At 32.2% G+C, this 144,179-nt stretch overlaps 10 protein-coding genes and 2 long non-coding RNA genes across 31 annotated transcripts in view; 7 read left to right on the top strand and 5 right to left on the bottom strand.

Annotated features, from left to right (window-relative positions):
• LOC109801782 (putative proteasome inhibitor) overlaps positions 1 to 5,741 on the bottom strand; it is a 6,344-nt gene extending 603 nt beyond the window's left edge. Inside the window, exons 1-8 of one of the 2 annotated variants that reach the window (XM_083073197.1) lie at positions 5,435 to 5,741; positions 5,173 to 5,347; positions 4,897 to 5,037; positions 4,273 to 4,347; positions 1,157 to 1,234; positions 1,014 to 1,048; positions 856 to 919; positions 121 to 198 (exon numbers count right to left, since the gene is read on the bottom strand). In XM_083073197.1, coding sequence (XP_082929323.1) covers positions 121 to 198; positions 856 to 919; positions 1,014 to 1,048; positions 1,157 to 1,234; positions 4,273 to 4,347; positions 4,897 to 5,037; positions 5,173 to 5,347; positions 5,435 to 5,609 — 821 coding nt within the window. In that variant the 5' untranslated portion in view covers positions 5,610 to 5,741. The remainder of the gene's footprint in view (positions 1 to 120; positions 199 to 855; positions 920 to 1,013; positions 1,049 to 1,156; positions 1,235 to 4,272; positions 4,348 to 4,896; positions 5,038 to 5,172; positions 5,348 to 5,434) is intronic. The other variant, XM_020362907.3, reaches the window with a different exon arrangement.
• Positions 5,742 to 23,675: 17,934 nt separating this feature from the next.
• On the top strand, positions 23,676 to 25,541 carry LOC114916094 (uncharacterized). The gene is made up of 2 exons (XR_003804417.2): positions 23,676 to 25,169; positions 25,295 to 25,541. It is a non-coding gene; the product is annotated as an uncharacterized LOC114916094 (long non-coding RNA).
• Positions 25,542 to 30,634: 5,093 nt separating this feature from the next.
• On the bottom strand, positions 30,635 to 34,302 carry LOC109802530 (protein DETOXIFICATION 9). Of its 2 annotated transcripts, XM_029272012.2 has the most exons (8): positions 34,153 to 34,302; positions 33,820 to 34,079; positions 32,122 to 32,666; positions 31,926 to 32,012; positions 31,626 to 31,682; positions 31,290 to 31,528; positions 30,987 to 31,195; positions 30,635 to 30,858 (listed from the first exon to the last, which is right to left on the bottom strand). In XM_029272012.2, exons 2-8 carry the CDS (start codon positions 34,060 to 34,062, stop codon positions 30,796 to 30,798), a joined length of 1,443 nt encoding a protein of 480 aa, XP_029127845.1. In that variant the 5' UTR covers positions 34,063 to 34,079; positions 34,153 to 34,302; the 3' UTR covers positions 30,635 to 30,795. The 2 variants fall into 2 exon arrangements, with proteins under 2 accessions (XP_029127845.1, XP_020219519.1); XM_020363930.3 differs by having other exon boundaries at positions 33,820 to 34,289.
• An 8,702-nt stretch (positions 34,303 to 43,004) lies between these two features.
• LOC145956983 (uncharacterized) lies at positions 43,005 to 44,083 on the top strand. The gene is made up of 2 exons (XR_014433438.1): positions 43,005 to 43,238; positions 43,322 to 44,083. It is a non-coding gene; the product is annotated as an uncharacterized LOC145956983 (long non-coding RNA).
• On the bottom strand, positions 43,367 to 47,381 carry LOC109802804 (protein DETOXIFICATION 14). Of its 2 annotated transcripts, XM_020364198.3 has the most exons (7): positions 47,053 to 47,381; positions 45,242 to 45,786; positions 44,983 to 45,069; positions 44,826 to 44,882; positions 44,469 to 44,707; positions 43,622 to 43,827; positions 43,367 to 43,504 (listed from the first exon to the last, which is right to left on the bottom strand). In XM_020364198.3, exons 1-7 carry the CDS (start codon positions 47,266 to 47,268, stop codon positions 43,427 to 43,429), a joined length of 1,428 nt encoding a protein of 475 aa, XP_020219787.2. In that variant the 5' UTR covers positions 47,269 to 47,381; the 3' UTR covers positions 43,367 to 43,426. The 2 variants fall into 2 exon arrangements, with proteins under 2 accessions (XP_020219787.2, XP_082929321.1); XM_083073195.1 differs by lacking the exon at positions 43,367 to 43,504 and having other exon boundaries at positions 43,538 to 43,827.
• Positions 47,382 to 58,613: 11,232 nt separating this feature from the next.
• LOC109802297 (stress response protein) lies at positions 58,614 to 61,423 on the top strand. The gene is made up of 7 exons (XM_020363607.3): positions 58,614 to 58,755; positions 58,912 to 59,106; positions 59,359 to 59,409; positions 59,835 to 60,070; positions 60,690 to 60,803; positions 60,915 to 60,974; positions 61,057 to 61,423. Exons 2-7 carry the CDS (start codon positions 58,929 to 58,931, stop codon positions 61,126 to 61,128), a joined length of 711 nt encoding a protein of 236 aa, XP_020219196.1. The 5' UTR covers positions 58,614 to 58,755; positions 58,912 to 58,928; the 3' UTR covers positions 61,129 to 61,423.
• A 67-nt stretch (positions 61,424 to 61,490) lies between these two features.
• On the top strand, positions 61,491 to 77,214 carry LIG6 (DNA LIGASE 6). 13 transcript variants are annotated; one of them, XM_083073189.1, is made up of 20 exons: positions 61,491 to 61,633; positions 62,353 to 64,814; positions 64,940 to 65,057; positions 65,185 to 65,266; positions 66,036 to 66,138; positions 66,238 to 66,334; positions 66,573 to 66,675; positions 67,689 to 67,817; positions 69,121 to 69,168; positions 69,456 to 69,553; positions 69,704 to 69,769; positions 70,578 to 70,737; positions 70,834 to 70,941; positions 72,087 to 72,136; positions 73,897 to 73,931; positions 74,055 to 74,116; positions 74,196 to 74,357; positions 74,457 to 74,545; positions 75,238 to 75,337; positions 76,673 to 77,214. In XM_083073189.1, the coding sequence occupies exons 2-20, from the start codon at positions 62,564 to 62,566 to the stop codon at positions 76,979 to 76,981; spliced, it is 4,170 nt and encodes a 1,389-aa protein (XP_082929315.1). In that variant the 5' UTR covers positions 61,491 to 61,633; positions 62,353 to 62,563; the 3' UTR covers positions 76,982 to 77,214. The 13 variants fall into 13 exon arrangements, 6 of the variants coding, with proteins under 6 accessions (XP_082929315.1, XP_082929319.1, XP_082929320.1 ...); XM_083073192.1 differs by lacking the exons at positions 61,491 to 61,633; positions 75,238 to 75,337 and having other exon boundaries at positions 62,228 to 64,814; positions 76,673 to 76,813; XM_083073190.1 differs by lacking the exons at positions 61,491 to 61,633; positions 69,456 to 69,553 and having other exon boundaries at positions 62,232 to 64,814; positions 69,023 to 69,168.
• Positions 77,215 to 77,951: 737 nt separating this feature from the next.
• Positions 77,952 to 84,872, top strand: AR401 (S-adenosyl-L-methionine-dependent methyltransferases superfamily protein). Its single transcript, XM_020363293.3, has 7 exons — positions 77,952 to 78,302; positions 78,872 to 78,997; positions 81,001 to 81,201; positions 81,991 to 82,087; positions 83,673 to 83,776; positions 83,962 to 84,013; positions 84,248 to 84,872. Exons 1-7 carry the CDS (start codon positions 78,079 to 78,081, stop codon positions 84,455 to 84,457), a joined length of 1,014 nt encoding a protein of 337 aa, XP_020218882.1. The 5' UTR covers positions 77,952 to 78,078; the 3' UTR covers positions 84,458 to 84,872.
• A 3,722-nt stretch (positions 84,873 to 88,594) lies between these two features.
• Positions 88,595 to 93,927, top strand: LOC109802143 (FKBP-like peptidyl-prolyl cis-trans isomerase family protein). 3 transcript variants are annotated; one of them, XM_029272266.2, is made up of 12 exons: positions 88,595 to 88,753; positions 90,215 to 90,350; positions 90,434 to 90,467; positions 90,553 to 90,696; positions 90,921 to 91,006; positions 91,102 to 91,152; positions 91,603 to 91,683; positions 91,769 to 91,798; positions 92,537 to 92,592; positions 93,005 to 93,080; positions 93,157 to 93,299; positions 93,427 to 93,927. In XM_029272266.2, the coding sequence occupies exons 2-11, from the start codon at positions 90,291 to 90,293 to the stop codon at positions 93,250 to 93,252; spliced, it is 714 nt and encodes a 237-aa protein (XP_029128099.1). In that variant the 5' UTR covers positions 88,595 to 88,753; positions 90,215 to 90,290; the 3' UTR covers positions 93,253 to 93,299; positions 93,427 to 93,927. The 3 variants fall into 3 exon arrangements, with proteins under 3 accessions (XP_029128099.1, XP_020218964.1, XP_020218962.1); XM_020363375.3 differs by having other exon boundaries at positions 91,095 to 91,152; positions 91,769 to 91,813; XM_020363373.3 differs by having other exon boundaries at positions 91,769 to 91,813; positions 93,427 to 93,799.
• Positions 93,928 to 106,454: 12,527 nt separating this feature from the next.
• LOC109802802 (retrovirus-related Pol polyprotein from transposon RE1) lies at positions 106,455 to 107,390 on the bottom strand. Its single transcript, XM_020364196.2, has one exon. The coding sequence runs from the start codon at positions 107,388 to 107,390 to the stop codon at positions 106,455 to 106,457; it is 936 nt and encodes a 311-aa protein (XP_020219785.2).
• A 2,919-nt stretch (positions 107,391 to 110,309) lies between these two features.
• On the top strand, positions 110,310 to 112,996 carry LOC109802096 (eukaryotic translation initiation factor 5). The gene is made up of 2 exons (XM_020363310.3): positions 110,310 to 110,460; positions 110,949 to 112,996. Exon 2 carries the CDS (start codon positions 111,317 to 111,319, stop codon positions 112,640 to 112,642), a length of 1,326 nt encoding a protein of 441 aa, XP_020218899.1. The 5' UTR covers positions 110,310 to 110,460; positions 110,949 to 111,316; the 3' UTR covers positions 112,643 to 112,996.
• Positions 112,997 to 115,494: 2,498 nt separating this feature from the next.
• Positions 115,495 to 118,313, bottom strand: LOC109801714 (uncharacterized). Of its 3 annotated transcripts, XM_083073187.1 has the most exons (8): positions 117,894 to 118,304; positions 117,450 to 117,521; positions 117,263 to 117,333; positions 117,016 to 117,169; positions 116,516 to 116,602; positions 116,346 to 116,432; positions 115,901 to 115,988; positions 115,495 to 115,829 (listed from the first exon to the last, which is right to left on the bottom strand). In XM_083073187.1, exons 1-7 carry the CDS (start codon positions 118,005 to 118,007, stop codon positions 115,908 to 115,910), a joined length of 666 nt encoding a protein of 221 aa, XP_082929313.1. In that variant the 5' UTR covers positions 118,008 to 118,304; the 3' UTR covers positions 115,495 to 115,829; positions 115,901 to 115,907. The 3 variants fall into 3 exon arrangements, with proteins under 3 accessions (XP_082929313.1, XP_082929314.1, XP_020218413.1); XM_083073188.1 differs by having other exon boundaries at positions 115,495 to 116,022; positions 117,894 to 118,313; XM_020362824.3 differs by having other exon boundaries at positions 115,495 to 115,988; positions 117,894 to 118,284.
• Between the last annotated feature and the right edge of the window lie 25,866 nt (positions 118,314 to 144,179).

The raw sequence follows: 144,179 nt of genomic DNA, 5'->3' as shown, positions 1-144,179 counted from the left end.
TTTTAATTCACGGAAGAAAATCAATTCATGTTATCTTATTTTGTTTTCATATGTGTACTTATTACCAAGTTTAGAATCTAAACCGAGTATGTATGGAATACATGATGTGGTCCACCATACCTTGCAAATCTGTTGGGTTCAAAACCAGGAACACCAGGAGGTCCATAGGGATCAAATCGCACACCCGGAGGAACACCCCTATTAACATAAGCTTAAAAATTAGCCACAGCCACAGGTATAAGATACATGGAAGTCAAAGGAAAACGGCACCCTTAAGGCGCTAGGCGCATTTAACCCAGAGGAGAGAGGCACCAAAACCACACTGATATTACTCTAATAATAAAGAGACAAAAAAAAAACTTCCAACCCCTCCAGAGGAAAGACTAACAGCAGAAATTTGTTGGTGATGAAAATACACTATAAAATCAACAAATAATTGTTATAAATGATCATAGAAACAGCAGAATCATGTAAAGAGTGAAATGAACTGTTGAATGAAAAAAAAAGGGTAATTATTAGCTTTGACGATGATTGAATTTGACTAGGCAGTGGGTGACGCTTCTCACATTTATTGTGCAACTTCAATAGTTTTATTATACATAAAACTATAAAAGCTGATGCTTTTCATGGGTTGGGGCCTGTCAAGCTCGTTGTCCACTAGTCAGGCTCTCACAGAAAACACAATGTCATGGTGCGAGGGATGTACACCTCAGTGAAGTGACAACAACACAAAGAACAAGAAGTTGGAACCTTCCCTTCCCTCACCTAGCACCTAAGGCATGCCTTGTAGGTTGCAATGCCTTTAACTACACTGATCAGTCAGAGGAATAATAAAAAGAGATGTAAACAACTTACTGCAATCCTCCAGGAAAAGCAGGATCTCCACCAATACCACCAAACCAGCGAGGGTCATTAGGCCCTGTACAAGTGTTGAACTCAGCATCGGCAATTATGGTTATGCAAAAATATTATACAAGATTTCATAAAACTAAATCAGAATACGTTAAACTTACCTACAAGCATGCTCCCACCAATACCATGACCACTCCTGAAATCAAGTGAGGTAAGTTGAAAAGGATACAAGAATCGGAAAGGAAAAAAAAGGGGAAATAGCAATTGTCTTAAGATATTGAAAAAGTACTGCAGATAAGAATACCTTGAAGGAAGCACTCCAGCTGGAGGCCCAGGAACAAGATCACTACCAGAACCCATGGGCACTGAAGGAAAAATAATTCTGTACAAAAGCAAAACAAAACATTAAGAACTCAATTAATTAGTACAAAAGCATGTAGTGGTGATAACATTAAAAAGAATGATCATAAAGACAGCATGGCATATAGACAAATGCTGGTTCCATTTAAGCTAATGAGTATGGCAGTAAAAATCAGCAAAAAATGTATGCCTAGAGAATAAGAAACAGTAAATTATTCAGTCTATTGATCTAATTTAGTCCAGTAAAGCAATCAACTCTTCTAGATAGGAACTAGAATTTTATTAAATTGGTGGATTCATGGTATGTTGTGGGGACGTTGTTCAGAGTTTATGCAAATTACCATGACATCTCAACAATTAGACACCGCAGATACTAGTATGACATCTCAACAATTATTATTATGGTCCATTTCAAATTTCTGCCCCTGTGCAGTGGGTATATAAACTACAGCTGCCACCCCATGCTTGCATGCACCTAATCTTCCATGTGCCCCAATTAGGGATGGGAATAGGTCAGGTCAGGTTTTAAATATATAGACCGAGTCTGTTCTGCAAAATTAAATCTTAAGCCTAAACTATTATTTATCATAGGTTTTTTTTATAAGCTTGGCTTGGCCTTTTAAAAGCCTAATCTGACCTATTAGTCTATTTAAAAACTTATTTAAATTATTAATGTTAAGTAGACCGACCAATAAACTTAAATTTTAAAATCAACAAAATTATTGTTAAAATATAGTTTACTCAATATTTTTAAAATTTAAATTTTAAAATAAATATAGGAGAAAAATTGAATCATTTTTTATTGAAAGAACAATTCATGTGTAATCATGTATATTAATGTATACTCATGCATAGGTCGTAAATTTATAAATCTATAATAAAAAAAATAATTGTATAAAAAATATTTTAAATATTGATAATTTATTTTTGTTTTACAAATTTATTTGTTTGTTTATATTTTTAATAATATATATATATATATATATATATATATATATATCAATTTTTTATTATATTATATAAATAAATAGGTTGATCAATTAGGCCTAATAGACTTTTTTATAAGCCTAAACCTGACATTTTTATATAAGTAACTTTTTTAAAAGTCTAAACCCGACCTTTTTATTAAACGGGTCAGGTCAAATCAGACTTTAGAGAGGTCAGGCCATAGGTCCCTGTTTAAGGCCCAGCCTATTCCCATCCCTAGTCCCAACCATGGTTATCACGTATCAAACTCGTGAAATAACTCAAAATTGAGTTTGCTTTCAGGCCCCAAAACACCAGTTCACTCAAGACTAGACTTGGGTGAACTCGGATAGGCTCCAGAAAATCCCATACATTTGCAGCTGCATGCAAGAGTCAACTAGGTTAGTCAAGGTGCAGACATAAACACTAAAAAGGCCAAAAATGACGCCATTTGAGCTAATTTGTCGTTATTCTGTCTCTCTTCCCTGTCATTTCTCCTTTTCCCCTGTTCCTTCTATGTGTTTGCTACAGACTTTCCTCCAACCAGCCCAACATCTCAATTCTCAACCAAATTCCAACCAGCCTCTTTCACAAGCTCTGACTTGCAGATCTACCTCCTTCACCTGTGAGCTGTGACTTCCAAGTTCCAAGTAGATCTGAACTTGTGCAAGCTACAACTTTCGACCACAAATACAAGTTGCAACCCCAGTGATTTGCTTCGTTGCTTTTCTGCGTGAACATGGTGTCACTGTTCTTGTCTTTCTAGAGGGAGGGGGAGGGGTCTGAACCCCGCATGAACAAGGAGCTGAGACTGCCTTTTTTTGTTTGAATTTGAGCGATGCTCATATTATTCCAATTTTGTTTGTCCAAACTAATAAAAAATGGTATTAAATTTTGTTTGGATTAATTAGGTTTTCTTTAATTTTAAATATTAGGTAAACTCTTACAAGTTCACAAGTTTGGACTCTCCACAAGTTTGCATAACTCAGACAACTTTGATCCAACTAAAGAAAACCCATTTTGGCCATAAAAATATCAGGTTAACCTATCCTTCCTCCAGGGATTGAAAGTAGATGACTACATTCCAGTAGTGGCTATTTTGGTCGTGGTCGCAGGGAGGCACACAGTTAGGGGAGTCTTGTAATGGAATGGTTGGCTCTATGGAAGTCCAAAGCCCCATAGGAAGGCAATCTGGGAAGAAGACAGCAGCATTTGGAGTCAATTTCTTTATTTTCTGCCTCAAGGACAAGGCAACTTCTCAGTATGTTGCTATTGACAGGAACTTGGAATGGATTCAACTAGGCTAGCTGCCACTAAAGCTAGACCCAGATGCCCCCTCCCCCTCTCCCCTTACAAGTTTATTTTGGCAGGCCTTTGATGACTTAGGAGGGAACAGCAAGGAATGGCTTGAATGAAGAATTAAGAGTTTAGTTAATTAGAGGTGAGAAAAAAACAGATTGGATGAATTTGTCAAAATAGAGTTCAAACATCCTCAGGTGTTGTTTTCTTGGTGGTTTGCAGCAGCAGCGGGGGAATCATGTGTATTTTCTATTTCAGCTTATGTTGGAGTTAAAGGGAATTCTTTAGGTGAGAACATTGCTATTTCATTTGTCTATTGATCTAATTTTGTTCTGTAATACAATCTCCTTTCTAATACAAACTTGGAGAAGTTTTCAAACCTTATCTATTGTAAATAAAGAGCTTTTTCCAATAGAGAAGCTCTCAAAAGTTTGAATCCAGACAGGTTCATAGCCATATACAAATCAGAAGCCTATCAGGAACATTTCAAGCCATCCTTGACTTGATAGGATCAGAGGAAACAATCATGTATAGAACATTATAATCGAAGTCACACATAAAGTCACATACATAAACTGTCCTGTCCACCAACACTCCCACAACCCATCAATAAGCACATGAATAACAGTACACACACAACTTTCATAATATTCAAGCATGGATCAATGAACCTTAATGCTCAAGTCAAGATAACCAACAGTAAGTGTGTAAAATAAAAAAATTGAAAATCAATCCATGAGACACTGTCAAAAATCACTATATGGTGTACGCAACACAGCAATATGAAACTCTTACCCTGGACCAGCATGTTTACCAAATCCAGAAACAGGCTCGGGAATTTCTTGTCTAGCTCGGTCACTTGTTTCTGAGCTGTATAGAAAACAATGAGACAATTTCTCAAAGAGGATCCTAGTTCATAAAACAATACAGCATAAAACCTTCATATAAGGGCAATGCCACAGTTGTCCAACTCAAAAGCCCAAAATTAAAATATATTTAAGGGCCAGATTTTCTCACATGACATTTTTATAATATGAAAATCAGGAAACTGCACGCAGATCCTTCAAAATCTTTAATCACACTAAAACTAGTTCATATTTCGTACCAATAACATAGTTAGAAAAAAAAAATACTCATAAAGCTAAAACTACTTATCTACAAAAGCCATGTGAGATTTAATTTTCGTCCACTATGAGTTATACACTACCAATAATCATGAATTTTGACATAATAGAGCGATAGTGTCAAAAGCTTTAAACTGATAATTCTCAACCACTATCAAGCTTAAAAGTTTTAAACTCTTGTAAATATATAATGATGGTCCAATTCAAAAAACTTAAAAAATTTCCTGCTAAAGAGTTATATAAGATTTGCATATTAAAAAAGGACAGACACACAATTCAAAAAATCCAAATTCACCTTCTACTTGATGAGGCGGTTTTGGCAGAACCATCTAATTTAGACAAGATATCCCCATCTATTTTCTTCACAAGCTTATCCAAATTCTTGAAGTGATGAGAATAATTGCTGCCCCCATCCTCTCCAGCATAGTCCCCAACACTGCATATAAAAAATCACACGAAAACCCCATTTCAAAGCGAGGACGCAATGCAACAGAAGAAAAACCAAGTTGCGAAACTCTACAGTTTTCCATGCACCACATACTAAAACAAAATCCAGAAAAGAATGAATTACACAATCTCAAGGCTTAAAGGCTCGGAAGACCCTTGAGACAAAGCATGAACGAGCAACTTGTCGTTCATGACGAGGCACTTGACAAGCACTTTCTCCGAGGCCTTTTCAGGGTTGGCGTAAACGAAGGCGTACTCGTCGTTTAGCTCGTTCCAGTGATCAATGGGAACCTCCTCGTCTACACAGAAAACGCAGCGCATAGAGAAACATGGAAAATTAGAAGAATAAAAGGGAAAGGGTTATTCATAGTTTGTTAAATGATTACCATTGGAGAGGTGAGAAAGGGCATCGTCGGAGAGGGCCTGAGGACCCGTGGCGGTGAGGACATAGCCAGAGATGAGGAAGGAGGAGTGAAGGGCAAAGGCGATTTTATCGTTTTGGTTGCGGAAGGTTGGCCTCGCCGCCCTCATCAACGCCACCACCGACTTTTCAGTGGCCATCGTGATTCCTCAGCTTTGGATTTTCAAAAAGGAAGAAGAAACATAAAGGACTTGCAGTTGCAGCAGTTACCAATTAAGGGTTTTTCTCTTTCTTCCTGAATACCAATTAGCCTATAGTTTCTTGAATATGATAATGTATACTTGTATTTAATGCACCTTATTAATATTAATATATAATATATATTAACAACATCAATTTTTAATATTGATCCAAGAATAGCTCCAACGCCAACAAAATGTACTTTAGTTTTTAAAAATTGACGCAGGGAGAAAAAGGCCCAAATAAAGAGAGTGGCCCAAACAACTTGGTGGACGGGGCGGTAGTATTTTCCCTCTGTATTTTTATACGTTGGCTACTAATTTTTTTACTCATATTTTAATTTATTTTTTTAACGGTATTTTTATAAATATCCATGCAATACATGAGATATACGAGAACGGTTTCAAAATTTTGAAAATAGAAATAAATTCAAATAAATAAATGATACATGAAAAATTATCTCAAACATAATTATTTATTTTTTAAACTTTAAATTTACTAGTAGATAATTATATTTGTGGTAATTATTACGTCATGTATAAATCATTTGTTTTTTAAACTTTATTTATTTTTTAATTTAAATTTTTAAATAAATTAGTAAACGTTTAATATATTGCATCAATATTTTTATTCAATATAAAAATCAAATTATGAGACAAAAATATCTATATTAATTTTTATATTCTTCAAAAGTTTGATTTTCATCATTATATTTTTTTTTTCACTATGTATCATACTTCTAAGAAATTTAAGCTCTTAATAACGTTTTATTTTACCAGGTGAATTTTGATTTCCATTTTAAATTCATTTTTTAATTTTTAATTATTGAATATTCAAAAATATTTTTAAAATTATTAAATATTATCTAATATTAATTTTTTAAATTATTAAATTTACTAGTAGATAATTATATTTGTGGTAATTATTATATCACGTATAAATCATTTGTTTTTTAAACTTTATTTATTTTTTAATTTAAATATTTAAATATATTAGTAAACTTTTAATATATTGCATCAATATTTTTATTCAATATAAAAATTTAATTATGAGACAAAAATATCTATATTAATTTTTATATTCTTTAAAATTTTGATTTTCATCATTATATTTTTTTTCCGCTATGTATCATACTTCTAAGAAATTTACCAGGTGAATTTTGATTTCCAATTTAAATTAAATTTAAATTTATTTTTTTAATTTTAGCAATTTCATAGAATATCTTAATTTTAAAATTTATGATCAATTTGAAATCACGTGACGTTAAATAATTATCTTTCATATATGGTACATGTGGAGAGGTTTTTTTTGTTGAAATGAAATTTATTACTTATTTATTTATATTATTTTAGGATTCTGAATAAAAAAATATTATTTTAGGATGTATCTTTATACATCATGCACATATATTTTATCGATAAGGACCGTGGTACATGATAAAGTGGTGTGGATTTAATCCAATCTATTTTCAATGTCATTTCTCTCTAAAATCTTATATCGTCCCCTCTTGCACAAAAGAAAATTTGATCTCATTTATATGTCTATATTATAAATTAGAGAAACTAATAATAGTAATATTTTTTTCTAAATTACACATTTGATCTCTTTATTTTTGTCAATTTATAATTTTAATCTTTTATTTTAAAATAAAAATATTTAATTTTCTTATATATAAAAATACAAAATTTTGATTATATTATAAATTTAATATTTATTAGTCGTTAAATTTTAACATTGTTTAATAATTTGTCATCATTTAAATGAAATAATATTTTATGATGTAACATATAGAGATAAAAATTAAAAAATAACATACAAAAATTCTTTGTGTGTATCTATTTTTACAAATGATTAATATTTATTTATTAATAAATTTTATTTACATATATTTTTAAATTTTTTTATTTTCAAATATCATTTTATTAAATGTCGCATTATTTAAATATATGTAAATGTTATAATTTAACGATTTATAGATATTAATTTGATGAGAAACCCAAATTTCGGATTTTTAAAAAAATTAGAGAAATTATATATTTATATTTTGAAATAAAGAGACCAAAATTGCATATTGACAAAAACGAATATACCAAAAGTACAATTTAAGCTATTTTTTTCTAGAAGTAATTCTAGTTGTGACCTTATATTTAAGTTTAAAATAAAATTTAAGTTTTGTAACAATATGACACGTTACTACACTTAACACTTTATAACTACTATGCAACAATAAACACAAAGAATTTACTGACATAGGGTTGTCATGCAACAATACCTGGATATCCACACAACAAATATATATATAGGGTGCAAAAACATTAAACAATTTCTACTAATTTTGACTTTAAAACATAAATTCTTTTATGGGGTTACAACAAACCTTGTGGATATATACAATATACATCTAGTATGCAAGTACTAAAAAGCATAAAATCCTAACATCGATCAAGTGTCTCTATATACATGTTGTATCAAAACAATTCAACAAAAAACCAAAAAAGTCATCCCCAAGATGGACACTTACCAAGCATGCCCTTCAATCTAATCCTACTCTATTTTTATAACAAGTATGATCACAATAGTTTAACTACCACTAGCATACAATACACATTCTACGTCGGTTATTTTAGGGGTTTTACGTCAGAAAAACTTTCGACGTTGAAGCGGGAGACGTAAATTTACGTCGAGCGCGAAAATTGACGTAAATTTACGTCGGACATGCTAAGGTCCAACGTAAAAAAGTCAAAAAAATTAAAATAAATAAAAAATGAGTGCAAGCAGAACGGCCACGGGCCTTTCTGCTTGGAGAACGGCCCGTTGTCCAAGCAAAACGACCCGTTTTCCATGGAGAACGGGTCGTTCTGCATGTGGAAAACGGGCCGTTCTGCATGGAGAACGGGCCTTTCTCCAAGCAGAACGGGCCGTTCTCCAAGCAAAACGACCCGTTCTGCTTGATAGACCCAGGAGTGGGTTCTCCAAACCCGGATTTGGTCACTTCCTTCTCCAGCTTCAAAAACTCGAAATGCAACGCAAACATTACCTTCCTATTCCCGTGAACACACTCAGTAGAAGATGCTACCTCATAGAACCTCCCAGAAAAGCCCATGACCAACGCAACCGTCCGAAGAAGAAAAACATCATCGCACAAAGAAAAACAGAAGAAGGTGCAGATGAGGAGGACATCCACGATTTGAGGAGGAGGTGGAGGGATTTCTTGCGTGTGGCCTCCATTGCACAACGCGCGGGAGAAGGAAACCATGAAGTTTTTGAAATCTAGCTAGTGTACATCTTCTTTTAAACAGGTCCTGTGGGTTATTTACGTCGGTCCTAATAGGGTCCGACGTAAATTTTAACATCTACGTCGGACACAATGCATAGCCGACGTAGATGTTAAAATTTACGTCGGACCCTTGGAGGTCCGACATAAATAATTTAACTAAAATTACGAAACATGACACCGCGTTTTTATTACGTTAGGTGTTTGTATGTCTGACGTAAAATGGGTGACGTAATATCCTAATTTTCCACTAGTGTACATGAAAAGTAAGGATAAGTTTGTGAAAGAAAAATTATATCAATCAGATAAAAAAATAAATAATTTCAAGTAAGATATTCAACTTAAACAACAAAATAACATTACATCTCTAAAGCATAGCAATAATTTTATAAACACAACTAAACAATGTAAACAACTAGTAACAACTAATCAATTAGGCAACTCAAATAATGAAAAATAATTGATGTGTTGTCATGCATAACAACTTAGATGTCCTACAATTAGATGAGTAATTTGAGTAACTTAACCATATCAAACCATATTGACTAGTATGAAAACCAAAAACAATGACTAGTAAGAAAATTAACATCAACAACTAACATTGTGATGACCAAAAAACAATAATTTGCATGATGATCTTAATTGATTTCTTAAATTTTATCACTTACACTAGAAAAATATAGTATTACTATCAACATAACATCACTTATAACAACCTATATCATATAATCATACACCATTAAAGTAGTAAAACACACAATGGAACAATTTTTTACCAAGAAGCACAAATAAAACAATTTATACTAAAATTTTCTTTTGGTAAATAATAGTAATTTCAATTATTGATGTTACAGGTGAGGTAATTTATGTATTCAAATCCTCTTGAAATCACTTTTATCATTTTTAGAGAGCACCACAAAAAGAGTTTTTACTTTTTAAAAAATTTGAGTGTTAAGAATGTTAATTTTTTATGTTTGGTTTGTTATTTTCTAAAAAAATTATCTTTTGGAAATAATTTTTGTGTAAGTTTTTCACATAGTTTTTCTCTTAATGGAATGTGAGAAACTAACTTTCTTGAAATAAAAAAATTAATAAAATATAATGTTATACTTATTTATTTATTTAATATAATAATCTTTTTTTCATTTTAAGTAATATTTATAAATATTTTAAAAAATATTTATGACCAAACAGACTTTCATAATTTTTAAAAATCATGACTCTTAAAAATTATGATTCGTTGTAATTTTCATGCATCATAAATCAAACATCACATTATTGTCATGTTACCAATAATGTATCACGTTTTTTTTATATTAACTGAAATTGTATGTTAATTAAATTTAAAACTAAAATGATTTAATTGAAAAAGAAACCAAAAACATTCTTAAGTCTAATTTCAATCATCACCCTCTCTCAACTATTGATGTTAGGAGTGAGGTGAATTCGTCACAAGTATAAGTGAGGATTATAACCCAGTTCCAACAAATTGAGTTCTTTTTCTTTGTCGACCGAAATAATTATCGAAAACAAATAAAAAATATTTTTTTTCTTTTTTACGTTTACAGATGTGGCAATAATTTGAAACTCAATTTTATAATTAATTCCTTAAACCTAACTTTAAATGAGTCATTTGAACTAAAGATAAATCTTGATAATTAAATGAATAAAATTCATTGTACATAGTTTGACTGATTTAATTTATTAATTGATTTGATATATAAATATATAATTTATATAATTAAAATTTTATTTGATTTCATCTTATTAAAATTTTAAAGAGCTTTCAAAATTTAATTATAAATTAATAATAATTAAAAAGTGAACATTTAAAGTTGTATATTATAATCTTGTAAAAAATAAAAAGTTAAGTTATAATTTGTCTTTAAAAAAAATAATCATTTTATCTCAAATTTATTATTATATTAAAAATTTAAAATATACAAAATTAAAAAGAATTAAATTTTAATTTATATAATTCGAACTAACAAATTGAATCAAATTATTAACAAACTTAAACAAAAGCAAGTTTGAACTAGAAGAAAAAAATATGTCAAACCAAAGTATAAATTTAACAAAATATTATCCAATTAAGTTAAACTTTATTTAAGTTTGGCTCATACTGAGTCATTTTTAATCCTATATTAACACGTTTTATGAAATTAACATTGTATTATTTTCAATTTTACATTGTGTACTATCCGTACTGCGAAGTCGAGCTCCGAGCTCGGCACCACAACGCCAGCTGACCTCGGACGCGCACCGCGTGGCATCAGCTCGGCATTTGAGTGAATCATAACTGATTCTCGAGGATCTCGTCCCAGACGAGGTCCGTTATCTAATCACACTATATCTTATCTCAGGCCCAAGGTCCAAGGCCCTAAATCACACCAAGGTACGTGCATTATATATACGAGACTAATACTCACACAGACACTAACTTTAGTATCGGAGTCTCTTTTGCAAGTACCACCCCCATCTTGGAACACGAACGTACCAGTAAAGGAGGCTCACCGATCTTACCTGGCGGATCAGCTCTACAGCAGATTTCTGGTAAGAACATTTGGCGCCCACCGTGGGACCGATCGAGACAAGCTTTTATCGGCCACGCTTATGGTTCGCACCAGAAGCCATAGTAGACGCGCAACAGAAGACGCAAATCATACGACTACCATGGATAGCGAAGGACGTTAAGGAGGCTGATCGATCAGGTCGAACAGATGCGGCAGCAACACGCCGCCGATCTACAAAACATGCGTGCCCAGCACGACACTGATCTAGCGGCAATGCGTACCGCTAATGAAGCCAACCTGGCAGTACTGCGCGCCGAGAACGAGCGTATTCGCGCTCAACTCTCTCGACATCACTCTGATCACCCTCCTCATGAGAGCAGCCACCACGAGGAAGAAGAACATTCAGTCTCTCAACCTCGGACTGCGACCAAGGCACCAACTCAACGACCTGCCACGCATCGGTCTCACGCACCGACGCACAAGTCAGTCGATGAAATCAGCAAGGCCCCTACTTATGCCGCAGGGGATTAGGCAACCTTCCGCCGCCATCCTTTTTGTGGACGACATTATGGAGACACCACTCCCTCACGGGTGGAAACCTCTCCACCTCGACCGCTACGATGGCACGACGGACCCGGATGAGCACATCGACCTGTACACAACACAGGTAAATCTTTACACCAACAACGATGCTATCTTGTGTAGGGTGTTTCCGACCTCACTTAAGGGGGCCGCGCTCAACTGGTACACCCAACTGCCTGCCGAGTCCATCGACAGCTTCGGCACCCTGGTCCGGAAATTCACCGCGCAATATGCGACGAGCCGACCTCACCATGTCACTTCAGCCGCCCTGGCCAGCCTCAGGAAAAACGACGACGAACCACTCCGTGCATTCATGGAACGATTCGCTGCCACCTCGATCAAGATCAGAAACCTGAACCCCGAGGTCGCCCTACATGCCATGCTCATGGCGCTCAAACTCGGGCCATTCGTCGACAGCCTGTGTCGTGAGTCTCCCCACGACATGGACGAGCTCCGCGCCCGCGCTGCAGGTTTTATCCAGATGGAGGAACACTCTGCCTTCCGTGACTAGGTTCGCGAAAAAGGACCAGCAAAGCCAGAGCAGGGGCACAACGATAAGATCAAAGTCAACAATGACAGCCAGTTCAAGAAGTCGGCTAGGGAAAACAGAGGGGGGAGGTATGATTTCTACACTCCCCTGAACGCACTCAGAGTCCACATCCTGGAAGAAGCCAGCAACAACAACTTACTCGCCCTTCCGCCACCAGGTCACACTCCCAACAGCGCCGACAAGTCCAAGCACTGTCGGTACCACAGAAACCACGGTCACACCACGGAGGAGTGTCGCACGCTCCGGGACCGTATCGAAGAACTCATCCAGGCAGGCCACCTCGACCAATATATCCAGCGACAGCAAGGTCACCGAAGGGGCTATGGCGGTCGGGGCCGTGGTAGAGGCCGAGGTTTGGGAGCCCGCACAGACCAATCCTCTGGCTCCCAACAAAATGCCGGCGGCACAGTGCAGGCCGAGATAAGCCAAGAGACAGGCACAGCCCCTTACGAGGAGTGCTTAACACAAGGCGGTTTCACTGGGGGAGGCGCCAGCAGCTCGGCCCGAAAGAGGCACCTGCGGAATGTCAACTGCATCCACCCTACCACCCCGGCCTCGCACCAAAGCGCACCGCCGATCTCTTTCTCTGACGAGGACTACGCGGGTGTCAGCCCCAACCAAGACGATCCCATGGTTATCGTGGTGGAAGTCGCCAACTGGGAGGTACATAAGACACTCATTAACCAAGGAAGTTCGATCGACGTCCTGTACTGGCCAACATTCCTCAGACTAGACGTCCCCCATTCTCTCATCCAACCTCACACGGAACCCCTAGTCTGCTTCGCAGGAGAGCGGGTTCACACTCGCGGGTATGTAGACCTACTAACAACTTTTGGGACACCTCCGGATACAAGGAGAATCATGGTTCGATACCTCCTCGTGGAGGCCAACACCTCCTATAACATCATTATCGGGAGGCCAACCTTGAATCAGCTTGGAGCGGTGGTATCCACTCCACACCTCACCATGAAGTTCCCAGGGAATGACGGTAAGATCATCTCCGTCAAAGCAAATCAGAAGACAGCTCGGCAGTGTTACGCCGAAAGTCTGAAGATCTCCTCGTCCGGCAAGCAAAGCAAGGGGGGTCCCCCCACAGCAGCTCCTTAAGTTCCATTTCTCTTTTCTGTATGAACGAAGTTGTGTACTCTTTTCCCGCCTCAGTCCCTGACTGAGAGGGTTTTTAATGAGGCACACAAAAATGATCAATAAAATCACTCATTTTGCTCAATCCATATTCTTATTTATTGACTTCATAAAGGACGAAATCGAACCAACCTCTTTCAACCTCGCTAAAATTACGAGGTCAAGTATGAACCTTAATACTCTTATCCAAGGTCGAGTACGAACCTCGCTAAAATTACGAGGTCGAGTACGAACCTTAACACCCTTATCCGAGGTTGAGTACGAACCTCGCTAAAATTACGAGGTCGAGTACGAACCTTAACACCCTTATCTGAGGTCGAGTCCGAACCTCGCTAAAATTACGAGGTCGAGTACGAACCTTAACACCCTTATCCGAGGTCGAGTCCGAACCTCGCTAAAATTACGAGGTCGAGTACGAACCTTAACACCCTTATCCGAGGTCGAGACCGAACCTCGCTAAAATTACGAGGTCGAGTACGAACCTTAACACTCTTATCCGAGGTCGAGTCCGAACCTCGCTAAAATTACGAGGTCGAGTCCGAACCTCGCTAAAATTACGAGGTCGAGTACGAACCTTAACACCTTTATCCGAGGTCGAGACCGAACCTCGCTAAAATTACAAGGTCGAGTATGAACCTTAACACCCTTATCCGAGGTCGAGACCGAACCTCGCTAAAATTACGAGGTCGAGTACGAACCTTAACACCCTTATCCGAGGTCGAGTCCGAACCTCACTAAAATTACGAGGTCGAGTATGAACCTTAACACCCTTATCCGAGGTCGAGTCCGAACCTCGCTAAAATTACGAGGTCGGGTACGAACCTTAACACCCTTATCCGAGGTCGAATTCGAACCTTAATGAAACACATGTTACTCTAAATCCAAGAACGTGTTCGAACCTTGGTGAAATGTATAAATTTGAAGACAAGTACGAATCACTTATCCAAGGACGAGTTCGAACCTTTACAACGTGCTACTTAACAAACATACAAGGTCGAATCCGAACATTAGCGCAATCCACTCTACTTCAATTTGAGGTCGACTTTGAACCTCGGCGCTAATAAGTCAAGGTCGAACCCGAACCTTCACGGAAACACTCGCTCAACGAAAAACCAAGAGCGAGTTCAAACCCTGACTTGGTCAACACAAGGCAAAGGCATCACCGCATACAAAAACATACAACAGACATCGAACGTGTGCCTCAAGATGCGTAAACAGCAAAAATCAAGAGCAAACGTAAGCAAACAAAGAAAATACGTATATACAAAGCCTTGTTTACGGAGTTCAATACATGAATTCAACAAAACAAAAGAAAAATGAAACACAAAAACATGAACCGGCCTACGTAGAGGCGTTTTCACTAGAGCTACCCTCGAGGTCGTCCTCCTTCACCAACTTCCCAAAGCGGACTACCTTCTCCACGTGCATGGTAGAGAAGTCGAACCCTGGAGCGAGAAGCCTCGCCTGGCGAGTTTCCTTGAGGAAACCGTGCTTATACTCAACAACGATAGATTTTTTGGTTTCCTCCAGCTTTTTCTCCAGCTCTTTCCTCTCCGCCTCCTGCCTCGCCAGCTCCGCCTTCAAGGTGGCGACCTCCTCCTCTTTGCCCCCAATCACGACCTCGTCGTAGAGGCGCTTCTCGGCCGCCGTCGCCAGCTCTCTCTTTAGAGAGGTTACCTCATCCTCCAAAGAGCGAACTCTGCCACGAGAAGACATCACTTCATCTTCGAGGAAGCGCACCCGACTCCGGGATGAGGAGGCCAACCCCCGCAGCTCGCCCACCTGAGAAGCATAGTTCTCGTTCGAGCGCAGAGCAATCTCCAGGGACTTCTGCACCTTCGCGAGATCCCCCTCGCAGCTCGGAGCTCGGCACTTAGGACCTCGTGCTCCTCCTTAAGAACCTTATTCTCCCCCTTCATAACCTTGTTCTCGTCCCTCAGGGGTTGAACTCGGCCCCTCAGTCTGGCTAGGTCCCCCTGCTGCTTGGACCATTGAGGCTTCCAGTGACCCACAATGGCCATAACCCTCTGCAGAAGGACCTGGGCGGCGTCAAAGCCATCCACAGGCCCGACCTCGTCTATCAGCCCATGGTCTTCAGAGCTTAGCGAGCCTGGAGGGAAGAACTTCTCAGTGGTCACCCCCGCGCTCCATAGCGAATCCATGTCAGCCGAGGCACTCACATGGTCCAATCGCACCTTGGAGAGGCCCTTCCCGAAGCGGTGGGCTATGTATCAGCTCCGGGAAGCCCCCTGCGACGAACCAGACGGCGGCGCCAAAGCTGCAGGGGTGGACACGGGGACCTCAAAACTCGGCCCCTTGCCACGAGCCTCGACAAAGGCAGAAGCCGGCGTCCCCTGCTCGGCAACTGGAGGGTCAGCAATAGGAATCTCCGACCTCGCCTGTAAAAACCAGCACCATGTCAAAAAAGAAAAAGGACAACATACGGGGAATCATAAAAATCAAGGTACACTACCTACCTCAGCAGCGTGGACGGCCTGCTCGGCGGTTGGGGTCGCCACCTCGGCAACCCGAGCGGCCTGCCCAGTAGCCTGAGTCACCGCCTCGACAGCCTCTCCTGCCTACGGAAGACAGCCCTAGGTCAGAAAATAGAAAAAGCACAATAGAAGACAACAAAAATCTGAAGAGACAAGGCACTCACCACCTCGGCGGGTTGAACAACCTGCTCAGTAGCCTAAGCTTTCTCCTCAACGGCCACCTGAGGAGCCCCCATAGGCGGTGAACTCTCAGTAAGGTCCACCGCGCCAGCGTCAGCAGCTTTGGAGGTCACCTCCTCAGCATCCGGAGGGGCGGAGGTCCCCCCAACCTCCTTCGGTCCCCTCTTTCTTTTTCGGTTTACCCTCAGGGGGGAAGCATCCTCCTCTCGGGGCTCGGGGACCTCGAGCACGGTGACGTTGTAGCGATGCTTAAGCTCGCGCCACAAGTTCTTTTCCATGATACCTACAGACAAGAAACAAAACACATCAACAAAAGTAAGCTACACAAACTCCAAGCCACCAAAAAACGAAATACTCACTCTCCAGGCCCCTCTCCCTGTACGCCGAGTTCGCAAGCGACAAAACAAGCTTGCAATCCAACGGACGAGGAAGCGCGGTGAGGTTCTCGATGGAAGCCGCCTCCGAAGCCGTCAGCTTCACTTGGCCCACCCCATGAAACCTAGAAGGTCGGGGGCACCAATAGAAGGGAAATCTCGGCAGCCTCCCGAAATAAAATGCCCCATCTTCCAAGGGGTCAACATTCACAAGAGCGACTCGGAAAAACTCTTGTTTGAAATTTTTGTACGATTGGGAGTAGAGAGTAAACAAACCCCCATCCCTACTCCCACTCAGAGATAATATGTCGTATGGCGGAACGCCTACCTTCAACTGATAAAAATGAAGGAAGACGGGAAGAGACACCTCTATCCCCAAAACTGTACACAGGACTTGAAAAGCCCTCAAAAAACCCCAACTATTGGGATGCAACTGGCAAGGAGCCGAGTTGACGAAGTTCAAAAAATTACACTCAAATTGAGTGAAGGGAAGACAGACACCTAAATCTCTAAAAAAATAGTGATACATATAGAAATGAGGAGGGTCGGTAGACTTCCCCATGTACACACCCTCACCGGCTTGACAAGGTTCAAGCTGGATCATCTGGGAAATAGAAGGGTCACAAACCCTACACGACCGTGGGATCCTATTAACCTCAAGAAAGGACCGAAAAATGCTTTGGACCTCCACCATCTCACGCTTGACCCAGTCGTAGCCAGGGATGCCTGGCTCCGGGCCCCGGGGCAAAGGCTGATCCCTCTTCTCAGCGACGGCTCTCCCGGTAGCCACCGCCTTACCGCGCGCCTTGCCCCTAGCTGGCGCAGAAGAGCCGGCACCACTCCCCCCAGCCATGGAAAAAACAAGAAAGACTTGAAGAAGATTGGGGAAGAAGGAAAAAGAAAATTGTAGAAAGGAAGTACCTAGTAATCTTCCTCAGAAAACAACCCTAACAATGACTAGGTTACCAGAAACGACGGCGGAAACGGAGAAAATGAAGACGGAGGATGAGCAGAAAAACGAGAGAAACAGCGTGCGCAAGAAGTTGAAAGAGCGAAAAATGAGTGAAGTGAAGAGGGAAGAGGCGCGAGGGAGAGAAAATGGCTTTTTCCCCAAATTTCAAAACCGCCATGCCACGTGTCAACCTACGGGCACACCTGATAACACATTAATTGCAAGACCATCATTACATAACCGTCATTTCTTGTAACGCGCCACTTGCACGTTTTCGGGAAATGAACAGTTACGACACATGGTATCTCAACAGGCAGGCGTACATGAAAGGTCACCTCCCCCCAGCGAGCTCGGTCTCAACTCCTCGACCTACGGTCTTCGGAGCTCGGGGGGCTAGTGTACTATCCGTACTGCGAAGCCGAGCTCCGAGCTCGGCACCACAACGCCAGCCGACCTCGGACGCGCACCGCGTGGCATCAGCTCGACATTTGAGTGAATCATAACTGATTCCCGAGGATCTCGCCCCAGACGAGGTTCGTTATCTAATCACACTATATCTTATCTCAGGCCCAAGGCCCAAGGTAACCCTAAATCACACCAAGGTACGTGCATTATATATACGATACTAATACTCACACAGACACTAACTTTAGCATCGAAGTCTCTTTTGCAGGTACCACCCCCATCTTGGAACACGAACGTACCAGTAAAGGAGACTCACCGATCTTACCTGACAGATCAGCTCTACAGCAGATTTCCGGTAAGAACACATTGTATGTTGTTTTATTTTTAAAATGATTAAACCTAAGATAAGAATCTGATATATTAATTGTATATTTTGTCAAGTTGTAAGTTGCAGCATTCCTGTCTATTTTACACGATGTTCTAGCAACACCGCCAATTTAGAATTTAAGAGAACCCTGGCAAAGAAGATGGGACCAAACCAAAGCAACGTAGTCAAGTTGTCTTATTCCGATGGAAACATCGGGAAAATTAAACAATAAATATACATACACAAATATCAAGTCCATGCCTTTGGAATATATTTTATTTTATCGATGTTAAAATAACATTTTATTAGCATAAGTTATGCTGAATTCTTGATTATTAATTATAAGATATTATATAAATTATATCTATAAATACAAAAAAAAAATTACATATATAATATTTATCAGAAATAGTGTTATTTAAGTTGATTAAAAATATTATAAATTAAAAAATTGAACATTAGTGGTTAAACCGAAGAATCTGGTGACATGGGCTTTGTGAATAATTATAGGCATATTATTATGTCAGCAATATGGCTGGCAATACCTAGATGTATCCCATTTTGGAGAATAGCTTTTATGCATTCCATATTTGGGAAGAAAGTCCAAGATTACACCAGAATACTCTTCAAAATTCTCCCTATTTTGTAAATGTGTGTTGTCACTTGTCAGAACTTCGAACGATTCACAAAAAATTAAAATAGAATGTTTAAATAAAACATTAATTTCTTAATAAAACTATTTTGTTTTCTTACTATAATTAAAATCATTTCTCCATATAGATAATCTCCAATCTTGTTAATTTTATTTCTTTATATAAACTTATAGATAACAATAAACTGTTTTTCTTTTTTATTTCCTTAACTTTTAATTTTTTTTTTATGATAAGTCTTACATTATTAGTTATAGGATTTTCTTATTAATAATAAGAATTAAATTTTAACTTTTATAAATATAGAACATTTAATATTTATTTAATTAATATCTGTTAAATTCTCGAAAGAGTATTTTTATTTGATGAGAAATACTCTTTAATATTAATATAAATTTTTAATTACTAAAATATTTTTAAAGCACATCATAAATGCATTGTAGCATAACCTTGCTTAAAAAAAATGATTAGGTTGTGCTTGTGATTATTTCTAAAATATTGAAGGAAATGAATGGAATAATATGGCTGGTATGAAATAAAGAGTGTAGTTGAGATAGAAAGAAAGAGGTAAGAGATTGATGGTTGAGAGTGAAAGTGAGGCAGTGGGGTGGTGACAGCTGGAAGTGCCCATGCATGTTAAATTATTTATTTGACAAAGAAATTAAGGATCCAAAGATGCCAAATATTATTATTATTATTCTATTTTTCTCTCCATAGTCCATACTGCTTCTTGCCAACTTGCACCAATCCCTGTTCCTCTCCCACTCCTAAATTTCTCCCATTTCTCTACCTTGTTATCACCTGCACTATATGTTTTAAGTTTATTTTAATTCATCAATAATAATTATAAAAAATAAACTAAAGATAAATATTAATTCTCAGTTTCACATATCATGAATAATCATCATGAATTTAGGGTAAAAATTGGTATATACATTATTCATAACTTTTACAAAATGTTCTATTAATTATGTTATAAAAAAAATTATTAAACAAAAATAAATTATATTCTATCTAAATAAAATGAAAAAGGCATTATGTACACAACAAAGACTATAAAAAATAGAAATAAAATGTTTGTTTAAGGAAAAAAAGTCATTATCTTCATAATAAATAATATAAAAAGAGAACAAAATACTTTATTAAAAGAATATAAAAGAGATAAATAAAATTTAAATATAATTATTTTTACAACTAAACTCCTAAATACATACAATTACCTTATCTTTTCTAAATTAAATATAATAATTTATATTAAAAAATAAAGTTTTGAAAAAATGAGGGGGCAAGTAAGTAGATCCGCCCATGCATATTTGTAGATTTTGATACAAGTGTAAAAGAATTTGGGCTAAAAATCTAATTTGGTCCCTTATAATTTTTTTTGTTTCAATTTAGTCCCTCATTAATTTTTTGTCTCAATTTGGTTCCAAGCTAATTAATTGGTTTCAATTTAGTCCCAAATTAATTAATTGGTTTCAATGTGGGACTTTCCGTTCAAATTGCTTTAACAATGTTAACTTTTGGCCACGTGGACGCCACGTAGATGCATACGTGGATGAGAATTTTTTTAAAACACCTGGACCCAGAACGGCCCGTTCTAAAACTGGAACGGGCCGTTCTGGGTGCACTTTTGGTGTGTTAATTTTGCATCCGGAACGGCCCGTTCTAGGTGCAAAATTAACACACCGAAAATGCAACCCGAACGGCCCGTTCCGGTTTCAGAACGGGACGTTCCGGTTTTATTTTATTTTTTTTATATATTAAATATTAATAATTTTATAAAATATATATTATTAATTATATTTTAATTATGTTATTATATCTAATAAAATAAATAATTTATATTTTTTTATATTTTATTTTATTATGTTTATTTTATTAATTTTTATCATTTTATTATTTTAATCTTAAATAAGTTGCAAAAAATTATAAAGTAATATTTAAACATTTCTTCAAACAAAAAGAGAAAGAAAAAATTATTACTCTATTTATAAGATAATTATATTTTATAAAAATAAGTAATTTTAGAATTTTTAGCATAAAAAAATATTTTTCAAAATTATTATATTTTTTAATAAAATTAATCAAGAATATTGGTTTAATTGCATTTTTTATCTCTCAAGTATTACAATTGTGCAGTTTTGTGATCTCCAAGATTTTAATTGCATAATTTTAGTCCTTAAAGAATTACAATTGCGCGATTTTGGTCCTTCAATTTTTAATTGAACAATTTTAGTCCCTCGAATATCATAATAGTATGATTTTGTTTCTCCCATTAAAAATTAATAATTTTAATATATATATATAATGTTTTAAAATTAAATAATTATTTATCTATTCAAATTAACGTTAATATATAAATTTTATTTATTTAGTAATAATAAATATATATCATTTGATACATTAAAAAAAAATAATATACGTTAATTTAAATAAACAAATAATTATATAGTTTTAAAACATTATATATATATATATATATATTAAAATTATTAAATTATTAAATTTTTAATGAGAAAGACTAAAATTGAACAATTATGATATTTAAGATATTAAAATTGTTCAATTAAAAATTGTGAGATTAAAATTATACAACTATAATCTTTTAAGGACTAAAATTACTCAATTAAAACTTTAGAGATCAAAATTGCATAATTATAATATCAAAAACACAATTAAGCAAATAATATTTTATTCATAGTTTTGGAACGGGCCGTTCTGAATCCAGAACGTCCTGTTCTGAGTCATTGATGGTGTTTTAATTTTACAACTAGAACGGCCCGTTCCGGTTTCAGAACGGGCCGTTCCAGTCTAGGTGTTTTAAAAAAAATTCTCATCCACGTAGATGCCACGCGTGGCCAAAAATTAATTCCGTTTAAATAATTTGGACGGAAATCCTACATTGAAACTAATTAATTAATTTGGGACTAAATTGAAACCAATTAATTAGTTTGGGACTAAATTGAGACCAAAAATTAATGAGAGACTAAATTAAAACAAAAAAGATTATAAGGGACCAAATTAGATTTTTAGCCAAGATTTTTTTATAAGAAAAAGAAAAGTTTATTAAAAATTTAAAACCACGTAATAATTACCCCTTCCGTGTTTTAAGGGTCTTGTTAACCATAAAGGCACTGATTAATGAATATGTAGAAAGTTTTATTTGAAACAAATATAAAGTTGGAATGTTTATAATCCAATGAATTCGATAATTCAAATTTAACTGGCTAAATTGGTTTTTTTTTTCCAGGTTCGATTTGAATTAAATAAATTAAATTTGATATTTATTAGTTTAAGTATTGGATTTACATTTTAAAATCTGAATGAATCCAACTCAAGCAAATTCATTTATATATTATTATTATTATTATTATTATTATTTTTTGATTAACAATTGATATATATATATATATATATATATATATATATATATATATTATTGATTATTTTGAAAATATTTTTGTATTACAATATGTATATATTTTTTATTTCTTTTTCTTAAATACTTAAAGATATCAAGAATTATATTATAATAGATTGTGTGTGGTCTTCACATATTATAAAACATTTAAAAAATTTAAGTGAATTAAGAAAAAAAATTAATAGAAATTATATTATAAATTTATTAATTTAGTTGATTTTTCATAATATATTTATTTAGTTAATGTTTAAAAATTATTTATTTTGAATTTTTTTTAAATAATTAGATATGCGTTGACTCGAACAAAATCAACCCGGTCAATTAACAACTTTTTTTTATAAAATTTAAATCAATTCAAACTAATTAAATTTAATTAATTCGAATTAAATTTTTATTTAAATTCAAACTAACCCGACTCGTGAAAACCTCTATCTAAAAATATATGACAAATGTATAAATACACTTTTTAAAAAAAAATTTAATTAAGTTTTTTATTCTTTAACCAGTACATTAAGGACACTAATTAACATTTTTCTTTACTAAAATTTTATTTATATTTACGTATCATTTTAAAAGTTCAAGACATCTTTGAGTATCATTTTGTCAATTATAACCTTATATCATTACCTTACTCTTCCTTAATTTATAAATCAATATAACTAAGTATTTATTATGAAACTAAAATAAAAAAAGGTCAAAGTTATTTTAGGAATCACTTTACATTGATTTCAATTTTTATTTTTTTGCATTGGTTTGCATTTTTTTATTATTTTGAGTTAGTTCAATTTTAAACATTTCTATAAAAACTAGTCTAACAATTGATCATGGACTTATTAGATCATTTGTTATCCCACATAAAGTAATTAAAAGTTATAATTTTTAATCATAATAATGTATACAAGTTTATAAATTAATTATATAAAATTAAATTAAGATTTTATAAGATGAACTCCAAACTACTTTGTTGATTGTCATTCCAAACTAGAAATATTAAATATCCAGCATTATTTGAACACAATTTGTGTGTATCTGGTAATGCCAAGCAAGTTTCTCTTTGTAGTTTGTGCTAGCAAATTGCTGTTATACACGACAATAGCATATATTTTACGGTTCAAATTAATTGATCGGATGATTTATTTGAATTGCATGTTATTATAATATGACTTATAATCTGCAACCGCAACTTAATTTGATGGGTGATAGTTGAGTGACAGATCACAGATATAAAAACCAAAAGAATTCTTTATTCTTCTTCCAAGCATCACATGCATTATTTTAATTTAGCTGAGAATTTTCCCAACGACTTAAACTAAAGTACCCAAGTGGGGCTATATTCTTTGATGCTCATACCACTAATGGCAAGGAGAGTGAATCAAATCAATTAATAGATTCCCCCGTGCTATGCTCATCCATATCCTGTCTTCCAATAAACTTGCAATGCCCTTCGATGCTACTGTTCAACAGAATATTACTATATATATCAAATAGATTCACCATGTTTTTATTTTCATTTTCCCATTATTAATTTCTCCCTTTTCTAACTTAATATTCTACAAATTATATAACTACCAATATTGCGGTAATATGTCATGTTATTCATATATATAAAAAAAAACAAATACTAATTCGATCCAAAATAATAATAATAATAAAAAAAAAGAGACTATGTGAATCAAACCTACTAACTCAATGACAAAAGATGAGTCAAAAAAAAGAGTGTTGTTCAAATCTTGTAAAAAATACTTGAACCATATTCCCATATTGGAAGTAAGATCGTAACACTTTTCTTCTTGCATGCGGCATGTCTCACCGAGTACATTCCATAAGGATAACATTATTGTTAGTCATATAGCATTTGTCTTTTCTTTACGTATCAAATTAACATACCAATGGACATGACATTGACACATGCACTCGTAGTAACAAATTAGGTACTGGGAAGTGGGATCGATGTGAACGCAAGAAAGAGTGAAGGTGGAAATGGTTTATTAATATATATATATCCCATTTAATTAATTGTAGGGAAAGAACGGTTGCATTATTTTCCCTCTATAAATAGGGCCATTTGATACATATATTTCCGTGGCAATAGCTCTAAGGTCTCTTCCTCCTGTTAGACAAGAATCCAATTCCGAACTTTCATATGAAATTTGGTCTTTCTCTCTATTTTAATTTCATGTTAATTTCACTATCATTAGTTTTACTTTTACATCAATTAGAGAAGAGGTGTAAGATGTTAGTAATGATCGTTGTTGACAGAAGATAGAGAGCACAGATGATGAAATGCACGAAAGGGAATGATATTAGCATGGTATTTCACTCCTTTGTGCTCTTTATACTTCTGTCATCACACTTCAACTTTCATCTACCTCTACTTGTATGGGTATATAGTTTAACATTTTTCTTCTCTATAGCTTGCTAGTATGATCTATGGGTATTAGTTGATGTCATTTATATATCTCATCAATGTTATCGTTGTTTCACTTTGATTACTTTATAACTAACTAGCATTATTTCCTTATTTACACACTCACATGCATCACATATAGTAGGTATAAAGGGACCACATACGAATTTCCTGAAGACGACGTAGGTGTGGTTGTGATTTTTCTTGGTATACCTCTTTAATTTTCTCTTATTTCAATACCCTTTTTTCTAGTTTGCTTTTGATGGTGATGATGTTACTGGTCTTGTATAGCTTTCAATATTATTTGGGTAAGGATGTTATGCTTAATACAGGCCGAAGCCGAATGCAGCTGGTTTAATTGATTTGTTTATTCTGTGAGGATGGATGGATATGACCACACACATGTTCATGTCCCCAATAGTATTATTCTAGTAAAACGGTCTAAAGTTTTCTCTTGTACCCACTTAATAGTGTGAACAATGATTCCCCCAACACATTCTGGGAATGTTAATGTAATAAATTGAATTCCATTATGTACGGTCAGCAGTAATTGAACATCATAAAAAAATGTTTTTATAACTTAATTCTCAAAAAGGAGAAAATTATATATATATATATATATATATTAGTTAATCATCCATAAATTATCCGTGTAAATTTTTTTACATTATTAACTAATCATATCTTTTAAATTATTTTATTTTATTTTTATTTAATAAAATAAATAAATAACATGACACTATTAAAAAATATGATTGTTTGTTGGTGTAAATTTTTTTTATACTTATAATATATGAGTGATTAACTCAGACACGCACACACACATACACACACACACATATATATATATATATATATATATATATATATATATATATATATTTGTAAATAACTTTTATACCACGATTCAATTACAATCGGTATGTGTAATAATTAGTTTATTATTTTTATAATAATAATTTTAAAAATTACATTAATCGTAATTTTTAATTGAGTAAATTCATGAATACTCTTATATTGATATGCAGCAAAACTAACCTCCTTGAAAAAGAACGCAATACATATTTGGATGAAATTACTTTTTTTTTTTTTAATTTCAAATTAAAGCAATTTATCTCTAGCACAACTTTACATGAATAAAAGATATAAGATAAGAAGTCTATTGTTTCGGTATGTCTAAAAGTTCTACATTGCTTAAGAATTGAGGCTAAAGATATCAATCGATACACATTTTAAAGGACAAAACGAGTGTCAAAATGGACAATACCTCATATGCGATGACCCTAACAATGACAACGAACTTACAGTAGAAACATCTACCATTATAAGCCCTAGATAATAGAAATAAAGAGATTTAATTAATTATATTACTTTCGTGAAACATTTGCATGAAATCACATAGTATCACATTTTGACTTTGTTCATTTAGGATAAAACAAATACAGAATCCGGATAAAAATGAATATTGTTTTCATTTAAGGATTTGATTTTGATAAAATATATTAATATATTTTTTTATAATATCAATTAATTAAAAATTAATCATGATATAACTTTTAAAATAATTTTTATAAAAACAAAAAACATTAATTATATGACATTAGTTGTTAAAAAAATTATGACATTAATAATTTTATATCAATATAAAAAACTTTTATACTAACCGCACATATATTTTTCATCAAAACAAGTGTCAAAACTCTCACACAACGTAGCGTTAACAAAAGTACTAAGTAACATATGACATTGTCACTCCCCCAAAATTACTTCCAAACACATTCTGTTATATTAGGTAGGTCTTGCTAAGAAAGTGGAATCAACCTAGTTTACATAAATTTCACCTAATAATACATAAAATAATATAATATATTAAAAACAAGTGACACAAAACCTTTGTTCCGTTCATTTTCAAGAAACAAACTAACCCTCATCAGGCTCGGATAATCTCTCAATTGCCAAGGATGCCTGCAAATGATAGGTTTAACAAAAACTTGTATATTTGCTAGTAACATAATTAAGAACTGCTGACATTTTCCCATGAAGCAGAAAAAATAAAGGATATTGCAACTGTGGTTATATTGGATTATGTTTTGATGTCTAATACTAATTGGCAAGACAAGATGTAAGGCAATGAAATAAAATGAATTTACAATTAGCTTAAAACATATGAAGTAATATAAGAGCCTGTTTTTCCCAGTTTGTAAATGCTGTTAAGAAAGCAAGTGTTATTGTTTGAAGTGTAGATCCTGTCAGTATTCCAATCCAGAGGCCTTTACCGTTGAAACAAAGACCAAAACCAAACAATAAAGCCACAGGGATTCCCACACCATAATATGCTACAAGATTGGTAATTGCCCTTATCTTCTGCCATCCACTGCCTCTCACAATTCCTCATTCATTCTTTGAGTGAAATGATTGTCACCCCTTTTAAAAATCTATGTTCATTGCAAAATTAATCATGATATAGCATAGCATTCAATGATCAAAACTTGCCACACAAAACTCCTAGAAAACCATCCACACTGACAGAGAGACAAAGCAGGGGAACTAGCTTTGCAACAGAATTTACGACATGAGGGAAACATAAGAGTACAGAGCTAAGGACAATTGCATCTGTGAATGCTAGAACAATTACAGCACAAACAGCCTCTCGAGCTTCCCGTGCTTTTCCTGCTCCTAATTCGTTTGAAACCCGGGTACTACAAAATATACAAGAATGTTATTTCAATATGTCATTCACTAGTGGAGATAACACAAAAATGAGTTACTTAACATGAGGATATATTTAGTCAAAATGTGGAAAGCTTTAATTAATCTCATCACAAAACTCACTTACAGTTACTGTTGTTGCTATTCTTGGATCATAATTGGCTTTTCTTTCTCTTTTTTCTTTCATTTTTCGTTTTTTACACTAGGAGACAAACATGAGTGAAGAAGACAAAAATAATTACATCTACACCCAAGAAAGAAAAGGAGAAAAAGTGATGGAAATAGTGGAAGAAGAGGATTATATGAAGATGAAGTAAAGGAAAAATATAACTTTAATGCTGGTGGAAGCGATAAATTTGAAGGAGAGGAAGACTTTAATCTTGACGAGGAAAAATATTGAAATTTAATGTTTTATTTTTGCATTTACTTAGAGCTTTTAACACTTTATTTTCTAGACATTTTATGTTATGTTTTGTTTGATTACTATGACCTTGTTATTGTTGAAAACAACCGATACATGAATTTAGAGTTATTTTTGTGTTTTTGTTAGTTTATATATATTATTAGTTATTTAATATAAATAAATATAAGATTAAAATAGCAATCATCTCACTATCCATAATCTCATTATCCCACTTTTGGGATTGGTTGTTGTGCTCTATTATCCGAGATTAATTACTATGCACCTACCAAAATCAGTTGATCACAACTCAATAAAAAACTTGCGATATTATTCAACCCTCCAATAAAAAAAAAACAAAGATGTTAAACTAAAATTATTTTTTTAACCTAAATCACTCAAGTGACTTAAGAAGTTACAAATATCAAGATCATTTTTCTTAAATGTTAAATATAATCTTGAGCAACAATTACAATTGTATTATAAAAAATTAAATCTTCTTGTGACATGTTCTCGTATCATAAACCTCTACATAAGGATGGAAAGTTGGCTCGTCATTAACTTAAGTAAAATTGAGTTGGATGTCTTGGTCCACCTCGTCTAAGGATGGATTGCTGGATTAACTTGTCAAAAAAAATTGAAAAAATAAGTTTACATATTTACTTGCAATACTTCTTCCTAAATATTTCCTTCTCAGACCCATATAATTAATGTACCTAAATAATAAAATAAATATTAAATTACAAAAGATTTAATTTAATTTATTACGTAACAAATATCAAATTTACTGTATAATAAAATAAATATGTAATTATAATATTAATAATTCTTCCAACAAATTTATTGCACAATAAATATCAAATTACATATACTTATTGCTAATAAAAATTTAGTCTATTATATTTTTCTTTTGGACAGTTCTCATTATTGTAATTATCACTCAAACTTAATATCTTTTTTAAAATTAAAAGTTTAGATAAATTAAATTTCGAAAACCGATCAAAATCAGAATAATAAGTATTTAAAGAAGTACTTATAAATTATTTATTAATAAAATTATCATATCGACAACAAAAATTGAAAAAACGTTCTTTTGAAATATAAGGTTTTTTCTTCTTCTGTGCTTTTTTACAAAATCAAATAGACCAACTTTTGTTGGTAAACTACTCTATTTCTCTTTACTATTTTTAAAAAAAATTACAGTTATGACTACGACTATTTAAAAATTGTTCACACTGTCTTGATATTAATTGTTCACTTTCAATTTATGTTAATTGTTCACATTGTATTCTTCACTTTCATTTCATGTTTATTTTTTTAAAATACACAACAGTATGAAATATCTTTTTTATGCCAATAGTTTTAAAACATTGATTAGCACATGATATCAATATTTATTTGTAGCTTCAAATATTTTTTTAGTTTTTATAATTTTACTTATTTTATCTTTTAGTTCTTATAGTTTAAAATAAATATTTTTAGTTTTTATATATATTTTTCAAAATCTTTTTATTTTATATAGTTTAAGATAAATATTTTTAGTCATTATTCTTGCAATTTTTTAAATTTTTAAAAATTTGTTGTTATTTTTCTGTAACGTTGTCTCTTTCATATTAACATGATAAATATATTAATTCAATTTTTGATTCTTAATGTTAAATTTATTTTATTAAAATTATTCTAAATTGATATAAAAAGGTGTTTTAACAATTGAGATCATAAGTGAGGATATAAAAAAGAATCGTCAAAAAACCTCATTTAAAATAATTTCAATGAAATAAATTTGATATCAAATACACAATAAAGTTGAATTAATACCTTTACTATATCAACACAAAACATATAATGTTGAAAAAAAGAATAACGATAGAGACGAAAAATTTTAAAATTGTAAGTATAAGGACTAAAAATATATATATTTTAAACTATAAAAACTATAAAGGATCGAAAAAAATAAATATAAGAATTAAAATATTTATTTTAAATTATAGGAAATGAAAGGTAAAGTAAGTAAAATATCTATTTTAAATTATAGGAAATGAAAGGTAAAGTAAGTAAAATCATAAGTACTAAAAAGAATATTTTAACATTACTTATATAATTTAAATATTAACAAATTTTTTTGATAAAAACTTATCTACTGTAAATATAGATTTTTATCTTGTAATTAAATATTAATTTAATTTATTTAAATTTTTTATCCTATAGAAAATAGGTAATTTATATAGGTCATAGTCCACATGCTCACATTCTAATTCTAATGCTTCGTTTACTGAGTTGCAATAAATTGTAGTTTTCAAATAAAATGGATTTTGTAGCTCTCAAATGAAAAAACAAACGGGCTTTTAGTAGTCATATTGCGCTAACAAGCTCAAACTTGACTTTTAACTTTCTTACATGCATTGATATTTTGTAAGCCTATTACAACGAACACGAACAACAATTTATATAATATTATTTTATATATTTATTTTTGTTTATCATACTATATTTTAAATTTCTCTTATTATTTTCGTTGTACAACATTTTGTAGATATATGGCGTAGATATAAGGACCTATTAATTATGTTCGATAAAAATCATATATTTCTTTATGCAACATGGTCATGTAATGAAACTTAAACAACACGAGAGCATTGAAATTCTTCATTTTGACATTCTAAATCAGTAGTATCTTCCTTTTTCTTCTACTCTCTTTTATTCTTCTACTAGATTTCAAAAATTTCACACCAATGCATCATGAGCATTACTTGACTTCTCAACTATTCTCTCCCTTGCTTTTGTTGCCTGCAGTAACCACAAAATGCAATCATTTGGATGCAAAGGCAACTAAAAGAGCTAAAGAAAAATTATTAAGTCAAAATCATAAGGTGTTCATAATTCCAATTAACTATTACTTGAAACTGAAAACAAACCTCTTTCTGCCAATCTGTTAAGACTGTTACAACAAGAGCGAGGATAATCACTTGTAGAATAGACCCTGTAAGACTACCCATCCAGAATCCCCTGGCATTGAAATGTAGGACAAAACCCAATAACAATGCCAAAGGAACTCCCACAAGATAGTAGGCTCCAAGGTTCACATAAGCACCTATTTGTTGAAACCCTCCACCTCTTGCAATCCCTGCACACACAATCCATTTTATTGCTAATATTTGTCCTCAATTGAAGATGCTGGTGCTTCAATTCATGGACTATTTCAGCAAATAGAAACTCACCAGCAAGAGCTCCTAGTATACTATCTGCGCTAACCGATGCACAAATGATGGGAATCATTTCTGCAACATAATCTACAACTTCCTTGTTATTGCTATAAGCATATCCTAGTATATGCCTACAACAGAGCAACAAAGTGCTGACAACAACCGCATCCACAATTCCAAGAATCAAAACAACACGAACAGTACCTTTAGCTGCCTTTGGATTCCCAGCTCCTAATTCATTCGATATCCGGGTACTGCAAAACAGTTCACAAGATCATGATTTATCAGCATACAATTGTGTAGAGTCATTGCACAAGATCATAGAAATGAAAAAACAGATTCGGACCAAACCTTGCACAAGCTCCAACAGCATATGGAATGAAGAAGTGCAATGCGGTTGTGTTAAGGCTGAAAAAGTTTGAAACATATTTAATGAACCCTCATTCATGATTTTATAATTTCTAATAAATTTTAACAATTAATATAGTGTGTTAAAAGAAGTGTCTTCTCCCATTAGAATTAGAGTTTTATAACTATAATATGTATTGACAATTTGTGGAATTATTTATTATGCATATTACTGAAATGAAATTATAATTCTGATGGGGAAAACAAACACCTAAAAAGCTACATGTATGTTTTGTCACTCACCAGATGAGAAGAACTGAGGTTTGGAGTTGTGGATTAGGTAAAAGTCCAGCAAGTAATGTAAGTAGGTCAAATGACCACGTTTCAAAACTATCAACAATGAAACAATAAAGAAAATCAAATAGGAGATGAAAAGAAACTGAAAGAACCATGTTGTATAAGTGGTATGGGAGATGCAATGTCAATAACAATACATTACCAAAACATTAGTCCAGAAGGAATAGCAAATTTGCAGAACTCTGGAATGCTTAGTAAAGCCTTAACAGAAAACACAATCTTGGTTTTCTCACATGCTGGAGAATATTTCATATAAATTCCAAGTCCAATGGCAATTAACCAATAGGAAATTGCAATAGCATATGCTGCTCCAACATGTCCAAGTCCCAATTTAAATACCAGAACCCAGCAAATAGGAACATGCAAGCACAGAACCGCAACTGAGCTGAAAACCATTGGAGAGGTCATGCTTTGAGTCTGGAAGTAGCGAATCTGACATTGAAGAACAGCAAAGCCGTACAGTGCAGGGATCAAGCTTATGCAGTATTCACGAGCTGCATGGGAAATTTCAGGGTCTTGACCAAAGAGCAATAGTATTTTATCAGTGAACATCCACAGCAGAGATATAGGGAGACTAACCAAAAGCAAAGTGAGCATTGCACAACAAGTATAGTTTCCCATCTCTCCAAATTCTTCTGCACCATAGGTTTGGCCACATAGAGTTTCCAATGCACCAACCATTCCCAGCTGCAAGCCATTTAGAAATCTTGTCAAGAGTTGTCAAGAACTAAAGAGTGTAGATTAATTTAGAACTGTAGAAGCAAATCAAAGTAATTAAGGTTACTCTTAGAATTGGGTTTGGGTGTTTTCATATACACCCTCTTAGGCTCAGCATTATTGAGTTTAGTGCATGGATAATATAGTGGATGACTTTTTCATATATCTAGGATAGGCTATGATTTTATCCTCTAGTTAATATAAGATCTTCGACGCACATATGTAATGTCAAGAACTGGGTATCTAGGACATTAAATTTGTTATAGACTCAATAATAATTAATAAAATAAACTCCGATATCATCTTAGTATTTGAGTTTAGGTTTGTTATCTAACTTCATAGTTTTAAAAAATGATTGTAATTTCAACGACAACATCTAAGGTTTTTGGAATATTTGTGATCACAACCACAGCCGCATTGGATTGTAACTTCCCACAATTTTAAAAGTTGATAAGAAACGGTTACAACAATTTAAAACCTTGGCTACACTAGAAATTTGAATAGGAGATCTTTCAATTCAACTGCTTTTGCAGGTTCTCTCTCTAAATTTTGACACGGGACTAAGGAAGTTTCATCAGTTAAATCAAACATTAAAACAAAAAACAGTTTCAAAATTTTCCTTTAATCTGCATGCAAAGGTTTTTATGCAAGTTCCATGAACTAGATTAGACACCTTTCCAAGTGAAACATGATTTATACTAGGAGTTTAATTTTTATACACCGACTGTGTAAAAGATATTTACTCTTATACTAACATAAAATTAACAAAATAAAGGTGAATCAATTAAAGATCAAAGTAATTGAACTTTTATTATTCTTTTCGCTTGTGACTTGGCTACTAGTATGTTAGTCCTATGTACTAACTGAAAAACCAAATCAAGTGCCCTGGTCCCTCTCCCAGAGAACCAAAGAAAGTTTCCTAATTAAAGGACAAAAATTGAAAAGATAAAGAGAGAGTGACCTAATCTGAGCCACTCTTGAATCCTCACACACTACAACTTTGCAGAGAAAAGATATATAGTTTGCACTAGTATAAATTTGAAAAATATGGAAAGTAGACTAAAGTAAAACATAGGTAGGTGCATGGAACAAAAAAAAATATGGAGAAGGAAGAAGGGTTTACAAGAACACAAAAGCCAGTAGCTTCAGAAAAAGAGGTGGCAATGGCAACCCCAGAGAAGGAGACAAGTATCCCAAGATGCCCCACCATCATGAGTGATACAACTTCCAGAAGGAACAGAGACATGTTAACAACTACCATTGGAGCTGCCATGGACCCTACCCTTTTGAACTCTGTCCAAAATGCATCTTCTGAAGGTGCCACTTCACTCTTTCTAAGCAGTGTTGCTGCTTCCTCCTTATTCATCTTCTCTCTACAACTTTCTGTGCAAAGCCACGTTAATGAAATGTATATATATATGTGTGAGACAAGAACAAGATGATGAAGAACACGTACAGGAGTTATGTATATAGAGAGAGAACAAGATCACAAGGAAAAGTTCTTCCTATAGGGGTAGTAAAAGGGTTCACCCCGCAAACAAACAAAATCACAAGACAAGTTCAAATAGAAATTGATTTCAACTACCCACACATATTTTCTCGTACATTTCTGCTTATGTTTTTAATTTTGTCACGTAACAAGAAAGTGCATGTTATCTTAAAGTGACCAAGTTAGGACTATATAGTTAGTATTTGCATCCCAGCTTGCGATGGGAGTCACTAATTAAGGGTGAATATAAGCCAACACCAAATTAGTTGCACCTGTGTATGTGCACTAAACTCATAGCACATGTAAGTTGAAGCATCATATACAGTTACAGATGTACATATAATTAGAATAATAATTATAATTTTTATTAGTTTCTCTTAGTTGAGTCTTTAAATTATGAGGTGGTCCAAAACCATCAAATGTCTATGGTCTAACTAATTATTATATAATATACGATTAAATTTTCAATTTTTTTAAAAAATAATTACACCTAATTCATGTTATGTTGAGACTAACTATATGAATTAAGACTATCTAATATTAGGATATTATGTAATAAGTTATTATTATATATAAACATAAAGTTTGTAATATTCAATGAGAGACTATTAAAAAAATAGAATAACACCTTTTCACCATCGATTTAATTTTGTGAGACTTTGGATGGACTATAATTTATGAGTTACAAAGGGACGTGTCACTTTTACTAATTAACTCTTAAATGGGTGAATGATTTTTATTATTATATTTCATTCAACAACGACTTTTTAACCAAAATGTATGCTGTAAGCATCTTTTAAAAATCTCAACTAGTTTTGAGAAAATACTAATATATACGAGATACGTCGTACACTCGTACTCATAGATTAATGCAATTATTATTTTGTTTCTTCAAGTAACTTAGATATATATTTTTATATAGTAGTCTATACATAATAATAGTTTTTTACTGTTTTAGACCCCACAGTCATTTATAGCAATTGTAGACCATCACAAATCACTTGTGTTATCGTGTAAAAAATAAAAATAAAAGACATACTCTATAAATACGATTTATTTTATACTATTAAAAAATATTACACTAATATGATAATTTTAAAAGGAGAGACTACCATATTTTTAGCAAAAGAGAAACCTTCAACAACCTTTATTTCATCCACAATGATTTTTTTTGTTATGACTGCGAAATTTAATGTATTTTTTTTATAAACGTTAGTTTCCTCAAATTATAGTTAGAGTAGATGTGGAAATTTTGAAATTAACTCGTTGCCATTAACAATAATCTCTGATCATGCAATATTTTATTATTGGGTTTGAGTTTATTTTGGTACTCCCCGGAATGATACTCTATCAAAATCATATATTAATTAATATATAATGGTGCAAGTGCAACTAAAATTCTTTTCGATGTCTTTCTTAATAGCACATAGGATATGCTATAAATACTATATTATTAAATTTGCTTCCGTTGCGTTGTTAAACAAACAAAAACAAGTTCTTTACTCGCGATTCTGGAATTGTTTTATTCGCTGAACGATTGTCTATATTGCATACTTGCCCTAACATTTGACATTAGCAAAATATTAACATTAATTAATTATCGAATTGTTTAGCCTGTGATATATATCTGTTTTGTTCTCTCTTTGTCGTGTCAGAAGAAGATTGACAAAAGCAAACCGGCCTAGGCCTATACATATGTAGCTCCATCAATAGGAAACAAAATCTATACCAAGTTCTTCATGATGTCAAATGGCTAATACCGCTATTGCCTCTGAATCTGATGTACCCACATCATTTATTTAATGAAAATTGTGTTTCCTTTTTAATCAATGTTTTAAGTTTGCCGATTAACATCTATATGTTAGTGTTAAATAATGAATATTTAGAGGTGTAAGATAGAAGAAAAAATAATAAAACATCAAACCTCTTTTTAAGTCAATCAATATGCATATATGCCAAATAGTAAATACCTCTGATCGATCATTAATGAAATGAGTCCACTCATGTTTCACATATTGAAATAAGTCGCCATGGATAAGATCAATTGACACTCCCACTGGCTCTCATACAGAGCAGACACAAACCAATGTGAACTTGCCCTTGGAAATGGAATAGCAAAGTTTTTTCTTAGTACTATATAATAAGTGTGTTATATGTAAAAAGAAAAAAAGTCTAGCTAATCATTGTTCTAAAAGTCAATATTTAGAAAGTTTTAATTGAAAACTACAATAAACTTATATATAAAAAAATGTGTTAATACATTATTTTTCAATAAAAAAAAGAAAAAAAACTTTTCATTTTTTGCCATTATGAACTGCCCTCAGCTTACGTAGGATATGTGGACACTGCACATCAATTTGACTCTTTACGTGGAGGCTTTAAACTATTTTCTATCATGCAAGCATGTACCATAATTTAGGTACGTTGCAGCTAACAGAAATGGAGTGAACGGTTTCTTTGAGCCACACACTACGAGAAGGAAGTCGTGTAAGCTTTGGCAAACCTGAGATTATGAGTGAATGAGATACGTGATTCTATTTTATATTTAATATTTTTTTGAAATTATTGTGTATATTTAATTACAATTTTCCTATGATTTTATTAGTAATTTAAAAAAATGTTAAATATACTGTGTAATAAATTTTTAATTAAATTTTCTCTTTTTATATAGAAAATACAACAAAGTTAGAGATCTAATGTCATGATGTTCACTCATGATTGTAGTCGTGAAGGATGGAGAAAGAATAAACAAGTCAAAGAACTATGACGATAGCACTGGTCTACAATCATAGTAGTGAAAATCTAGAAAAAGCTAAGAACAGATGATCTCAATACCGCAAGTGCTCAATCACGTCCAAGTTATGGGAGCTTTCTTCACTTTGAAGGGCTCTTCACCACTGCAGTTGTGATCCATGGTTGTAGCAGTGGAGTTAAGATTTTCAACTTTTCTTTGCTTTTAAAAATCATATAAATAGCAAAACAGGGAGAGAAGAAGGGGAGGATAGTAGGAATAGGAGATAGAGATAGAAAATCAAAGAAAAAGATAGGAGTTTTGAAGGAGATTTTGGAAGATTGATACCCTTGTGTGAGAACAAGGGTCTTTGCTAGTCCATATTCTTTTTCTTTCTTCTTGTATTCTTCATCTTTGTATTAGTTAGAGCCTTCATCATGAGTGACTAATTTCTATTGGATTGGGTTTGCATATAACTACCAACACTTATGTAATCTTTTAAATCATATATATATATATATATATATATATATATATATATATATATATATATATATATATATATATATTCAATTTATCATATTTGTGTTGTGATTCTGATCTTAATGCTTATCTCACCTTTTGATTTATAGTTCTGAATCTTGTTGGAAAATATCTTCTAAAATTGGTTTGGATCATTTCACCTAACAATGACTTGTGTTAGGAATATAGACTTGGAATTGTTAGCCATTTACATCCTTATGCTTAATGCAAGGATTTAATCTTGATCATGGAGGAATCATGTTTCAAGGTTTAATCTTTAAAGATTCAAGCTTGAGGAATCAATTTGAGTGATTATATGAATGTGAGAATATGAAAACTTGAATTCATATAGAAGATTCATTAGAAAACATAAGTGTTGTGAAAGTACATTTAACTTCAATTTCTCTTTTGCATCTCTCTTGCACAGGAATCACTTCTTGAATCAATATTTTGTTAAATATCTCATTTGCAACTTATCTTATTTACATGACTTGCTCAATATAATTGCATATGAATGTTTATACAAATTGAATTAGGAGGGAAATTACATAATATCTTCAAATCTTTGAGGATGATATCTTAAATTACTACATGAAGTTTAATCAACTTGTCAAGTTTGAAAATCCTTCACTAAGATTGAGATGAGAGAATCTGTGGACACTCTTTTGCAAATTCTTGAAATGTTTCTCATTTTTCTTGTGTACTAATCTTAAGGGGACCACTAATAAGAGTTGATATATTTTTTTTTTCTTTTTTCATTGTGATTTATATTATATGATTCATGTTGGGATAATAATTAAGAGGATGAATATAAATTTATATACATATAATTATCTCTATTAATAACAAGTCTTTGGGTGGTGTCTAAAAGCAAAACCTAGAGGACTTGGGATAAAAGTGGACAATATCTTACCAATATAGAGACATGTGTGTGTGTGAAAACTCCCGATGCAATATCTTATTGGTAGGATTCCTTTTGGATTATGTCTAAAAATAAAATTATGAGAATTTAGGTTCAAAGCAGACAATATCTTACCTATATAGAGACATATGTGTGATAAAACCCTTGGTGCAATATCTTATTGGTAGGAGTTCGGACTTAGATCCAAAACGATTAATATCTTACAAGTATGGAGACACGTGTGAAGAAACTCTTCGGTGCACAACAATTCATAGTTCATTATAATTAATATTTTTTAACAAATTTTAATCCATAAGAGACGAAGTATAATAAAGAGTGTGTTACATATATTGTTATCACTTTTCAATATAAATAAGAGCAATAGATTTAAATAATTAGAAATTTACATTTGATCATGTGTGTGAAGATATATGTGTAGAAACTCCTGATGTAATATCTTATTAGTAAAAGGAAGTTTTTTGGGTGATGTCTAAAAGTAAAATCGTAATAGTTTAAACTTAAAATAGATAATATCTTACTAGTGTAGAGACATATAATATCTTAACAATATGGAGACATGTATATAGAAACTCATCGATACTTAACAACAGTTCATGATTCATTATAATTAATTTTTTTAATAAATTTTAATCTACAAGAGACGATGTATAATGAAGAGTGTGTTAAATATATTGCTACCACTTTTCAATATATAAATAAGATCAATAGATTTAAATAATTAGCAAATTTACATCTGATTACAAATTCAAAGCTCATTTTCATCTTAATTTGTAAACAAATTAACCAACATTTCTATTGTAAGTCCACGCAAGGCTGATTTTTTTATTTTGGCTCATGATATATATATATATATATATATATATATATATATATATAATTAATTAATAAGTACATCTTATTTATATTTTTTAATTTTTAAAATATCCTTAATCTTTTATTATTCTTTAATTTTTTTAATTTTATACCGTCAACTTTTAATTTAACATTTTCTTCTTCTTTTTAACACACATCTTTTTTTTTTCTCTTTCAGTTTTTACATGCATCTCCGTTGTTTTCCCCCACTCTCCACTTCCCACTAGTTTCAATAGGTAATTTTAATTTCTTAAATTTTTACTCTTTTTATTTTTACATGCATCTAGACCATATAATTGGTATACATGACATTTTAAGCACGTGTGACTTCTTCAACATTTTTGAAGATGTCGAGTCAAATACGCGTTTTTTCTTTGAACATTTTTTCTTTTAAACTTCCAAAAATCTGAACGTTGAATTTAGTGTCTAAAAAATACTTTATGGAACATTAATTTTAATATTTCAAAAAAATACTTTTTGAAACACTAAACTTATTATTCTAGAAAGAACTTTCAAACATTATGTAAAATAACAGACTTTCAAAAAGTACTTTTTGGAACACTAAACTTAATGTTTGAAAAATACTTTCCAAAATAGAAAAATTAATGTTCTGAAAAGTACTTTCAGAAGTGTGTTATTTTACATAGTTTTAAGAAGTAGTATCTAGAAGAATGTTAAAAACACAATTCCATAAATACTTTTCAGAACACAAATTATTTGAAACACAAAATTTAATGGTGTGCTTTCTAAAAGTGTAAAAGGGAAAAGTGGTTGAAAAAAAATACATATTTAGTTCAACACTACACATGACTATAATGTTGTCGGACACCAATTTTAGTCTTGGATATGTTTGAAAACTAAAAGAAGAGAGAGGGAGTAATATTGTGAAAATTGAAAGAGAATGGAGGAAGAAAATAATGTAAAAATTAAAAGAATTAAAATTATCCACTAAAATAGGTGAGGAGTGAAAAAATATAAGGGGTGCATGTGAAAACTAAAAAGAAGAGGAAAGGAAGTGTATGGAAAAAAAATTAATAAATTGAATGTTAGAGGTATAAAATTAAAAATTAGGAAAAAGAAATTAAAAATATTTTATGAATTTATTTTTAAAAAAAGTCCTATAAAAAAATGAGATGAATTTTATTATTTACATTCAGCTCAAAAAGGCTTACCATCCCAAATCCATAAAACAAATCTTTATGGACCCTTTCGGCCAACCTGACGTTGAATGGCTTAAAGAAAAAGAAAGTTTGATGGCCTGACATCTATAATGATAGGCTGTTTTGGTTTCTATATTTTTCTAATTCCTTTACTTCTCAACTAATATTTACAATTATGAAGTTAATTGCACATTTTTTTTTTTACTTTATCATATTTGTTTTATTAAACACTTCTCATTTTTTCCCTTCTCGTATGTATGATTATTCACAATAAGATTACTCTTTCAAACATTGAATTTTAAAAAAAAATTATTTGGTTTTATAAATGTTCAGGTACCGAAATTCCTTTTCCATGATCATAAAAAAAAACTTAAGGAGGTAAAGATCATGATGAGACTGTCAAGTGATTTGATCCTTCTACAAGGCCAAATTTTCTGCACTTTGACTTGAGAACAGTAACACCAACATTTAGATTTTCTCATCCTTCTACAACTGGCATACCAAAGTGGTTTTTATCAAATCTGATAAAGAATTTTATGCTTCAAGGCCACTGAGTGTCCTGTTTTTCCTCCTTATTAAACCTGCAAACTCTAACCTTATCTTTTAGATATAAATATTTATTCATGATATTATTAACTTAACATTAGGAAGCTTCACACACGGGGAACGAGAATTATATATTGAATGGGAAAATAGATCACTTTGTAGAAGAGGGAGTTAATAATGACCTAATCACTGAAAATTAAAAAGAACAAGAAGAGGGAGTTAGATACATGATAAGTTACTTTGCAGAAGTACTCAAACAAAATGGAATGGAGAAGCTCATAATTTGCTGCTGCAAGCAGCACTCATCATAAAATGTTTATTATAAAGCTTTAAGTTTTTTAAGGTCCAAAATAAGCTCCGAATACACTATAATTGCAAGCAAAGCATGTTTTCCACTTTCTTTACACGTGTAATGGACATTTATACTAAACAGTATCAAAACATATATAAGAACTCACAATATTAGACAGAGAAGCAGCATTTCACAGTTCATATACTCTTGAGAATCATTAACCTTTTTTATGAAGACTTCAAAATAAGCCAAGCCAAGTATCATTAACCTTACGGCTTTTGACATAGCATAGAATATAGCAATAACAAACTTTGTCACACAAAAAGAAGTAGAGTAGTAGTTGCCATGATTGATGCATAACTGAAATTCTTAAAGTATTCCCATTTTTCACATCATTTTGATGATGAACTACGATGGGAATGCTTTTAGAATTTTCAGTTATGTATCAAGAAGGGAAGGAAGTTCACAGTTTTATGAACCCTGACTCTGAGACTGTGAGAGAAGAAAAGAAAGGAGAGGAGGAAGAGATTTCACGATTTCATTCACTAATTGATACAAATACATGTTACAACACGAACCCTTTGATAGGATATTGTTTCTAATAAAGTAACTAATGTAAATACAGGGAATCTTATTCTTAATATAGAAGCAATTAAATAATAAGAGCAAACTTAACTTCTTAGCACATTAGCATTAGCATTAGCATTATACAGTTCTTCTGCCATGCAGCTCTCACATTACGTCTGGTGGTGAAATAAATTTTGCTGGCTGTTACTTAATGGCTGTAATTTTGGAGCCGTAAGCTTTGGATTTCAGTTCACGATTATGTAGGTAAAACTAGTTTATAAACTAGTCGAAAGCCTATAACTTATTTGTTGTACTCAAAACTTGAGTTTGCAAGAGTTAACCTGACCCTTATAAAAATTTAAAAATTACTTTGTAATAAAATCTTTTAAATAAATTAAAATCTATATCTAAATTCAATTGTTACAGCTTTGTAGATTAAAGAATGATTTACTTAATTGTGGTTGCAAGTTGTTGTCAAGTGATAATTTATGTATATCATCAAGCAGTACATCCACAAAATGAGCAAGGGGATTCTTTTTTTTCTAACTAGTTTTGAGAGTTATGATATCATACAATTGTAAGTCTTTTTCCACCGGATGCTCCCACATGAGGTGTGTCGTATTTAATCAAATAAAGCATGTATATCGTGTTGTTTTTTAATCAAATTAAAACAAGAAGAAAAAGAGAAATAGTGACTGCCATCAACTCACAGCACATGCTAAAATGACCCATTTTGGGAATTAAGGTCCCCTCTGTAACTTTGTCTCACAATTTGATATTCACTTATAGAAGAAAAATAATTAAAGAACAGCATTTGTGAGGGGACCATGCCAATTCAAATGTTAACGTTGTCTTTCTTTCTAAATCACCAATTTCATTTTTAAATTTTTTTATCTTATTATGACGTATATTAGTTCATAACATTGATACAGCATGTTTGTTTAGTATCACTTTCACAGTTGAGGAGAAAAATTGGTTCTCAGTCTCACATTCATGCATGCATCGATCATTGATTTGTATTTGGACACATAACATTTTGAAAGAAAAAAGGTTAGATATAGATAAGTTAGTTCTTTAAGCAATATGTTCCCTGTCAGCAATACCATCATTGTTTCATTTCATGCATATCACATAACACGCACTCATCATCTCACTCACTAAGCACGCCACTCATCTATGTATAAATGGCATAGCACAAGAGGAACATTCATCTACACTCACAGCACCTCCACAGAAAATAAAAAAAAAATTCTCTCTCTCCCTCTCACTCAGTTTCACACTCTCTTGCTCAACCAATGAACTGAAACACCTCTCTCAAGCACAGATCACTAAGATTTTGAGAAGAGAAGCAAAATGAACTTAAAAGTTTAGTTGAACCTCAAAACGAAGTTCTGAATGGGAATGCTATAAGAATCTTCAGCTATGCATCAATCAAGGTGTAGTAGCTACGGAACATACTGAGTAAGCTTATAGCATCGATCCTATCACTTAGTAGGTGCTTTCTAATTTACTAATTATTTCTGATCTAAAACTCATTATTTCAGATATTTGATGAATACATTGGGGGTTTGGCAAAAACCCATAGTCTGGTTGGTGACTGCTTTCCAACAAAATATATGCCTATGTTAGACAGATCTAACCAACTAGGTTTAAGCACTCGTCATGTGATTTGATCCATTTTCGTCTTGTGGCTTGGCATCAAATATTCTCTCTCTTGCCACTGTTGCCTACAAAAAAATACATATATCCAACACCTATAGTCAACACCACCAAACATACACTTGTACAATAATATTCAACAAAGAAACATATTGGATAGTTAAAGAAACAAGAATTGTGTGAACCTGTTTATTCCAGTTGGTAAGAGCAGTAATGAGGGAAAGAAAAATGGATTGGACAATGGAGCCTGCAACTATTCCGATCCAAAGGCCCCTTGCTCTCAAATGTGCAACAAAGCCAAGTACGCAACCTACAGGAACTCCTACCAAATAAAATGCTCCAAGATTCACATATGCTCCAAGATGTTGCCACCCACTTCCTCTAGCAACCCCTGATCCATTTTTTTTAATTTTTTTTTTGGTTCATTAATTGTAGCAAGTTAGCAAAAACAAGAATGATAGTTACCATCAAAATATAAGAGGGAATTAAAACACCACCATGGCACCATTGCATCTGAGAATCGAAAACCATATCAAAGTACTTCATCTGATTCAAATATAAAGGGAAGAAAAACTCTAGAATGACTTTACTATTTGTGTATCTTATTTAATATCATTACTTCTAATTTTGACCATTATTTGTTTCAAGATTAGTTATCTTTTTAATTATTCTAATCTCATGAATTTTACCTACAGAAATTAAAAACATTTTATTTTAACTCTATACATATTTTTTTTAAGTCTATATATAATTTCATAAATTTTATATTTTAGTTTCTAACAATAAATTATAAGAATTAAAAGGAAAAAATGTATATATAAATAGAGATTAAAATTGAATGTTTTTAACTATAAAAAAATAAAGTTTATAAATTATATGAAGTAAAAGATAAAATCTATGAAATTAGTCTAATCAAAGTGATAATTAAACCTTTCTTTACGATACTAAGCAATTATGATTAAAAACAAGCAACAATATAATTTTTAAAGGAGACAACAAAGCAAAAAAGAATAAAAAGGGTAGTTAGTTAACCTGAAAGAAGCGCTTGTAAGCTATCGGTAAAAATGGAGAGACATAGCAGAGGGGTTAACAGAGCCACATAATGAACAACTACACTTTCGTTGCTAAAGGCATAACCCAAGAAATGTCTGCATCCGAATAGTGTTGCACTTACAATGAGACCCTCTGCAACTGCAAGCAACATCGATGCAGAAATAGCCACACGAACTGCTTCTGGATTCCCTGCTCCTAATTCATTCGAAACTCTAGTGCTGCGTGTCACATACAACTATTGTGTCACGTTTTTCTATGTTTGTTATTACATGTCATGGACTAAAAGTCTAAAACATTACCAATTTATCATATAGTTTGATGAAGTGAGAAACGGACCTGGCAGCAGCCCCAAACCCGTAGGGTATGGTGAAATGTAATGTAGAGATTGTTAAGCTGATCACAATATAGGAGAAAGTTAGAGAAGTGATTAATTATGTTTTCATGATCAAATATATAACATGGTGGCTTTCTCATAAATGAAATCAAGCATTACCATATGGACAGAACTGATGTCTCCAATGTTGGGTTAGGAAAAAGTCCAGCCAGCAAAACTAGTATCTCGCAAGCCCACCATTTAAGACTGTAAGATGAAAAATTGTGCATGCATGGCAAGTAAGTAACCATGTTGGCTAAATAATTATGATCTGGTTCAAGTTTATGATTTTTTAATAGTTAACAAAGAGGGAGGAGGAAGAGTATTAGAAAAAATATAAAGTTTTAAATAGAAATAGAAAAGGAGAAAACAAAGTTACCAAACCATGACTGCTGCAGGGACAGCAAATCGGAAGAAGTCTCCGATACGAAGGAAAGCATTGGTTGAAAACGGAAGGCGCGTTCTGTGACAAGCAGAGGAGTATCTGACAAAGGAGAAAAGCAGAATCACGTTTAACCAAACGCAAACGCTGAAAGCAATGGCAGCACCAACGTGTCCCAACCCGAGTTTGAACACGAGGCTCCAACACATTGCCACGTGGAGGCACAAAACAAGAGCGGAGCTTAGCATCATGGGAGAAACCAAACTCTGTGTCTGGAGAAAACGCGTTAGGGGCTTAAGAATTGCTGAACCAAACAGAGCGGGAATTAGCCAAATGGCGTATTTACGTGCTTCATGGGATATGGAAGGGTCTTGGCCTAAGAGAACTAAAATTTTGTCCAAGAAAACCCATAGAAGGGTGATTGGGAAAGAAAGCAAAGTGAGGCATATAATGGCAGTGTAAGTGTATAGTCCAACTTTTTCGTATTCCTCTGCTCCGAATGCTTGCCCACATAGTGTTTCCAATCCACCAGCCATCCCTGACTGCATGCAATATTTACATGATAAAAGAACTGAGTTTTTTTTTATGTAAATTATTTACGTATAACAGTAAATAAGTATTTTTATTCTTTTAAAATATAAGAATATAAAAGAAAGTTAAATAACTCTAGATTCTCTTTTTGATCCTTTATTTATTAGATGAAAAACGTATTACATATTTTTTTTTTGTATTTTCAAACTATTGAATGTATTTATTTTATTTAATTATTTTTCATAAAATATTAAGAAAAATGGTGAAAGAATAATGTAAAAATATATTGTCTTACTTATAAGTTATAATTCATAAAAGTTGACCCAAAAGGCAAAATTTGACCCGTATACTAAGTTAATTCGGCCGTAATTTGGGCCCAAAACATGGCAAGGAATCTATCGTGAAGTTATTTTTTAATGTAAGATGCCTTTTTTTAATGTAACAATAAGATACCAAAATTTTCAATCAAGTGTTCGTTTAATTTGTATTTTGTGCAACTTTGTCACACATATCAATATATATTGAGATTATCTATAGCAAAGTTTTCCGAACTCAATTTGCTAAAAGAACACTTTTATTCAATGTCCCTTGACATTCTTTTATACAAACCCTAAATTTTGTAAGGACTTAAGTAAATAACCAGTTTAATTAAGCATTTATAACTAAATATTTATTATGTAATGTTCATATAAGTTATTTTATACTACAATTTTTCATATAAATTATGAATTATTTTATAGTTATTTTGAAAAGCTTATTAAAATAAGATAAAAAAAATAATTTATAGACATAACATTAATTATTTTCATAATTTTTCCTAAATATTTATATCATGGATATAAAGTATAAACTGTATTGCAAAACAAATTAAATTAGTTACAAACAAGTTACATAATTAAAAATTAAATCCTTACTAAAATTTTTGTGACTCCAATGAAAAAAAAATTCAACTAATTCGTTGTTCCAAATAGAATTGGATTCAAAATTCTTAAACAAGATCTTGCGAATGAAAAAGAAGAACATAATTCAAAAGGAAGATTTCATTAAAATTTAAAGTTGATTAATTTTGTTTTTCAACTAAAATTAATCATTAATAAAACTAGTAAAAACTTCACAGTAATAAAACATGGTTACAAATATCATTAAATTTGATCATTAATATATTTTTTTTTCTTTATTGTGTGAATAAATTCTTTCAAAACTACCCTCTTAATCATAAACTGATTTTAACAATGAATATAATAATAATTAATAATAAATTAGGGCAAAGTACTTACTAAAACACTAAAGCCAGAAACATTGGTGAGAGAGGTTGCAATAGCAACACTTGAAAGAGATAGCTGACCAAGATGACCAACCATTACCATGGACACCACTTGCATTAGATATTGCAAGACACTTGCAACCACCATTGGAGCTGCTATTCTCCCCACCTTCTTCACTTCCTCTATTGGGAAAAATCCAGTGTATTGGGAAAAATCCAAGTCCCACATCGACTAGAGATTAGGCAATTGAATAATATATAAGTGGAAAGCAACCCTTACCTTACAAGCCGGTTTTGTAGGGTTGAGTTAGGCTTAATCCACTATTCTAAGATGGTATCAGAGCCATTTAGATCCACTTTAAAAAATGGGCCACCCACCATTGATGCATGCCTCATAGGCATGAGGGGGTGTATTGGGAAAAACCCAAGTCCCGCCAATCCTAGATCATTAAAAAGGGCCACCCACCATTTATCCACGTACCAAGCCCAATAGTGCTGGACGTGAGGGGGTGTATTGGGAAAAATCCAGTGTATTGGGAAAAATCCAAGTCCCACATCGACTAGAGATTAGGCAATTGAATAATATATAAGTGGAAAGCAACCCTTACCTTACAAGCCGGTTTTGTAGGGTTGAGTTAGGCTTAATCCACTATTCTAACATACGCCGGTTTTGTAGGGTTGAGTTAGGCTTAATCCACTATTCTAACATGGTATGTTAGAATAGTGGATTAAGCCTAACTCAACCCTACAAAACCGGCTTGTAAGGTAAGGGTTGCTTTCCACTTATATATTATTCAATTGCCTAATCTCTAGTCGATGTGGGACTTGGGTTTTTCCCAATACACCCCCTCACGTCCAGCACTATTGGGCTTGGTACGTGGATAAATGGTGGGTGGCCCTTTTTAATGATCTAGGATTGGCGGGACTTGGGTTTTTCCCAATACACCCCCTCATGCCTATGAGACATGCATCAATGGTGGGTGGCCCATTTTTAAAGTGGATCTAAATGGCTCTGATACCATGTTAGAATAGTGGATTAAGCCTAACTCAACCCTACAAAACCGGCTTGTAAGGTAAGGGTTGCTTTCCACTTATATATTATTCAATTGCCTAATCTCTAGTCGATGTGGGACTTGGGTTTTTCCCAATATCCTCCCTCATTCCTCTTCCCCTTTTAGAACCTTCTTCCATTGTTGCCTTTAATTTCTACACTCACTTTCAACTTATATATATAGCCTCAACTTCTGTATCTTTATTCTTATCCCTCTTCTTGTCCTCTTTTATACATATCATTACAAGTGAGACAACTTTGAGTCACCCACGCAACTATATCTTCAAATATAATTAATAAACACAATCAAACCATAATGTAGATATGTTGGACAAGAGACACGTGCGATTGCGATTTCCATGTCAGCTTAAGTTGGAAGAAAGAAGTTAAACCATTTTAAGACTGTAACTTTGTTAACATTCTATAACTTAAAGCATTAGTATGTCAAAATGTAGAATATATGAGCAAATAAAACTATATTTAAACCCTATATATACAACAATTAATCGATACCTAGCAAGTTGTATATGTATAATTAATGTATCAAAAATATTTTTCAACAAGCCTGTGCGTATATGTTATTAAAAATAAATCATAGAGTGGACCAATATGTGTATTGATCCGCATATGCATGCTTGGATCGTGGAGATATGTCTATTTCATGGGAATAATAATTTTTTTATTAATTAGGATCAATAATCATAATTAATTTTAAACTGTGATTATTTTTAACGAAGCATTGTTCAATTCTGGATAATTAAATAACAATAAAATACTTTTTCGAAAACAAATCCAGAGGGTTGTGTCCTTTTAGAGACAGTTTTCTGAATATTCTCACACAGTATTTTAATCGATATAGATTCAATATTGTAACAATATCTTAATAATAAATTGCTTAATTACCTGGGTTTTCCTCTTTAATTTGTTTTCGGGATTCTTTGTATCTTTCTGAAGATTTGTCTAATAGCTCCTACGAAACTTCATGCTTCATCATCATTATTATATGAAGAATTTTAAACGCACATCTTATCTTTAGGATGTATGAAGGGAATTAGAAGAAAAAGATTGAGAGGAAAAAAATAAATAAAGGACGAGTTTATATTTGTGTTTCATTAATTTAAAATTCTTCTATCTTAGCGAGTTAAAAAGGGTTTTATTGTTTATAATAATTTTAAGTTGTGTAATTTAAAATAACAAAAAATGGTAAAATAAATATTTGAATTGAGATCTAGGTTACAAAATTAACAAGCACTCAAAATTTGAAATCTATTAATAATATAAAGGGAAAAAATTCTGCAACAACTTTTTTTCTCAAAAACTCTTTGCAAATTTTTTTTTATATAAATATTATTATAAAAATAAATTTAAATAGTATAAAAATTAATCAATTTATTAAAAAGTATAAAATAAATACTAATAACTACTATATTTTGCACATATATATAAAATTTGTCTCCAATAATTATATTATATCAAAATTAAGGGAAAATTTTGGATTAAAATATTACATGTTTGGTTTGACTATTTTCAATAAAAGTTTATAAAATATTTTTGGTGTAAAATTTATATTCAAAATCATTTTCTATATATGAATTAGAATAATATTTTATTTTGTAAATATTTTATTTTTTTCCACTCTATCTCATATATATTCTCATTTGAATACTTTCATCTCATAATAGGTGAATTTTATTATGATAACATGCAAATGTCTCTTGTATTTTTTGTATCAAATGGACAATTTATTATCTAACAAGCAATAATTATATATCAAAATAAAATATATATTTTATCTTTATAAACAATATATATATACCAATTTTTTTCACTATTGTAAATTTAAATGTTTATTTACTTTCCTTATCGTTATTACACATATACTATTTTAATGTATATTCACATTTTCCTTATTTATCATATAAAAATATATCATAACCTAATCTAACAATATTTCATTATTTTTGGTTAATTTTAATCTATAAGGTATGATGGTATATTTTTCTCACATTTTATATTTTATAAACTCTCATATAATAACTCCTCCTCCTAATTCCCGAGTCTCATTCATATATATAATAAGTTACATCTTTATTTTATAAACCATCATCTCATAATCTCCTATCCTGAAATCCCTTTAATAAAGTTACATTTCATAACCTTCTTCTACTCTTTCTCGCAATATTTTGTATTATTTTTTTTAATATCCTTTTACAAATGAACAATGGTTTGGATATGATTGCGAAGAAGAACAACAAATAATATTAAAAGATATGAATAACCAAATTTTCCATTGTTTACGTTTTACGATATGTAAGTTTTATATCATCTTTCTTTACTTTTATATATAATTATTGGAAGTTTTCTTTTTATTTTATATTCTTGATAGTTTTGCTCCTCATATTTGTTGAGACTTCTTATTTTATACTCTTAGTTCTGCTTCTGATCTTTGTTGAAACGATTATGTTCTTAAATTTGTGTGTCAGTCATTTAATACAACAATATCAAGGATTTATTATAGTTGATATTTGATCATATTTATAATATTGTTACTTTTGTCATTATTGTTATTGGTTCCTTTTTAACGATCATCACGTATGTCAAATGTAACATTCAGTTTATATGATATTAAACATAATATTAAATATATATTTCTTATATATTATTAACATAAGTATATCATTAATAATATTATACATCAAAATAAATAAGATTTTATGAACTTATATACATATAATTAGCTATATTTATATTACATATCATTCTAAAAATATTTACAATGCAGACTTATTTACATATCATGTGTTTTCTATTTTCACTATAATATTTACATTGATGGTGGAAAAATTTATAATTGGATTAGCATGATTGACAGGTGGTAAAAAAAAGTTACTATACTAGGTCCATTTATAATAGTGAGAATTTCTTGGTTGAGAAAGAAAACAAATGAAGACAATCCAATGCCTTGAAATGTGACTAAGTTAGAAACGACATCCACACTCCAATTTTCTCAATGAAGACTGCAAAAATAACAACCGTAAAGAGACCTGAGATTGCGGGTAGATCCATCTATTTTGTAAATATATTTAAATATATAATTATATATACACATATATGTGTTAGATTTTCATTGTTATAATAAAATTTGAATTATTTTAGTAGTGACTAGTCAGGATAAATGAACATTATCATAATATCAACCAACAAAAGGATATTTTACCTTAAGTCCTTACTCATTTAAATTCCCAAGGTCAAACCTCCAACTATAAATTAATTCAAATTTTATTCTCTATGGCCATATAATAATATTTATCTTTATAATGTATGAAGAAATAATAACAAGACGAGTTTAGAATATTTTAACAAAACTATACTATAGCTAATATTAATATAAAAATAATTAAACTAAATAAATTTGAGTATTTTAATTATTTAAAATTTAATATAATATAGTTTACGTAAATGAAATGTATTAAATAATATTAATCAAATAAATGATAATGATAAACATCATAAAATAATTAAATAATATAAATTAACAACACCTTATAATTATTTAGAGTAAAAAGTATCATATATTAATCAAGTAAATAAGGTTAGGAATACCTCACCAAGTAAATACACATAAATATAACATAAAATAAATAACATAATAACATTAAAATTTAAATAAATAAGGGTCTCATCTCCCTTACCTTAATACAAAAGTATAATTGCTTTAGAGATAACTTAAAACTGCGTACAAGAATTTTTTTTCCTTCTTCTTATTCTTTATTTCTCTTTCTTCTCAATTCTCTCTTCACCCTCTCCCTCTCTCCCCTGCTGGTCCCCCTCCCCACTTTGCCTATTTATAAGAAAGTTTGTAATAATTATTTTTTTTCTCGTTTAATTGCTAGTTGAAATCGAATTGCAGTTACAATTCTTTTTTACTTAGGTAGTGTTTGTTTCCGGGAAAGTACTGTTCACGAGCAAAGAAAGGCGTGGAAAGTATCCGTTTGTTTCCCCTGATTTGGAACGAAGGAAAGGCGAAGAAAAGCGAGGAGAAGCATTGTTTCTCTCCTCGCACAAAAGGGAAGAAAGGAGGTGAAAGACACGTAGGATTTGTGAAAATCCGAAAATGCCCCTCCCATGCATGTGCCATGCAGCAGAGGAATCTCTGCCATTTCACGGACCGTCCTTGTCTCATGCATGCATACTGGCAGGAATCTCTACCATTGTTGACTGGGATTATTGAAGGAGCTTTGTCGTTGCGTTTGAAATAATAATATAAGAGGAAGCTCTCTTTGTGGTATTCTGGACAGAATTTCGGTTGAGTAATTTCGGTTGGTGTTGCTCACGTTCTTCACGGGTTGGTGCGTGGGTGATGGTGGCTGGTGGTGGCTGGTGGGTGTTGGTGGTGAGTGATTGTGGAAGGAGCTCCTCCATTGAAGGTTAGTTTGATGTCATTTGATATATATGAAGGAGCATAATCGATTATGGTTGGCTACATAATCGATTATGGCCTTCCATAATCGATTATGGGTGAGGCATAATCGATTATGCAAGACCATAATCGATTATGTGCCAAGCATAATCGATTATGCAGGTGGAACCCGGAACGGCCCGTTCCAAAATGCATTTTATGAGAAATATGCGAAATCAGAATGGGCCGTTCCACTTTTGGAACGGGCCGTTCTAGTTTTGGGCTTTGTGGATAAATTTCAACCCCAGAACGGCCCGTTCTGGTATGAGAACGGGCCGTTCTGGTATGAGAACGGGCCGTTCTGGTATGAGAACGGGTCGTTCTGGGTATGTCAAAGAGCCATGCAAAATGCGTCCATAACGGCCCGTTCTAGGCATATTAATTTGTTATTAATCCGTATATATATAACTATATATATATAATTAATATTTAATATATAATACCTTAAATAATTATATTAAATATTAATATTATATATATATAAATCAAATATTAATATTAAATAATTATAATTAATTTATATATATATATATATATATATTAAATATTAAATATTTAATATATATATATATATATATATATATATATATATTAAATAATTATTTAATTTATAGATATAAATAAAATAATAATATTAAATATTAATATTTTTATGTTCTCACTTTGATATATATTAAAGTTAGGTTATATTTTTTTAGGGTTTATATTTTCGTTTTTAATTATATTTGATTATAATAATAAATTTGTTATTTCGAAAAATATTCAGATGCTAGACGAAAATATCGATGTTGTTAGTTTAGACAATGAAGAAATGGATAATGATTTGGACTTGAATTTAATTACACAAATACAAAGTCAAATACAAATGCGAATCCAAGTAGGAGCAATGACAATCCTTTGTCTCGTAGCTTTTGGGTTAAATATGTTGTGTACCATACGTTGTCCCACAAGTAACATTAGAGACTTCATTTCTCAAAAAGAACGTCGTAGGAATGAGTTGATGTCATACCTTATTCACACCGAACAATGTCGTGACATTATTCGCATGGGACCTGCGGCATTCATTAAATAATATTTTACTCATTTTTAATCCAAGGGTAAAAGTGTAAATTATATATTCATCTCTTAATTTTTTAATTTTTATCTATCATTAAATTTAAAGCAAATATTTAAATTAATTTATTTTTAAATAAATTTTTTTTATAATTTTTTAGTTAAAATTTATATATTTATCTTTTAATTATAATAATTATAAACTTTTTTTTAACCTAAGGGCAAAATAGTAATATTTCACAATTATCAATTAAAAAATTTATTTTTATCTATCACATCAATCAATTCATTCACAAACTTTTACAAACTTTCTCTACACTTTCCACTCACTTTCCCTTAATCCAAACAACCACACTTTCCACTCACTTTCCCTTCAAATCCCTCCTTTTCCACTTCCCCTTTTCCATCTTCAAATCCAAACAAAGCCTTAGGTAGTGTTTGTTTCCGGGAAAGTACTGTTCACGAGCAAAGAAAGGCGTGGAAAGTATCCGTTTGTTTCCCCTGATTTGGAACGAAAGAAAGGCGAAGAAAAGCGAGGAGAAGCATTGTTTCTCTCCTCGCACAAAAGGGAAGAAAGGAGGTGAAAGACACGTAGGATTCGTGAAAATCCGAAAATGCCCCTCCCATGCATGTGCCATGCAGCAGAGGAATCTCTGCCATTTCACGGACCGTCCTTGTCTCATGCATGCATACTGGCAGGAATCTCTGCCATTGTTGACTGGGATTATTGAAGGAGCTTTGTCGTTGCGTTTGAAATAATAATATAAGAGGAAGCTCTCTTTGTGGTATTCTGGACAGAATTTCGGTTGAGTAATTTCGGTTGGTGTTGCTCACCTTCTTCACGGGCTGGTGTGTGGCTGGTGGTGGCTGGTGGGTGTTGGTGGTGAGTGATTGTGGGAGGAGCTCCTCCATTGAAGGTTAGTTTGATGTCATTTGATATATATGAAGGAGCATAATCGATTATGGTTGGCTACATAATCGATTATGGCCTTCCATAATCGATTATGGGTGAGGCATAATCACCCATAATCGATTATGCAAGGCCATAATCAATTATGTGCCAAACATAATCGATTATGCAGGGTATTTTCGCTGACAGTGGAACCTGGAACGGCCCCGGAACGGCCCGTTCCAAAATGCATTTTATGAGAAATATGCGAAATCAGAACGGGCCGTTCCACTTTTGGAACGGGCCGTTCCACTTTTGGGCTTTGTGGATAAATTTCAACCCCAGAACGGCCCGTTCTGGTATGAGAACGAGTCGTTCTGGTATGAGAACGGGTCGTTCTGGGTATGCCAAAGAGCCATGCAAAATGCGTCCAGAACGGCCCGTTCTGGGCACATTAATTTGTTATTAATCCGTATATATATAACTATATATATATAATTAATATTTAATATATAATACCTTAAATAATTATATTAAATATTAATATTATATATACATAAATTAAATATTAATATTAAATAATTATAATTAATTTATATATATATATATTAAATATTTAATATTTAATATATATATATATATAAATTAAATAATTATTTAATTTATAGATATAAATAAAATAATAATATTAAATATTAATATTTTTATGTTCTCACTTTGATATATATTAAAGTTAGGTTATATTTTTTTAGGGTTTATATTTTCGTTTTTAATTATATTTGATTAGAATAATAAATTTGTTATTTCGAAAAATATTCAGATGCCAGACGAAAATATCGATGTTGTTAGTTTAGACAATGAAGAAATGGATAATGATTTGGACTTGAATTTAATTACACAAATACAAAGCCAAATACAAATGCGAACCCAAATAGGAGCAATGACAATCCTTTGTCTCGTAGCTTTTGGGTTAAATATGTTGTGTACCATACATTGTCCCACAAGTAACATTAGGGACTTCATTTCTCAAAAAGAACGTCGTAGGAATGAGTTGATGTCATACCTTATTTACACCGAACAATGTCGTGACATTATTCGCATGGGACCTACGGCACTCATTAAATAATATTTTACTCATTTTTAATTCAAGGGTAAAAGTGTAAATTATATATTCATCTCTTAAATTTTTAATTTTTATCTATCATTAAATTTAAAGCAAATATTTAAATTAATTTATTTTTAAATTAATTTTTTAGTTAAAATTTATATATTCATCTTTTAATTATAATAATTATAAACTTTTTTTTAACCTAAGGGCAAAATAGTAATCTTTCACAATTATCAATTAAAAAATTTATTTTCATCTATCACATCAATCAATTCATTCACAAACTTTTACAAACTTTCTCTACACTTTCCACACTTTCCCTTCAAATCCCTCCTTTTCCACTCCCCCTTTTCCATCTTCAAATCCAAACAAAGTCTTAGGTAGTGTTTGTTTCCATAATTATATTTAATTTAAGGTATTATATATTAAATATTAATATTATATATATATATATATAAACGGTATTAAATAACCGTTATTAATAACAAATTAATGTGCCCAGAACGGCCCGTTCTGCAAGTGGAACGGCCCGTTCTGGGGTTATAAAGTACTCCGCAAAGCCCAAAAGTGGAACGGCCCGTTCCAAAAGTGGAACGGCCCGTTCTGCTTTCGCATTTTTCTCATAACATGCATTTTTGGAACGGGCCGTTCCGGGGCCGTTTCGGGTTCCACTGGCAGCGAAAATACCCTGCATAATCAATTTTGCTTGGCCACATAATCGATTATGCTCCTTCGTATATACCAAATGAGATCAAACTTACCTTCAATGGAGGACCTCCTTCCACAATCACTCACCACCAACACCCACCAGCCACCACCAGCCACCACCAGCCACCCAACGTCGAGAATCAGCACCAGCCCGTGGAGAACGTGAACGTGAATCCTCTGCTACATGGCACATGCATGGGAGGGGCATTTTCGGATTTTCACAAATCCTACGTGTCTTTCACCTCCTTTCTTTGCTTTTGTGCGAGGATAGCAACAGTGCTTCTCCCCACTTTTCTTCGCCTTTCTTTCGCTCCAAATCACGGGAAACAAACACATACTTTCCTCGCCTTTCGTTGCTCGTAAACAGTACATCCCCGGAAACAAACACTACCTTAGAGTTAATGGTCCTTAATTAAAGGATAAGCTTCCGTACATGCAGTAGATAAAATCTGTTGCAGATTTTTTTCTCTAACCATAAATATATATAAAAATTTAATATAATTTCATTAAACACTTAAAATGTAACAATTTAAATATATATATATACACACTTTATAATAATAATATAATTAAAGTATTATTCTGAAAAATATTATAAATAGGATTTTTTCTTAAAAAAATAATTATAATGTAATTGAATATTATATATTTCTATTTTAGTTTACTAAAAATATAAAAATTTTAAAACATTAAAAATAAAAAACTATACTTATTTAAAAAATATGATAACTAAAATTTTTGATTATCACTTTAAAAATAAGATAATGACTAAAATTTATAATATTATATTAAAGTGTCAAAATATTACATCAAAACCTTGTTGAACATCTCGGAAGTCAAAATTTTTGTTGGTGAAATTATAAAGAAGTATGTAGATATGATAAAGAAGTGTATATATAGATGTAATAAACATGTTTTGAGAGCTCAATTGAGCCAAATGAGGCTTTCTCAAAATATTACATGTAAATGTTCCACGTCTCACCTAAACGATGTAAATATGCAATTAAACGACTATTGGATTAAATATTTCACGTCTCCGCATAATAAGGTAAGTGTGCAATTGAATGATTATGGAAGAAAGTTTCACGCCTTAAGTAAACCAAAAATTGATACAAATTCTGTTATGAAAAATGTGAATTAAAAAAAAAACACAAGTCACCCATTAATGCTATTTATGTATAATTAGGAATTTTTAAAAAATCGCTTTATTATAATTTCTATTGACAAGTTTTTTTTTTATATATACCAAATTTGCATTTTTTTAATTTTAATTTTTTTTAATATAAATACATATTAAAAATTTAGCAAATTAAAAAAAAAGTCCGAACATGGCATAGGTCAACCATCTAGTTTTGGTTATACATTAAAAAGTTAAACCTCATCTCAAATTGTTACACAACAAAGTATTGTTTTTGTCAGACATTATAAGTAGTTTTGTAAAAAAAAAAATGAGGCTTATGATATATATATATATATATATATTTTTTTTTTTTAAGTACACTTTTTTTATTTTTAAAAAAAATTATAAAATATTGTAGTTTTTATTTTAATTTTTTTAATTTTACACTTCTAACTTTTAGTTTGTTACTTTCTTTTTCTTTTTCACATATTTTTTTTTCTCTTTTAATTTCACATGCTACCAAAATTGGTAGGGTGAAAGAAAGGTAAAAGAGTGCATGTAAAAATTGAAAAAAAAAAGGAATGATGTGTGAAAAAAAATACTAAATTAAATTTTACAGATGTAAAATTAAAAAATTAAAAAGTTAAAAATTAAAAATTAAGAATATTTTAGAACTTTAATTATTTTTTTTTAAAAAAGAGGTGTAATTATAGAAAAAAGAGGTGTATATTGAAGAATAGCTCATGATATATACATCTCCTTTTTTTTATAATACATTTCCTTTTAAATTTTTTTTTATAAATATTATAATTTTTTTTAAAAAAATTTAATTTTACACTTTCAACTTTCAATTTGCTATTTCTTCTTCTTATTCACACACTTTTTTTTTTCCTTTTAATTTTTACATGTTACAAAAATAGGTGGGGTGAAGGAAAAATAAGGGAGTACATGTAAAAATTCAAAAAAAGAGGAAAGATGTGTGAAAAAAAAGTAATAAATTAAATGTTGTGGATATAAAATTAAAAAATTTAAAACATAAAATTAAGAATATTTTAAAATTTTAATTATTTTTTTTAAAAGAGGTGTACTTATAGAAAAAAGGAGGTGTATATATCATGAACCCTGAAGAAGAAAGTTGAAGGCCCATTCAAACAAAGTGTATCTGTGGGTACGGGTCTAGGCCCAAAGAACAACAAGTTAAAGGCCCATTATCCCTATGGAACCCGATTTCAAACTTTCGGATTCGGACCCATGCTTTTGGTTTCGCCACTTCTGAACACGTTTCTCTCGCTTCTTCTCTCTCTCGCCGTCGTCGTCGCCAAGTTCGTGTAAACTCTCTCTTTCACTCTCTCGCTTCGTTCATTTATCTATGCAGAAACTGCATGTGTTTGTTATTTGTGGCGAATGAACTCCCTTCACGGCGTCACTAAGACCTGAATGTTTTCAAAGTTTTCTTAACGGAATCGCGTGTTTTCTCGCTGCAGTTAGGTTTCGCGATAGAATGATAAAGAGGAGGTTCTACAAGCTCGACCACGGTGATCGTGATGCCTCGGATCCGTCGTCTTCATCCTCGGACTCCGAGCTTGAAGTCGAACCTGAAGCCTCTGAAGAAGAATTGGATGACGATGCAGTTGCAGAAGTGGAACCGAGCGATGACGAAGCTGGTTCAACTTCTTCTGGTTGGTTTATTCACATTTTGTTAACTGTACATTGTATATGTTTAGTATTATTAGCACTTAGCAGACACATAGAATTGCATTAGCTGATGTTGTTATTATTATCATTATTATTATTTTAATTATGGAATCAGATGGAATTCAATGTTAGAGCAACATAAACTAATTAAATTAATTCTCATTATAACGGTGTTTGTAATTTGTTGTTATTAGTCACTTATTTACGCTTTATGTTTTTTATTTTGGCACATTCAGGGTATAAAAGCGAGGATAGTTCTGCGAATGATATTGATGTCAACTCAGCAGGTAGGGTTTGCTTGTGCACACTAACACATATTTGTGTTTATCAGTGAGGAAGTAAGTTATGTGATTGCTCATTGATATTAATATTAGAAGTGGGATGATATTAACTGTTATCATCCTTAGGGTTGGACCTTGGATCTTTTCATTTTAATTTTATTAAATTAAATGAATAAGTTTTTGCTGATATGTACTCAACAAAAAACCTTGATGCAGATGATTTAGCTTTCCACTAAGGTTGAAGTGTGCTTGAGACACTTGAACTTTTGCTCTTATTCAAAATTTACTTCTCATTTTATTTCTGTATGTCAATAAGATGTCTATTTCTGGAAGATAGCATCCATTGTATTGGTTATTTTTTATAACCTTCATGGCTCTATTCCTTGGAAAAGAATCCTTTCATGATTGTTTTAACATTGATGTAACATCAGGTCAGCTATTTAGTGAAGATGATGCTGGAGCTTTAAATGAAAGACAAATGCTTATTAACAGGGAGTTGCTGAGTAAATGTGATACTGAAAAGTCTAATGTCTTGGCTGAAAAGAACTCCTTACCTACAGATTTGCCATCCTATGTCTTAAAATGCAAATCAGTATTTAAGTGCAGGATATGTCCCCGAATTGTCTGTTTATCTGAGGACACTTTGCGGGATCATCTGCAATCAAAGGTGATGTGCCTTTTCTTTTGGTGGCTTATTATGCTTTTGCAACAGCTTTTACTATTCATAGTGCTTCTTTAGTTTTTACAAGAAATCCATAAACTCCTATCATATTTATTCTCCCCAAAATCTATCAATTAATGCATTTATTACATTCATTTGGCTGGAAATTCAGTACCGGCTTTGAACTTTGAACTGGGAAAGGAATATACGGCGATAAGTTTACAGTTATTTACATACTCTGGGATAAGAGTCATAGGACTAGCACACTCGGGATCCTATGACACATTGCTACAATTTTTTATATGGTCCCTTGTTGTAAGCACAAAAGTCTTTCACCCATGGAGTGTATAGCCAATATGAGGATAGATGTTGATATATATTGGTGGCAACAAGTGTAGATTAGTAAAGTAACAAAACGAGGATAAATGTTAGTGTGAAGGGAAATTATGATCTTCTTTAAGTGATTGACAGTAGGGTCAAAATGGCATGGATTTCTGCATAGGACGTGGTCAATGTAGTCCTTAGATTGGTTGACTACAAACATGTATTTATAGAGCATTTCCTTGTCATTGTGTAAAGCTTCTTAGTTCTTATTGATGTATAGAAAGACTTGTTATTACCGTAGAGACATGCTCGATCTGAAAAACTACTAAATGAAGGAAGACTGAAGGCTATGCTCAACAGTGATGGTGAAATTGAGAACCAAGAAATCGCAGAGATTCAAACTAAAGATATTGAGGTTGGTTCTACAACAGTTCAATTGCATTCTACTGCAGCTAAGCTAAATAAAAATTTACATGTTATTGAATTGAACATGCTTGGAAAACTAATTAATTTCTGACTTTTTCAGGATAATGCTGAGAAGAATCACAAAGGGCAGAAGCAGCATAAAAAGAGATTGAGAAAGAAGGTAAAGAACACTAATATTTCATTTAAAAGGCAGTGTTTACATTGAAAATTTCAAACTTTGATGAAAATGTTTTGAATGGCAGAAAAGTGACAAAGCAAAAACAAGGAAAATGCCATCAACGAAAGAACCAGCCAAGAGAAGGCGTAAGAAATGACAGCTCTAATCTGTAGTATTCAGCATTTCGTGGAGCAAATTTTCCCGCCACTACAACTTGCTTTCGTGTGAAAGTCTGCGTAGTAAATATGCTCTACCGATGGTGTTTTTTGAGCCCGCCTTCCCCATCTGTTCTATATTTTCCTTTTCTCATTCCCTCTTTGATTTGTTCAACATTGCCCTCTGCTTCCTTCAATGTTTTTCAAGAGTATTTATTTTTGCTTTTGCCGTGGTATACAAATGTAACCGAAATCAAAGTTGTCTTTTACTAAATAGATTATCTGAGGTTAACTTTATTTGTGATTTGGTCAGAAAATGTTGAATTGTATTACATATTGAACACGGACTGTGATGCCTTATAAGAATCTAATGATAACGGTAACCGAAATCAAAGCTGCCTTGTAAAGAGTTCTTCAGTTCTAGCGGCCAGTTGGAAGCTACACTTGGATCACTTCCAAGCTCTTGAGGGACTCGGTAGGAACAAATTGATAAAGAAAAAATCGGAGGTGGGATAAACGTTGATAGACGATTACGGTGTCATTGTAACATTAAACAAATTTTGCTATCATAATTATAGTGAAAAGTTTTAATTGTTAATTTATTCGAAATTACAATAAATTAAAATGTATGAATATGTACGGTAATTTTTGAGATTAAAGTCAATGATCTTGATTTTTCTAATTCACGGTTTTGACTATATACTTCTGTATAAAGTCAATACCTTATTTTAAATAAGGTAAATATGCATTTAATGATATTTAGATAAGTCAAATTTCCATTTGATTACATATAAACATCCGCATATCAATGGTTATGAAAATCAGATGCTTGTTTAGTTGTATAATAAAAGAAAAAAAAAAGAAATATATTTAAAGAACGTTAGAAGTATTTTTTTTTAATTTTAAACAAAACTAAGGTATAGTAGTTTGCGTTTATATTTTATAATCATAAAGAATATAATGATATTTTTTGATTTTTACATTTTCTTTCCAAATATAGAAAGAAAAGGTTTTGGTGTAAGAGTCTCCGAAATTTTCTTTTCCTTCTTTCTTTTGTTTTATACCCTAGGAGGGAATTATTTTTGATATGTGTAATCTTTCTTTTCTTTGCTCTTCCTTTAATTTGCTTGCATTCGAAACTCTATAAAAATGCCCCAATATGAAAATTAGGTTATTCTATTTACACGTCACTCATATGGTGCATTCTTGGGATGTGAATCTTGCAGCATATGGAGCCTGGCTGGAAGTGGAACAGATTAACTTGTATCAATCCTCTGGACATCACCCCATCTGTGCGTTACCTTTCAAGAAAAAGAAGGAGAGCATATGCGTCCCACATGTGAAATAAATTGTATATTGGTTTTGGCGCCAGAATTGTAAGAAAGAAAATCCCATCCCATTCGATTTCTTCCAAATGTGATCACTCTTCCAACGTGCATGGATTCCCAAACCCTAGACTCCACCGATCTCTTCCTGGCCGCCCTCAAAACCCTGGAACTCTCTCCGCCACCCTCACCCTCCCTCCCTCCAATCCCCCCCTCCGTCCCCCACTCCAAGCTCATTCCCCACACCCGCTTCCTCGTCGACGCCTTCCGCCACGCCGGTCCCCACTCCCACTCCTACTTCCTCTCCCACTTCCACTCCGACCACTACGCCCCACTCTCCCCCTCCTGGTCCCGCGGCCCCATCTTCTGCTCCCCCACCACCGCCGCCCTCCTCCGCCGCATCCTCCGCGTCCCCGCCCCCTTCCTCGCCCCCCTCCCCCTCCGCCGACCCCTCCTCATCGACGGCGTCCACGTCACCCTCATCGACGCCAACCACTGCCCCGGCGCCGTCATCTTCCTCTTCTCCATCCCCCGCCCCCCCGCCGCCCCCCTCAGGTACGTCCACACCGGCGACTTCCGCTTTTCTAATACCCTCATTTCGGAGCCCGCCCTCGCTCCCTTCGTCGGCGCCGACGCCGTGTTTCTCGACACCACATATTGTAACCCTAAATTTAAATTCCCCTCGCAAGAGGAGTCTGTTGAGTATGTTCTCAATGTTGTGGAAAACGTTGAGCGTGAGTGTGAGGGTAGTAGTGACAACGTTTTGTTTCTTGTTGCTACTTATGTTATTGGAAAGGAGAAGATTTTGCTTGAGCTTGCACGCAGGTTTAAGAGGAAGATACACGTGGATGCTAGAAAGATGGAGGTTTTGAGCGTTCTTGGATACGGGGAGAGTGGCGAGTTTACCGAGGATGGGAAGGAGAGTAATATTCATGTGGTTGGGTGGAATGTGTTGGGGGAGACTTGGCCATACTTTAGGCCTAATTTTGTTAGAATGAAGGAGCTTATGGCTGAGAGAAGAGGGTCCTACTCCAGGGTTGTGGGGTTTGTTCCGACTGGGTGGACTTATGAAGTGAAGAGGGGTCGGTTTGCGGTTAAGTCCAAGGATTCGTTTCAGATTCATCTTGTGCCGTATAGCGAGCACTCGAACTATGATGAGCTTAGGGAGTTTGTCAAGTTTTTGAAGCCCAAGCGGGTTGTTCCAACGGTGGGGTTGGATGTTGAGAAGAGTGACAGCAAACATGCTGACAAAATGAGGAAGTATTTTGCTGGGTTGGTTGATGAGACTGCCAATAAGCAGGAGTTTTTAAGGGGGTTTTGTCAAGCTCCTGGTGATGTGGGTTTTGAGGTTGAGAAGGGTGTTGATGCAAAGAAAGAAGTCAAACAATCAGAGACAGAAGGTGGTGGAAGTATTAATCCAGATGTGGCTGTGAGTTTGTCCACTTCTATGAGAGAAGCTTGTACACAAGATCCTGCTTTGCTGAATGATGAAGAAAAAGAGAAAATCATTCAAGAACTGAGTTGTTGTTTGCCCTCATGGGTCACCCGAAACCAGCTGTTAGATCTGATTGGCATCTCAGGGACCAATGTTGTTGAAGCTGTTTCTAATTTCTATGAACGTGAAACTGAATTTCATGAGCAAGTGAATTCCTGTAAAGCTCCTGTTTCAACATCCAAGTGCTGCACATTAAATGACACGGATTCACTTAAAAAACCTTGCCCTAATACAAACGACGCTTCCAAAAATATTAACATTTTTCCAAGTCAAGACACGACTAAAATAACTAACCTGAAGCGTACAGTACCAAGTCCCATTTCTCCTGCCAAAAGGAAGAGAAGTAATGAAAGTAAGCAAAACAAAATAGTCAAAACAAAAGCCAAAGCAAAATCTGAACCAAGTGGTGCAAAGCAGCCGACAATTACAAGATTCTTCAGTAAAGTGATGCCTGAAGCGCCTGGCAGTACTCAAACTGATAGTATTGGACCAAAGCTTGAGCAAAGTTCCAAAGTTGTAGACTTATTGCCGACTCATGAAGAACAACAGTACAAGGATGAGATTGATCAATTCATGCAAATAATAAATGGGAACAAGTCACTAAAAGAATATGCCATCACTATAATTGAGAAGACGAAAGGAGATGTCAATAAGGCATTGGACATATATTACTGTAATGCTAATAATCTTGGTGAAGGTGAAATATCATGTCAAGTGGAGAGCAAAATTGATAGACCTGTAGTGAAGAAGCATGCATCAGAGGAATTGAGAATTATACCTGATATATCTGAGCAGAAAGTGTTAAAAGATAATGTAGATGCTGCTCATCTATCTCTACCACCTGATAAATACAACCCTAAAGAACATGGTTTGTTTTAATTCCCTCCCCCAGAGATACATTGGTTTAGAAGTTGTTTAACCCACTGCATTTACTTTTATATTTACTCTTTATATTCACGTTAACATATCTATACAAATGGCATAAATGAGCAGCATGTTGGCGTGATGGACAGCCTGCACCATATCTACATATTGCACGAACCTTCAACCTTCTTGAGGGTGAGAAAGGAAAGATAAAAGCTACTTCATTGTTATGCAATATGTTCAGAAGGTTCCTTTGTTACTAATCACACTCTGTATTATCCATTTCCCCCTCATTTTTATGAAATAATGAAACAGTTTTCCCATAATTGGCTGATTGAGGAACATTACTTGCATGCAATGTTTTTATCGCACAGTTTGTTGATCTTGTCTCCAGCTGATGTGCTTCCTGCTGTGTATCTATGCACAAACAAAATTGCTGCAGACCATGAAAATAAGGTAGTTTTTTTTTTTTTTTTTTTTTTTTTTGTTGATAATTTGGATTTAATCATCTTTATCATAAATGAGAATGAAACTTAAACTGAGTAATTCAAAATAAATAAAAATAAAACCCTTATTCTGTTCCTTTGCTCTTATATTTGCTGTGTTAAGTTTTAAAAGACTAGGGCCTTAGTTTGTTAATGTACACATCAACAATTTGCTATGTATGGCATTTTAGCCCTTCATTGCTGCTTGAGGGTGACTCTTTGTATCAAAACTGCCCATTCTGCACACAAAGTTTTCACTATTTTTTTTATTCATGGTAATTACAATAACAACATCAGGGTTTAAACCTAAGACTCGGTGCATTCTACTCCAATCTCCCATTTTTTTCACTTTTTCTTTGAATTGCTATTTCCTTTTTTTCTTCCTTCATTTTCTTTGGATCACAACAGCAAAGAGTGTAGCATCACACTAGTGATTTATTTATTATTTTATGGTAAATAACAAATGAACATGTAGGAAGCGGGGCTCACTATGTCACTCTGCTGATTCTGCATGATTTTTCTTCTCTTGAAGAGAAGGGATTTCATAGTGCTAATTTAAAAATACCACCGAAATCCAGCAGCTAATTTAAAGCTCACATTTTATTTATACAATAAAAATCCCCTTCTGCAAACATGCATTTTTGTTTCTGGTTGTTAATTATTTCAAAGTATAAGAATCTACTGTATGGCAATATGAGTTATTATGCTCTTACGAAGTTCCTTATGTCTATTAATATCAGGAACTAAATATTGGTGGAAGTTTAGTCACTGCAGCACTTGAAGAGGCATGTGGAACAAATCGATTGAAAATAAGGGAGATGTATAACAAATTTGGTGATCTTGGTTGGATGACTATTCTCATAGTTTTTGACTGTGTTTACTAAACCTGTTCAATCTCTGAGGATTTTTGAATAACTATGAAATAACATGCTACTTTTAAAGGTGATGTTGCTCAGGAGTGTCGTCAAACACAGAGATTGCTTGCATCACCTACACCACTTCTAATTAAGGATGTTTTCTCTGCACTACAAAATATAAGGTATTATAATCACTCTGTTTCTTATTGTAACTTATGATCTTACTAGGGATCTAATTTACCACCAATCCTCAAATGTTTAGTTTAAAGTTGTTGCTAGACTTAGGTTCACAGAGAACCCTATATGTGGTAACTTGTAATTCACTTGAATTATTTTAAAAGATAATTCAAATGGTTCTATAGCTATTTAGTTAGTTAAATTTTAGTTTTGCTTTACGTGCTCTTATGTAGTGTTCATCAGTGTACAAACAGGCAGTGGAAGCACGTCTCGGAAGAAAGGCATCATTGTTCATCTCATGCGTTCCTGCCGTGAGAAGGAGATGAAGTTTCTTGTTCGGACCTTGGTAAATATCTGATTTTTATTTTGAGGTGCATAGAAGTTTGGTGGTGGGAAGTTTATCCCATTTCAAGGTCAAGGCATGCCATAAGGCTCAATAATGGCTTACAGTGGCACTTGCAGATTGTTATGGTTAAGTATTTATCCTTAGTTCCTTACTAGGCATGCCATAAAGCTCAATAATAGCTTATGGTGGCACTTTCAGATTGTTATGGTTAAGTATTTATCCTTATTTTAGATAAATTTCATCAAGGTATGTGTATACTGCTTTAGCTGGGTCTGTGGAAAAGAAGATTCTAAGGAATAAGGAATTTAAATTTAGGTTTTATCTGATCTCAAAACAGATGAGAATGTCATTATTTTTTTTGCTACAGTGCAGGCATCACATGCTTGTTATTGTGATCATAATCATGCGAGAATGGTGATGTTCTCGGACCAATAAAGAATAAGAGGTTGACCAAGAATGAACCACAATTTATGAATTGACCCAGCCTTTGCCTCAATTATTCTTTAATCCACTAGTCTGCAATAAATCACGTAGAATAAATCTTCAAGTAATCATCCTTGTTTCTAGGGTCTCCAACTTGATGCCCACCTTCAAGTTGGAGATCTGACAGTTTCAATATTCCCAACACTGTTTAATGAATAATGACTTAAAAATGCTATTCATACTTCATGTTGTTACCAAAGTCAAAAGACACAGTTATGGACATGAATTTCTTGGACCACCCTTTACTGTATAAAATAAAACCCTAAACAGTTTTTAAATTACCATTCCCTAAATTTATCTGTCTTCTATTATACACCTTTTTCCATTATATGTTGCTAAGTCAGTTCGGCATCCATGTATGGATAAATTGTATTGTTTTCTCTCTCTACACATTGCATTTCAATATTTACCGTTCTGAATGTATGTACATAATGGTGGCTAGTGGTATGCTTCTCAAATGCCTTTATATATAGATATATTCTTATCCTTGTATGCCAGAGTCCTGGTTTTCAACTTAGCTTGTTATGTAGGTCAGGAACCTAAGGATTGGGGCAATGCTTAGAACTGTGTTGCCTGCATTGGCTCATGCTGTTGCTATGAATTCTTGCCCTACTTTGCACAAAAAAGGAACTGCAGAAAATTTGAAGGAGAAACTTCAGGTTCATTCTGCAATCATTTGCTTTTGCCTATGACCAAGTTTATGTATTAATGTGCTATTTTTTTATCCTGTCTACATTTTGATGGTTGATATTATTTTCTGTCATAATAATGTCTTTTCATCTGCCATTTTCTATACAGAGGAACTTTTAAGTTAAATGGGATAATAGGAGATTTTATTACTCTGAGAAAAAGGGAATATATTAGAAATTAGAGTATAAGATAAATTTTTGGAGAATATATGTAGGAAAAAGCATGAATAACACATAGGGCATTCTTAGAAGTGTTTGTAGCTCACTTAACACTTGCTAAAATGCACTTAATGTTCACATGTATTGGTTTCTAGGAAGTTGCAGCACTTGTTATAATCCAGGAAATAATCTTCACTAATTCCATGAAGAGAATATATATGAGTGATATGACAAATCTATATACCACATTATACAAGAATAAAAAGCTTCCCTATTAAATCTTCCATAGAGAAAGGAAAAGAAAATACCTGATGATCAACCAGAATGCACATCAGTTGTGTAAAGTTTGCCAATGCCTCCTGTTCTGTCTGTTTAATTCTTTACTTGCTCTGAATTAGTGGATGCTGAAGAGAATGTGATTTCCAAAGGTAAATGCCATAAACCATTAGCTAGGCAAGTTAGCATTTTTGGACACCAAATTACCATCCCCAACAATTATGTCTAATAGGAATTCAATGGCAGAACTTCTTAAATATTCAAACACTATGCTCTGACAAAGTAGCAGCATAAATGGGGCAGCGTCACCAGAACTTTGTCTTTATTCCTGCGAAAAACTGCGAAACATGTAATAATTTCATCAAATTCAGAGGATTAACCTAGGTTTATAAGAGCCAAAAGGCTTGTTTATCATGTAACCAGATTGTAAATTATGCAAAATAATTGTATAGTAGTTTTAAAACTTTAATGATTCAGTGAATATAGATTTGATTTCAATTTAGCATTCATGATTCCTTTTTCATTTATCTAATGTTTCTGTCGGCTCTAACTTGGAAGTCCTACCCTTCAGTTTTTCCCCCTTGGCATGTTTTTTTAAAATATGTGACTAGGAAGCTATAACCATTTTCCATAACAAACTTTGAGAAATATTTTATCAAAAGATGAAACTATGTGCAAGTTTGTGGGTTTTATTTGAGCTGCAATGCTTAGTTGGATTTAACACTAATAATTTGTCACAGGTCCACAAGGTGTATGGGGATTGTTTTGTGGGCAATAATTGCCCTAATAGAAGTGGCCATTTATATCTGTCACTGAATATTTTTCCTCACATCTCCAGGTTCTTTCTATGGAAGTTGTTGAAGCATATAACATACTGCCAAATTTGGTAAGGATTGAATATTTGAATAGTGAGTCTTGCTCGTACATAGATTTTCTGATTGAAGTCATAGCCATAGGTTTATCAAAGACTGACAATGTTGGATATATAACTATTACCAGTAATTTCTGTTACTGATCCAATAAATTTCTTTAAGTTCTGATTTTCTCTTGATGATCTGTTATATTTGTTTATTTTAATGCTGACTCATGAATGATAATCTACCTACTTTTGACCCTATATGAGCAATAATGCAGTCTCGTGGTGTATTTTCATTGTCATTTACTTTAATGCAGGATCTCATAGTTCCATCTCTCATGAACAAAGGCATCGAATTTTCAGTTTCAAATTTATCAATGGTTCCAGGAATCCCTATTAAGCCTATGCTAGCAAAGTATATACTATTTCATATATTGGCCATTTCTTGAATTGTTGGTGATTAGATTTCAAGTTTCTAGAACCTTTTCTTAACTTCAGGAGTCCCAACTAACTTTGTTAACACCCAATTGATTATTTTTTCCTTGTATTTTCCCTTTCTTCATAGGGTCACCAATGGTATTCCCCAAGCATTGAAGCTATTTGAAAATAAAGCATTTACATGCGAATATAAGTATGTTTTATTCTTTAATTAGTTATTTTTCCTTTTATCTTTATGCTCTTCATGTCTCTCTTGACATCTCATTGCATTTAACAATGGACATGCAGAAGAAAGTAGTCATTTAAAATTTTGGTGTGATATATTAGTGGGTGATATGAAGTTCAATGTGGGTCGTAATATAGTGATTTGATTTGCATCTCTTCGAAGTGCCTCAATTTTGTATGTAAATGCTATAGCAATCGAGCATCTTATTTGATAAATAGTGTACAGTTGCTGTGCATGTCTTTGCAGTCACGTCTGTACAAACATGTATGAAAATGTGTTATTAAGCTTCCTAGACTGAAACGTTTTTGCAAGATGAATAATATATATATATATAGAAAACATCTTTCTTGAAAGTATCTAAAAGAGAGTTAATCTTTTCAAACAAACTCGAAGGTAGGAATGCTGGTGCAAAGCAAACTCGTTAGATTGCTATTGAATTTTTCTTTTTTAACATTAGTTTCAAATTTTGAAATTCTATTTGGATTTGTAATTTGTTGATAGAATTTATAATTTGGAAATCATTGTATAAAAACAAGGTGGTAAGAAATGCAAAAGGTCAAATTGCTTCATGTATAATCAGTTTTAAGTGAAACCTGTAAAATCTCTTGAATAGATTTAAAATTCTGATAAAGTGTGTTTATTCTACAAATATCTTTCAATTTGGTGACTTTATTGATTATTGATATCCTCTTTGGCATTACATGTCTCTCTTATACAAGGATGAATTGCATTTACTTTTACACCACTTGTTTAATGGAGTTTAATGTAATTCCAGGTATGATGGTCAGCGAGCTCAAATTCACAGATTAGTTGATGGTTCAATTCGTGTTTTTTCAAGAAAAGGGGATGAATCAACTTCAAGATTTCCTGATCTAATTGACATAATTAAGGAATCCAGCAAGCCTGTTGCATCAACTTTCATAATGGATGCAGAAGTACAAACAACTTTCATGCCATAATATTCTTTATTTTTGTTCTTGTTGACTAAGCTCCAGTAATAAATCATAATTTATGGTTCTTCTACCTTTCAGATTGTTGGTATTGACAGAAAAAATGGATATAGGATTATGTCTTTCCAGGAGCTATCTTCACGTGAAAGAGGTGGCAGAGATATGTTGATTACTGCAGAGAGCATCAAGGTTGGACATTTGCATGCTTAAAAAGAAACTGAAAACCACTTATGCCTATAGTTATTAAACCTTAATTGAAAATTACCAAGCATATTTATTACCAAGTATATTACTGAATGAAGTTTGCAGTAATATCTGTCTTATGTTTTTTTAGATAAAAGAGAATTTATCAAGACAAGGAGAAAATATTAGAAAGGGAAAGGGGAATAGAATCCTCCTAAGCTGAAGAACTAAACAAAAAAAAACCAAGAAAAAAGAAAATCAATGAGAATTCTTCCCTATCACTTCTCGCCAAAGAAATCCAATTAAAAAGGCTACAAGGTTTATAGTAAATAGATGCCAAATGTCTAAACTTGTTCTAAAATCAGGTGATGCGCCAAATAAACCTCCTTGTTGCAAGAGTTCCATTCCAACCAAATACACCAAATCAAAGCAGAGATTGCTTATTTACCAGAAAATCTAGTCTCTTCATTTCTACTAAAATCATGAAGGCTAATGGTCAAAAGTTGGTCCAGGGTAACTATGCAAGAATAGGTGAGAAGCAGATTCCAAAAAAAGTACCACACATTATTACAACATTTCGGGAAAGACCTTTATGTAGCCTTTGGCCATAGAACATGTAATATGTCACTTACAATATTGTATTAATTTTATTATGTACTGCAGTTCAAAATAAAAGACTTGACCTTAGAGGCACCTTTGGATTTTCACAAGGGTTTGGCAAGAAGAAAATTATGCCTACTCAATAAATATCTCAACAAAATGCACATTAGTAATGGTTTTTTTTCTATGGAACATATCAAATCAAACTCAAACTCAATTGATATTTAACTTTTGGTTTTAATTAACTTAGATCAATACCAATCATATAACTATCATAGGAATATTAGATGATTCACTTCCTTTTAGAAGGGTGTAGTATGAAAACATTTGTTTATTTATCAAGAACATGGTAATTAGAGTGGGATTGGAGAGCTGTTTTTTTTTTTTTTTTTTTGGCTTTGCTATTTTCTTCTTTGGGTAATTTCCTTGTGGTTTGATTTTTTGTTGCTGTTGTAGGAGGATCTCTTGTCTTTCTTTTTACTTCTTTAGTTCTCTTCTTCAACACTGTTTGCAGTCTCTGGATTTGTTTCTGATATCTTCTGTTATTGCAGGTAGATATTTGCATCTTTGTCTTTGATATCATGTTCGCAAATGGAGAGCAGTAATTATCTTTTACTCAAGTTTATATGTATTGGTGATGAACTTGGTAGAAATTATCATGTAGTGCATGCAAATTATTCTGTTAGCAAATGATCTCTTGAATGCATTGGCTTTGTGCAGTGCACTGTGCTGTACAAATCAGGATAGTATATTGATCAGAGGACTATAGGTGAGGGTAGTTATTGAGAAAAATCTAAGTCCCATGTAGGCCAGAGATAATGCCAAAATAAAGTATATATGTGGAGAACAATCATTTCTTTACAAGCTAATTTGTAGAGTTGAGTTATGCTTTGGTATAATATGTTTTTGGTACCTCTAAAATTTCTTAAGTTTGGTATTAGTCCCTCCAAAAATTTTTGTTCTATTTTGATCCTTCTAATTTGAAAATGCACTACTTTTGGTCCTCATAGTGATTTAGATAATGCATTATAACCAATTTTAAGTGCTATCTAAACCATTTTAAGGACTAAAAGTGATACATTTTCAAATTAGAGGAACTAAAATAAAACAATTTTTTTGGAGGGATTAAAATCGACTTCCAAAAATTTTAGGACTAAACACATTTTTCTCATTAGGCTCAAATTCACATTCTAAAATAGTATTAGAGCTCATCCTAATGTTTGTAAAATGGTATCATAGTATATTCTAGATCTAATAAAAGATTTACCCATCATATTATTCATGCATTGGGGAAAAATTCAAGTCCCTCATCAAGTGGGGGACAACCTCATTTTATAAGTCTATTTTGTAAGGTTGAATTAGACTCAAATTCACTTTCTAAGATTATATCAGATTCTATTATGTGACATGCTATTGGTTGTTTATGGACCACCCATAGATATCCAGTCCTGCAAATTTTCATTAGAAATTTTCAGTTCTTAGTGTGAGGGATTTATGTTGAAATTTCCTTATCAACTAGAGATATGGTCAAAAAAATAGAATAGTGGGGGAGCAATTATCAGCTTAAAAACAGGTTGTCTAAGGTTGAGTTTAACCCAAATCCACTTTCTTAATATGGTATTAGTGTCTATTGTAACGATTGTAAGACAATATCATGGTCTAGCTTATATTCATTAAAAGAAAAAGTCATCTACTATTTATCTACGTACTAAGCTCAATAGTGTTAAGTGTGAGGGGTGTATTGAGAAAAAAACTCTAAGTTTGACACCTTCTAAAAATAAGGTAAAAAATAGTATATAAGGGAGGACAATGCATATCTTATAAGCTTGTTTTGTAAGGTTGAGTTAAGTTCAAAATTTCATTCATGAGATGATATTAGAGCCTATCCTACATCCATTAAAAAAGACTAGCCACTATTTATCTATGCAGTAAGCCCAATAGTGTTGGGTATGAGTGGGTGTATTGAGAAAAATTCAAACTCTAGAAATTAAAACTAAAATGGTGTATTAGTGAAGTACAATTCTCATCTTACGAGTCAATTTTGTAGAACCTTACGAGCTAATTTTGTAGTGTTAAGTTAGGTTCAAACTTATATTCTTAGAGTAGTTCGCAAGATGGTACAGCCAATGCTAAATCTTGTGCATGGATGGATAAAAACTAGATAGGGCGAAAAAATGTGGCATTTTCACATTAATGACAGTAGAGCAGTTAATGATGATTATGCATGTGGATCTCAAGATAGATGCAAGGTAGGTCTGTTTAGGCAGTATTGATTTGTTTTAAGACGCTAATTATCCTTGAGCAGTTGATATTTCCTTTAAAATACAGTCTGTACTTGACCCATTAAAGCTCTGTTTGCAGGTTATTGGGTTTTCCTCTCCGCCTTAGACGAAAGTGTATGCATCTAATCATCTTATTAGATTGTGAATCTTCTGCATTTTATGGCAAGGTGAAAATTTACTGTAACTTGTAATTGAACTTTTATTTTAATCCTTGTGTATGTCTTGGAAATTATACAGATCTGAGGGATTTGTTCTATGATGAAAAACCTGGGTATTTTGAATATGCTAAGGAAACAACTGTAAGTGCTTCAGTGTATGATTACTATTTTCTAGTGAAATGTATTTAATGCAGGTATATATTTGAATACTTAAATGTAGATTGAAGCAGACAATGCTTGTTTAACCTGTGAAGCAACATTAACTAAGATAAATGCTTTTCTAGAAGATGCACTACGCTCTTCATGTGAAGGAATTATGGTGAAAACATTGGATGTTGATGCTGGGTATTTTCCATCAAAGCGTTCTGACAAATGGTTAAAGGTTAGTATTTGTCGTACAGGGCTTTGGTCACTTTGTTTGTCTTGAGACACAAACATCATGTATTAAATATGTATAATGTTCCGAGCCTTCATTTTGTAGGTCAAGAGAGATTATGTGGAAGGATTAAATGATACTCTTGATTTAGTACCGATTGGTGCATGGCATGGAAATGGAAGGAAAGCTGGATGGTAATTACCTTTCATATTTTTTCCTGTCTCTTGAAATCATTTAAGATGCTGCAATGAAACTTGCATTAATTTAATATTCTCATGTGTTTACTACATTAGTCACGTTAAGGACCAACACTCCTCTAAATGCTTGAGTCTGGTGGATGACATCTGCTTCACTGCATAACCTGGAATGAAGATAATGCAGCATAATGACCTCATTTCATGTTCAGATGCCCAGTTCGAATCAAAACATGAAATTTTTTTGGTGAAACATCTGTTATGTGCAACCAAAACAAACAATAGTATCTAGCAAAATGAAAATATACAGGACTATAGCCAATAATTATGATGCATTATAGCAATTATAGATAACCAAAAGTTTGCGTGGCACTTTAGTTTGAAAAAGGTGTTAATAGAGATCATATTCCATGTCATTGGAAAAGAATGGGCATGATTATGTCGAGCATTAAGTGAGGCTTGGTAATTGCAATAGAAATTGCGTCCATCAAGTGAAATCATGAAGTTTTATTATCTCACTCACTGGTTGATACACCTCAGATGATTACTTAAGAACCTTGCCAACATACAACAAATGGAAAATGAAGTGGCAGAAAAGGAATGTGCATTTTACTGTGGCTTCATAATGAACCTTGTTGTATAAGAAAGTGATTTACTGCGCTGTTTTTTATCTGGATCTTTTATTGTTTCAGGTATAGTCCATTTCTTATGGCTTGTTTCAATCCTGAAACTGAGGAGTATCAAAGTGTATGTCGTGTGATGTCTGGATTCTCAGATTCATTTTACATAGAGGTATAAATTGTTTTGATTTCTTAATGTATTCTGGCCTATGCCAGCTAACTCTAAAGTACCATAGCCTTTTTCCTCTTTTACTTAGTGTTTGGTACTTTGGTTGGTTGGGAGGAAATGGAGACGAGGGGAGAGGTTTTTATAAACTTTTGTAGATTGGTTCAATTTTTAGGAAAAGCGAGGGGAGAAAAATCCTCCCTCATTCAATTACCGCTTCCCTTTAATATTGGAGGAATTTAAAACAGGTTTTGTATAATGACTAAAATATCTCTGCTTGTCGATCATTTAAACGGATCTTAGTACATCAAAGGATTAGTCTTTAGCTTTCGGCTTAGGGGATACCTTTGTTTACCAAAAAGAAACATTATCTCTACTTATGTTTTTAAATTCAATATTATAAGGGTACGAAGGTAAGTTAATTTTTATAATCTCTCCCCTCATTTGAGCCTAATAGTCCTTTAAGCTAAGTATGTTATTGTAATTATATTTTTCGTAGTCCTGTCTTTGAAAGTCGAAAACTAAAAGTCATCAATACAGCTTATCTATGTTACTTATGCTTACATAGTTCATAATAGATAACTTTTAACCCTTTTATGCTGACCTCTACAAGTTAGTAGTCATTGATTATTCATATTCAGGAAAATGGCATTCAAGGACACTTAAAAAAACATTTTGACCTTGAAGATTGCCAAAGTAATTTTTTAGGCTGGGGTAGACAATTTTGTGTTGCTCCTTAATAAGAATATTTAAAATAAAATGACTACTTTGTATAGTAGAATAATCATTTATTTTGGTGTCCTTCCTGTCCAATATGCATCCTGGGAGCAACATTGAGGTAATTACTTCATTCATATTGGCCAAACAATATTTTTGAAGTTTAGAGAGTTAAAAATTAATAGACATTAATTTGATCTATAAAGGTCATTTATGGTTTTATTATGTATTTGCTATGGCCCATTAGTTATGTTTAGCATATACCAAATCTGTTTGAATACAAACTTAGAAACACTTATGAGAGTTTCTCTATTAGAAATTTTTTTTTTAGTAGAGAAATTCTCAAAAGTTCTTCTAAAATTATATAAACAAATCTAGGACAAAGAATAAAAGGTATGGGGGTGGGTTTGTTTTCTTTATTAATATCATGAAATATATCCTGTAGTAATAAAACAAAGACAAAAATGGTCCCTGTATCACAACTCATCCAGTTATCTAAACATTGACTAGATGGAGGTGAACAAAGTACACAGAGCTTATTGCTTTCTTTTCCTTATTGAATTTGTTAACCTGGTGGCAACATTCTTTTATCATCACTGACAGGAATTTGATATTGCGTTACAGATGAAAGAATTTTTCTCTGGGGACAAAGTTTTGTCCAAAAAGCCACCATATTATCAAACAGGAGAGGCACCAGACATGTGGTTTTCTCCACAAGTCGTTTGGGAAATAAGAGGAGCAGACTTTACAGTATCCCCCGTTCATCATGCTGCCATTGGTTTAGTTCATCCATCTCGTGGCATCTCAATCAGATTTCCAAGATTTATTCGTTCTGTCTCAGATAGAAACCCAGAAGAATGTAGCACACCTGCCGATATAGTTGAAATGTTTCATTCTCAGACTCGAAAGATGGACGTCACAGCTCAAAACTGAATGTTGATTTGTTTTCTGCATATATATAATCAGTTCTGGATGTAAATTGTTTCTAGGTTTCAGGTTATTGAAGATTTTAACGTTTTATATGTATAGTTTAGAAGTTTTAGCAGAAGATTGTCTTGGCTTGTCCCACGAAAGTTGTGCTAGCTTCTTTCTGGTATTCTACCCTCTGGGACAGTATTGATGTCATACATGCTTTTGTTATTTGAGAGAAACAAATTTTGATCCAACTTACGTCTGACCGATGGATACAGTCCTCTCTTGATAAAACATTCTATGGGATTGATGTATACATCCATCTTCAACAAACAGTTCAACATTGGTGAAACCAACATGGTTAGCCGATTGGTTAAATGTTATTAATGAGAATAGTAATTTCCCTATTTTTAACAATAAGCCTGGCAGAGTTGACTTAAGTACTTATATGATTTAATTTTTTTTTAAAATAATATATATCTTTCAACAAAAAATAAAAATACCATGCGTGAACTTTGGATTCTAAAAAAGTAGAAATATTTAAGCAAACCTTAGTTGCGGAATCCAATTTTACCCTTATGCACACAATAAAATGTTGTATAAAAAGTTTTAAACATAAGATGTACAAATAGAAAGGGAAAAAAGGGTTAACAAAATAAACATGACCATACTTTGCAATCCTATGTGATTTGATTCGCTATAAAGAAACTCTAATTTGAGAACTCGTACCCATAATTACTTGTGAAACTCACCCTTATGCAAACTACAGAATGTTGTAATTTGTAAACAATAGAAAATGGAAAAAGAAAAAAAAAAAAAAAGAAGCAAATGAAGTACTCATGACTACATGCTTTGTTATACACATTTTAATTGAATAAAGAAACCCTGATTCGATTTGATAACCTGTATCGGGTGATTACGTGGCAAACTGACTGACCCTGATCCGTACCCGTATCCGATGGTTACGTGATAAAGTGAGTCACTGAGTCTCGCTCACAAAAGATGCAGCAGTAGTAGTAAGAGGTCAGCACGAACAAACAGACGCATTACATTACATTACATAGTAATAGAAAGTTATTAACAAACCAACCTAATCTCTCTCTCTCTCTCTCTCTTCAATGGCCGGAATCCGCTTGCAACCGGAGGACTCCGACGTCTCCCAACAATCCCGAGCGCTGGCTCTCTCCGCCGCTGATCTGGTCTCCGACGACGACCGCTCCGTCGCCGCCGACTCCTGGTCCATCAAGAGCGAGTATGGCAGCACTCTCGACGACGACCAGCGCCACGCCGATGCCGCCGAAGCTCTCTCCAACGTCAACCTCCGACCTCCCTCCGATTACAGGTTCCTTTCCTCTCTCTCTCTCTCTCACACACACACACTCACACGTGTGATTATAGCAAACGAATACGAGTGTATCGAATCAATTGGAATTTGTGTTTTGCGAATTGCTTCTCTATGGACCGTGTCGTACTTGATTCCTGATTCGTTGATTGCATTTTCACTCCTTCGGTTTTTGTTATGCTATGAAATTTCAGGTTCGTGAATATGCATAGTATGAAAGTGAAACTCGTTGTTTAGCTCTGAGCGAAATGCCTAGGTTTCGAATTTAATGTTAGGAGGAGGAGGAGGAATTGAGGTGAAGTAGAATGTTAAGATCTGCTTAGTTTGGTTTGTGGCATTTCATTTTAGGGCTATGAAGGTGGTTTATATTGGATATTCTCTTGTAATTTATGGATCTGATCTGAATTGTTGTAGCTATGCGGATTTTGGAATTTGCTTTCAGGATTTACAGTTCGGAGCTGGTGTTTGTTTGATGAGAAAGGAGTTGAATGAATGAATCATTGAATCATCATTCTGAATTTACCAATGCTGACTTTTTTTTATTCATTGTTTGTTCTTCTTGTGTGCAGTTCTGACAAGGATGAACCTGATTCTGAAGCAGTTTCATCCATGCTGGGATTTCAGAGTTATTGGGATTCTGCATATGCTGATGAGCTTACAAATTTCCGTGAACATGGTCATGCTGGTGAAGTCTGGTAAATGAAATTTTGATTGCATAATGTGCTCTGTTGATGATCTACATGAACTTGGTGCAGAGATTAGCTGTGATTAAAATTGGATCCCCAATTGTTTACATGTATTCCTATCTTATTCTAAGAAATAGGTGGAATAGACTTACTAATTGGGCTATGGAAAATGATATCAAAATTCAAAACATCGTTGCTATAATCTTTAGCCACCAGGTGAAATTACTGACCCGAAACCATACCTGATGATGAGCAGTAATTAGGTTTTCAGGCCTTTCTAGGAGTGAAGTGTTGATTTCTTTTTCGTTTGGGTAAACTTTTTAATAAGCACATATAGGATGTGAAAAAAAAAATGAAATAAACTTTTCCAAAAGTTAAGATTAATTTATGCATGTGTTAATTTGTAGAAATATTAGCTTCTCTAAAAGCTATTCTTTCAACTTGTGGAGAAATTAATTTTGGCTTATGAAGAAACTTATTTTATTTTCTTTCTTATTGTTTTCTACTAGAAGTGTTTATGAAGAATTTTATCTAAACAAGCTTACATTGACAAATGGTTGGATTAAACTTCTAGGAATAAGGAAATGTCATGACTTTCTACTTGAGGAATTTATTAAAAATCAGCATTTTCTTCATTTCTTATTTTGTTTCCCAAGCTTGTTATGCTCTACTTACTTTGCTAGCCAAGGTGCTCTCGCTCTTCCCATTTATTGGATTGCTACAGTGCATTCTAAGTTTCGCCTTATTGATTAAAGTCAGTTCTTCAATCAGCATTAAAAAAGGGATTTTAATGCGGAATGAAAGCCTTATTGGATAAAGTGGGTGCATTTTAAGTCTTCTATTTTCACTTTTAGCCTATCATGCAATTAAAAGCAAAATAACATTTGATTAAATATAACCAAGCATTTTTTCCCTTCCAAAAAATACTTCTGGGTGCCTCAAATGTGAGTTGGAGGCTCCCATACCAATCTAACAGCATTAGAACAGAAAACCTTTTGTGCAGCTTTGAACAATGTAACATCATATAACATAACTACAATATCCATGGAATACTAACAAATTGAGAAAAGTATGAACTTCAGACCCACATTAAGATTTCTGTGCTTTTACTTGTCATTTTGCTATACATAATGTTTACACTGCTTTGATTCATGGTAAGAGCCAAGCCTTCTATACTACTTTTTATGGAAAAATTGATGTGATAATGTGTACCCTCCGGATCTCCAATTTGCCTAGCTGACTGAACAGTTCCTGGTCCCCATCCGACCGAGCAACCCAAACTTTAGGCTAGTCATTGACGTATTGACGAGTGAGTTCCGGTAAAACTAATCAAAGTTGTGATTCCTGTGATTCTTGCGTAGGTTTGATTACGATTATAAATGCAGTTCATAGGTTCATTACAGAGAGGGATCCACGCGCATTTAAGGGGATAAAGATCAAAGATCTATATAACGTATATGGGACCCATATAAATAAGGAAAGTGGACTAGGGAAAGTCAAGTTTTTCTCATTCTTGAATGTTTTAGGTCAAGACGGCAGTTAGGTTCTCTTAGAGTTCATTTTACCAAGGGTTCTCCTGCTGCTATCCCCTTACTAGAACAAATAAGAATAAATTTCCCATGTTTGAAAGGACAGGTGAACATTTTAATGTAGAAAATTATATAAGATTATAAAATGAGTTTGATATCTTATTTTGCATCATTTTATATTTTAAGTTTGAGTTTATCTACTGCCCCTCAGTAAGAGGTTGCTTGTTGGGATTAATACTTCATATTTTCCCATCTAGCCTTCAGTTCAGAGATTCTATTTCAGCATTCCTTCATAGTAAAGGACTACAGCTTCTGTTTTTCCTTAATTTTATTTGCACATATCAACTTCTAGACAGTGTTGAATGTTGACATTTGACACTAAATGCAATTGTTAGAACTAGAAGTGTCACATTCTTTCGGTTTTCATTGCAAAAATGTTTAACTGTTATGTTTTTTTTCCCCTTATATTTTCTGTATTTGTAGGTTTGGAGTTGATGTGATGGAAGTAGTTGCGTCATGGACAAAATCCTTGTGTGTTGACATTTCTCAAGATCGTATACCAAATGATGTTGATGATGTTAAGGCTGAAGCTGGTGAACTAGGTGATAAATTTTTGTCTAGTTGGAGTGTACTAGATATTGGGACTGGCAATGGTTTACTTCTCCAAGAATTAGCTAAACAAGGGTATGGCTTTACCAAGTTTTGTCCATATTTTGGTACTAATATATGCTGTGTCAATATAAATAAAAATATATACCTCTAAATAACCACCGAATCCTTTGTCTTTCTCAACTTAATTTTGCTCCAACATTATTTTGCGTCCTCTCTTGATTACACAAAAATGTGTTGGTGCCTCGTTGTATTTGTTTGAAAACAGAAAGGCTTACTAAGCTTGTACCAAAAAAATATGTGAACACATAATTACAATTGAATGATAATTTCAGTGGCAAAGGCAATTAATGATTTATTTCAAGTAATTTATAAAATAATGAAAATTTAATTAAATACTTCCAATCCATATCAGCTCATGGTCATGTACACCAATGAAGCTATAAGGATGAGATTTTTCTATATAAAAATCTTTCAAAAAATCTTATATAGGGTTCTTGATTAATTTTTTAAAAATTAAATTGGTAAAAATGAAAATTTAGCTGCATGTGTGCATCTGAAGCCTTACTGATTATACTTTGATGAGAAAGTTTCCTGGGAATGAAACCATGCTTTGTGCAGTCTAGGTTCTTGCAAATTCTGAATATTTATAGTGGAGAGATATCAATTTGTTTTATTAGTAGGAAAGATTACAATGGCAAAACAATGATCAAACCTAAGTTTTTGTGTATCTACCCCAACTCTCCCCCACCCCCCACCCCCTCCCCAAAAAAAAAAAAAAAAAAACTAGGCCGATCGTAGTGGTTTCATTTATGTTGTTGTATTGTGAACACCTTGTTATGAAAACTCTTGGCATTTGTTCAGGTTCTCTAATTTAACTGGGACTGACTATAGTGAAAGGGCAATCAGCCTTGCCCAAAGCCTTGCTAATCGTGATGGATTTTCCAACATCAAATTTATGGTACGTTCTAGTTTTAATTTTTAAGTGTGAATGAGCATGTAGTTTTGTTCAACTCTTTCCTTCTTGTGGATCCCAAAGGTGAAGGTTATTCTATTACATGAGATTGTGAAGTTAGCATAATGAATTACGAAAAGGGTGTAACGATGCACAATTATGAAAAGTCAGTATTATTATGGGCAAACTATACAACACAATCCCATTTCTTACCATTCGAGTCATTTATATTTGTTTGCTCTGTTTTTCATCTTTTCTTAATTGTTTGATTGTTTGCGGCTTTCAATACATGAGAAAATAATTGGACCTTTGCTTTGTTTCTTTCTTCCTTTTTTAGCCATTGTAACTTGTACATCTGCCGTGCTCTTTTTGTACCTTCACCTGATTTCTTGAATTTTCAACATTTTTTTCATCAAAATTTATCACCAAAGTCTTCAATGTCCTGATTTAATCTGCCACTGCATACCCCTCTTACATTGACCTGATTCTTGAATTGTAACATAACAGCTTCATTTTCATCAATTATCACCAAAGCTGCAATCCTTTGGTTTCACACAAGTTGAATCAATAGTGGCTGATTTGAGCTTTCCATTCTTTCCGATAATCCCACAGTTTTTAGTTCTTCTGGAGGCACTTTGTCACATGCTTTAGCATTACTGAAATTTTGTGTCACATGATTCTTGTTTCTAGGGCTTTTATAATGATTAACTTCCATCCTATTATTGGTAACTATTAGGATTTGAAGATGGTTGACCATCCAATTTTCTACGGTAGTAAATCTAACATGCCCAGTGGAAAAAACAAAACAGAACTCACATAGTAGGGGCTGCAAAAGTAAACTATGTGCATGTGAACTATGAACCTGGTGGGAAAAGGGCTAACATAATGAATTATGTTACTAAAATAAGAAGAAAAAAAATGGAGAAATGCTGAATAAATGGAAGAGGGGCAATAATAGGAGAACTTCTGAAAAATATTGGAGTTTATCCTTTAGAATTTGTAGCAATAGAAGGAAGAATTAATATTGTCTGGTTTTATTCATTCTTTTTAAGAAGCAGTTTTCTTAATTATTTATATTTTAAATTTGTGATTCAATGATCCTAGAAAATGGGAGAAACCATAAGGAAAAACTAAGAGAAATTTGTTAAGAGTATTTACTGCAGAGAAAGAAAGTTTTTTAGAAAGTGAGTCTTAAATGAAGAAATCATTTGTTTATAGAGTCTTAACAAATCAGTTAGATTTGTAGTATTCTGCAGTTGAAGGTGCTTGCAAGCAGTGATTTTGACATGTTGAATAGGCTTCAACATCTAACAAATACTTTAACAACTGAACATTACAAAAGAAACTGAACTTTGTTACATAATTTAAGTCACACAAGCTTTATAAGCTTAGCTACTAGCTAGCCTATATTCTAATATATTCTTAACCCTTCATCGCATTTTATTGTGCACTGTTGTATTTGACAGATCACTTTGAATTTTGAACATGAAGTTGTTTCTTGGCATTCTTATTTTGTGTGCGAGGCATTACTATCTTTACATTCTTGACATGTCCAATTCCTAAAACCTTCCTTGGCTTTAATTATTTTAAGGTCGATGATGTCCTCGAGACAAAGTTGGGACAAGAGTTTCAACTTGTTATGGATAAAGGAACGCTAGATGCTATTGGATTGCATCCTGATGGTCCTGTCAAGAGGTAAGAAAACATACTGTCTTATCTGTGATTCTATCATAAGTTTATTGGAATTATATATATATATATATATATATATATATATATATATATTTTTTTTTTTTTACTTTATTGCTTACTGATTTGCTCTCCATTTAATAGTTTGCTTGCATGGTACCGAGAAATTATGCTTGTTTTCTTGATTTCAGAATGATGTATTGGGATTCTGTTTCAAGATTGGTTGCTCCTGGTGGAATACTTGTAAGCACTTCTAAATTTACTACCAAGTTCTTGGCGCTTGTGGGTCGTGGCATGAACTGTGCATGCCTATTACTTAGTGGGATTTTTTTATTCATTAAAAAAGAAGTCATTATTATTTTTGATCTTGATTTCTGCTTGTTTCACTTGCTATGTCTTTCCCAAATTCCTGAGTTCATGATATAGTTGCAGCAGTTCTTGCTACTTAATTTGGACTTTCTCCTTTTTTGTTGTAAGGTGATTACGTCTTGTAATAGTACAAAGGATGAGTTGGTACAAGAAGTGGAAAGTTTCAACCGACGAAAAATTGCTAGTGCTCAGGAACTTGAGGAATCGTGCAGAGAACCCCCATTTGAATATGTAAGTCATGTCCGCACATATCCCACATTTATGTTTGGTGGATCTGTAGGCTCCCGTGTTGCTACCGTGGCATTCCTTCGGAAATGAAAATGCCTGTCATTAGCTCTTATGATTTAGGGTTTGAAGTTGTGGTTGGTGGTATAGGTAGATGCATTTTCCTAACGTGTGTCGAACCGTAAATATTTTTTGTGATTTATGTTCTGTTACCTCTCCTTTCTTTTGGGTGAATAGTTGTTATCATTCGGAGTTTACAGCCAGTTTCAGCGTGGCAAAAGGTTATGTTTCTCTGGTTCTTTTCTGACTTTGATTACAATGAGGTGGATGAAACTATATAGAATGAATCATTCTAAATCTTTGTGCATCCTCTTATTGATTCTCCCACTTTTGTACAGTAAGTATTATGTGTTTTATAGTTTTTTTGGTTACTTGTATTTTATAATTTGAAGATGTTAAATGTATTTATTTAATATTTTTTTACTTAAATATATTTATAATCTTTTAAGTTTTGGATATTTATTTCTAGTCTCTTAAATTTATTTATTTTTTAATTTCTGTAATTAAAAAAAAAGCTTTTTTGAATCTCTTAGAACTATTTGTTCGTAGGTCGGCCCATTAAGCCTGTGGTTTGTACGGTTAATAATTTTTTTTTTATTTTTTTTTTAAATCATGTAACTATAGAAGGAATTGTGCCAACTCACGAAGTCTGTGGGCTTGACCTACGAGCTAATTCGTTTAAAAGAATTATTATTTTTCCTAACTTTATGTGAGGCCTTTTGAATTATGGGTGATTTTAATATTATGTTAAAAAATAAGTATAAGGAATAAATATTGAATTTAGTATATATTTTATTTAAAATATATTATATTTTTTTTACCTTAATATATTTTAGATTAACTATACAAGTTTGGTATGTTAATACTTCAATATTTTAGTTTAAATATGTAAGTCTTTATATATTAAGACTTTCATAATTTATTTTTATTTTAAAATGTTTGATGTTTATGTTTTTATAAATATTTTTTTTTATGTAATTCTCTCTCGAATTTTCTTGGCATAAAAAATTGAAAAATAATATACTTTTCAATTTTTTTATTGAGTCAGCAAGCTTAATCGTTTAACTGCGAGTTTGTAGGTGGGTATGGGAAAAAAATATATTTATTTTGTAGATTGAGTTTATTTGACCCATTAAAAATGTGGATTTTGTAAGTTGGATTTTGAATTGGTTAGGTCAGTCTCTATATCCACCCTTGCTTAAAACTAGCTTCATATATATATATATATATATATATAAACTAGCAGCATTATTAATAATGACAGATTGAGTAATAGTACGACATTAATTGAATTTAATATAATATTTTTATTAATAAGAATATTAGTAGATGAATTTTGTACTAAAAATTTAAAAGATGAATTTTTTTTAGACATATTAACTAATTACGTATGAGCAGAGGGATTAAAATAAGTATTTTTTACTGAAGATAATTTTACTTTTATGGATATTAAAACTTTTCCCGAGTATTATGAATTAAATAAGAATAAGTTAAAGTGGTGATAGTTTTACTTTAACTACGATCATCTTTGTAGTATTACTGCATTAATGTAGAATGTAATGTCAAAATTTAAGATTTAGTTTTAATTTGTATTTGATTTTTGATAGTGACTTCATGCATCCTCGTTCCATGAAACAATCTTATTCACGTTGGATATGTTCGTAATTAGCAACAAAATTTCACTTTTAAATATTTAAAGGTTACATATTTAGTCTAAGACTCAAAATAAAACTATTAGTTAAATTCAAACAATATCACCTTTTTGATTTGCATGTTATATTGTAAAGTATGATTTTCGTCAACTAGTGCATGATTATTTTACTCATTACTGTTATATTTTAAAATTATTTTACATTTTTACCTCTTCACTAATGTTATAATTTACATCATTATTATATTTTAACTGAATAAATATCCTACTGATTACATATAAAATTTAAATTTAAAGTAATTATATTTTTTTTATTTAATATTTATCATTTCTCTTTTATGTTATATTTTAAAAATAAAAAACAACTGTATATATCCCTTGTATATAAAAGAATACAGTGTCTTTTTTTTTTCTTTCTAATATCTATATTGTCCATATTATTATATCTATTCCTGTATATAAAAAGCGATTTTGATTTTCTGTTTTCATGTATATGATTTTTGGACTGTTTTATTATTAAATTTTTTAATAATAATAAAATGTTAAAAATTAATTGTTTTTATAAATTTAAAATTTGAATTTGAGACTTTAAGATTTAAAAGTAGGTACAACATTTGTTGATTCAACAAATATTAATAATTTTTAAATACTTTTAAACAAATATAGAAATACAAAGTGTGTTAACTTTACTAATTATTAATAAAGAGAATAACTTTTTTTGATGTACACAATTTTTGGATTATTTTATCCTTATAACTTATATATTTTATCTCATTTACCCTTTATAATTACCTAAAGATAACTGACCATTATTCAATCTTTATTAATTTTATTTTACTTTATTTTTATTTGTTTAAAGGTACACAGAAACATAACATGTCTTTTTTATGCTAGTAATATTTAAAGGAAATATCTATTTTTGATGTCTACTTTCTTAAAGAAAATTATATTCTTATGTTATATTTTTTTTTCTCATTTAAGTATAAAATAGAAAAATACACATAAAAAAATAACTCTCCTCTTTAAAAAGAACAATTACTCTTTTTAAAAAAAAAAAACAATATTTTTTGTTTCTACTATAAGTCTGCTGTCATCGTTAGGGTCACTACATCCGAGGTATTGTCCACTTTGGCTCGTTGGGCCGTCACGATTTTGTCCTTATAAAGGCGTCTCAATGGGTTAGGGAGGAGGGGTGTTTATAAACTATCCTTAGCCTCAACTCCTAAGCGATGTAAGACTTTTAGGCATACCGGAACAGGTCTCCCCAATCGATGTTAAGGGGCAAGAGTGGCCTAGGCCCTCCTTTTAGTGCCAAATGTTTCTACCGTAAGTCGATGCTAAGGGGCAAGAGTGGCCTAGACCTTCCTTCTAGCGCCAAATGTTTATAGTGCCAAATGTTTTTACCGTAAGTCGATGCTAAGGGGCAAGAGTGGTCTAAGCTTTCCTTCTAGTGCCAAATGTTTCTACCGTAAGTCCGTTGTCATCGTTAAGGTCACTGGAGCACATCGTTACCCAATTCGTCTTTTTCAACAAATTGTGGATTAATAATTGAAAGACAACACCGGATTCTGTTTAGATTATGTGAATCTATGATTAACAATGTAATTGGACAATGTTTTAAAAGTAATAAAATTTTAAAAATTTGACCCATTAAACTACTCTATCGAGGCATCATTTTTAATTATCACACATACATACATATGGATGGAATGTGTGTTAAACCATTTAATTAAATTATATGTTAGCTAATAACTATTGGCTTAACAGGAAATGACAAAATACATGAACCAATTAAAAATGAGGTAGATATTGATGAATTATTAGTAAGTATTTTGATGAAAATTCATTAATTACAAATACGTATAAGTACGGATTCAGAAATATATTAAACGGGTCTTTTTTCTTCTTATTTTTATAGTTATTTAAATTTTTAATTTTTAATAAATAATCATTTTTTATAAAAATAATTACAAGATTTATACAAAACTAAAATTGATTTTTTTAAATGATAAAAAAAACGTAACAATAAAAATTTCTATCACCAGATTTTTTCTATTTCACATAATAAAAGTTTCTATAATAGTTTATAAGATACCGATTATTTCGATATAAAGAAATATAATAATTAATTTTAAAAAAATGTTGAGTAGTGAATTTAAGTGTTTAATCTTTATGTAATAAAAATTAATATATTTATTGTGTTGATTTATATAAAAAAAGGAAAAAAATATAATTGAGTGAATTAATATTAAATTAATATATTACATTGTTATAATATTATCAATCTAAAAACATAAAATTTGTTAGTGAATAAATGAGATAATGAATATTATTATGGATAAATAATTATTTAAATATTATTATTGTTATTATATATTACATGATTGTGTGGAGTTAAATTATGAATTAAAAGATAACTAATACAATATCAAGTTAAAAATATTTAAAAAAATCTGAATCAAACTCTTTCGATCGGTCTGAGTCATTTGGAAGCCGCTCACAAGGAAAAAGAAAAAACTTAGGTGAGTGTAAGATGCATCCAACGGTCCTTATTGCTTCTTGCATCTGAACCGTGGGATAAACTAAGAGGTGGATACTGGATAGCATAGAACAAACCAAACTGAAGAGAGAACCTTGAGCTCTGTTGCGCTTCCTTCAAATTCACCTAAATTTTCAAGGTACTTCAAATTGCTCTATGTTTCATTCAGAATCATTGTTGCTCCATTACCTCTGTCCTTCAATTTCTCTATTTCTGTGCTCATTGGTCATTGTTTCTTGCTCAATTTCATTGCAATTGTGGTAAATTAATTGGTAACGCCACTGCAAGTTCTAAGTTGAAAAAAAAACGGTTATTTTTCTATACTGATCAATGAGGAACCGAAAAGGAAAGAAATGGAATTTTGTTCGGAATTCTGCTTCGAATGGGAGGAATATGGTGTTCTGAGCAGATAACACATTGCAGAGATTGAATTGAAGAGCACGTTATAACAGTACACCCAAAATAGTAATAGGAATATATAATTTTGTAATAGATAGGAGGCTAATTATCCTAATAATAATATTACAACAACCCAAACATAATAAAAGTAATAGTAATGAGAGAAAAAATAATTATCATTTTGTTTGTAAGAAGATAAATGGTTTTAAATTTATTTAGAATAGGAGATCCAAGATTAATAGATAAAGGGATATCAAGAAAATTATTAACAAGAAAGGGTGTTTGTTTAGTGCAGTAGTGAAGAAAATTCTAAAGGAATTGAACCTTTACGGATTATAGACTTAAATGAAGTATAAAAATACTAGAACCACTTAGTTACAATCAATTTCTACCATAAGACTCAACAAAGAGAGAATAAAACTGTGGATTCTAAATTTTAAGGGATGAGGACAAGTAAGGAAGTGTGCGAGAGTACACAGAATTTTCCCTATATTTAATATAATTTATCTTTTATTATTGTTTTGATTGATTAAGATGGGATTAGTTCCATTGAATGAGTATGAGTTATACCATCATATGCACAATTATCAATCCTTTACATTAGAGTTGATACTGAGTGAAAATATTAGATTTTAAATCACTGATTAAGATTTAAGAGGATCGGTAGAGAAGCCTATTAGTGGCAAATTGGAAAATTAGGTCCTCTAACAAAATTATGGAATGATATCAACTCTAATAACACTGACTGTAATCATATTAATGTTGTTGGACCTTGAATAGCTACACCCTGTGATGAGGGGTAAATCTTATAGTGGAGGTCAAGGAGACTTTAAGGGCGTTTAATGTATGTCATCTTACATGTGATCAAAGATTTGGGAATTTGAGTAGTGGTTAAGGCGATTTGCATACAGAATAAAAGTAATAGTAATGGTCTGTGTAGTGAACTTCTAAGTAAATGATGAATTACTACAATTTATCCATGATCTGTGTAGTGTACTTCGAAGTACATGAGATCACCTAGAAATGGTCGGTGAGTTCTTGCATATATCTAAGATCACCTAAAAATGGTCGGTGAATCTCGTACACATATCTAAAATCATGAACAAATGTTTTTTTAAGTGCTGTGTTAATTTTTCGTATTATGTTTATATTATTTTGGGGTGTTACATTTTTTCTTTTTTTCTTTTTTTGCTGAATGTAGGACGTGTTATCTAGTCCAAACTCCAAACGTTTGTGTGAAACAGATAGAGCAGGGTCTAGTCCCAGTAGTTAAAGTTATGGCATCAATTTTATCCTTATCTGTTGGTTATGTTTCCTTCCCCAAATCTCAATCTCTGGTACGCAATTTCTTGATTAATTTTCCTATTCTAACTCTACTATTTCTATTGCCGCACTCACTAATGATTGTGATTCCTCACAGGACCCTGAGAAAATCTCTGATTCTTTTTCCTCTGGTGCGTTACTGTGCTCAATTTCATTTGAGTTATGACTTGTTACAATGCTCCGTTCTCTTTCTCATTGTTACTAACATGTTAGCAGGCAAAAACAACAGCAGGAGTGGAAGTTGTTGTGCACCATCATTTGAAAGAAGAAAGATGCTTCTCTCTTCCATCGGCATTGTTGCTGGAACTTTGTGCAACAGTTCAGGGAGCGGAATCACTTTGGCAGCTGAATTTACCGATAGTAATTCTCTATCAAACTCAACCTATTTCCCAATTTGTGTTCTATGAACAGGATACTATTATGTCTTTAGTGATGATATCCTCTGTTGCATGTTATGTTTATGTTATAATAAATATGACATTGTTGCGTTGTGTTGAGCCACGTATTGACGTAGGAAGTTAGTATAAAATAAAAAAATCATAGCTACGAAGACTTCAAATGTGATGCATACTTTGCTATTACAGTGCCAGCGCTTAGAGGGAAGGATTATGGCAAGACAAAAATGCGATACCCAGACTACACTGAAACTGAATCAGGACTCCAATATAAGGTGTTGTAGTAGTAGTTGCAAATACTTAAATCAATTAATTAAGCATGTTTTGTATTATGATTATTTTAATTAATTTATATACATCAAGAATACAGGACTTGCGACCAGGGAATGGCCCCAAACCCAAGACGGGAGAGACAGTTGTGGTAATGTACTGAATCATTTCTGCATTTTTTTATTTTACTTTTTTTTTTTTTATAGTTGATTGGTTAGAAATTAGAAGTCTGATATAGCCAGTTAATGAATAGTTAAAAACGTTCTCAGACTCAAAAATACTTTGGTGCTCTGAAGTCTATATAACAAACTCTCTTGGTTCCCTGGAATGATTTTGTATGGGATAGCTTTTGGACAAATTTGAACTTTAGTGAAGGAGTATATTGTGTTTCTCCAAGTGGAGTCTCCAGAAATCTAAACCCTTAAAATTTATTGAGTTCAATAAAATATAAATAGAAAACTAGTTTTGAATGGTCAGATCTGCAACTGCACACCCTGCAATTATTTACAAATGCAGGGGATCCACATCCTGTTCTGGACACTATTGTTCTCCCTTCAAATTAAAATAACTGAAGCAACTTTGGGCTTCCAATTCCATTCAGGTAGATTGGGATGGCTACACCATAGGTTATTATGGTCGTATATTTGAAGCACGTAATAAAACCAAGGGTGGTTCCTTTGAGGTATGAAATTCTTTGCATCTTCTAACTGGATAAATAGGAGTTATCGATTATTACACACCCATTCTACTGTTTTCCAATCGTGCAGGGCGATGACAAGGACTTTTTCAAATTCAAAGTAGGTTCTAATGAGGTAGATTCCTCATCATTTACTAATTAAGCTAGTTTCCTGCAACTTGAATTGGATCTTAGTTTACATTGTGAATGTTATTACATGAAAACTGTTTACATGGTTTGCTGTTACATGTGGACCAAGTGATGCAGGATGCCCTAAGGTCATAATTTAAAATGCTGTTTCTTTGGTAAACTAATTTTATATTTTATGTTTTTTTTTAGTAATTTTGTATTTCCACCATTAGAAAAGAGGTTTTAAGATTTTCTACTTGGTAACTGATACAACGTAAAGAAGGATCTTAAATGAAAATAAGTGTTATACCCGGGTTTCTGTTTCACTTATGCACTTTATGCATGCACTACTGTTGGACAACATCGTGTGATGGTATTGTTTGGTTCCTCTCCGATAACAATATTATGTGTGATATAACATACTTTTCTAGGATAGACCACAAGGTGTTTTCAATTGAATTCATCACAACTGTTAATTTGCTAAAATTTACCCACTCCCTTATCAAAGCAAACAGATCCTTGGTTGGAACAATAATTCCTTGTTTGCCTTGAAATGGTTCTTAGTTACATCCCTAAATCACGCTTCTTGATGTAATGCTTCACTGTGAAATTGCCAATGGACATTACCTTTGGATTGTGAGAACATATTAAGCACCCCGTTGTGCTGTATTTTCTGGGTTCTGCATCTCTTGTTTTGAAGACAAATCTCTTATGTACTTTGAATGTTCAGGTAATACCAGCTTTTGAAGAGGCTATTTCAGGCATGGCTCTAGGGGGAGTTAGAAGGTGCTGCATCTATATTGCTAGAAATATTTGATGCATTCTAGAGTTGTGTTATGTGCAAGTTCTTTATTGCCATTACAATAGCCTGAACTTCATTTATTTTGTGAAGAATAGTATTTTGAATAACATGTAATTGCAAAATAGTGCCATGCATATCACACCTATAGTTAGTAGTGGAAAATTTCATGAAGCAGAATATAATTTTATTGAATATAGGGACTTTAGCATCCTGATTTTCGAAGGTTGAAATTGGGAACACTAGAAATATTTAGTTCAGAATCCTCTACTTAAATCTTTTTAATCCTTAACAAAGCTAAATATGAGAAAACTTAGGCAAATGTATTTTTGGTTCATATACTGTGGAAAGAAACGTATAGGGAGAGATATGCAAATTTCATGTTCGTCAATCATGCAGGATAATTGTGCCCCCGGAACTTGGATATCCTGAGAATGATTATAATAAGAGTGGGCCAAGACCAACAACTTTCTCGGTAAGAAGTGAATGTCTATTTTCATCCACTATCTAAATGGATTATGAGGAAGATGCAATACAAATATATTTTACAGGGCCAACGAGCTTTGGACTTCGTACTGAGGAACCAAGGGTTAATAGACAAGACTCTCTTGTTTGATATTGAGTTGTTGAAGATTATTCCAAACTAATTGATCAGATTTTGAGTTGACTCTCAAATATCAGTCAGAACATTGAGGTTAGTTTCCCTGTCATGTCATCACCCATTTGTATTTACTTTGGTATATATTGAGCTCTATAAAGCTGAAAGAATTATAACAATAAGAAAATCGAGGAACTGATGTAAAATACTTTTGTTGATGTAGAACGGTAACTAAGATTACTTCTCTTGTGCATACTCCTTTATGAAAAAATGCCCACCAAGTCTATGACTGAAACCAACTGACACACCAGACAGCCATCACATTCGCATGAAAACCAGAAGTGTCACCTGTGAGGCAAACTGGGTAGGCCACAAATATCATTGATCATTTGGCATTCCCGCACTACTGAGAAGAATGAAACTCCTTTACTTTTCTCTTTCTTTTGTATGTATGTAGCTCATTGATAAAACAATAACTCAAGTGAATATCTAATTCATTTCTTTAGTAAATGGATTAGTTCTGCTTGATGTGATATATTGTGCAACCTTTGGAATTTGGACTTTTGAAGTCAAAGAATGCCTTTTTGAACTATCAACTATGAAGTTGGCATGTTGTTGATGTGTAGAAAACAAACCCGCAACACCTAGCTTCTATTCTCATGGCTATAACTCAAAATCTGTATGAAACTATTTTGGATTCAAGTGGGAATGACTTTGTCTTGCACCCACGCCACTGGTAATTAAATAGCTATGCTTTATTAAATAACTATGCGGATAATGTGCCAGAAGTGTGCATTTGTTTGTTTGCTTGTGTGTGTGTGGAGTGCTTGTGCGTTTTTAGTACATGAGTGTTTGTGCTTTGGGATGAAAGGTTATGGTAATTTTGCTTGTAAAAGGCTTTCAAGAATAACTTTTCCGATGGGTTAAAAAAATTAACCTATGCAATGATTTTTGACATTGAGTGGTGGATATTACTCGTAGGTTGTGTTTGGATTATCATCTCATTACCTTTAACATCAAAGTTTGGTAAGTGGTTATTTTGGTTCAACGTGCATCAGAACATGAGAATAATTTGAAATAAATATGCAATTGGTGTTAAATAGATAATAAGAATGTATTTGTTTCATCGTTTAGAATTTCATTCTTGAGAATATAAATACGAGAATGTAATATTCACATATTCGATATGTGTTTTGAAAAATTATTCTTGAGCATTATTGATTATATCTTTATGAAAATATGAGAAGTTATTTATTAACATACTTGTAACTTCCTTTTTTTTTAATTATATTGAATTTTAAAAAAGATTTCTAGGAATATTACAATGTAATTGAGCACATTTTTTTTAAATAAATATATTCAAGAATAACATTTTAGTTAAAATATTTCTAGAAATGCGATTTCTAAGAATGTAATATGATGTCTTGAAATTAAGGATGTTTGTAGGATAATAGTTATTTATTATCATAAACTTTGTGCATATATTAAAATACAAGTTGTTTCTTTAGAAAAAATGTTCCAAAATAAAAAATATAAATTATCCAAATATGTAATGATAGATGACATTAACTGAATAGTAATTATTATCTTTAATCTAACTTAGATTGTATTGGTTTTGAATTACTAAAGTTAATAGGGTGAAGAGAGTTGAGATAGTATGTGTAAAGTTTGAAGTTAGAACATTTTGTCTTTGTAACATTTTCTATTTATGAAATTTTTTTGGTTATGGTTTAATAATCATGCATTTACTAGCTTGAATATTGTGTAATGATAAGTTCTTTTATATAAGTTAATATAAAATTTTAGTTCCTCATTTAATTTTTTTTTTAATTTGGTTCTTTAAGTTTAAATTTTTTATTTTAATTCCTTAAATTTTTGTTACACTAACTTGGTTCTTCCGTGAATTTTTGATACTACTGTAAATTTTAGGTAATATAACTTTTCTTGCTGTTTGTCACTTGTTATTAAGTACGATTCAAACTATATATAATTGCATTTTTCTACTCTTTAAATAAAATAAATCAAACTATACAATTTGATATTATAGAATGAAGAGAATGTAATACTATTTGGTAACAAAGTAGTAACATGATTGGTCATGGAGAATGGCATCACTCAAATGCCGTATAGAAGCTAAAGAGTGATTTCTTTTATATATATTTATTCCATAATAACAATATATTTATATATGTGAGACTATACATTTAGGATTTGTTTGATTTAAAAATGGAGGAATTTTAATGGAGGGAAAGAGAAGGGGGGAAGAGTTTGAATTTATTATTATTTTTTTAGTTGAGAGAAGGAAAGAAGAGATGAGATAATTATTTTCTTATTTGATTCACAAATTGGGAAAATATTTTAAATATTAATTTACTTTTTTATTTTTATAATTTTAAATTTAATAACATAAATAAAGATATTTTGGATACTATATTAAAAATGTTTTTAAATCTCTTCCTTCCTCTTTAAATCCCTCTTCAATATTGTATGATAGTCAAAATTAAGTTAAAAAAGATTTTGTTCTTCTCTCCTAATTTTTTTTTTTAAATCTCTTCCCACTCTTGTCTTCTCCTTCATTTTCCTCCAATCAAACATTATCTCAAGAATTAAAATATCTTAACAATACTTTGCAATGAATATATACAAATATATAATTTGCTAAGTACGCCTTTTATTTTTATGCACATTAGCAAGTGAGGGCTTCAATTATCTTGGGCGGATTTGTTAAGGTACATTGACCTTCTATTCTTTTTTTTGGAAGGAGTGTGTCAATAAAAGCGAGAGAAGTTTTTCACACATTTAATGAAAACAAAATCTATTTTTGAATGAGTCCAGTTTGTTCTGATAGTAATTAATTATATGGACAAATTATCACAAATGATAGAGAGAAGTTTGCACACATTTAATCCAAACTAAATCAAGTTTGTTGTTGGAGTCTAATATACGAAGGAATATTAACGCTGTTGTCTGCTGTATCAAGTTAAGACACCACTCACTAAGTGAAGGGACTTAAACTTCTAAGACAATAAACAACAAATATCACAAAGAAACATATGTATGTTGTGTCATCAATCATCATACGTACCCACATCACCAATGCTTTCATTTGGGGTACGTTTCTTTTAAAGTTCAAAACATCCATTTGGTAGTAATATGTTATATATCTGTCATCGTACAAATCATCTTATTATCATTTCATATTGGCCAGCTACTCATAAATCATCCTCTTATACAGAAAAGTCCTATAAACTAACACAAATATCCCTAATTAGAAGCATGATCCGTCACAGAAAAACTAATAATTAATCATATTTATTAAACATTTCTGGGAATATTCTGGCTGACATTCTTAACAGACTGGCCACAGAAAGAAAGCATTCTTAAAGCCACATATATATATATATACATTTCCAACATCGACTACATTAAGGATTATCACGTACGTGAATAACTTTATGATAGAATGAAAAAGAAGAAAGATATAAAAAGAGAAGAAAAAAATGTACAATAACTATAAAATAAAGAATGATTAAAGTTACTATATTTCTGTGGCCACTTCTCGCTATCAAATTCTCAACGTTAAGGTGATGCATGTAAATTATTATTATTTTTTCCTGTCTTTGTTAATTAGCAAGGAGTCATTAAAGAAGAGGATATTGTCGTTTGTGTATGACTACTACTACCAAGTAGTAAAGGACTCATGAGGCTATTAAAGCAGAGAATAGCTCAGATTATTGTCGTTAAAGAAGAGAATATTGTCGTTTTGTGTATGGCTACTACCTTATAGTAAAGGACGCAAGAGGCCATTGAAGCCGAGAATAGCTCGAATTGTCGTTTATATATGGCCATATAAGTAAAGGAACAGGCGTCGCCAACAGATAAATAAATAAATTAAAACCTTATTCGCTGGTGCACGTTTGAAATTCTTTTCAGACCATCTACTTATAATTATTCTTGTAACTTTTGTCTTATTTAAACCCTAATTTATAAATAAATACAAAAAAAAACTACTTTTTATTAAGAAAAATCTTGTATGAATAAGAATAACAAAACTCTTTCTCATAATGTTTAACTTATAAGTAAAAAGTAGTTTAAAAGAGGTTTTTAAAATCGGTTATTTTTTACTTTTAAAATCGGTTCCGTAACCGATTTTAAAAGTTAGACTTTTAAAATTGGTTAAATAACCGATTTTAAAAGTGTTGGTCAAGAAAAAAAAAATAAATTGGAACGGGCCGTTCCAGATTGTGAAATGCACGAATTGAAGAACGCAACTTAGAATGACCCGTTCTCCTTTCAGTACAGGGTCGTACTACAAGGAGAACGGGCCGTTCTCCTTGAAAAACGGGAAAGAGAACGGGTCGTTCTCCATGCAGTACGGCCCGTACTGCAAGGAGAACGGGTCGTTCTCCTTGCAGAACAGTCCGTTCCAGATTCAAAATTTACCCAAAATGAACTTACAACGAAAATAAAGACAAGAGAATTGCATAAAAAAACGAAAAGAGATACAAGAAGAGGAAAATGAAAACGAAAATGATAAAAAAATTTACCTCTTTAGAAAATGAGAGCGCGAGAGAGAGATTTAAAAAATGAATGGAGGGAAAGATTAAAGAGAATGAGATTGGAGGGAAATATTAAAGGTTTCTGACGAAACTTTTAAAATCAGTTATTTCAGCATACAAAATCGGTTCTGAAATAACCGATTTTAAAAGTAGCACTTTTAAGATCAGTCATAAAATAACCGATCTTAAAAGTTATGTCTGATACAACTTTTAAGATCGGTTCTTTTGTAACCGATCTTAAAAATTGTGTCAGACATAACTTTTAAGATCGGTTACAAAAGAACCAATCTTGAAAGTTAAGATTGGCTAAATTTGAATCGATCTTAAAAGTGTTCAAATTATTTACAAAATTGCCACCGCGTCACTTTTAAGATCGGTTATCTTATAACCGATCTTAAAATTCTGATTTTAAATCCAATTTTTGTACTAGATTATATGTCTAAAGTTTGAAATCGAAATTATTACTGGTTAAATTATAACAATTTTATAATGATTGATGTGCATGTTATGGTATATAATTTTGTTGGGATTTATAGAAAATGAACCGTACAAAAAAATACTAATACGTAGATATATTTTATATGTACGTCATAATATTAATTGAAGTGTATGCTTTGACATACATAGCCTTTTTAATTAATAATTGTCTTTTCGGAATAAAAAAATACTCTATAATAAAATTGGTAAAAAAAAATCATTTCTACAAAAAGTTGAACAAATTAATACATAAAAATTATAAAAATGTTAAATATTTTTATAATTTTTATATAGTGTGTATCATTACTCGATAGGGCATAATAATACTTAAGATTACAATGAAAGCCTATTAAAATATTATATACTTAGTAAAAAAAATTATGAAAAAGTGATCATTCATAATATTATTCAAGCCACTCACCTTTTTGAGTGAGATAAATATAAATTTATTTTTAATTAAGTAGTTTTTAAGTCAAAAATATTTCTTTAACTTAAGCTCGCGAAACATTATTATTATTTTTATATAAGTTTTTAATTGCTCGTATTGAGATACTGTATGAATATATTTGTAAAAGAGTTAAATATATATATATATATATTGATTTTGTTTTGATGAGCTCTTTAATGTTTTGCTTCACTCGTCCAATCGCTCCTTGAAATTACAATAGTGATGATTGTCATCGTTCTTAACAAGCTTTTTTTTTTTTTTTTTTTGCAATTACTCACCATTTTTACTCTTTCCAAACAAATAAACTAAATATTGATTGCCCATTAAGTAACTATATATCTAAAAGGGCCATTATATATTTTTAGTGAGTAGAAAAGGCAAAATTAAACCTTTAACGTCTTCCATTACACAAGATATATAGTACCCCTTATTTTATGCAAATAGTAAAATATAATATCTAAATCAGCAACGAAGAGCCTCAAGGCCATGGTTTCTTTGTGCACTGCATGTTTGCATGCCTACCACTCTTTGAAAAAATCAGCGTGCTTCATGAGGGTTAGGTATACATTAAATTAAATCGTTTATTTACCAAGACTACATAATTTAACAAACTTTCAAATTCGTTAAATTAATACGGCAGCAATAACTAAAACAATTGTATCCTCACAAAATTTCCATCATAGAATACAATTGAGAAAAGCAAAACGAAACATCATATCTTGAACTCTATACAATTACGACAATAAGATTATAATCTAAGATCTTAAAACATACTATCATAATATGGATAAATAAATATAGTTATGGTATTGTTACCGTAAACAGGTATGATATCCTTTAAATCATAATTGGAGATGAACAAGGAGGGAAACAAGACAAATGAAGAGTGTTCCACTCAAACAAGTAAGACTAAGAGTCCTACAAACTAAACCTATCAATTCAATTATGCTCATGAACTCCTCTTTATTTCTTTTGGATTTGTGGTTATTAGAAAGTGGGACATAATTCCAACCATGTTGAGATGTGCAACACCTTTCCAATCTATCCTTCATCTTCACCATCTCTATCCTCTTCTTTAGAACATCTAAATTCGCATCTATATCGGTGAATCTTCCTGTTCATTCGTCATACATATGGTTATTATTTTAGATAATGAGATGAACACAAAAGAACTATATATTAAGCAACCGAAAAAATAAACAAAGAACATATTTGATCACTATATATTGTGAAATTGATTTATCACCTTCATCTTGATAGTTTTGAACTTTTATTAATTGTGGCCCTCGACGTACATCGCTTCTCTTGAGATATGTTGATCCTCTTGCTTTTATGGAGAAGAAAGAACGGAGAGAAGCAGCCATGTCACTACTTTGAATGGTTTTTGTTACAATTACGACTTGACTATCACTATAAATGTTGATGAGAAAGTAGGTAGGTAGGGTTTTGGAGTACCTTCAATTGTGGAATATTTATGGGTTTTAAGATTATAGGTTCCCTTGAGTTCTCTTATACGACACGAGAAAGGGTGTTTTAAGGGTCAAGAATATGAAGATACAATCCCATGCTTTAAGGGGGAGGGATTTGATTTAAAAGAAATATATAATAAATTGTTTATTCTAATTAAGGGTAGCCACTAGGGTTCATGAGGAGGAAAGGCTGTGGGAAAAGTCGTGGTTGTAATTAATAAATCATTAAAACCCTCACTTTGGTGTTATCTGTTCATGGATTAGTTCAAGTGACCGGCTTCTTAAGTTTATTAACTAATAATTTGTTTTTTCCGTCCAATATCACCAACCAATTCTTATATTATAGTTATAAATTAAAATATATATGATTTATTTTATATACAAATTAAAGGTCACGTTGAGGTTCCAACTTAGAATTTCAAACATACTAACTATCTCAATTAAAATGGATAACTTGAAAAGTGAGAATTTAGCTCTTCTTATTTTCTCAATTAAGTATTGTCAAAATTCTTTCTTCTTTTCTTTTTAATGTATATTTTCACATACTTCTCTCATTTAACACAAACGATTCTTTCATTTTATCTTTATTTGTATATTTAATATTTTAATTGCCAATCACTTTTCATTTTCCATATTTTAGGCGACACAAAAAAATTATTTTAAATTGAATTTAATAATTTTTTAATAAATAATATATATATACATGTTATAAATTTTAATCATATAAAACATATTTATTAAATATAATAGAGATATTAAATTACTAATTAATCAATTAATTCTTGTTACTTTGTGTTATTGAATGAATAGTTGGAGTTGACTTAATTTTATTGTTCTACAAGCGAAAATCAAAAGTTGATATCGAACTACTAAGAGTGTTTGAAAATTCGTTTACATCCATGTAAATAAGAATTCACACATTTCAATGCACTAAATTAAAGAGTAAAAAATTTGTTTTCTTTGTTCAACATGATTTTGTAGATTTTTAACAATAAACCAAAATACACCAAGTTGGATTTCTTCATGAATCATGATGCTCATTTTTTTTTTTTTTTTATACCAATTCTAGGTGGTACAAAATATAAAATAAATAGGAAAAAAATATACAAAATACACTATTGATGTAATTTTAAAAGACTAAAATTAACAAATAAAAGTAAAAAAAAATATTTTTCTAGACAAAAACATATAATTTGTTAATCTCTTTCAGTTCTATGTAAAAAATATTTCTTTTACCTTTTGATGAGCAGAATCATTTACCAAACTATCACTCGTTTAACTAACCAATAACTATCAATAGTGTGCTGTATGAGACTAGTGTGTGAAATACATATTCAAATGAGAAAGAGTGAAAATATTGATATGCTTAGTTGAGAGAATAAAAAGGATGAGTATTTTTTCTCTAAACAATACAGGAGTAATTTTAATAGCAGAAATAATGTATAAAATATACGTCTAAGAGAAGAAAGATAATATTGATAATGAGTATGTTTGTTTAAAAAAAAAAATCCTAAAAAAACGTTTATTTTAATAAAATAAGCCATTTTGAACTTTTGTGTGATCTTGTCTACACTTTTATTTTTAAATAAGTAATTTTCTGTTTTTTTTAAGAAGTAATTCTTAATTATCTGTTTTTTAAATAATTATTTTTTTAAAATACTTATTTAAAAATATATATTTTTTAGTTTACACAGACATACTAAATATTAAATTGAGTGGGTGCAAAAAATTTAGTGTTAATATTCTCTTTACATTTCTTATTTTACCTTTTCGAGTTGACTTTTGATTTAGTCCTAAGATCATGATTTAATTTTAGTTAAGAAGTAACCAATGAAGACAGTTTTTGACACATTAAACTATTTACGACAATAGTATTGACAAAATTCAAGATTTTACAATACATATTTTGCAAGCTGTATTTCTTGCTAAAAAAATATAGATTTTAAATATAATTTGTTGTCGTATCTGATTAAGCTTACCAGGTCCTATTCGTTCCAATCGGTCCAAAACATAGCGCTTCGTCCAACGTATTTTGAACAATTTTTTTTTCCTTTAAATAAAGTTCGGTTAAATTGAAAAAAATGTTAGTGTGTGTCATTATTTATTATTATTATTATTTACTAGTAGAATTGCAGCAATTCATGTTTCTATTAAAAATAAAAATAAAATAATAAAAATATATTGATCTAATTGGTGTTATGATTAATTTATTAGTTTCAAGTTTTTAAATTTAAAAAAATATTTTCTAATTTTTTTTAAAATAGAAGAATATAATGTAAAAATTGTGGAGATCAAGATGATTATTGAAAAAAGTATTCTCTTTATATATACTAGCAGGAAAAAGACACTTTGTGCTTGCATTGTATTAAAATAAATAAATAAATAAATAAAAAATGAGAAATTACTCATAAAAAAAATAATTATTGAAAAATAAACAAAAGATAAAATGGTCCATGTAAAAATAAAAACTAAAAGTAATTATTGAAAGTATTATCCCTTTTAAATATTAGTATAGATTCATTAGTTTCAAGTTCTTAAATTTGATTAAAAAATATTTCTTTTCTAATTTTTTATATATTAGTATAAATATATATATATATATATATATATGTATATAAATCATGATGTTCTAATATCGATATATTTTACATGCTTTATTACAATTTTGATAAAGACATCACCATAAAAATGTCATGAAAGAAACTTTCTTGAAGAAGAAGAAGCACGAAGAATGTGGAATCAGAATTATATTGAAAAACTGTATTTAACAATGATCAACTACAAGTATATATAGTTACAGTAATACAAGAGAAAACAAACTATAATTAAGAAAAACAGTCTAACTAACCTCCTAACTGAATTAAAAATACAAATAAAAAATAGAATAAGAAAATAGAATAAGTTAAGTCATCATGACACCCTCCCTCAAGCTTGGAGTGGTAAAGTTTGAAAGTCCAAGCTTGCACACAAAATCCTGAAACATTTTTGGTAAAAGAGGTTTAGTTAAAATATCAACAAGTTGTTCAGATGAAGTGATTGGAGCTAGATGAATAAATCTTGCTTGAACTTGATCTCTGATAGTGTGGCAATCAATTTCCACATGCTTAGTTCTTTCGTGGTATACAGGGTTAGCAGCAATGTATAAGGCTGACTGATTATCACAAAACAGAGATATTGAAATGAGATCTTGTAGTTGAAAGTCTGTCAATAGCTTATGAAGCCATTAAGCTTCACAAACTCCTAATGCTAAGGCTCGATATTCAGCTTCAGGTGAAGATCTAGACACCACATTTTGTTTCTTGCTTTTCCAAGAAACTAACGCATTGCCTAGAAAAAAGAAAAAAGAAAAAAAAAGCCTGAAATGGATCTCCTTGAATCAGGACAAGTGGCCCAGTCCGAATCTGTGTATCCTGTGAGCTTAAGATCTGATGAGGATGGGAAGAATATACCCTTTGTTGGAGTAGCTTTCACATATCTAAGCACTTTCCGAGCAGCTTGAAAATGTGCATTGTTTGGTTGGTGCCTGAATTGGCTTAATTTTCCAATAGCAAAAGCCAAATCAGGTCTTGTGTGGGTTAAGTAAATCAATCTACCAACTAGTTTTCTATATGATGATGGATTTGAATAGAGATCAAGTGGATCATGGTGAAGCCTAGTTGGGTGATCCATTGGAGTAGAACATGGTTTGGATGCTAATAGTCATGTATCTTGTAACAACTCAAAGGCATACTTTCTCTAGCAAACAAAAATGCCTTGATCTGATCTAGAAATCTCAAGACCAAGAAAGTAGCTCAATTGGCCAAGGTCCTTGATACTAAATTGTTTGTCCAAAAGCCTCTTTACCTTCACAATTTTTGTTTCATCACTACTTGAAATAATCAAGTCATCAACACACACAAGGATGACTATAAAACCGATATTAGTTCTTTTAGTAAACAATGAATAATCTGACTTTGACTGAACAAAGCCAAACAGTTTGAGTGTCTCAATGAGTTTAATGTTCTATTGTCTACTTGCTTGTTTGAGACCATAAAGAGACTTTTGTAATTTGCATACTTTGTTAGGAGAAGGTAAGATAAGGCCAGGAGGTGGTTTCATATAAACTTCTTCTACTAAGTCACCATGTAAGAAAGCAGTGTTAATATCTAGTTGATGTACTGACCAATTAGAAGCAACAACTATAACCAAAAGAACTCTAACAGTGGTCATTCTTACTACAGGACTAAAAGTGTCAATGTAATCCAAACCTGGTATTTGTGTAAAACCTTTGGCTACTATTCTGGCCTTATATCTTTCAACTGATCCATCAGCATGATATTTCACCTTAAATACCCATCTACAACCAACAACCCTTTTTTTAGAAGGAAGGTCAGTTAATATCCAGGTTTTCTGTTTATCCAAAGCATCTAATTCTGCTCTAATAGCTTCTTTCCAGCAATCATGATTAATAACATCTTGATAAGACCTCGGTTCAATGATTGAAGAAATAGCTGAAACAAAAGACTGCTGAACTACAGAATAAGATGTATAGGGAAGGTAATCAGAGATAGGATACCTGACTGTAGATGATGATTGGTCAACTTTTGAAGCTACAAGAGTGCAATGGTAGTCCTGCAAATATCCTGGTTTATTTTTGACTCTTTGAGATGTTCTTCTAATTTCAGGGATATTAATTTCAATGTTAGGTTGATTATTATTGTTGGAATTTGTCATAGGTAAAGTTGAAAAATTATGTTCATCTTCAGTTTCATCAAGATTATCATGAGTATGACTAGGAATAGGGTCACAATTAGTTAAAGGCATTTGTGCTATGGGAACAACAGGACCATCAGTAGATTGAATTGAAAAATCCTTTTGTAGTGGAAAAATATTCTCATAAAATTGTACATCTCTGGAAATGAAAGTCTCTCTTGTTTTTAAATCATACATAATAAATCCTTTTGTGCCTAAACTGTATCCAAGAAACATACATTTTCTTGATCTAGGTTCAAGTTTGGTTCTATTGTGAGATAAAGCAGAAGCAAAAGCCAAACTACCAAAGACCTTCAAATGTGAGAAATCAGGTTTTTCTGAATAAAGCACATAATAAGGAGAGTTTTGTTGCAAAAATCTAGTAGGTAGTCTATTAATTAAGTGTACAACATGTCCAATAGCATAATTCCAAAACATTTTGCTTACATTTGATTGAAACATAAGTGCTCTAGCCATACTTAAAATATGTTGATGTTTTCTCTCGACTACTCCATTTTGTTGTGGTGTATTTACACAAGAGGTTTGATGTACAATTCCCAATTTAGCATACCAATCCTTTAAAAGAAATTCTGGTCCATTATCAGTTCTTATAGTTTTAATGTTTTTCTGAAATTGAGTCTGAACAAAAGAGACAAAGTTCTGTAACAATAACTTGGTTTCAAACTTATTTTTCATGAAAATATCCGAGTGAACCTAGATTTGTCGTCTACTATAGTTAGGAAGTATTTGTGACCAAAAATAGAAGCTACAGATAAAGGTCCCCAAATGTCTACATGAATTAAATCAAACACATTTTCAGATTTGGTTAAGCTATCTGGAAAAGGTAATCTTTTGTGCTTAGCAAGATGACAAATTTCACAAGCCAAAGAAATTTTATTGCATTGAATTTCAGGATAAGATCCCTTGAGAGAAGAAAGTTTTTCATGTGATAAATATTGTCCTAGTCTCAAATGCCATAAATCTGATTTGTAAGTAAAAAAAAATGACTTGTACAGTGATGAACAACATTTGACTCAGGTGAGGAAACCATTGCATACAATCCTGCCCGCAACTCAACTACACCAATCATCCTCATGGAGTGATTTGCTTGAATCTGACAATGAGAATCAGAAAAGGTAAGTGTGCAGGATAGAGTTTTAGCAAGCTTGAAGACCGAAATAAGATTAAAATGAAAGTTGGGAATAAATAAAACATCCGTTAGGTAACATGTTTTGGATAGCAGAACAGTTCCAGATACACAAGTACTAACTTGTGATCCATTTGGAAGTTGGACCAGTATAGGCTTGATTCTTCTATAGGATTGAAAAAATTTGATGTTTTTACAAACGTGATCTGTGGCTCCAGTAACTATGATCCAACAATCACTATTATGAGAATAAGGGAAAGACAGAATCATACCTGATGGCTTAGGAGAAGAAAGGATAGAAGGACCTGCAAGTTGATTCACAAAGTGACTGGGTGTGCTACCTGATTGTTGAAGAAGGGCTAGAAGGGCTTGATGTTGTTCTGGAGTAAACATGTTCCCTGAATTATGAGAGACTACTCTCTAAGATCGGAAAGATTGATCATCATCAGTATCCTCATCAGAAATTGATTGGTACTGGTTCACAACTCTGCCATGCTTGTGGTGTAGTGGAGGACCATGTTTCTTATAACATGAATCAACTAGATGACCAATCTTCCCACAATGAGAACATACCTTTGTGTTGTAGTCTTTGTTTCTTTTAAATGTTTTGGATCCTTTATAGTTGTTCCTTTCATTATTAGAAGTCACTGCCAATACCTGATTATCATTGGTACCATGGAATTCTCTTTCTTGTTGCAAGATCATGGAGAAAACCTTTTGCACCGATGGCAAAAGGTCCATCAACATTACTTGAGATCTTACATTGAAATACTGCTCATTCAATCCTTTAAGAAACCTTATGACACATTCTCTTTCCCTATATGACTGAATAGTAGGGATGAGTTTACAAGAACAAGTAGTAGAGCAAGTGCACGAAGGTATAGGACAGAAATGATCTAATTCTTGCCATAGTCCTTGTAAGGTTGTGAAGTAATGGGTAATGGATATATTACCTTGTTTTAGTGAGTAGATTTCCTCAAGCAATTTAGAGATTCTAAAGACATCACCTTGGTAGTACCGTTTCTTGAGATCATTCCATATTTGAGAAGCTGTTGGCATCCAAATTACACTCAAAATTAGGGATGTATCCAGCGATTGTACGATCCAGGAAATAACCAACTTGTTGCAACGATCCCAAGTTGTTTGATTCACTCCGGCAGTGGCAAGTCGAGCGAGAGATCCATCGACGAATGCGAGTTTGTTTTTGGTTCTAAGAACAAGTAACATAGATTGCGACCAAGAAAGATAATTGTGATCATTTAGAGGTGCAGAAACCAAACTGATTGAAGGATTTTTGTTGGAAGGAAGAAAATATGGACTGAGAGGATCGAGGAGAGGGTTTATTTGAACAATCATGATTAAAGGAAGAAATAGAGAAGAGAAGGGATAAGAGAAATGATTGAAGATTTTGAAGAGGGAGAGAAAAAAAAGGGGGAACAGATCAAGAAATTAGATCTTCAATTGATGGAAGAGGGAATAAGGTGGAGCAGGAAAAAAAATACAGAGCCCCGGCACAGGCTAATACCATATTACAATTTTGATAAAGAAATCACCATGAAAATGTCATGAAAGAAACTTTCTTAAAAAAGAAGAAGCACGAAGAATGCGGAATCAGAATTATATTGAAAAACTGTATTTAACAATAATCAACTACAAGTATATATAGTTACAGTAATACAAGAGAAAACAAACTATAATTAAGAAAAACAAACTAACTAACCTCCTAACTGAATTAAAAATACAAATAAAAAATAGAATAAGAAAATAGAATAAGTTAAGTTATCATGACATGCTTCCCACCCTTATTTTTATTCTTGAAAAAAATATTTTTGCTATTGAATTTTTCCCTTATAGTTATAAAATACTTTTTTTTTATAATGGTAAAAAAAAAAAACCTTTTTGGTAAAAGAAAATACATTTTTTCTGTTTGTCACGAGGGACACCTGTACAACGATCCTTTTTATTTTGGAACCAAGAATTATCAAATGAATTTGTTACATAGTTATTTTCAAATTAATCAATATATAACTCCCCATTCATTTCAGCTATAGTATGCTACCCTTGTATCATTAGGCGTAGCACGTAAATTTGTAGCATACATGAGGCAAAACCATATCAGTTTGAATAGCTAGTCAAAACTTAGACCTACACTATTTTATGTTTAGTGAATAGTGAGTTCTATTATTGAACTATTCAAAAGTAACTCATCGTATTCATCTTTCCACGTTTATGTTAGAGTTACATTTCATCTCAATATTTTATTTTGTTAGAGACGGTTTTTTCTCACTATCTTCATTAACCAACGTTTGTGAGTTTCTCATACCATTATGAAAGTAACTGTTATTGTAAGTTTCTAGAGTATGTCATTATCATAATCAAACAACAATTTTGATTGTTCACTTATTTAGTTATTTACGTAAGAACCAAATTCAATTACGAACAAGCTGATAAAAAGTTAATTGTAAATCTGTTAAAGTTAATTGATTCATAAACTATATTTTTAACTGAATCCTAAATCCTAAACTCTTTAACTTTGAAAAAATAAAAAATAAAAAGTTAGATAATTTTATAACTAGATCAATTGATCACCTAAGATGATGCAAATTCAATTGGTTTTATGCTTAAATTTATAATATAAGTTTTCCTATGACAATGATTTATTAAACAAACATTTAATTAAGCTGTTTATTGAAATTTACTCATAATAAGAAATGATTTTGGCTTACTAAAAAAAATAAGAAATTATTTCGTTCAAGTTTATAAATTACGAATTTTATAGTTATACACTGTTATTATTAGTGCAGAAGTGTTTACACCATCGATAAAAAATTATTACTAATATAATTTTTAAGATAATTATTATAAAATTAATAATTTTAACATTTTATAGTTAGATTACGGTATAAAAACTAAAAAGTATTTACATTCTCAACACATATTTATTCATGCTATATTTTAGTTTTCATATTGCATTCTGTTTCCAACAATGGCCGTATTCAATCAGTGGGTCAGACCCAATCCAATTTTTTTAGAAGAAACCCAATCCAATATGTATTTGTTGTTTTAAAAGAACATCTATTGGGCTAAGCCAACCCATTCCTACCAAATTCAGGTTTAGCTTGCTTCATAGTTGACGATTAGGTTTAGAACTTTCACGTTTTCTACTAACACATATTTGCCAAAATCAATAAGCCCTCATGAACCACCAGATAAACAAACACTGAACTAACCAATTCTTTTTCATACACAATCGCACAATAAAATTTGAATTTAAAGTTTAAACCCTGCAAAGTATCTTAACCTATAATATATCATACTTTGCTTCATAACGAAGGTTCACTAGTTCAGATAAAGTCCAACCATTTCTTTTATAATCTTAAATGTTCTTTTAAATCCATTTCAAAAATCAGTTGTATATCAACTATACTTATATATTATCTTGTATATTAATGAAATTACAATATTATTTATTTATATATACATATACATTTTATAAAATGATATAGTGATATTTCTAAATTATTAATAGGCTCGTTCCTGGAATATCCACTCCAGTTACGAGAAAGACACTTTAAAGAATATCCTGGAGTATCCACTCTAATTACGAGAGAGACATTTCAAAGGGTGAGATAACTAGTCCTAAGATTTAATACGGCTGCATACACAAAGCAGGATTTGAACCCTGACTTTGCTTAAGTGTGAATCAACCCCTACTACTAAACCACACACTTGAAGTTATTAAAGATAATTAATATAACGTCTAAAACTAAAATATCATATATTTTTTAAAAAATTAAATAAATTTGATACAAAAGTAGAAAAACAGGGAATTTATATATAATTTCTCAAAGAAATTGTTACCGTGTTATAATATTTAATAAAAATTGTGAAAATTCAACGAATAATATTTTTTTTCTTTACCAAAAATCATTAACTTATTTGTGATTGAAACTACTAGTTTATTTAAATAGGAAAAGATCTAACAGAAAGAAGTTAAACTTTCTTATAAAGAAAAGTAGTTTTTTTTTTATATTTAATTTATAGTACGTGAGTTTTTGCTATAATAAAAATATTTTTTCCCTTTAACCTAACCGACTTAGTAAAGAGATATTTTAATAGGATGGGTACGTGGCGGTTACGATGTGGTGTGATGAAGGGCTAGAAGAGGTGGTGTGTTGATGAAGTCAACATGATGAACGGTGAATACGAAACCCTAGTTGTAATTGATGTGGTAATTTGGGTGCCACAAAAATATAAAAACCTCAACAACCAACCCCATATCAATTATAAATATAAATAATGAATTATGAATTATAACTATAAATATTAGACACAGACCACAGCGCCGCCTCAACATCTCAAAACTCTATCCCTAATCCCTTTCTTCGTCTCTCATCGCTCTGCAAACCCTCGCCTCCGATTTCAGGTATTTCTTCTTCTCCTTTCACGCGTTTTTTTAGATTATCATCCTTTTGCATCTCCCGATTTTTTTCTTCTCTCATCGAACGCGCCATCGTGCGTATTCATCTGAGTTTAATGTTTCGGATTTTAGTTTGATGCACCGCTCATTGGATGGATATTCCTTGTGAAATCTTATTGTTAAGGCTGTTTGATTTGTGATCTAGGTTTTCGATTGTTCGATTATAACGCCCTTATTCAATTACTTGCGTTTTGGTGTTTTGTTAAGATACCTATAGACAGATGTATATGTGAAAACTCTAGGGAAAATAATTTATGTGCTTGTTTATTCACAGGCCTGATTGATGTATGACTTGGTATTTGATCATTTGTTTTGACTAGGTATTGTTCGGTGATTTCGTTCTAATGTATAGGGTTTATGATTTGCCTTGAGTTTTTCGACGTTGTGTTGGGATTTTAGCTGTTTGTGATGTGTTTTGTGGATTTGAATTGTAGGTGTTGTTGAACCTTCCTGTTGTTGGCTTGGTACCCGTGCAAGTTCTGCCGTGTAGCAGATTCCAAGGTGAAGGTGTCACGTTAAAGTTTCTTTCATGTTTGAACAGGCTACTATCCATTTGGGAGCAACTGAGCTGCTTGGAGAGTATTTTTCTTCCTCTAGAAAAAATTACAGACCCTCACCACAGACAGTTAGCTGTATGCATTGCGAGACATACCAGAAATTCACTCAGTTTTCTGCTTGCGGTTGGCCTCCTTCCATTATCCTTGAAGGAGATTCTTCAAGGGTGAAAGCTAACTTAAAGGCTGAAAGTTTGAATTCCGGCATTTGCTGCCTCTGAATATCCTTTGTGACTTTGTGAGTCAACATGGCTTTACAGAACATTGGTGCTGCTAACAGTGATGATGCCTTCTACAGGTATAAGATGCCTAGGATGATTACCAAAATTGAGGGTAGAGGTAATGGCATCAAGACTAATGTTGTCAATATGGTTGATATTGCAAAGGCATTGGCGAGGCCGGCATCCTACACAACCAAGTATTTTGGTTGTGAACTTGGGGCCCAGTCAAAATTTGATGAGAAGACCGGCACTTCTCATGTCAATGGAGCGCATGATACTGCAAAGCTTGCCGGCCTTCTGGAGAACTTCATTAAGAAATATGTCCAGTGTTATGGTTGTGGAAATCCTGAAACTGAGATCATAATTACTAAGAACCAAATGATCCAGCTGAAATGTGCTGCTTGTGGTTTTGTGTCTGATGTTGACATGCGAGACAAGCTAACTACTTTTATCATTAAGAACCCTCCAGAAGTTAAGAAAGGATCCAAAGACAAGAAGGCTATGAGGAGAGCTGAGAAGGAGAGACTGAAGGAAGGTGAAGCAGCTGACGAGGAACTGAAGAAACTGAAGAAAGAGGTTAAAAAGAAAGGCGCCACATCTTCAAAGGATGTCACTGCTAAATCCACCACTTCAAAGAAGAAAGCAAATGGCTCTGATGAAGACCGCACATCACCTACTCACAGTCAAGTTGATGAGAAAGAGGAGGCTCATGATGAAGATGATGATGATGACGTGCAATGGCTGACAGATACATCCCTTGATGCTGCTCGTCAACGTATCCAGGAACAGTTAAGTGCTGTGACAGCTGATATGGTTATGCTTTCTACAGATGAACCTGAGAAGAAGAAAAAGGCTGCAAGTAACGGAAATGGTGGTTCTCAGAATGGTAACTCAATGTCCTATGGAACCCTGGTTGGTGAAGTGAAAGCAAATTTGAAGAAAGGTGTTGGGGCGAAGGAATTGATGTCTCATCTTGCAGCACTTACTGTACCTGCTCAAGAAAAGATCAGTGCTCTGGTTGAAGCTCTCTTCGAGGGAACTGAGAAAGGTTTTGCCAAAGAAGCTATTAAGAAGAAGAACTACCTTGCTGCTGCTGTTGGCGAGGAGGGATCCCAGTTGTTATTGCTTAATGCTTTTGAGGAATTTTCTTGCAAGTCTACTTCTAATGCTTTGAAGGAGGTTGCCCTGGTTCTAAAGGCACTCTACGATGCTGATGTTTTGGAGGAAGAGTTCATTGTGCAGTGGTATCAAAAGGGACTGAAGGGCGATAACAAGAAATCTCAGATTTGGAAAAATGCTCAACCTTTCATTGATTGGCTTCAGAATGCAGAATCAGAATCTGAGGAAGAATAATTGTGCTCGTCATTATGGAGAAAGCATAATTTTCCCAGATCATCCGGTACTTGTGTTTGCTTGCTTATGTCGTGTCCTTTGTTTCCAATAAAGGGTCATGTTGGCCCTGTGTTGTTGAACTACTATAACATCTAAGCTTTTGTGCGTACGGTGCATGCATGTCTGGACATTAGCATGTACTCTTTCTTATTTTTATGTATTTGGTTTTTGATGATTATGTTTTATGTTTAAGTAAAAGCGTGTTGTTATTATGATGCGGTTTTCTGTACGTCTCATGTTTGTTCAGACATGTGGTTGATATGAACATTCTCTACATTTGTAGGGAATTACAATAAGATAAGTTTTGTTGGATCATTGGGGGAGGCTTCTGACTATAATTTATGCTATTGTGATTATGAATTGGGTAAGCATATTTCAGGCAGACAGAATGTATTTGTTTGCCCCTTTTGGTTTTCTTGGATTGTTAGGGGAGGTTTGGACGGAGGATGCTTCCGACAATAGCTTATGCGATTATGATTAATAATTGTGCAAGGCATATTTTAGGCCAGTTGCGTGTGATTGTGATCAAGGTACAGCCACTATCAGATTGACTCTCCCTTTCTCTATACGTCTATGCATATATCTAATTCCTCTTCATTTTAGGAATGTCTCTCCGATCACTTTTCATCGTCTTGGATACGGCAGGACTTGACAATAACAAGAAAATAATACTTGAACTTTTTCCTTAGTTCTATTTCGGGTGCTTATGACCAAAATTGCTTTTCATATTTAGGTTTTGAAACTTAAATCTGGCATACCTTAAATATGGGTTCAATTTATACTTTAGGCCTTTCCAATTAAGTTCTATATTTTATCCTCTATTAAAATCTATATATTCTTAATAATTATAAATTAATAAGATTTCTTAATTTAATATATGATATTTAATATAACATTGATATTAATACTACTTATTTTAAAATATATTGGAAACTATATTCAAATTTAACTGTATGACTTAATTATAATATTAAGATTGAAATGAATTAATAAACAAAATCAAGTTAACTCGATCTCATCTTATAATGTGGCGAATGACCCTATCAAGATATAAGTAAGTGACGCTGTCAAGATTTTGGGGGCGTGTAAAATTTAAGTTACATTTAGTGTTTATGCGATATGAAATCATTTTTAAGTTATGATGGTTTAAGTATTTTTCGAGTGAAGCTTACTAAATAACAAGTGTTAACGTATTAGGAGAGTTGTTCCACACTTCAAACATACAATTAATTCAATGTGGCATTTTGTATTGGGATGTAGGCCTACACGTAATCATCAACCCAATATTCTGTTTGAAATCTATCGAACATCTTAAACACTATAATTATGATGTTAATTCAATGTGTCGTGAACAAACATCATTCATTAAGTTGGGAAATAATAGATCAATAAAATTGAACACGTTGTGAAAAAAAATAAATTTACAATGCCGTGTTGCATTATCAATCATCATAAACTGTAAAGTGAAGTCTCAATTATAAAAAAAAAAATGTTTAGAAATTATTAGATTTAACCAAACTCGCAAGGCCGTATGAATTGTATCATTTGTATGTCCCTCAATATCTCCAATGGGTAAGCAATTATAAAATTATTCAACTATCATCCTGAAAATTTCTACAATAAAAAATACTAATTTGTACGAAACGTTTCCGTCAATCAGCGTTATGATTCGCGTGTTTCATGCCATTGCTATTTGTGTCAAATAATGTTATTTCTGATCAATTACTACATTATAAATTAAAATACAAAACTTTGAGTGATTCACTCTACTTCCTAAACTAGATCTCTCAATATTTTCTTTCTTCCTTTCTTCCCATGATTAAGCATGTTCTTTTTCCTTCTCAAGCTAGTTTTTATTATTTATTATTACTATTATTATTTTTTATTATTGTTTTTTATAAATATCAATACTTTAAAAAAATTTATTTTTGCAAATTCAAAATACAATGTATATATTTCAAGTTGCATATTTATAATAATTTTTAATTATATAAAAAAAATATTTATTTTGTATAATATACTACCTAAAATACTACTAATATCTTTTAATAGCAAAAGGGTTTTTTCAATTGGTCATAACTTAGTTTTCTTAAATTATTATTATTAGATTTCAATATAAAAATAAGATTACATTTCTTTTTACATTATACTTGCTCCTTAATTTCTTAATATGAAATCGGAGTTTTGCTCTCCTGATGAAACTTTTAATTTATAATGCACTTTCATTTGATGCCTTTTTTTTTTAAAAAGTAAAATTAATGTAACTAAAAAAGCACATATTTGAGAACATATTAATCCAAAAACTATATTCTAAGAGCCTAAACGTGAAAAGGAAAAAATATTGGATTCACTTGCCACACCATTTCAAATTAAAAATTAACAACATATTTAATTTACCGTTTGGAATAGAAGTTTGAACTTTTCAATACGTGAAATGTAAAAACAATAAGGCATTTGCTTTGATTTGAAAGTATATTATGTTAAAACAAACTTGTTTTTTAAAACATAGACCAAATGTGATATAACTTTTGAAACATTTTAACTCAATTTAAACAATGATTACCTTGAGTAATCGTGTTTCAAATACAACTTAATATAAACTGATAAGAAAAGGAGTACAATCTTTACCCAAAAAAAGGGACAAACTTTCATTTATTCTAAAACTAGTGAAAAAGCAGGCTATTTTTTATTTTTTTTTATTTTTATAGAGATAAAAATGTCAAGAATCGGAAAGAAGAAAAAATTGAATAGAAAATAGAAATTGGCAACCAATTATTACGAATGAAAAGTTAAAAGAAGAGAGATAATAAAGATTAAATAAAAATTGTGAAAAACAAAATCAATTAATTGCAATTATAATGTACATAGTTTAAAGGGAAAATGAGTAAAATAAGGTGTTAATTAAAGTGAGGTATTCCCTTTACAGATGATGATAAGAATCCATTTTATTTTGTTGTTAGCAATTGATCATGACAATGTGTATTGTAGTATATCTCCAATTAATGCTTTTGATCTTTCTCATCCTTTTCTTTTCCAATAATAAAAGGTTTTACATAGTGTATATACAACGGCATCTAGATTATATTGATGTACCAAACGAGTAGCGCTACATCAAATTTCTCTGCAATTTGGTATGTTTTCACCCTCCCTGTACATAAAAGATAATCATGACTCCACTGATTTATCTTTTCAACATCATAATTTTTCATTCCAACTGACCATGGAATCACTGAATATGAATGACACGCAACTGAGGTTGTCCTATTTCATTTTCTCCATATTCTTGCTCAGGGGAATGCTGATGACCCTATTCAGAAAAAGAAAGAATTGATTTCCCTTGCCTAAAGATAGCATCAAATCAGTTAATTGCAAACGAAAGCATGTTCTGGAGATGAAGTTGCAGTAGAATATGTGTGCATATAAAGCTTATACTAAAATTATTTGTAATATATATATATTCCACTGATTGATATCTCCATACTAAAGTTGGCAGTAACACCATTAGGATTTGTTTTGATAAAATATTTGCAGAATAAAAAAATTTATAAGATAAAATTAACTTATATACAAGTTAAAAATAAATTTTTGAAAAAACTAAGATGAGTGAGCTTGAGAAGTTACATCTATGCACATGTTCAAGAACATGTACAAAATTATTGCTAACCTGGTATTGAAACAATTGAATTGCAGTAATAGCTTTAGTCGTTATATACACTGGTACAATCATTCTGATGATTCTCAACACTATTAACTGTAATGAATTGAAGAAATTAGGGCAATGCGTTAAAAAGTGGTCAATAGTTATTATAAATAACTATATCTGCGTTGTATTACCATAAATATTGTCAATGAATACTCTCCTGCTCCACTGAGTATAAATATGATTGGAAGTGTATGGCGTAAAAGAAGTAGAACAATAAACTGCAATAGAAATAGAAACAACATTATTGTAAGGGAAAAACGTAACAATATTAATCTAACCATAACAATAAATGCTATTGATTTCCATTTCTGATGTGCATATAAAATAACACAAATCTAGAAACTGTTACAGTCTTCACATATAAACCAGTTGCATATTTTTATGTGTCTCCCAGCCACAAGAAATTATTGTATGTATAGTCTAATATCATCTTATTCCAATCAATCTTCATATGGCACATAATTTTTTAAATTATTATTATTATTATTATTATTATTATAAAGTGTCTTGTAGAGATTGGTTGGGATCACATGCATCTTTTAAGACACAATAATTTCTCACTTATTATACTCCTCTTTTCTATTTTACTTATGCAAAGCATATGTATGTGAAGGGAGAAAAAGGAAATTACAATAATGGCAACAATGCGACAACATATTATGCTTCTTCTTGAGGGTGTTGATGAATACTCCAAGTCAAGTTCTAGGAATTCATGATGATCAGCACTAAACATTGCTATGAACTGACGATTATGAAGATCCCTTCTTGAAATCTCCCAGTTATCTCTGAGATAACAATCTCCCATTATCATTTGATTATAGAAAGAATAAATACATATAAAAACTAGGACAATGAGTATACTAATAATTAACTTGTACCCAAGATTTATTGGAGAACCACCATAATGGGATAGAGGTGGTGGATGTGCAGTATAGCCAGGCTTAAGTTGCTGTAGTTACCAAAGTGGGAAAAAAAGTGAACACATTCTCATTAAGTTTGAATAAATTTAATGAAGTATAATTTGAAGACAAAAACGTCTGAATAAGATAACATCAAAGAACAGACCTGTTGGCAAATTTCACAGGTTGTATCACCTTTCTCATTGCACCATCTTTGAACACATTTTTGGTGCGCATACTACAATGATCAAAAGAAAAAAAAGTGAGCTCAAATTATTATCCAGTAAAGGTGTCATAGGTTCAGATATAAACAATATTCTGACATATGTACGTAGAGCTGTAGAAGTCAAGTAGTTAACTAACAGATATTGAATATCAATAAACGCACACATTAATCTACAGTTTCAATAAATATTGACAAGCACATAAAAAGGTTAAACAAATATAATGTTTTGCTGATAATGATACACTACACATTAAAAGTTTAGGTTAGGTGAACACAATGTCAAAAGTAACATTATATAAAACAAGCTTGCAGATGTATATAAACTAAGCAAATAAATTTACAAACTAACATTATTGCATAAAGCAATTAGCAAGACAATCCTACCTTCAATGTCCCACAACACGAACAAGGTGTGTCCATGTTTGATTCTTCATCTTCATCGTGGCATATTCGACATTCTGCCAATCTACTGGGAGATGACTTAATTTGCTCATCCATCTAAATCATATCATAGGGTTATTAATTTGTTGCAATCTCCTTTAGATCTCAACACAAGGTTCAAGGGAAGATTCGATGAACCAACAAAACAAAGTGAACTCATTTCAGCATTAAGACATTTTGTCTTTAGAAATTACAAGCACAACACAAATCAATTCCATGCATCCATCTTTTGGTGAAGTTTATTTTGCTTTTATAATTATGAGAAGACTATTTTTCTAATTTGTTTTGGTTTGCCTAAGGTGGTACGTTTCACAAGAGATAAGGGAAGAAAAGAACTTCTACACACACACGGAAGGTATACTGTTAGCAGTTTGCACCAATCAATCCTGAAAGTATTTTTTTTGTTACCTTTTTTATGATTCTTTGTTGACTTCATATTCACACGTTAATTTTGCTTTGTTGAAGAGCTGGTATCAAACTTCTAATGAGAAGACTCGTTGACTTCACCACCTACAAATGTCCTTTTCATAATACATTATTACTTCTAAATTCTAATACTTGGATTTCTCAAATTGATGATTACAGTGTTAAATTACCCGTGTGCAAATGGAAAACCAATGCCAGATGGGTCATTTTCATTTTGTCTGTTCAAAAGTTTTAGGCATATTTAAAAATATATTATTTTATAATTTTTTAATGGTGAAAATTGTTTGCATTTGAAAAAACAACTGGAGATTAGCACGATCTAATTTATCCGTATATATGTCAAAGAATGAGAATATGATTCATAATTTTATAGCCTTTTCTTAGTTGGTGATTTCTTTTAAGCACATGGAATATTCTGACTTTACAATTTTACACCTTATTTTTACCAAAATAATATAAAATTTAAAAGATTTTATTAAAGTAATATATGCTCAAAACAATTTACCAGTCTGGAATTATATATTATGATTACACCTGTTGATTTTGCGCATTGGGGGAGAAAATATGTAATTAATGATTGTCCACAGTGCACAATTATTTGGTCTTGTGTCGCAAGCTAACTGTTATAAATTTTTCTAACAAATGAAAAGTTGTTATATTATATTAAAAGAAGAGTTAATCATTCATATTTTTTACACTGACAATCAATCATATCTTTTAAATTATTTTATTTTTATTTCATTAAATGAGTAACTGACATGAAACTATTAAAAGATATGATTGATTGTCAGTGTAAAAAAACTCTACACTGACAGTGTATAAGTGATTAACTCTTAAAAGAATGCGTGTGACCTTTTATTTTATTATTCAAGAGTATTTCTGGTAAAAAATGAGAATAATTTATCTCCAAAACTTGAAAGGCATCAAGTTTATTATCTTGTATTAAAAAAATGTGTTTAACACTTATTAATTATTTAACTTACCATCAGATACATATAATTTGTTTATATAGATAAATATTTTATTATTATTATTAATTGATTTATTATAATCTTCTCAAATATATAAGAAATATCTTATGATTTTGAATCGAAATCTTTAGTTCATGGATTTTTCACTTGTATATATTAGGCAACTTTGTAAACATTGAAATGCAATTAGAAAACTCAATTCTTTCAAACCTTATAATATATATATATGTCTCTCATGTTCTTTTAATTTTTTTTAAATTTGCAAAAGAATAAAATTAACTAACACAACTGGTGTTTCTGGTTTTTGTTTAGAAATTGTTTTTCTTTTCTTTTTCTTTTTTAGTGATTATTTACTTTAGTTTTTAAAATAATTTTTTTAATTTATAAGTTTTTTTTTATTGATATTAAATTTATAAGTTTCATGTGTAAGTCAAATGAAGCAAATTATTATTGTTGTTTAATGATAGAATATTTGAAAGAGAAAAGGGTTTTATTATTAAAGGTAATCAACATAAAGTTGAAGCTTGAAGCAAATCACTTATATATTTTGAAAAAGTTAAGTCAAGCCAATTTGCTTGGACCAAGAAATAACTCTATTCTGTATCCCTTAACTTGAAAATCAAGTATTAAACTAGTTGATGAGTTGCAGTTCAACTGTTCCACCTAAAAAAAGATTAAATGTCCTCCACTGGAATTTGAATTAGATCTCTTTTAATAAACCTATTTGCCTTAATTAGCTACTATATAATAACAACCATAAAAAATAAACCAAACCGGATAGTTCATAAGTTGTTTCATTCATGTGGGTCTAGTATATATTTAAACAAACAACTTAAAAATGGTAAGTTCTAATATTAACCATTTTTTTTTGGTGAATGAAGTGCATTAACCATTATCAAGTAATATAAAGCACGTCGAGTGTTATTCTGAGAGACTTCTGAACCAATTACTAACTAATTAACAAATTTACTATTATTTGAACTCAATACTCTAAAATGAGGAATATGAACTCAGTAAAACTTATACAATATACACAAAGAATTGCAAACAAGATTCAAAACAATGTTGCTTATTCCATAATTTTTCTTTAATCTATTTTTTTTTAAACCATTACACACAATTACACTACTACATTTAATATATTTAACAATATCTATATCTACTTATATTTATTAAAATGTTACTATAAATAGAGTAACACTTTTTCTATCTGTAATTATTTCCTAAAATTGAAGCCGTATATCAAGTAATTAAAGAATAACATAAAAGATATATATATATATATATATATATATATATATATATATAATCATAAAGTAAAATTTAAGATAATTAAATTTTGATATGTGATTTAAATTTGATTGTAATTAACTTAGAATATATTCTTTTAAAAAAAAACTTAAGATATATTAAACCTTAAATGACTTATAAACAAGAATCATAAAATATAAGTGATGATATAATTTACTTATTATTTTTACAAAGTTTACAAGCTTAGCAACGTTACTAAAATGTTACAAAATATTACTTTGGTAACTTTTTAAAAAATAATATCATTAATATGTAAAATGTTATTAAAAGTTTTTAATAATATAGATTTTATCTTACATTTGATAAAATATCTTATAAATATATTAATAATATTTATTCATAATTTAATAATATTTTTAATATTATTAAAAAACACATTTTGTTGTAGTGTTAATTTCAATCAAAATGGTTAATCTTGACACGAACTAATGCATTTTCACACCAAATATATACACTAACAAAATAATACAAACGCTAGAAATCATAAATAATACTAGTATATCTAATACTTTAATCTAAACATTAATTAATTTTCAAAAAGAAAAAAAAACGCATGTAGGATGAAAAGATCACTAATTAAAATAATATGAAATGTACCTCCACACCAAGATTTGATTCGCATGATCGCATCCCTATCAATAAAGAAACTTTAGTATACTCTATTAAGTAATTCCAATTACTCAAAAATAGATTAAATAAATTTGATGCTTTCAATATAATAATTATAATTTTCATTCAATACTTTTTTGAAACACGTACTCCAAACACATTTTTATTAAAAAGTTTCTAAATTTTTTTATTCTAAAATAATCAAAATAATTAAATGAAACATGTACTAAGACATATCACCGGAGATTGAGTTTAACGGAAGAGGCGTATCTCCTCCTACAATATGGAAAATTAAAGTTTGAATTCTTTTTCTCCGACACCGATAATTAATGTCCTGAAAATTATTATCTCTAAAAAAATTTGTATGTGAAAAAACAAAGAACATGCATGCACTGATTAGAAAATTTGCTATCAATTTTATAGTCCTTGTTGTGATAAAGAATATTATTGTGGCGGTGTGCTCGTTAATCATGTAGGAATTATGTGCATATTGGATCGCAGACTTTGTTTTCCCAGAATTATTGATTATAAATAGTGATTCCACCAACTGAAAACAAGACTTTTAGCAACAAAATACATTGGCTTCGCTTTTAAAAGGACTTGTACATATTGTCAAAACAATGATTATGGACAAATACTATTGTTTTGCCATAGTTACTTTGGTAAGAATGAGTCATTGTCCTCGTTGAAATGGAAACATGTAGGGCCATTTTCAACTTTGAAGCATAAATTTAGCAGTGAGCTTATATATACCTCACTCAGCACAGCAAAGAACGCAAGGTACATCGTATGCAGGTGAGGATATAGACCACTAGACCAAGACAAGTTTAATTTGTGGACATGCAACTTTTTCATCAGATTTGAAAGAGAATATTTTAGGCCATCTTTTTCAGATATTGCTACTTTTATGTCAAACTCAATCCCTAGCCACTAGTATAGAAAGAAACGGAACTTAATAAAAATTTTCATTAAAAAATAAGCGAGGAAATAAAATCAAATAATTATAACAAATAAACTAAATTTTGATGAAATTAAATTATTTTATTTTAATTTTAAAAATCAAGTCATTTTCTAAAACATATATATATATATATATATATATATATATATATATATATATAACTAAATTACCATGCTTAAATTTTTTAGTATTATTATGTTTTAATTAATAATATTATATTTTGAATTACATGTATTAATAGAGCTCAGTCAATATTAATTATTTTTATAAATTATATATATATATATATATATATATATATATATATATATATATATATTGGATTGTTGTTATTACATTGTTATATTATATATTTTATGATTTATATATATACTCCCCAAGGAATAAAAAATATGTATTCTATTTAAACTCCTTTAAATTAGGTTTAAATTTAAAATCAAATTCATTAGGTGGGAAAAATATAAAATTAGATCAAATGAATTTTTTTGAATCGATCTAATATAGATTGAAAGTATCCACTATTGTCATATATTAATAGAAAAATAGATATATGCATATATGATAATTATATTGTCAAATTAATTTTAATTAAATAAAGACAATACTAGTGCATAATTAACAATTAACAATATGAATATATGACATTTTTATATAGTGACCCCAGCCCTACATTAAACTTTAATGGATTACGGAATAAATTAATAATATGAAGTACCGTATCAAAACAAAGTAAATATTACAAAGTCACTTTATTAGGTTGAAAGATCTTGGTAGTCTTAAGTTTTTCTTAGGCTTAGACATTGCTAGATCCAAAACTGGAATCTATCTTTCACAGAGAGGCTATGCTCTTTTACTTCTGGAAGAAACAGGTTTTAGTAGTTGTAAACTCTCTTCAATTCCCATGGAAAATTCATTGAGTCTTATTGCCATATTTGGTACTAAATTATTTGATCCAGGCCAGTATAGAAGGCTTATTAGTAAATTATTATATTTAACTATATCTCGACCAAACATTTGTTTTGCAGTACACTAATTGAGTCAATTTGTGTCAAATCCTCATACATCACATCTCAATGCTGCTCATCAACTTTTGAAATACATCAAACATACAATAGGTTAAAGAGTGTTTTTTTAAGTCAAATTTAGAATTGAGATTGCATACTTTTATGGACTCAAATTGGGCTTCTTGCTCAAACACTCGAAAATCTACAACAGATTTTTTCATATTCATGGGAAGCAACTTTATTTCTTGGAAATCTAAGAGATAGAAGACTATCAGCAAAGTTGAATACAAATCATTAGCCTCTGTGACCATTGAGGTCACTTGGATTTCAAATTTACTTACAAACTTTCATATTCCTAGATCTCCAAGTATGGTATATTATGATAACCAAGCTGCTATATACATTGCAACTAATCCAACCTTCCATGAAAGGATCAAACATATCAAGATTGATTTACATTTTGTTCAAGAGAAGGTGACTCTAGGTACTATTAGACTAAACCATGTAAGAAAACATTTTCAGTTGGGTAACATTCTCACCAAGGCTCTTCCGAAGGCACCTTTCTTAAACATGTTATCCAAGATGGGTATCACTAACATATTCCTCCCATCCTGAGAGGGGATATTGGATATTGAATATTGTAATTTCTTTTCCATTTTAGCTTATTTAATTAGTTGTGTTAATAAGTCAGTTTTGCTATTTTTATAAGTTTGTTATTTTTCAACTTTTTATTTTTAGTTTTATTGGTTCTATCTTTATATAAAGGAACCTCTTTCTTTCTCTCTTTTCCTTCATCTTCTTCTTTGGTTATTTACTTTGCAATTTTCTCTTCTGCATATATGTTCAATACAGTTTTAACAAATAATAACATGAACAAAATCTTTTTCTTCACTGGTGGTTGTTAATTTGAATCAAGAAATGGTAAACATTTATGGTTGCTTTGCCTTATATATAAAACATTTGGTTTGATCTTAATAGTACAAAACTTTTTTTTAGCTTATATGGGTCACTACTAACTTCTGATTTCATCTGAAACACCTAAACCATTTTCCACTTCATCTACCTAACTTCGAATTCTATTATTTATATTGCACTTTATGTGATAAGTCTAAGATACTGCAACCGTTTAATTTCTGGCTTATGGCATGCTACCAATTTTTTACTGCTAAGCTTTAGCTATCGTGCATTTTCCCAAACTGCGCATTTTTTATATATACTGTGTTTTATTTCTATTTAGCTTAAAACATGTAATTCCGCTTCTCTCCACAAATTTAGTTTACTATTTATTCCCTTTCTCAATTGATGAAGAAAGAAAATATAAAAGAAAAATGATCAATAGTAATCTCTAAAGCTGAAGGTATATATATATCATCCTTAAAGTTTTGAATTTTGCCACAGATACTGGAAAATGTGACGATAAAATTTAATATTCTGATCATTACATCAGTTAAGAAAAAACGCCCGTTTAAAGACAACACTCTGGGTTGATCATGTACTCTATATAGTATCCCTAGCATGAAATTAAGATAGCAGCACTGAGTGCTCATAAATTAAAAGCCCCTTTGATTTAGGGAAAAAAACAATATTATCAAAATTATTTGAATATAAAAACAACTTTTGGTATTAGATTAATTATATCCTTTATTAGAAACAATCCTTCTCAAGACAAATACAAGAAAACTGACATTTAATACAATTACATATTAAGCGTTTAAATTCAAAATCATAAATTAGAACAATTTTATGTTAATTGATTCATGATGATCAAATGAAATTATTATGATAAAAATCCAAAAACATGCAATAAACAGCAAAATAGTTTGAGTAATAATATACTTTAACATTGGTCCTTTCTGGATTCAAGTACAACTTATTCACTTGTATAATTTCCACTGCTAACAGCAAGACTCATGCAAGTAAATCAAAACATTGGGTCAACTAAAATTAACCTTGTGCGCATATTAATTATTCTCTCTTTAGCATAAGCCAAAGCTAGATAAGAAGCTCTTCCCCATTTGGAGGGCACAAAACAAAAGGGTTGTAGAAGAAATCGGAACACTCAATGCTACAAGTGTTAGCATCCCTAGTGCAACACTAGGCCTAACCCCCATCAAATAACTCTGCAACAACCCTATTGCATTGCAAACATCTTCATCGTAGTGATCATAACACTGCTTCTCCCAATCCATCCAGTTACTAGGTGCCTCTCTATTCATCTCTAACATCTTCATCTCCTTTATACGCAATCTCAGCACTATCATGTTCTCGTCCACAAGTTTACCTTTACCAACGTGATTGTCTCTTCCATTACTTGCTCTCACAATATGGCCCCTTCTTCTGCAAAACACTCCCATAGGAATAGTAGGTTTGCAAGATGAACGATATGAAGAAACCTCCATTCTTATAGGGATATATTATAACACAACAAATTAATTGAAGATTAATATGGTTTCTTTATTGGGACACTATAATATATGAGAATTGAGAAATGAAGAACGTAGAGATTAGTAGTGGAGTGGAATGAAGAATTAAGAAAGAGTGGTGCTTATATAAGAGACGTGCATTGCAACTGTTAAATGTGAGGGCAACGTTTATCATATTTTTCACATTATTCCCTCAACACAGAACGGCGCGTAGACCTAGCTAGTACGCGTTCATACTTCATATCAAGAGAGAGAGAAAGTCTCCTTTGAATATGCCCCGCCGAAAACTGAAAAGGAAATTATTACATTACTATACGTAGTTAAATTGTTCTGTAACTATTTTTTTCTTCTAGTGTACGTAATACTGACACGTTGTTTTGAAATTTATGCGATACTTTCGTTTTTTTTTAGGGTAACATCTCTTATAGGGTATAAAGGTGTAATGGATTTCTTGGATAGTATGAGATGAGGTATGAGTATATTCAAATAACTAAAGGGATCGATTGTGGTAGAAGAAAATAGGCAAGCATTTCATGTGAATTTCGATGAATTAAATACAAGGTGTGGGTGTAACTTATTCAAAATAAAAAGCAAGTCTTTAATAGCAACTTCAAAATATTTTTACTATCAAAAAGTAATTTAAAATTCAATTTGATAATTTATTTGTTAAATTTCATTTATAAACTAAATGAGTTAAATCTGAATTAAATATTAATTTTGATAAATAAATCAGTCAAACTTAAATTATATATAAATCAATTCATTTATTTGCTCGACATATAAATATATAATTTATAGAATTGATTTTTCATTTAATTTCAACTTATTAAAATTAAAAATTTATAAAACTTAGTTAAAAGTTAATAATAATATAAGAAATGGACACCTTAAAACTTTATGATGATGAATTAATTTTTTTTTTGTTATTTTATGTAAGATGAGTAATTCTTTTTATATACATATACCTTATAATTTTACAAATTTTACAAAATAAATTATATTTTGTATTTCAAATAAAATTAAATAATTATTTTATCTAAAATTTATTAATAAATAAAAATTTTGAAATGCATAAAATTAAAAAATTAATTAAAATTGACTTTTAGTTAATATGATTTAAGCTAACAAGATATACTGAGCCGTAAGCGGGCTTTAACCTAATTGAATACAAACTGAATAAAAGAAATATATTTAGATTGAACTCGAGTCAAAATTTAAACTAAGACAAATATTATCAAGGCCAAGACAATTCATCTGGACTCACTACTAACCTTAATTTCGACCATCATATTTCTATAAATAAATAAAAAAAATCACATGAAACATACGTATCTCATCAGATAACATGCCGCTTATTATATATTTCATGTTAAGGCCAAAATAACGGACCAATCGCCACCACTATAAATTATACAAAAAGTTACACTGTTAATAACTTTTTATTATATAATCAAACGTATATATTGTTATACTAGTAATTTTTTATAATTCAACAATTGAATAAATAAAATTTTTATTTTATATAAAGTTATTAATATAGTATAATTTTTGAGTGTGTAACTTATACTAGTAAGATTTATTCCTTTCACACACACATAACATATCAAAATATAAATGGTTAGTTTTACCAAAAAAAAAATATATATCAGTTATGTAATTAACCAATAACTATTTTTAATCTTGGACCATCAAATTAAATATGGTTATATATAGGACATAAATTTATAATTTTTCATTTCTTACAATAATAAAGAATTCTTACCTATATTTTCACATTCATTCTCTCTCTCTCTCTCTCTCTCTATATATATATATATATATATATATATATATATATATATATATATATATATATATATATATATATATATATTAACTATGTGTAAGCAAACATCACCAAATCTGAATAACAATTAATATATCTGAATAAAAAAAGTTACTGAATTATTAATTTAAAAAAGATGGTTACATACAGAAATGTAATAATACATGTGCAACAATATACTTGTACAACATTAATTTTTTTTTCTATCTTTCTCTATTATTAAAAAATATAATAAATAATTTAATAGAAAAATATATACAAAAAAATACAAATTAATAGCATTAAATTTGTTCTAAATTTAATAATTTATATTTTTTCAAGATTAATTTAATATTAGAGACTTTTATCTGCTAAATATTTATTTAATTAAGAAAACTGAATTTAATTAAAGATATTTCTTGTAAAAAAAATCTGTAAAATGTTATAAAAAAAGAATGACAAAGAAAAAATACAATATAGGATGTAGAAAGGAAATGACTAATGTATTTATAACTACATATATGATGATGATTGAATAATTATAAAAAAAAGAAAACAATACATAACATAATTATAAATAAGAAAATGAGAGTATAAATTTATTCTCATTTAGTAAAATGTGTGTAGAGAATCCAGAAAGGATTTAAATGAATGAGTGTTAACAATAACGATTAATTGCGTGTTTTGAAATGTTGTTGAATACATCAAATGAATGGTGTTGAAAACAATTTCCCCGTTTTGGAAAGTAGACACAAAAAAACAAAGTAAAGTCGCACACGATAAAACATTGAATACTGTATTATTTGTTGTTCCGGCCAAAGGGTGGACTAGGGTTTCTTCCTAGGTTAAGCCTCAGAGCCAGAACATTCAAAAGTGTAATCTGCCGTCTTAACTCTAGGGTTTTAGGTTTTATACTTTTCTATTCATGGGCCACTTGGGTCTTATGAGTGCGAGGATTTTCATAATGGTTTTCCTTGGGAATATTTGATTATCAAAGATAGGCTTTTCATCCTTGATTCTCGGACTAGTCCAAAGGGTGAGACCCGCTCGGACTTTGGCCGATCTCACCATGGCCGAGCACAGTCTGGCCGATCTCACATCAGCCGAGCACATCCTGGCCAATCTCACCATGGCTGAGCACAGCCTGACCGATCTCACCATGGCCGAGTGCAGCCTGTCCGATCTCACCATGGCCGAGCACACCCTGGCCGATCTCACCATGGTCGAGCACACCCTGGCCGATCTCACCATGGTCGAGCACAGCCTGGCCGATCTCACCATGGCCGAGCGCACCCTGGTCGATCTCACCATGGTCGAGCACAACCTGGCCGATCTCACATTAGCCGAGCACATCCTGGCCGATCTCACCATGGCCGAGCACAGCTTGATCGATCTCACCATGGCCGAGTGCAGCCTGGCCGATCTCACCATGGCCGAGCACACCCTGACCGACCATACCCAGGTCGGGCTAACTCACTTGGTTGGATAAGGTCGGTCTTTTCACCGAGACAACTCCTGTGAGGGTGGTCGGGTCATATTCTAATCGGGCTCACCCGTATTACAAAATAGGATTGGTCCTTTGCCGAGTGACCCCTCGTGGCAGGGTGACGTGGGTCTCGGTCCTTTTTCCCACGCCCATATCGAAAATAGGCCGAGACGGTACACTTGCCTTCCAGCCCTAAGCCTAAAAGCCGAAAGGGCTTAAGCAACCGCTCCTATGAATCGTATCCAAAATAGGCCGAGACGGTATACTTGCCTTCCAGCCTTGAGCCTAAAAGGCGAAAGGGCTTAAGCAACCGCTCCTATGAATCGTATCAAAAATAGGCCGAGACCATACACGTGCCATGTGGCGGCGCCTGTTACCAAAGTTAATAACGGGGAGTTGGTGGATCTTCCCAAGGACGATTAAAATTGCTGGTTATTTGTAGTCTCTTTACTTTCCAATGAACTATGCTCTATTGTTTGTTTTCCCCCTTTTGTTATGAACTATGCAAGGCTTTGTTGAGATTTCCGTTGAAACACATTTGTTATAATTGTAAATTAGTTTAATTCTATCAACGGTCTCAAACACGGCAAGTATACCGGCCGTTCAAGTAGTAAAATTATCGTATCCACAGGGATTAGAAGGTAAAATAAGCATTTATTGACTATTCGTGATTAAAGAATGATTCCAAATTCATAAATTGTCATGCAAGTTAAATCAAAAGTTATGACTATTGGAATGAAAGCTATAAAAATATTTGTTTGTGAGTGGACAAAGGTAGAAATGGTATTATGGTTTTTGTGAGATTGTGGGGTCAGATTTCACCAAACGTTAAACTAATGAATCCTTAATCTCTTGTTACATACATTACTTAGTCAACTCATAAGTTTACTCAAACCTAATCCCTTAGAGCAAGAGCCTAGGTGCGGATATTGAATATCAATTCCTTGAGTACCCAATATCTACACCCGCATTACGGGCTAGGGTTTAAGACTACTAATGGGCTAAGCTCCATTCCTAGATACATTTCCCACTAGACATTTGTTTCAGAGCTAGTTTCAATGGTTATTTTCCAACACCCAATGGAACATATATCATGCAAAGGAGAATCAATCCAAAGCAAGCATTAAGAATAGAAACAACACAACAATGAATGAACAACATATATATATATATATATATATATATATATATATATATCATTAAAACGTAAGGATTACATTAGAATTCGTTGGTTACATCTAACCCCACAAAAATGGGTGGAACCACTCAAAACAATGAGGGTAAATACAAAATAGAGATGAAGGGATAAATGAAGAACCGAAGGAAAGACCCACACACGAACGGCTCCAAGCTCCGGGAATCCCTTCCACAGCTCCTAAAACGCGCCCAATGTGTGAATGAGGAGAAAAGCCCTCGAAAATGCCTTCAAATACGAGCTTGGGGAGTCAGATTAGGGTTTACGCGCCCGGCGCATAAATCTTTGCGCCCTGCGCAGGGCCTTCCAGGGAAGTTAAGCACTTCTTACCTCAGTACACGCCCGGCGCAATTCCTTTTGCGCCCGGCACAATGTCTTCCAGAGAAACTCTCTGTCTCGATCACGCCCGGTGCGGTTAGTCTCGCGCCTGGCGCATTCACTCTTCTCTACTCCTTAGCTTCTTAGATTTCCAATCCAAAGGATCTTCAACTTTCCACTCTTCACTCACTACCTGCACAAAAAATGAGGTGGATTAAGGTATTGTTAGATGAAATTGGGTTAGTTATATCTGCATACAAAAATGAATCAAAAAGAGAACAATTATCTTGCAATGGTGCAAAGGATGAGTGGAATTGTTCAATAAGTCTTGTCCAAAAAGAAGCATAATTGAGACTTAACAACTCCCCCAAACTTAGAACCTTGCTTGTCCTCAAGCAACAGGTAATCAATCTAGCAGATAACAAGCAATGCATGTGTGTCAAATTCTACATCCCAGTCCACTTGTATTTTCTTTTCGCAAGCATGAACCTAAGATGGATCTTCAGTCACAATTATTGCAATAGAACATGACAAGGTGCAAACAGAGGTTTCAAAAGAGATCAAAGAGCCGAGAAGAGTTAATGACTATCTGTGTATGCATCCTCACTAGGAAAGTGTTTCTCTCTATGCACACTAGTGTATCAGGGTGAGTGTCTCTCTCTAGTCTACTACTCACGCCACATGATTCAACTTTGCTCTTCGTTTCCAAACGAAACCAATGGTAAAACAAATGCAGGCACTTATCACAAGGTCTTTATTAGGGCAATCTGGGTCAAGCAGTAGCTATTTTATGGTTTTTCAAGGATTGAAGGCGCTATAGCTTAAGAGAGCAATTGAGATTTTACAATGATGTCCCTCTCCATACCCCAATACAACATTTTGGCACATGCCCTTTACCGGATCCAAGCCATTAGCCTTTATGTGATGCATATTTAGACTTTTGCAACTTAATATTTTTGTTTTTTGTTTTGCTTTGATTTTTTTTTTTATATTTTGTAATGGCTGACCACATACTTTCTTCTTCCCAAAATTTCTCATTCTTCAACTCCCCCAAACTTATTTGATGTCATCAATTTGCTCTCTTAACCAAAGCAAAGGTTATGGTTAATTTTTCATGGTTTGGGACAAGTGGAAGGTGTGGTGTTTAGGCTTAAGAAGGTATGGGTCAAGTGAAAAGTGGAGATGGATTTTTGGCTTAGAAGGTTAACAAAATAAAGGAATATGAATGCCTTGATCATATAAATGCACAACATAAGCAAACCACCAGGGAAACTCAAGCAAAATCTATCATGTGACATAAGCGTAGTTCACTCATTGGTATTTAGGCTCAAACCTCACCCGACTATGCATACAAAAATTATCACACTCAGCTCAGTTCTATGATCAACAGTGAAACCCGTATGCAACTAGTCATGAACTAAAGATCTAACGTGACTTGAAAATGTCTAAGGTACACGCACCACAAACCTCAAGCAAACCACAATCCAGAATCAACCACAAGCAAGCAATTATCAACAAGATTAAAAACTGTGCTAAAGCAGAATATTCACAAAAAGGGAACCAACATAGTAATCACCAAAAAGACTAAATATAAAAGCAGTTAAAATAGTGAAAATGAAAGACAGAAAAATAAATTGCAATAAACGAAGGTAAACTAAGGTAGACTCCATCTGCTTCCATCTATGGGGTTTGGTCATCATTAGCAGCTGCTGCTCCACCATCATCAGTTCCGTCAGCATCAGCAGCTCCACTCCCCCAAACTTAGGGGTCTGGTCCCCAGGCCAACCAGTATATACCTGAAAGTCCTAGTAACCAAGAGTGGTCACGGAGTGTAAGCATGAAAAAAAAAATGGTGAGCACAAAAAAAGGGTATACACCGTGATGACCAAGCAACTATAACACAATGGAGAATATCTTTAGACCAAAATTAAGCACAACATGCATGCACACGGAAATGGACTATGACAATGCAACACAAACAGAACACAAAGAAACATGATTGAAAATAGCCAAATATTGGGTTTCAGGAATGTTATGCGCCGGGCTCAGAACAGATGCGTCGGGCTTTGTATCAGTAAAATCTACGAGGTTCAAAAATCTGATATCGCGCCGGGCGCGAATTAAGCGCGCTCGGCGTGGTGGTTCCAGAGGCCAGAAATTGAATACTAGGTCGGGCGCAAAAGAGTTACGCCCGGCGTGTAGCCACTTACATGGTCAATTTGCCTAAGTTTTCTTTGAGATAAGGCCTTATTTCCACCTAGACACAAAATTGCCTCATTCCTCACATTTCAAACAAAATGTACCCTATATTTACCCAATCAAGCATGATTCTAACAATCAACATATAACACAAAACAACCTATACCACAAAACAACATATAACACAAAACAACATGTAACACAAAACAATTATGCATAACAAACATTAACACTGAAATCTACAACAGAATGAGATGACAAACACATAAACAAAGTTCAGATCTCTGGGTTGCCTCCCAGGAAGCGCTTGTTTACTGTCCCGAGCCTGACTGTGACCAACTTGAATTGCTCTAAGTCTCCTTCTCCTCCTGTTGCTATTATTCCTCCTTGCCATGTGCTCAATCTCAGGATTGCTCAACAATGGTTCAGAAGAATAAGTCACTCCAGTTCAAATAATACCTTGCATACAAGAGAAAGCGGAAGACTAGAGTGCACAGGTTAGCTCCAAGAGTTCATTGCTAACATAGAAATAAAAATAAAAGTAAAAGAACAAGTCACAAATAGCTATAAATACCAAATTTCCTTGCTAATCCCCGGCAACGGCGCCAAAAACTTGTTGAGATTTCCGTTGAAACACTTTTGTTATAATTGTAAATTAGTTTAATTCTATCAACGGTCTCAAACACGGCAAGTATACCGGCCGTTCCAGTAGTAAAATTATCGTATCCACAGGGATTAGAAGGTAAAATAAGCATTTATTGACTATTCGTGACTAAAGAATGATTCCAAATTCATAAGTTGTCATGCAAGTTAAATCAAAAGTTATGACTATTGATTGGAATGAAAGCTATAAAAATATTTGTTTGTGAGTGGACAAGGGTACAAATGGTATTATGGTTTTTGTGAGATTGTGGGGTCAGATTTCACCAAACGTTAAACTAATGAATCCTTAATATCTCTTGTTACATACATTGCTTAGTCAACCCATAAGTTTACTCAAACCTAATCCCTTAGAGCAAGAGCCTAGGTGCGGATATTGAATATCAATTCCTTGAGTACCCAATATCTATACCCGCATTACGGGCTAGGGTTTAAGACTACTAATGGGCTAAGCTCCATTCCTAGATACATTTCCCACTAGGCATTTGTTTCAGAGCTAGTTTCAATGGTTATTTTCCAACACCCAATGGAGGCTATATCATGCAAAGGAGAATCAATCCAAAGCAAGCATTAAGAATAGAAACAACACAACAATGAATGAACAACATATATATATATATATATATATATATATATATATATATATATATATATATATATATATATCATTAAAACGTAAGGATTACATTAGAATTCGTTGGTTACATCTAATAACCCCACAAAAATGGGTAGAAGCACTCAAAACAATGAAGGTAAATACAAAATAAAGATGAAGGGAGAAATGAAGAACCGAAGGAAAGACCCACACACGAACGGCTCCAAGCTCCGGGAATCCCTTCCACAGCTCCTAAAACGCGCCCAATGTGTGAATGAGGAGAAAAGCCCCCAAAAATGCCTTTAAATACGAGCTTGGGGAGTCAGATTAGGGTTTACGCGTCCGGCGCATAAATCTTTGCGCCCGACGCAGGGCCTTCCAGGGAAGTTAAGCACTTCCTACCTCAGTACACGCCTGACACAATTCCTTTTGCACCCGGCGCAATGTCTTCCAGAGAAACTCTCTGTCTCGATCACGTCCGGCGCCGCGGTTAGTCTCGCGCCCGGCGCATTCACTCTTCTCTGCTCCTTAGCTTCTTAGATTTCCAATCCAAAGGATCTTCAACTTTTCACTCTTCACTCAATACCTGGACAAAAAATGAGGTGGATTAAGGTATTGTTAGATGAAATTGGGTTAGTTATATCTGCATACAAAAATGAATCAAAAAGAGAACAATTATCTTGCAATGGTGCAAAGGATGAGTGGAATTGTTTAATAAGTCTTGTCCAAAAAGAAGCATAATTGAGACTTAACAGGCTTATTGTTTTCAATTATGCCCCTGTTTTTGGAGATATCGAGAATGGATTTGCGAGAAACTTCTAAGTTAAAAACTTGTCATGTTTGAAAAGGCAGTCGCCTACACGCCGATTTCATACGCCGACCACAAAAATGAGTGAAAAAATTTCTAAGTTAAAAACTTGTCATATTTAAAAAGGACATCGCCCATACACCGATCTCATACGCCGACCTCAAAAAATGAGTGAAAAAACCTCTAAGTTAAAAACTTGTCATATTGAAAAGGCAATCACTCATATACCGATCTTAATGATCAATAAGAATTTTTTGTAAGTGCAAAGTTGAATATTTTGAATCGGGTAATCGCCGATACGCGGATCACAATAGTGAATGAGAATAATTTTCTGAGTTTAGAGATGAAATACCGAACTAGGTAGTCGCCGTTATGCCGATCGCAATAATGAATGAGACATTCTGGTCTCCTTAAAAATTAGGAAAGTAATTCCGAATTAAAAAATATTGTTGAACGATGAGGTCGTCCTAATTCCGATCTCATGAAGAATAGTTCAAATAATTCCAAGTTTAATATTGTTGGTGATCAATGAGATCGTCCGAATTCCGAACTTTTTTAAAAATGAAGAAAAATAGAGGGGGTCTTCAAAACGCCGACCTTATGGTTAACGAGATCCCTTCCGAGTTGGTCTTCAAGTTGTTTATACTCGCCCATCGGATTTTTACCGATCAATCACGAGTTTGGTCTTCGAGTTATTTATAATCGCCCAGTCAGATTTTTACCGATCAATCACGAGTTTATCTTCGAGTTATTTATACTCGCCCAGTCGGATTTTTACCGATCAATCACGAGTTTGGTCTTCGAGTTATTTATACTCGCCCAGTCGAATTTTTACCGATCAATCACGAGTTTGGTCTTCGAGTTGTTCATACTCGCCCAGTCGGAATTTTACCGATCAATCACGAGTTATTTATACTCGCCTAGTCAGAATTTTACCGATCAATCACGAGTTTGTCTTCGAGTTATTTATACTCGCCCAGTCAGATTTTTACCGATCAATCACGAGTTTGGTCTTCGAGTTATTTATACTCGCCCAGTCAGATTTTTACCGATCAATCACGAGTTTGGTCTTCGAGTTATTTATACTCGCCCAGTCAAATTTTTACCGATCAATCACGAGTTTGTCTTCGAGTTATTTATACTCGCCCAGTCAAATTTTTATTGATCAATCACGAGTTTGGTCTTCGAGTTATTTATACTCGCCCAGTCGGATTTTTACCGATCAATCACGAGTTTGGTCTTCGAGTTATTTATACTCGCCCAGTCAGATTTTTACCGATCAATCACGAGTTTGGTCTACGAGTTATTTATACTTGCCCAGTCAGAATTTTACCGATCAATCACGAGTTTGGTCTTCGAGTTATTTATACTCGTCTAGTCGGAATTTTACCGATCAATCACGAGTTTGGTCTTCGAGTTATTTATACTCGCCTAGTCGAATTTTTACCGATCAATCACGAGTTTGTTGCCTTTAAATAACACACCTGTCGATCATGGAAAGATAAAAGAGATGGTATTTAATAAAATGAGAATTATTGGTTAGTGGTGCCTCGTTAAAAATCTTCTCAGCAAAAAATCCTTTCACATTTTTATAGGGAATAAAAATCTCTTGGGACGACCCCAGCTTCTCGGCTTTCAGCTGCCCTTTTGTTGATTTGTCCTTCCTCCGTCTTGATGTGACTTAGGGCGAAAGCTCTCACCTCCGACATCGTTCGGCAATTTGCTCTCTCTAGCGCGATGTCGAAAGCACCAGACCTTAGCCCCTTATGAAACGCAATGACTGCCATCCTTTCATCCAAAGACGTTATCCTCAAATCAACCTCGTTGAATCTTTGCAAAAAATCCTTCAACAACTCCTCGCGTTGCTGTTTGAGATCAAACAAGTCTGACGTGATCGGCGGTTTCTTTTTGTTGGCTGTGAACTGCGCCATGAAAAGCCGACTAAAGACGTCGAAGTCGGTGATTGATCGGTCAGGAAGATCACTAAACCAATCAAGGGCTGCTTTTTTTAGCGTGACCATGAACAGCTTGCAGCGAATCTCCATGCTCCCACCACAAATCAGCATTTGTGCTCGAAAATCCGTCAAGTGTTGACTAGGATCCTGGGTTCCGTCAAAAGGTTCCACCTGGGGGACCCGATTAGGGGTGAGCAACGGGTGGGTTTGGTCGGGTTCGGGTGAAAAATGTCCAACCCGTTGTAAACTGACTTTGAAAAAATGTGACCCATATCCGACCGACTGAGCTTTCGATTTGAGGCGGTTCGGGTTGAAACGGATTCGGATTTAAGCGGATGGGTATAATCGGGTTTGAATTTTTTTGTAGACCAATTTATCTTAACGAAGATGAAGCTTAAAACGATAAAAAATATTTTTAAAATAGTGTATAAAAATAGAATGAAGGTGACAATAGATGGTGTAAATAGATTCGTAGTTGAAACATTTACAAACTAAAGAAGCAAAAATAAAAGATAACAAAATTCATAGTTGTTACATAGAAAAGAAATATAAAGTTTTAGATTAGAAAGCCATAAGAAATCACAGTCACACAAAATGTACTCAAAATGGAGATAAGAAGATGGAAAAGAAAGACAAAGAAAGAAGCAAACAGATAACTCTAAAAATGGACTAGTGTGTTGAAAAGTTGAATGAGGAAGGAGAAGACAAAATAAATATCTAAGTTATGAGAAAAAGGAAAAAAATAAGTTACAAATTGATGGCTATATTATACTTGAAATAAAGACTTTTAAATTTGGACCATTGTTGTTTAGTTATACAAAAGTAATAAAAATTTAAACTTATCTCATTTTCGGTTGGGTTCGGTTTTTGGCGGATTTAAAAATTCAAAACCGAACCCGCCCAATATAACCCGTATAAAATCAAAATTTTAACCCGATTTACCCATAAGACCCGCCCGAACCCACCCAAAAGCAATATTTTTTTTCGGGTTTTTCGGGTTCGGTTCGGGTGTCGGTTTAATGCTCACCCCTAGACCCGATGATCCCTCGGGATGATCTCGGCCTCTATAGCCTCCGAGAAAGGTCAGAAATCCCTAGGAACTTCCATCATGACATCTTTCTCTGTCGTTCGAGTATTGGCTGTTATCATAGCCTGCATCTCATCCGCTCGCCTCCTGATCTCCTCGTTTTCTCGCTGGATGGCCTCTTCCCTTTCCCTGGATCGTGCATTCTCCTCTCTCAAGTTGTTGATCAATGCCATCATCTCCTCCATGGTAGGGTGTTGTGAGTCACTGTTTGATGTGCCGCTTCTCGCCATAGCAAAGTGTAGGTTCTTCCGTATTGCTTGGGGCGTAGGAAAAGTTTCACCGTAGCCCCACGGTGGGCGTAGGAAATGTTCCGGCCAAAGGGTGGACTAGGGTTTCTTCCTAGGTCAAGCCTCAAAGCCAGAGCATTCAAAAGTAGGGGTGTTCACAAAACTATTTAAAACTAAACTTTTTAAATAACTAAACTAAACTAAACTAAAATAAACTAAATTATTATTTAATAGTTTAAACCAAACTATTAGTTTTAGTGTAGTTTATAAAGCTAAACTATTAAAATTAATAGTTCAGTTCACTAAAATCAAATACAAACACTGAAGTTGTGAAACACATTCGCGCGGAGACTTCGTACCAGACTATTCGGACTCGCGGAGACATAGGGCACTGAACGCTAAAGCTGTGAAGCACATTCGCGTAGACTTCGTACCAGACTATCATTAGTTTTGTTTTGTTTTTGTCTTTTTTCATAAAAAATCCTCACTTGCTCATTGTTTTTGGCTTGTGCAATGGCTTTGGACTAGACTCTTTTTTGGGTTTTCTTGTAATACTTGTTTTGCATTTCAAATTATTTTAAATTTAATTTATAATTAATATTAATGATTTGGTAGCTTAATTTAAAATTTATTTTAAATTTATTTTTTTAATGTAGTTCAATTTATTTTATAATTAATAATAGTTTAATTTATAATTAATAATAGTTTAATTTAATTAATATTATAGTTTAGTTCAAACTCCTAGAACTATAGTGCACTAATCTAGATAATAGTTTAGTTTAGTTTAGTCAATATTTATTTTAGTTCAATTTAGTTTGGTGAACTATTTATTATAGTTTAGTTTAGTTTTCTTTTAGCTTAGTTTAGTTTAGCAATTTGAACACCCCTATTCAAAAGTGTAATCTGCGGTCTTAACTCTAGGGTTTTAGGTTTTATACTTTTCTATTCATGGGCCACCTGGGCCTTGTGAGTGCGAGGATTTCCATAACGGTTTTCCTTGGGAATATTTGATTATCAAAGATAGGCTTTTCATCCTTGATTTTCGGACTAGTCCAAAGGGTGAGACCCACTCGGACTTTGGCCGACCATACCCTGGCCGAGCTCATCATGGCCGAGCACACCCTGGACGATCTCACCATGGTCGAGCATAGCCTGACCGATCTCATATCAACCGAGCACATCCTGGCCGATCTCACCATGGCCGAGCACAGCCTGGCCGATCTCACCATGGCCGAGTGCAGCCTGGCCGATCTCACCATGGCCGAGCACACCCTGGCCGATCTCACCATGGTTGAGCACAGCTTGGCCGATCTCACCATGGCCGAGTGCACCCTGGCCGATCTCACCATGGTCGAGCACAGCCTGGCCGATCTCACATCAGTCGAGCACATCCTGACCGATCTCACCATGGCCGAGTACAGCCTGACCGATCTCACCATGGCCGAGTGCAGCCTGGCCGATCTCACCATGGCCGAGCACACCCTGGCCGACCATACCCAAGCTGGACTAACTCACTTGGTTGGATAAGGTCGGTCTTTTCACCGAGACAACTCCTGTGAGGGTGGTCGGGTCATATTCTAATCGGGCTCACCCGTATTATAAAATAGGATCGGTCCTTTGCCGAGTGACCCCTCGTGGCAGGGTGACGTGGGTCTCGGTCCTTTTTCCCATGCCCATATCAGAAATAGGCCGAGACAGTACATTTGTAAATTTCTTTTATTAAAATATATGTGAAAAAAAATATACAGATGTATTTTTAATAATAAAAAAATATTTTGATTCCTTAAACAGTATTATATTAAAGACACTGGTTAACATTTTTATTTATTTATAATTTTTATACTATTTTATTAGAATTAATATTCTTTTAATAAATACCCATTAGTTTCATCATCCCATATATGTTTCTCTTTATATTTTCTTCCTATACTCTTTTTCTTTATTGCAAAGATTTTCGTAAAAACCATTATTTTTATGGTAGAAATAATATGGTGAATAATAGTGACTAACAGTGTAGATGCCGACGGACAATATATATTTCTTGTCAAATCTAAATCTTTATGTTCCCTCAAATAATCAGTTGGCGGCTAATCAAAATTATTCAATCACATTAATCATATGTGCATAAGGTGATGAATTTAGGAAGTGGTCAATGGTGACTGGTGAGCATGACATCTCTTCAATTTTTAATCTATTAAAGACTTACTGAATTTAGATAAATCTGACGACACATATATCTTAAAGAAATATTTTATATAAAATAAATAAAGTATAAATATTAAAATTAATTAATATCATTATTACTCAAGACACGCACAAATTAATGTAGAAATGTGTATTAAGTTTTATAAAATTAAGTATGACTTGTTAAATGATATTACTAATTCATTATAATTTATTTAAAAATTTATTTTGCAAAAAGATATAAATTTATCTTTTAATAAATTTATAAGTGCGCTTAAGTCAACATGTTTTATATTTAAAAATATAAATAAGTATATAATTTTGTAGTATTCTAATTTTTATTGAGAGGGTTTGGTTGAAAAAGTTTAATTGAGAAAGTTTGACCAAGTACTTATTCGAGTATGCTGTCAATTATATCTTTATTTATAAAACTGTTAGATATTTATTCAATTCCAAATTTATATCTAATACAAAATTTAGTTATTAATGATTAAGATTGAGTGTTAACAATATTTAATAACATGTAATTAAATTTTACCAAAATTTTTAGAATTTTCAAGATTTATAATAATACAACATTTATATATAAAATTTGGATTCTAGGACAAAGTTAAAAGATTACACTATTTAAACAATTTAAGTTTTGGACTATAATTAGGATCTTCTAATAAATGGTCCTTTATATTGGAACAAATTTTAATATATCACAAAAAAAATATAATAGTAATACTAATAAAAAAAATTATAATCATTTATTCATTTTCTCTTCCATCTCACTTTCTTTTCATTTTTTCTTTTATCTCTCTTTTTAATCATATACTACTTATTATATCTATTACTTTCTCTTTATTTCTCTTCTTTATAATTATATATTTATCTTATTATGTAGCAAATTTAAAATTTATTGTGCAATAAATTAAATTAAATTTATTATAATTTGATATTTATTTTATTATTTAAGTATATCAATTTATGTAAGTCTTTTAGATATTAAAAAAAAAATATGTTAATAGAGATATCCAAAATAAATACACAAAAAAATTCTTTTTTTATTTTTATTTTAACTTTTTGGCAAGCTAACTTGTCAACCCGTAATCGATTCATAGAGTCATGGTATTTAATCCATTTTATTTAATAGACCAATTTAGCCCGATCTATTTTTAGTAAATTGATGATAAGATAAATTAATTTAAACAGACTAAACCGATCAATTTATCATCTTATTTTCAATGACCTTTGCGTAGTATTAAAATCATTTTAATACTTCTTTTTGTCATCTTTTCCTTAATTAGTGTCACAAATATCTCACCGTATACAATTATTTTGTATCTTGTCATTTCTAACAAGATTACACATGTTTATATTATTAACATTCTCAATTCTTTAACTCCCACATTTTTTTTTCTTTGTTATCCCTTTGAAATTAATCATATACACCACTACCATAGAAAATAATTAGACGTTTAGTTACCCCTTTAAACTTTATAGCGGTACTTTCTAATTATCACAAATACCCGTCTACATAACTTGTATCATGTGTGTGATTTTTTTCATCATTTGTTATATTAATCTCAAATACTTAATTAGAAAGATTTGGTATGACTTTGTTTCTAATTTTACCTCGAATTAATTTTTAGTTTATTTTAAATCAAATATCCATACGAAGATTACGATCTTATCTTACACGTTGAAATTCCTTTATTACGATTGCTGAGATTTTTGCTCTCGTGAGAAAATTCAGCTCCAAAACTTTTTTCCTTTTCTTTTGAAAGGGACATATCACCATAGCTAAAACACTTTCATCCAATCTCATTACTCTTATAGACTTAGGTATCTTTCAAGTCATCAAACTACTCATATATATATTAGTATATATGTATCTCTAGAAATAGAATATCGATCTTTTATAAATTGCAAGAATTAATAAATTGAATTTATTACTTGTTATATAATACTCATATAAACCTCAAGAACTACTCAATATAAATAAAATCATGTTATCAGATTATTGCCTATAGATCGATCTTATACATATGCCATTGGGTGAAAAGGGGTGATCTAGTGTGGCTCTTGAATTTCTGACGAAAACTTGAACCAAAATAAGCAAATTAAATAGGAGGCTCTTTAGTAACCATCTCTTGAATTTTGATATTTTTTTTCTTTATAGATACATGACAAGAATTCTATAGGGAAGAGTTTTATTACGGGGGAAGAGGATAGACTCACCTTTCTGTGTTCTGTTTCTGTGTTCTAGTTGAGTATTCTTTGTATCTTTATCCTCTTCGATGAAATATTTTTTTTTTTTAAAAAAAAAAGCTCAACAATGGCTAAAATCCCTAATGTAACATTCCGTTTCAACATCTTCACCTCTTTTATATATATGCATACGCAACATTAGGGTGCTCTCATCCACACCTTGCCAAATGGTACAACACGATATATATCATCCATAAAAGCTTACATACAACATCCAGGATTGTCTCTCCAAATTTTGCGACCACTTTCTATAGTGTGCTTAGGGCATATAATGGTCTGATAAGAACATATATATCGATCTAGAACTTTTCATCTCCAAACATACTCTTATTGATAGTACTAGGCCTTGTAAGATTTATCCCTTTTAACACAATAAATTAAATTTCACAAGTTAGTAACATCTTGCAATCTCACATACTACTAAAAATATCTATTTACATATATAAAGAGCAAACTTGAGTAAATTATTTATGGGAATTTTAATCCCAACAATCGACGTTGTTGGTAACAAAGATATATGTACATCATACATATTGCCTAATAGGAAGGAGCACATTAAATTTAACTTTCTAGATTTATTTGAGTTGGAACCTAGCTAGTAAATGAGTCCCTTCAACATGGGTCTTATCGCCTCGAGCCAAAGCAAGATAGGATGAGGCTCTTTGCTGTCACTAGGGCATGAAAGAAGACCACCCCTGAACTCATGATCACACTCAAAGCTATAAGGACTAACATCCCTAATGCCACACTTGGTCTCAGACCCATCAAATAACACTGCAATAACTCCATTGTTTGAAAAACATGTTGGTCATAATCACCATAATACCGCTTCTCCCACTCAAACCAATCATAAGGTGCCTCTTCATTAGCCTCCAACCTCTTCATCTCCTTTATACGCCAACGCAGCACTATCATGCTCTCATCCACCAACTTCCCCCAACGATCCTTCTGATCACCACACTCACACCTCCTTCTAACCATATGCCTCTGTGTTCTATGGATTGTTAGGTACTTGGAAATCGATGACCCCCATGAAAGCTTGCAGCATCCAAGATTCGTAGCTTCCATTGATGATCAAGAACCCAAACACCTCTATTAAAACTTAAACCTTGATAGTAGTATAATGTAAAACAAATCAGAAATCACCGTTGTTATAATTATTTAGTTATTATAATCAATATTGTAATCAGAAAACAATGTCGTAAGAGATAAAGATATTGATGATATATAATCATAAAAGATGCAAACAACGAATTACTTAACGATGATCAAATTAACCGTGTTGATTGGAATATTAATATGTAGTAAAAACACTATTCAGCAACGCGGATGCATGTATCCGCGTCGTTCGTATCAGTCAGACTTAGACTAAACATGAATTGTTTAGCAACGTCAACGTTACTTGAAGTCAAGCGAAAACTACAAAAGTAATCAATGTCAGCATGAACAGTTTAGATCACGATATGAGAATACTAGACTTTAACAGACAGAAACCGAACGAATATGGAAATAAATTTATTAAAGTATTGAAATTGTGCGCTTTATGTATATTTTTTCGCTGAACCTATAGTTGTAGGTAAATTTTCTTTCATTTAGTTAAGTGGAGCACGTAACATACGAGAAACATTAATATATATATTATAAAGAAAATTACAGTATATAAATATAGACAGATCTGGAATCGGGTCGAGGAATATTAATATATAATAATTAACTATAGTAGCCGAAAATTTAGCCTGATATTGGCTGA

Source organism: Cajanus cajan, chromosome 4 (genome assembly GCF_000230855.2).
Source record: "Cajanus cajan strain Asha chromosome 4, NIPB_CcT2T_4, whole genome shotgun sequence".
Lineage (NCBI taxonomy): Eukaryota > Viridiplantae > Streptophyta > Magnoliopsida > Fabales > Fabaceae > Cajanus > Cajanus cajan.
The sequence above is the reverse complement of the archived record's forward strand: the minus strand, read 5'-3'. Positions and strand labels throughout refer to the sequence as shown.

What these genes read in the sequence shown, in the direction of transcription:
- LOC109802530 (XM_029272012.2), bottom strand. Translation starts at nt 34,062, where the DNA reads ATGAATAAGGAGGAAGCAGCAACACTGCTTAGAAAGAGTGAAGTGGCA. An exon ending in CTACTGGCTTTTGTGTTCTT is followed by an intron (nt 32,667 to 33,819) that starts GTAAACCCTTCT and finishes AATGGCTTGCAG; the next exon opens with CTGGGAATGGTTGGTGCATT. An exon ending in ACCTCAGTTCTTCTCATCTG is followed by an intron (nt 31,683 to 31,925) that starts GTGAGTGACAAA and finishes AAACTTTTTCAG; the next exon opens with CCTTAACACAACCGCATTGC.
- LOC109801714 (XM_083073187.1), bottom strand. Translation starts at nt 118,007, where the DNA reads ATGGATGAGCAAATTAAGTCATCTCCCAGTAGATTGGCAGAATGTCGA. An exon ending in CGTGTTGTGGGACATTGAAG is followed by an intron (nt 117,522 to 117,893) that starts GTAGGATTGTCT and finishes TGATCATTGTAG; the next exon opens with TATGCGCACCAAAAATGTGT. An exon ending in GGTTCTCCAATAAATCTTGG is followed by an intron (nt 117,170 to 117,262) that starts GTACAAGTTAAT and finishes TTGTTATCTCAG; the next exon opens with AGATAACTGGGAGATTTCAA.
- LOC109802802 (XM_020364196.2), bottom strand. Translation starts at nt 107,390, where the DNA reads ATGATTGTTCAAATAAACCCTCTCCTCGATCCTCTCAGTCCATATTTT.
- AR401 (XM_020363293.3), top strand. Translation starts at nt 78,079, where the DNA reads ATGGCCGGAATCCGCTTGCAACCGGAGGACTCCGACGTCTCCCAACAA. An exon ending in CGACCTCCCTCCGATTACAG is followed by an intron (nt 78,303 to 78,871) that starts GTTCCTTTCCTC and finishes TCTTGTGTGCAG; the next exon opens with TTCTGACAAGGATGAACCTG. An exon ending in GGTCATGCTGGTGAAGTCTG is followed by an intron (nt 78,998 to 81,000) that starts GTAAATGAAATT and finishes CTGTATTTGTAG; the next exon opens with GTTTGGAGTTGATGTGATGG.
- LOC109802143 (XM_020363373.3), top strand. Translation starts at nt 90,291, where the DNA reads ATGGCATCAATTTTATCCTTATCTGTTGGTTATGTTTCCTTCCCCAAA. An exon ending in CTCTGATTCTTTTTCCTCTG is followed by an intron (nt 90,468 to 90,552) that starts GTGCGTTACTGT and finishes ACATGTTAGCAG; the next exon opens with GCAAAAACAACAGCAGGAGT. An exon ending in AATCAGGACTCCAATATAAG is followed by an intron (nt 91,007 to 91,101) that starts GTGTTGTAGTAG and finishes TCAAGAATACAG; the next exon opens with GACTTGCGACCAGGGAATGG.
- LOC109802804 (XM_083073195.1), bottom strand. Translation starts at nt 47,268, where the DNA reads ATGTGGGACTTGGATTTTTCCCAATACACTGGATTTTTCCCAATAGAG. An exon ending in ACATCAGTTCTGTCCATATG is followed by an intron (nt 44,883 to 44,982) that starts GTAATGCTTGAT and finishes TATTGTGATCAG; the next exon opens with CTTAACAATCTCTACATTAC. An exon ending in GGGTTTGGGGCTGCTGCCAG is followed by an intron (nt 44,708 to 44,825) that starts GTCCGTTTCTCA and finishes TGTGACACGCAG; the next exon opens with CACTAGAGTTTCGAATGAAT.
- LOC109802297 (XM_020363607.3), top strand. Translation starts at nt 58,929, where the DNA reads ATGATAAAGAGGAGGTTCTACAAGCTCGACCACGGTGATCGTGATGCC. An exon ending in AGCTGGTTCAACTTCTTCTG is followed by an intron (nt 59,107 to 59,358) that starts GTTGGTTTATTC and finishes TGGCACATTCAG; the next exon opens with GGTATAAAAGCGAGGATAGT. An exon ending in TTCAAACTAAAGATATTGAG is followed by an intron (nt 60,804 to 60,914) that starts GTTGGTTCTACA and finishes TGACTTTTTCAG; the next exon opens with GATAATGCTGAGAAGAATCA.
- LIG6 (XM_083073189.1), top strand. Translation starts at nt 62,564, where the DNA reads ATGGATTCCCAAACCCTAGACTCCACCGATCTCTTCCTGGCCGCCCTC. An exon ending in ATAACATACTGCCAAATTTG is followed by an intron (nt 69,169 to 69,455) that starts GTAAGGATTGAA and finishes ACTTTAATGCAG; the next exon opens with GATCTCATAGTTCCATCTCT. An exon ending in GTTCTGACAAATGGTTAAAG is followed by an intron (nt 74,358 to 74,456) that starts GTTAGTATTTGT and finishes TTCATTTTGTAG; the next exon opens with GTCAAGAGAGATTATGTGGA.
- LOC109802096 (XM_020363310.3), top strand. Translation starts at nt 111,317, where the DNA reads ATGGCTTTACAGAACATTGGTGCTGCTAACAGTGATGATGCCTTCTAC.